This window comes from Magnolia sinica, chromosome 16 (genome assembly GCF_029962835.1).
Source record: "Magnolia sinica isolate HGM2019 chromosome 16, MsV1, whole genome shotgun sequence".
Taxonomy (NCBI): Eukaryota; Viridiplantae; Streptophyta; class Magnoliopsida; order Magnoliales; family Magnoliaceae; genus Magnolia; species Magnolia sinica.
Window position 1 is genome coordinate 17,644,737 of NC_080588.1, and position 135,993 is coordinate 17,780,729.

At 38.5% G+C, this 135,993-nt stretch overlaps 2 protein-coding genes across 2 annotated transcripts in view; one reads left to right on the forward strand and one right to left on the reverse strand.

Annotated features, from left to right (window-relative positions):
- LOC131228728 (DNAJ protein JJJ1 homolog) overlaps window positions 1-1,891 on the forward strand; it is a 10,456-nt gene extending 8,565 nt beyond the window's left edge. The window contains exons 2-3 of the mRNA XM_058224581.1: window positions 1,122-1,180; window positions 1,308-1,891. Coding sequence (XP_058080564.1) covers window positions 1,122-1,180; window positions 1,308-1,365 — 117 coding nt within the window. The 3' untranslated portion in view covers window positions 1,366-1,891. The remainder of the gene's footprint in view (window positions 1-1,121; window positions 1,181-1,307) is intronic.
- Window positions 1,892-12,123: 10,232 nt separating this feature from the next.
- Window positions 12,124-101,488, reverse strand: LOC131229126 (histone deacetylase 5-like). Its single transcript, XM_058224999.1, has 13 exons — window positions 101,232-101,488; window positions 77,793-77,997; window positions 68,373-68,519; window positions 68,150-68,262; window positions 41,885-42,096; window positions 26,629-26,693; window positions 26,327-26,497; window positions 26,130-26,222; window positions 17,399-17,773; window positions 15,454-15,647; window positions 15,149-15,278; window positions 13,457-13,521; window positions 12,124-12,495 (listed from the first exon to the last, which is right to left on the reverse strand). Exons 1-13 carry the CDS (start codon window positions 101,465-101,467, stop codon window positions 12,330-12,332), a joined length of 2,172 nt encoding a protein of 723 aa, XP_058080982.1. The 5' UTR covers window positions 101,468-101,488; the 3' UTR covers window positions 12,124-12,329.
- Between the last annotated feature and the right edge of the window lie 34,505 nt (window positions 101,489-135,993).

A 135,993-nucleotide genomic window follows, 5' to 3' on the forward strand; every position in this document is an offset into this window, starting at 1 on the left:
TGTGAAAGTTCCAACACTGTTCAGAAGGTCCAGTATATTTTCTGTTGTTAGTGGAATCTTTTGGTCTTGGTTTATAGGGTTGGTTTTCTCTGGCCCCCATTTCATGCAAGTGGGATCCATCGGTTGGTCGTCCTGACTGTTGGTTTGATCAGCCCCACCATGGACAGTTCATTTTACAAAATACTGATTGGGCAATTCTAACCCTTAGATCAGGAATTGCAAATGTACAGCTAAGAAAATAATACAATAATGGTCCATGTTCAATGATTAAATAGTTGGCCTGAGCTGTAGCTGTCTTTCTTTTCTGCTTGTATTATTTAGGCTTGGGCCTAAAAATGAATAAAATTGTCATCGTTCAAAAAAAAAAAAAAGAAAGAAAGAAAATGTGTTCTTCTAGTCTGGGATATCTTTTGGGGCATCTGTCTTAGGCGAGGCACATCATATCAACAGTCTGGAACCCCTTATGATGCACTTGTACAGAATTGGTGCAGGAGGACATTATACATGCCTATCAGCAGACTCACATAATCTACGTTTTCTGTCTAATGAAATGGATAGAAACTTATTGTCACCTAGAGAATGTGCCCGGGGCTCTCTATGAATGTCTTCCAGTGAAGGATTGCATAATCTCAGACATCCGTCTATCAAGGTGGGAACAAACCCATCCTCAGGATAGAAACTGCACACATGACCTGTCGGCATGAATGCATACATCAACCTGGAATTCAATCCTGTTGTCTGTCATTTGGCCCAAAAAATGCACTGACCTGAAGTCCTAAATCCTAAATCCTAATTGTCTGGTCATAAATGCGAGCTGTTGCTCATTTATTTTTAACCTTGGTTTGTCGGAACGGTTAAAAATCCAAGCTTTGCAGTCTTTGGTCTGGCCCATTTTTGGATTCCACAGGACGGACTGTTAGGGTCATTTTGTACACATGGCCTGGTGTACGGCAGAGATTCCTTGGGTGTCTTCCTATCCACGTCATAGCAGGGATGAAGATGGCCACTATCATTATTATTACCACTTTTTTATTACTCTGGTGACATTATTTTGCTCATCCTTATAATTTTATTGGCCTATCTGCCTCTCACCTATCTGAAATGCATCCTCTTTGATGCAGGCAACATCAAAGACATCTAGCCATTCATGTGAGATGTGTGGGGAGGACTTTGAATCAAGGTACTTCACTAAATATTCCTCCCATCGGTGATTGTATCAACTGACATGCAATTTCTGTTATCATTCTGTAGCGGTTGTTTTCTATCCTCAAAAGAGCTGACTCTTCATTACATTTTGTCATGGGCAGGAATAAATTGCACATCCATTTGGGGGCCACGGGCCATGCTGTGTTGAAATCACGATGAAGATTAAAGAATCATCAGTTGAAATTTATAGAGGTCGAAAAAAAAATCATCAGGGCAGAGGTTGGTAATTACACTTACACATATTGCTATTGGATGGTTGTTATGAGGCAAACATGTCATTTTGGAATTTCAGATCTGGCATTTCAGAGAACACAAGAACCAGATACTGCATACATGGTTTCAACTTTGTTGAGGTTCTTGCATCAGTGCCATTCATGTTACAATGAGGTTGGTCGGCTGTTTTTTTTTCCCCCTGATATTTTAAATCTACAAATGAGGGAGGTCAGTGTACTATTTTTTGAGAAGAGGAAAAGGAAAGGAAGAATTCATGGGTATTGAATTTGCAATGCGAGGTGGATGTCTTGAATCATGACATTTCCTGGTGGACCATTTTTTTGTCTCTTTCCAGTTGATTGCTTTGAACCACACTGGCTGGAAAACCCACAAATTTTTATGGTGGGATATGTATTCTGAATATTAAAGCTTTCCTGCTCCCATTCTGCAATAATATTTATTGTTTTTTTTCTTTTTCTTTTCTTTCTTTCCTTTTTTTGGGGGGGGTTGACTGTTTGGAAGTAAGTTTTTTACTTGGGAATGATTTCGATGATACTGCGGTTGAAAACTGAAACAGAGTACATGTCTATTTTTGGTCTTCTTTCACCTGGGGTGCCTGCTGCCACTGAAAGCTGAAATTCTCAAGGGCATGTTTGGTTGCTGCCTTAGAATCATTTTTCAACGACTCTCTCCGAACAGGGTGTTGACACCGTAATAATGGAGTTGGAGCCTGCCAGGTAGCACTCCGCTGTCTGAGTTGATCCCTATGGCCCACCTGAAGACCATACAGATAGGTTTTAAGGAGTATGTATTGCATCACCCTGGGATAGTGATGCAATATTGGGTGGCTCCCAACTCATTTTTCAGGATGTGTTCTATATTGGCCTCATTGAGAGTCTGAAAGGGCGGGAGATATAATAAATGAACTTGTCATGGCAACCAAATGGACCCTGAAGATGTGTTGAAAAGTGGAACAGATGCATTGATCTAAAAATAAGGCTTACACAATCAGGTTGGCAACCCCACAAGGAACGGTAGAAATTTTTACCTAAAATGTTTTAAATTTACTGGAAAGGTAATTTTTTACACTCTGATGAGGCACATCAGATGCATGGATAACATAGCATCTAGATGCCAAGCTGTGGGCCCTACACAAAACTAATGGTGGGCGTGGCACCCTACAGTGCAGCCTACTTGACTTTTGGCAATCATGATTTTTGGGTTCATGGTGAATTTGAAGTTCCACGTCTTAGAGAATTGTTTTCCGTATGGAAAACCAGGGCATCAGGATTTTTGGGCGTCATGTAGTAGAATGTAAGCTTAAGAAGAAGAATGCCAAGGCCCATATTAATCTTTTTTAAACTAAAATTGAATCAGATATCATAATTATTGTTGCCTTAGAGGTCAATCTAATCAACATGGAATGGGTTTTAGACACCAAGGCCATATGACATGTCTGTAAGGATCAAAATATATTTTCCTATTATCAATCAGTAGGAGATAAAAGAATTAGTGTTACCAGTTGTTAGATAAAGGAAAGTGCTTCTAAAGCTTACATACGAAAAGATTCTTGCCTTAAATAATGCTCTGTGGCCGGTACTAGGAGGAACTTAGTCTTTGGTTCTCTCCTCAACAAATATAGGATTAAATTGTGCTTGGTTCAAACAAAAATTAAACTTTTATAAGAAAGGATTACTATTGTGACAGATTATTTAATCTGAATCTATCTTACGATGAAGTTAATAATTAAAAAATGTCAATTCCATTTATATGGCTGAGTCTTTTAATCTATGGCATGATAGTTCAAAACATGTAAATGCGGCTCATTAAAAAGAATGAAGAGATTAGGTGTGAATGCAACTTTACTAAAAAGAATGAAGAGATTAGATATTTTATTAAAATTCTCAAATAAATTTTTTTAATGTGAAGCAAGTGTTGAGTATAAATTTATTTAAAATCCTTTAAACTAGTAAGTAGAAAAATTGAAAATTTAAATTTAATTCACAGTAACTTAAGTGATTTTAAAATTCTCATATCCATGAGTGGTAAAAGATATTATGTCATACTTATAGATAGTTATTTAAGATACACCAAAATATATTTATTGAGAAACAAAGATGAAGTTTTGTAATCATTTATTAAATATAGAATTAAAGTTAAAAAAAAATTAAATAAAAAAATAAAAAGACTTAAAATAGATAAAAGGGGGAAATATGAATCTTTACAATTTACAGAATATTGTGGGAAAAAAAATGAGATCATTTATGACAGCACTATATCTTATGTACCTTGAAAAAATGGAATAGAAAAACAAAAGAATAAAACTTCAAAAGAGATAATTTATATTTATGTTAAGTAGTTTAAGATTACTCTTTAATATATGGTAATAAGCAATTTTCTTTACTCATATCAAAACAAGACACATCATAAGACAACTGAGAAAACATCATACAAACTTTAAAAAGACCACATACTAAATTATAAATATTTTAAAGTGTGGGGTGTTTTGCTAAGTTAGGGTTGTCAAATACTAACGAAAAAAATTAGGCCCTTAAATATCTATTTATATATTTATACAATGTGTAGAACATAGTGTGATATATATATATATATATATATATATATATATATAGAGAGAGAGAGAGAGAGAGAGAGAGAGAGAGAGAGAGAGACAGAGAGAGAGAGAGAGAGTTTCGAAATAAAAAATTAATGTTCTAAACCACAATATTATAATTGAAGTAAGAAATACAAAAAAAAAAAAAAAAAAGTGAAAATATATTTCTTTTGGAATTTATGTTCAAAGAAAAATGTAATTCAGAAATTGTTTGTACTAAGAAAATGCAGAAGAATCAAAATTAAGAAGAAATAAAAGAACAAAGAAAAGAACTAACTTTAAAATTAATTAATATACATTTATAACTAAAGTCAAACCACTAATGTACTTGAGAGTAATCAACTCATTAGATGCAACTTTTTATAAAGAAGTTATTAATGATTAATTAAAGTTTATAATATCTAATAAAACTACAAAACTTGTAAACCTCCCACATGAAAATAAACTAATAGATTTTAAATAAGTATTTAAGAAAAAATTAAAATTAGATAAAATTATTGACAAATTTAAAGCTACACTAGTAACTAAACGCTTTAAACAAAAGGAATAATTAATTGCTTTGACACTTATTCTCCTGTAACTAGAATTACTATCAGTAGACTCCTTATAGCAATAACTGTTATATTTAAATTTGGTGCACCAGATGGACATTAAAACGGCATTTCTAATGGAGACTTAGAATATGAAATATATATGGAACAAACTATTTAAATAATGGCATAAGAACTTGATAATCTTATGAAATCAAATAAATATTAATTAAATGATATAAATAAATTACGCGGCCCAATATGGATGGGAGATTGCTTGGAACTGATTGAATGATCTGACGATTCAAGTGGATTCTATTAAATGCATGTTTAAAATAAGGTGGTCAGCGGTCCAAATTCAACACGCAAAATGGGATGGTTAAGATGGTCCGATCAAGGGATGTGGGGCTATGCCAATTTTACATTATTTGATTAATTTATGGTAAAATCGTAATGATAACAATTTTATATTATTTGATTTATTCAAGATTCGGAAGAAGGGATGGTCAAATGAAGTTTATATATATATATATATATATATATATATATATATATATATATATATATATATATATATATATATATATATATAAAGTACAATGATTGCAAATTACTTGTCATCTGAATGTATTTGTATTTGACTGATCATTTATATGTTTGGTTCGACAATAGTAAAATTATAGCGATGACACAATTACTTAATTATCATGAAAATTGATTAAAAAAAATGTCCTAAGAAATCATTAACATTAAAATTTGATATAAATTTTTTAAGGGAAAGCAAATATAATTTTAGGTATTAAGGTGACTAGGAGGGATGATTGTCTTATCATGTCACAATCTTATTATATTAAACATACATTAAAAATATTTTATCATGTTAAGTGTATGTCTATTAGCAATCTTTATAATTATACATTGTAATGAATAGATGATTAGTTATTCTGTCGAGTGTTCATATGTGGAATATTATAGAGTAATTATTGGACATTTGAACCGTTTGGGTCCACCTTTGATGTGCATGTAGGATTAAACCTTGTATAAGCCACAAGGTGAAATGGGTAAATAATCATAAACTATTAAAAATACAATTATATATGCAAATTATTGTATCATTATAATGATTTTCTTACTGTGTTGGAAGGTTACAATAATATTAACCGGATCACTGATTTAAGTGAAATTAAATTTATCAGTAGATATGTTTTCCCTTAAAGTAAATGATGTGTTTCTTAAAAAAAAAATTAAGTAGATTTGTATTACTGTCTACTATGGAGTTCGAGTCTATTACCTTAAAAAATGTGAAAAAAAAAACTGAATAACTTATAAACCTTTAAATTAATTTACTTCTATAACTAAAACTTGTTTAAGTTATACTTTTACATTATAATTGTCAAGTAATTATGACAAAAGTTAAAAGTAATACCCGTAATAATAAAAGTAAATATATTATACTCTGTTATAATATAGTGAAACATTTCTTATATAATAGAATAATAGCTCTTGATTTTATAAAGTCAGAAAAGAGTCAAGCAGTCCTCTAACCAAAGGACTTAAAAAAATAATTAAAAAAAATAGTCCTTAATACATTAAATGGAATGAGAATGAGCTTAAAAGTATGAGCTACCAGCTATGACAACCCAACTTATATGAGTGAAAATCCCATGACATGAGTTTTCAATTGATAAATAACAAGTTACTTGGGAGTTATTTAAGTACTTTCACTTTTTATACCCTTTTTACAGTGTAAGCAATGCTAATGGTAACAAGTAAGGGTGGGTCTTAAAACTTTTAATAAATTTATATGCCATATATTGATGGTGTATCTAGTTGTTGTATACCTAATGGTTTTCATTTATGTAAATGTAGAGGTAGAATCTCTTCTTATGAGAATAAAGGTTAATTTTTTATAGCACTTATGAAATTCAAGTAATGGTGTAGTGTTGAAAAGTATCAACTCGCAGAACCATATGTAATAAAAAAGTTATATAACTGACGTATATACCCAATTTATACTAAATGAGTTTTATTAAAGACTAATTATCAATCGACTCTTATTAAACATATCTTGCATACACCAAGTGTCGATTAAAGTCCAATAAACATTAATACTAATGCAAAACTATTCCACCTTAACCTAAAATTCTTAAAATTTGAAAAGTATGAGAAATTATTATGTTTTAAGTGTTTCTAAAATGTGTGTTTCAAAAATTTTCTTTACACATTTCCTTTCAAAACTTTGACAAGTTCCTTTTGATCTAAAATAACATTCTTTTAAATCTACGTTAGAAATCTACAAGACTTCTAAGTAATTTATAAGCAATGATTGTGGTAAAAGGCTAGGTCTTTCAGGGATCATTGTAGCTTGTAGTATGCACACTTCTTTACAACGTTCATGTGCACTGCACCAGGTTGTAGCACGTGTTGTGGGTGTGTGTAGTATGGATTATATCCCTCCATTTAAATCTCGTCTCCTCATTTGGGCCCACCAATTGTGTTGGGCTTCAAGCCCAATGGTTGTATCTTCTCTAAAAAAGTATAATTATACGTTTTGGGATATTTATTTGAAGTTTATTTAAAGACTTCTTTTTCTCCGAGTTTAACATATCTTTTATTTTTTATCATCTTCTGCATCTTTTTTTTTTTCTATAGCTTTCTTCTTTATTTTGAGTTAGGCTGCAAGGTGGTGTAAGACACACGTAGTAATTAAGACATTATGATTGGGCAACGGTTATTATATTCTAGAAGTTGATTGCTCAAGATTTGTGTTGCACTTAAAAACATCGTTAATGAGAACAGATTTAACTTCAAGCCGAGTGATTTCAAATCACACATCATCTTTGTTAAAAATTTTAAAAATAAATAAATTCATTTCTAACCTTTTCTTTATCAATCGTAGTTAGAGTTGGGCATGTCTAATCCGATCCGGTGGATCCAACCCGATCCGAACCGAACCGACGACTTAGATCGATGCGGATCGAGTTGGGCCATTCAGATCCGAATGTTTTTCGGATCGAATTCGGATCTTGGTCAATTCGGACTGATCCGATCCGAAACTCGATCCAAATGGATCCAATCCGACCCAATCCGATCCGATCCGAAGTGGATAAACCACATGCATTCACGGTGGGCCCCAACAGAGTTTACTTAATAAGTCCGTGAGATTCTTCTATAGTAATCGTATACAGTAGGAGTTTCTAGATTAACGATGTGGATCATCACATGGTTTTGCTGACTGGGCCAGCAGAGACTGAGCGAGCCTTGCTAGAAAACCTCTTCTATTGGGAAGCACATTGGTTGGTGTATTTATTATACCTACAAACCAACTATATAGCTGTTGTAGGTACGTGTCGTGCGAAGGCGTTACTGACGCTTCTCGAGCTCCGACTTGTACGAACGGTTCAAAGGAGATCAAAGTTATATGCGCCCAATAGTGATGTATTTATTATATCTACACCGTTCATATATTTTTAGAGATTATTATAGAGCATTATTCAAAAAATGAATAATTTCCAAAGATCATATGGACCACACCACAAACAGCAGCAAAGATAATGATTTTCACCGTTAAATAATTCGTGTGGTCCATTTGATAGTTAGATCTGTCTTATTTTTCGTCTAAAGCCTTAAGACGAGCTCGCCAATTGGATGGACAGATTGTATATAACACATACCCCATGATTAGACTCACAAAACTTGCTAATGTCAATACAACAATGCACTCATGTCACTGCACTTTCGTGCACAGCATGCAACACTACCAGCTGTGTAGACACATGTCGTGCAAAGGCGAGCAGAGATGCGACTCGAACTCCGAGTTGTACGAACGACTCAAATGAGATCAAAATTACATGAGCCCCACAATGATGTATTTGTTATATCCATACCGTTTATCCATTTTTCGTGATCATTTTAAAGCATTTGAAAAAAAAATAAAATTGAATCATATCTAAAGCTCAAATGGACCACATCGAAAATAGCAGCGAGGATAATGATTCTTACCGTTAAAAAATTCGATCCAAATCATACTCAACCCAATCCGACTCGGTTTTCCTGATCGAGTCGGACTTGGTTCGGGTCAGGCCAACCGTGCATCGGATTGGTTCGAGTAAGATGTCCCGGACTCAGTCCAAGATTGGATCGAGTTCGGGTTAACCTATATAAATTTCGGACCGAATCGAGTTGGACCCAATCCGATGCCCAGCGCTAATCGTAGTCAAGTTAGTGCTCCAAAATCCAAATCGGACACACTTCACCTCTATTATTTCTTAGGCTCTTAAATTTATACCAAGTTTTGTATGTCATTTCTCCACTAAACCAAAATTTTCCTTGGAGCTTTGCCAAGTGCACACGTGTATGCAATAAAGCTCATGTACAGACCACCCATTGTGCAAGCATCACACCATGGTCCAAGATCTATACATTAAAAAAAGGCATCACTATATTCATGCCCAAGCCCAAGAACGAAGTTGATCCGCTGGTTGGGACCACAGTTTGCAAAACACTGTACGGCCATGTAAAACTTGACTGAAGTTTTCTAGCTCATTCACCTGTTTCCAATACTGGGGCCCACGTGCTGAGGTGACCATATTTAATTTTGGGAAAACATGTTGAAGGTCTGACCAACCTAATGGATGCATTCCATCTTGCACCTATGAGGCATGTTGGCACATGTGTGGCATGTACATGATGCTTATTGCACGTGTGTACGCTTGCAAATTGCATATTCCTTGTTCTAGGTCATAATTTTCAACTTTAACAGCTTGGTTTTGACACCTCTCTTCCACCATACGTGGACCGGCACTCCACGTATGACAATAAGATCATTGAAACAATATTTTATCCCTCTCAAGTAATTAATAGAACTATTTTTCATTGAAAATAAAAATAAAATTTGAAAAGAAAAAAAAAAAGGAAAATAAAACCATGTCCAAAAATCCCATTTAGCAATTCTTACAAATAAATAGACCATTTCAAAAAATTAATCCATTCACAATTTCTGTCACCTCATCTGATAACCACATCTTCCATGCCTGCAATTTGGTTTCTTAAAGGATCATAAATTCAATATACTGTCCTTGAGATCTTTCACAAAGGCTCTGTTGGGTTGCTACTCAAAAAATGAGTTCATCTCATTTTAGCTAACGATGATTAGGTTTTAGAGATTTTGATAAGGATAAAAAATAATATCAATAGTACATAATTTATATAGACTATGATCTTGAATATGTAATTACTGTTAATTAAAATCAGATGAAATCATTTCTATCTAAGAAACAACCAGGACCTAAGACTCATCTACCTTTTATTCCTCACCCCTGAATGCAAGGCTGGCAAAGGGTTGGTTTTGGGCAGAGCAGGGCAGCCTGGGTCTGTCCTCATCCTTAAGAGCCAAGGCCAAATCCCAGCCCAACCTGACCTGGCTGGAAAATTAGTTTATCCTATGGCCGACGTTCGATCGGCTGATGATACTAGAGTCCATGTACCATACAACTGGTTGTGCAGGGTGAAGAGGCACTTTTTAATTGGATCCATGGAGTACGGCAAAGGGTACCAACGGTGGGAACTGGAACAGATTTCTGCTCGACTTTTTAAGAAATCGAGTGGGTCGGTCCTAGTCAACTTTCTAATTTTGACAGGTCCAGGCCCAGCCCATTGCTAGCTCTACTGCAGGAGTGCCAGTCTTTTTCCATCCTTACAATTAGAGGTGTACACGAACCGAGCTAGCTCGGTTAGCTCCCTCGACTCGACTCGAAAAAGCTCAATTCGACTCGGTTCAAAGCTGAGTTCAAGCCAAGTCAAGCCAATTTTTTGAGCTTGAAAATGAGTTCAAGCTGGCCCCAGCCCGACTCGAATTGGATCAAACCCGGCTCGAATCGAACTAGTTCGGTGACTCGGTTACTTTGATATTGATGTTGCTTACCAAGTGTTTGATAAAATGACTCAAAGAAGTGTAGCTGGTGGCAAGGAAGGTATGTATATGAAACCAACACCCTTTTTTTTTTCTTGATTTTTATGTTGCTTAGGTGTTTAATAAAATACTAGTAAAACCATTGCTGCTGTCTCAAATACAGTGAGATTTTGAAGGTGCAGTCCAGGTGTCTGTGAAAATGCTGCAATAGTGAACTCAGCTTGAACCGGCCCAAGCTGCTGACCGAACTAAGCCGAGCTGGCCAGTCAGGCTTGAGGATCGAACCAAGCCGAGTTCAAGCTGAGGTCAGTTAGTGGCCAAGCTGAGTCGAGCTGAGGCCAGCTCGACTCGGTTCTACTCGATGTACACCGCTACTTACAATGAAGTATAAAGTTCATATTAATCATGGATCAAAAACCTGAAAACTCGACTCAACTCAAATGTCCATTCAGGTCAGGTAGACGACCCTACTTTATTCGAGTAAAATAGATGCTTGATACATTATTAGTATGAAATTGATACGTAACTACAAAAAGAAGCAATTGGTGTGTTGGTAAACACAATAGGCTTTGCCCCTTAATTTTTATGTTAAAAAGTAATCACCCACCCAGTGAGTTGCACAACTCATGCAGAGTTGTTGCGTTGAGCTGACCATGCTGGCAAAGCCAACTTGAAGAGTGTGTTTGAATTCTAACCGAGTCAAGCTCACCAGCAAGTTTCTCAGTGACTCTGCTCAAAATCTTGCCGAGCAGAGCAGGGCGGCATTTGAACGAGTCACCGTGTTTTAGCATTATGGCATTAATAAAATTATAGGGGGTGTGCTCTCACCTTTCCCTTAAATTTAAAAAATAAAAACAGCAATGGGGTATAAAGTTATGGTGTCAGGCTTTCCTTCAGCACAAAGCTCATTTCCAAAATGAAACTAGTCGCAAGGTAATCGTATATAACAGCTAATTGCACAAGTGCACCAACTTGTATATTTTGGACCGTCCAGATTAATCAATTGGAGTATCTAATGGTCCTAATGCAACTTATAGTGCTCTGAGAGCACTGAAGCATGTCTCTTGTAAGTAATGATACCTACTTGGCATGCTAAGAATATATAAATTGACATAAATAATTAGTATGAAGTGCATGGTTTGTGGGAAAAGTAGCTCGACTCTCTAGAAAAGTTCAGGTTCAAATCATACGCATATTCAATTTTTGTATTTTATAATGAAAAACAATCACCCAGTGAATGAGTCAGTCGGAGTTGCATCGAATTAACTGAGTCAGCAAGCCAACTCGACAAGTCTGGCCGAGTCCCGACCACATCCAGTTCGCCAGGAGACTGCTCGAAATCTGGCTGAGTTGATTCACTCAAGTTTCGAGTTGAGTCACTGTTTTAGAGCTGAAAAGAATCAATGAGCCTCTTTACTGAGAGAGTCCGCTCAGGCATTGGCAACCTGCCTACCTGAAGGTAAAATTGATTGAGGCCAATGGTAAAATTCCCAATGATTGATGTTTCTAACCATTCATATTCCTTTCTGAACAATTACATTGCTTTCCTCATCACCCAAAAATTGGTGATGGATCAGATATGAACTAACAAGCGGTGATTTTTTTTTAATTGTTACAATCATAGCTCATCTAAGAGGTGGTCCGCTAAATGGAGAATCATGGACATACTTCCACTATGGCTGGCTTTTCTCAATCAAGTTATATACTTGTTTTTGTTTTTCAAGCACATTTGTTGTATGCTCGTGGTGGTGTATGACTGATCAGAATATACAGTTCATAGTTTACCTGAATCTGTTTTCACTGAATATACAAAATAGAGCTTCCAAGGGTTTGAAAATATGGGCATTAGATGTAGTCATATCTGTCTAACAGCAGAACCATGGATATAATTAACTGCTTCCTCTTCGGAGAGCTGCTTCCCTTCTACCAATCCTTTCACCAATGTTTTGGCATAGTCCTCAGACGGAGGTTGCATTGGAAGTTTACCAGATTTAAAATTATCAATATATGATAGGGGACACCTGCGAATGGATGAACGGATCAGATAAATACTGGAAAATAACTATTGGATGAAATCAATAAAAAGGAATACATATATGCATCCTGCACGAAAACATGTATTAGGAAAAATGAAAAATATTACGAGTTTACAGGATCATATTGTTAAGAAGGATGCTTGAATTTGAATGGTAAATAAATGGGTGCCAAAATATTATGTTGCTAATTTGAAAAAAGAAAAAAGAAATCAGTTTCTTTCAAAGGGAGGGAAGGAGGGAGGGAGATTTAGTTGTAAATCCAACTAGTTCGTGTGTGGGGCCTACCATGCTATTTGTATGACAACTCACCCATCCATCAAGGTTGATAGTTGTATATCCAACTAGTTCATGTGTGGAGCCCACTATGGTGTTTGTATGACATCTCGCCCATTCAACAAGGTTGTCTCGCCATGAACATGGGATGGCCGAAAAGTCAGGTGGATCCAACTAGTTCACGTGTGGAGACAATTAGTTGTATATCCAACAAGTTCACATGTGGGGCCCACCATGGTGTTTGTATGACATCTTACCCACCCAACAAGGTTGTCGCACCATGAAAATGGGACAGCCCAAAAGTCCGGTGGATCCAACCATCAGGTGGCGCACACCATCGAAAACAATGAACAACCACCCAAAAGATCCACATTCATGTAGGGCGCATCTAATGGTTGGATCGACCTGATTTTTGGGGCATCACATTTTCATGGTGGGACAACCTTGCTGGATGGGCGAGATGTCATAAAAACACCATTGTGGACCCCACACACCAAATCAAATCAAACAAAACAATACCGCATAAAAGGAGAAGCTCCTAAATTTTGCACTACCATATCAATTAAGTTTTGAAGTGAGCATACATGGAAGCATTCTCAACAGAATGCAACAGATGAATCAAATCAAACACAACAACACCGCATAAAATATAGAACTTCTGTGAGGAGCATACGTCATAGTCAGTATGGGAAGGCCATGCTCCATCCCCAAATAAATAACATTAGAATACCATCCACCCTGCAGCAAAATTATGTAACATTAGCGAATTACAAGAATCAGTCCACAAGAGTCATGCTGTGTGCGTTCATAGCTGTATAACTTCAAGATGAAGGTCAGTCAATGTCAGACAGTGCCTTTGGACAGGTAACAGGAGATGCTGACGATATCGAAAGAATATTAATATATAAGATCATCTAAATATAAAATACACAATTATTCAGACAAATTGAAGTAAAATAGCCAACATGATTAACATAAAGAAAATAAATAAATAAATAAATAAGGAAAAAGAAAACAGGCAATAGATTGTTTGGGCTGGAACTGTGCCCAAGAAGTGCATCTGATACTGCACCTTTTAAACAAATGGAATGTCCTTGTGACAAAATTTTACAGCACAAAGGATAGCATGAATGAAAGAAAACCCAAAAATTATCAATGATGCTGTGCTGCAGATTTAAGTACAGGAAATACATAAGAACTCTGATATACTCAGATATTGCATGAATAGGAAGTGGATGCAACATCTGCATGGTTTACCCATAAAATTGAGTATTGGACATGATATGATACAGATACTTTACCTCTTTTTTAAGTATCTGGGTATCAAAGGCAACCCAGGTGCATCCTAGGCATTTTAGACCTGGTTTGCCTCTCCTGGACGAGGCAAGGCGCTTACCTCAGGCATATGCTTGGTGCCAAGTTGTGCATAGGCACGCCTGCAGCACTGTTACCATTTAACGTGAGATACCCCTATGGGTACCTGCATTTTGTGGTTTTTTGGGTATCTTACCACCAACATATAAGGGTTTAAATAATAGATAAGGGGGGTCTTTTAAACTCCATTTCAACTCTCTTCGTTTCTTTAAGATTTTCTTTCCCCAAATTTCAACGTCTTCTCTCATTTCTTTTCCTGATGTCTTCTTCTAGTAGTGAGTTAAGATCATCACCATGGACATCTTCTCTCATTTCTTTTGAGCAACTTTAACTTTTGATTAATGGTTATTACTTATTAGTTTAGTAGTTGACTAGCTTCATGGATGGTTTAATGATTATTGATTAGTTGGTTACTAATACTAGCTTAATAAATAGATGGTTTAATGTGTAAGTTTATTTTGTTTAATTGTCTTAGGTCCATATTACTTTTCATTTTCCTTTGAAATTTGAATAGTGTTGACTTTGATTGACTAAAAAATCAATATATATCTATAAAAATGTAAATATTAATAATTAATGTCAATATTAATATTTATCATATATCTAAAAAATTGTGCCTGAAAACTACAGGCATGCACCTAGGTGTTTCTAGGTGTTTTGGGGGCAAGGACAAGTGTGCCTGCTAATAGTCTCCAATGAAGAGAAAAAAGAAAAAAGGAAAAAGAACAAAAAAGTGTTAAAAACCCTTGTCCAACTTTTAGGAGGTTCTAGAAAAAATAAACTGCTGGGTTGCCAGGTCTAGGCACCCAAAGGAGCCAACCACTTAGACTCTAGGCAGGTCCAGTCTTACTGTTAAGTCTGACAAACAATAGTTGCCTCGTAAGTTCTGGGAGATCTAGTTATGTTATCTTCAGACAAATATATGAGCAAACACTGTGTGCAGTCAGCAGCAGCATCACACACGGAAAGTGCGTAAAGACAATTGCCATACCTTAAGAGCCTCCAGATGTGTGGATTTGTTTCTTGTAACAAAATCCAATGCAGATGAATCAAATAAAGGAGATGCTACGTCACTGGTTAGAGAATTCTCCTGAAGTAGCACATCATTGAACTGCTCAAGCCTGTGAAATAAATAAGGTAAGTACAAACTAGAGTGGCGGAATATTGCAGTTTGTATGGATGAAGTATAAAATTTCAATTGTAAAAGGTTGAGATTTTATCATGCGTTTTCTAGAAAAAGACAACAGTTTTTGTCTCGGAAAAGAAAATTAGGAGCAGATTACATGGATTACATACGTTATTTTATACATGCGAATGTAAGCTTTTTCATCACTGCTACTTTCTGGATGAAGAAAAGCAACTCCTCCGGCGCCCCATGTATGGGTATGGGATTGCGCAAAGAATAAACGATAAGACACCATCTTCCACATAATCTCCTTTGGCAAGCTTTTATCCTTTGATCCGGAATATGGCTTTTTCATACCTTCCACCTAGATGAGAAAATACTTCTCACAAGGTTATTCAACAATTTGGTCTTACAAACCATGCAAGGTATAACCAAAAAGAGATGACGAAAAACAGCCTCCCATGATGCACAACCTTTCAAGTTCCACAGCAGCATAATTCTAAAAATACTCAAAAGTTACTCCTACTTTCCAGCTGAGGTCAGCAAGGAGGAGTTCCTTCACTAAGATCTCATGTGAAAGTAAAAAGCTGCTGATCAATGAAATCCAAGTAAATTTTTTTATCGGTAGAAAAAATACTTGATTAAAAAGAGAATGGTGTGAGGCCATTAAAATGCAAGTGCATTACAAAGAAAAACCAACCAGCAGGGGGCACATTCCTGCAACTAATATGGAAAGAGGAATCTGCAATCATGGTCCAAGAGAAAATAAGATTGTTTAACTTGGTTGGGCACAGCAGAAATTGGATCGGTTCTATTGCTAAACATCCGGCTTATCAATGACATGCAAGTAATTGATTTTTACAAATAAAAAAATATAATAATAATGAGAAAGCCTTAGCTGACGGTAGTTAATCATTGAGAAACATCAATAACTAGTGTCCAAGAGATAATTGTTTTATAAATGAAACACAAAAAAGACACATTTTGTATTAGTAAGAAAAGAATGTTCAATCACTATTTTACACAAATTCACACTATAAAATAGACTGTACAAATACCGAGTCATAAATGATTCATGGAACAGTTGCTGACTATGATACAGGACAGGGTGAGCATCCAATGGGAGACCACCAAGTGGTTGCATTGCTGGTTGACCAACAATCAAGCCATACAATTGCATATCATGCCTGGATCAGGCCTAGCATCATGATTAAACATCTAACTGTCCATATTGATGATCTGAACTCTCAACATGGTCAATATGGATGGTCAGACAGTCCAACACATACATTCGGACAGGTGAATTTATCAGTTCTTTGACCTTCACCCTTGGAAGGGCCTGATCTGGGTCTGAATATAATCTAATTGCCAGATATTCAAGCCAACAGCTTCTGGGACCCATCTAGGACCCATCTAGCTAACAGATAGTGTGACTTGAATGCACCAGAATATTCAACCATTTGCCACCTGCTGACAAGCCCATAATGTTAGTATAGAATTCTAGAACATGTTACAATAATGGCTGCTAGAAATAAACAAATGTAGAACATTTATGAGGATGTAGGAACATTTGTTAATTCTTAAATATGTTAAAGATATATCGTTAACAAAAACTATCAAATTCCTTCTTCGTTGAAAACAGAGATTCCTGTTCACGAAATAATCAGTAGGATAGATCAGGGTTTTTTGAAAAGTTGAGGGTAATGGAGATTAGGGCTGCAACTTCAGTTCCGAACCCGAGTGACCCAACCTGATTTTGGGCTGGGTTGTCAGGATCCACAGGTTGGTTTGGAAAACTCCAACCTTATTTGAAATTGGATTGGGTTCGGATTGAGTAAATTTGGGTCGGGTTAGGAATAATCACATGTATTTGGATCGGGTTGGGTCAGGTTGGGTTGAGTATGGAAGAATTGGCAACCTTGGGTTGGAATTCGTGTCCAATTGGGTTGTGGATTGGATCCTCTGAAGGTCAGGTTGTGCTCGGGTTGACCCTCATCCCAGCCCAACCTGCCACAGTTGCACCCCTAATGGACGTTATCCAATGAACTCAGTACCACAACTGCAACCCCCAATCACCATTCCTTTCTCAAGATTACTCTATGAAAATTATCTTACCCGTCCACCTTCAATGTAGCAGAGAAACCTCGGTTTCCACATATTTGAACCATAGCTGCCGTACCAAATGCTGATCTTGGAATAGACTGATCTCCAGAGAATAGGACCATCTACACTTTGAACTGGGGACAAGACCGGTTCATTGTCACATTCTTCAGATGAGACCAAGGAAGTTCCTTCATCAGGTGTGAAATGATTTGAATCAATCTCTTTCTCATGGCTATCTTCATCAACTTTCAGCTTCGAAAGGGGCAGGATAACATCCTCAACAGCCTCAGCAGGGCTTGTTCCACATAAACCTCCAGGAGATTCTGATAAAGCATTGCTCAGTCTGTCATTCTCGGCATCAGAGTCAGAAGCCGAGCTCAGATTAGGCTGCATTTTCAACAGCAATAAATCAGAAAGCAATTTGAGAGGTAGGCTGTGTAGCATGATCTTTATTTGTAGGGTGGATAAATAATGCATAGCTCTGAAACTTTACTGCAATCCAAGTCCAACACCACCTTCATACAGACTGATGGCCTGCATCTGATTTCCTATTCTGATCGAGTTTGTTGATGTTTTCATTTTAGAGTGCAAGTCTTGGCTTTAAGAGTGTGGTTGCTTAGAAGCCCTGTGAGCACATTTTCCAGAAATACATGGCATCTGAAACAAGTATGCTGTTGGAGAGTTTGTATCAAATTCCCTCCTGCATAGAGCTGATAGCATCCTACTGTGACTGGCTGGATGTATCAGCAATTTGGTTTTTCTCAGGTTCTTATAGGTTCCTTCCATAATAAAGAAAGTCAAGGTAATTGACCTAAAATCTTAGGCAGGCATTGTCCTGACAAAAAGCTAATATTCAAGGTCAACTAGGTTTTTCCTTTCAGGAGACCCCAGCCTACCAAAAAAAAAAAAAAAACTGGGGAAAAGGGCATTTTGGCAAAAGAATTACATTGTAGGCCCCAGAAAAAGGCAAGAACTTCTTGACTTTTAAGTTCATTTAAAACGAACGTTCTCCACAAGAATGTTGAGGATGATGCTCTAGACTATTTGTGGGCTATTGGGTCGAGCAATGACTTGGATAGGCCTACATATGATACTTGTGGACTAACAAACAGGAAATTGTAGGGTCCTTTCCGTTAGAAAATGTGTAGTTTGATACATGCTGGTTCGGTGACCCAAACAGTTAACCTAATGGCCCCCATAGAGAATAAGGGATGGCACTGCATCTAGGCCTCCGGTTACAACAATTTGCTACCTACAATCAGATTGGTTGCCCCAAAGGCAATCAAATCTATTCAGCTGGTCCAAACGGATTATGGACCCATATGCGTGTATCAATCAGAAGTTTGTACCACATGTCCACTGTTTACACGTGTGCACTGTTCATCCACAGAAATGCATGGATTAAGAATAATGTTCTATTTTCTTTGTAGTGGTTAGTGTAACTTTTTTAGGATAAAACTTGCTTAGCAAGCAAAGAGTTGGAGTTTAAATCAATTAAGTGGTGTGTGCAAAGGCCTATACATACACCACCATATCTGTGTGGCTTGAGACATGATTTTTTGAATGGGGACAAATTAAAGTTTCTTTTTGATTTCCTTTATTGAGAAGACTGATTCTTCTCCTACTGCATTTTTCTACTAGAAGGCCATTGGAGGATTCTTCCACAATCTCTATTCTTCTTATTTGGAAGGTTTCTTCCCGTTCTCTAGCTGACTAAAACACAAGGCTACTGGAAAACAACTCCAGTTTCACTATTTTGGTTTATTTATCTATCTTGTCACCTGCAAGGTGAATATTGACGTGAAATTTGGTACATACATCTATTCCCATACTAGAATTCAACTTTCATCAATTTGAGACATCAATTTATGTATCAGAGCAACTTCCCTCTTGGGAATTCTGTTTTCTTTTTTCTCTTTCTTTTAGCTTTCCTCCCAAAATCCACCCCAACCCCTAAAAACCATAAATCCAAACCCTAATCCTGATTCCTATTCTAAACCTTAACCCTAAGTCCTTAACCTTCTTTTCCCACATAAAGAACCACTTCTAGAACCAACCTGCCCTTTGTTCCTTTTCCCAATTTCTAACAGCAGCCCTTTACTTCACAATTTCCCACCCATGGCCAAAACAGCCCAAAATTAAAAACCCTAGCCAATACAAAGCCCCTAAACTTAACTGTAGGCCTATCCCAACCCACCACTTAATAACAGTTCCCATCTCAACCTCTATTCTATAAGCCACATACCAAAACCCCAACCAAAATTAGATCCCAACCGATTCTTTTAACGATAGCCTAACCATCACCCAAAGTCTCAACTTCAGTCGTCATCCCTTCACCCAATCTCATATCAGCTCAATTTTTTCTTGGAAATTAGTTCACTAACAAACCCCTAATGTTCCCACAAGCAGTCCTTAGAAAACTTAGTTGAAGTCTTGGCCTAAAACAATTCCCTAAAAGCCTTGCAAACAACCTTAAATTGTCTCAAGCCTTGCTGAAGAGCTTGGGATGAGGCTTAGATGGTGATGATGATGATGATCCCTTGATCTGCTGCAATGCATGCAGTGAACTCAAAATTACAGGTTACGGAACCAAGAAAACCCCTAACAAACTCAAAATCGCTCATGGTAAACGCCTCAACTGATGATTCACTATGTATTGTTGATATGCTGCAAAGAATGCAACAGAATCAAAATCATGTCTCAGACCATAAAGTACTTGTAGTAAAAGTCTTGAGTGAGAAAAAGGTCACCAACTATTGCTGACCACTGCAACCAATTTAGTGGATGAGAAATCATATGCAATAGGTTATAATCTACTTGAAATGAATGACCTATGTCACAAAATTAACCATCCTTTCACTACAACATCCAACACACTAAAACCACTTGCGTTAAACTTAAACCTTTTGCACTGGATCCAAAACACCATCAGAAGTGGATGCAAAGTGTCTTCAAAGTTCAAACAATATGCAAAGTGTCTTCAAAGTTCAAACAAGATTTTGCTCAAAATTGAAATCTTTGAATTGAGAAGACCCTTTTCAGGAACATTTCTTTTCTCTCAAAGAAAATGAAACAAATGGTCAAGCATATGATGATGGTCTTCTGTGGTGATCTTTTCACCACAAGAAAATAATGATGCTGAAGACCTTCCATTTGATAAATTCTCTGTTAACAAGAAATCATTCATGTGATGGGATCTCTCTTAAGATTCATGGTCACGATACAAAAGTTCCTAGGGAAAGAACAACTTTGAATTGCATAAAATCAGAGTTACTTGATGTAGAATCAAAGGTACTTTCTTGTTTTTCCTTGAAGAAATGTAATTAACAGCTCTACATTGGAAGTAGCATAATGTCTCCATGAAATAACTATCATCCCTAGCTCTAGGTCGTAATTAGCATCATAAAGGCTCTCCAACTAGACCTTCGACATGGGCCCTTCCAGCTGATGGCAACTATTACTACGTCGGCATGTGCCACATCATGCGCAATGATAACGCATACCCAATATGTTGCATGAGTGATGCAGGACAACTAACCACTTGCTCTAAAACCTCGAACTAATAGAGCATGACGAATTAATCCCTTTATATCATAGCCTAGGCCCCACATCCCATGGGTTAGGACCTCGGCTGAACCCCCCTCATGGGATCTCTCTTAAGATGCATGGTCATGATACAAAAGTTCCTAGGGAAAGAACAACTTTGAATTGCATAAAATCAGAGTTACTTGATGTAGAATCAAAGGTATTTTCTTGTATTTCCTTGAAGAAATGTAATTAACAACTCTAAATTGGAAGTAGCATAATGTCTCCATAAAATAACTATCATGGTGGGCATAACGGTCCCCACCATTAGCGATACGGATACACCCCGTATTGGCCAATACGGGGTGTGTAACGTTTGATTTTTTTATTTTTTTTGGTCAGAAAAATCTGGAAAAATATTCATCAAATCCGGAATATTTTAAATATTCCAAATATGCATTCATTTATAATTTTCAACATGTTTATGGTGGTGTAACGGTCCAATCTTTGGTGAGAATGCTATATCGGGCTGTCTGATGGATTTATGAACCTGAGAACCTGGAATTAACTGCAAACCTTTTATATTTAGTTTTCTAACTAGATAATATCTATATAAATTTACTATAATGAATGTTATACCAAAGCATCTTATATTTTCAAGTTTTCCTTTTATTTATAGTGCTAGTGCATTGCATACTTCATGACTCACATACATTTCATTTCAATATATAAAGTTTAGGGACTTTTGTATCCTATTATGTAATTCATATACCCAACAATTTGATATCATTTTCCCCCATAGATCTTTAAAAAATTAAAATTAAATTGAGGTAAATAGTGTTGTCGATTCGGGGCTGATTTGAGGACCATTTGATGCCCCAAACTAGCATCAAATTAATGCAATCTATCGACACTTATCCCACTGATGGATTGGTGGACATTTATTGGACTGAAAAATGAAAAATATCAAATGGTCCTATTTCAAAAAACAAGTGTATGCAAACTAATGGTGAAAATTGTAGGAGTTATTTAATTTTGGTATTGTGACTTAGCAACAATGGTCCCAAAATTTAATTGGTTAATTTTGAGTTGATATATACCTCATGTATAAATTTTTAGGGCCATGTACTGGGGTCCACTCGATTATGTATTATATATCCATGTCAACCATCCATTTTAGCAACCCATTTAAAGGCATTGGCAAAAAAAAAAAGGTGAATCCAGATCTCAGGTGGACCATTAGTGGGCCAGGCGGGCCACCTCGATGTATTTGTATATCCATGCCATCAGTCTATTTTGCCAACTTATTTTAAGGCATGGTCCAAAAATTCTGGTAGATCTAAATCTTCGGTAGACCACTAGTGAGTATCCCTTTAAAAGTGGGGCCCATCTTAATGCATTTGTTGTATATCCATGTGCTCCATCCTTTTTGCCAACTTATTTTAGGGCATGGTCCAAAAAATGAGGTTGATCCAAATCATAGGTGGACCACAAAATAAGGATTTAATTCCCACCATTAAAATTTTCTTAAGACATTTTTGTTTTTTTTTTCTTTCGGGGGTGGGGGGGCGGAGTAGGCTATTATTTGTGTTCTCTCTTCATCAAGGTTAAGGTCTATGTGACCTCATCAACAGCTTCGATGGAAAATAAACATTATAGTGGGCCCTATGAAGATTTTAACAGTGGGCATTCAATCCCAACTATGTGGTCCAATTGAGATATCAAGGTGGGCCCCACATAACAAAACTGTGCTGCGAGCACCGTGCTACGTGCACCGTAGAGCATTAAAAAATTGAAGTGCGTGGCTAGAGTCCATTCATTTTTCCAAGACCGAAAATGAAAAGAAGAGAGTGGGAAACCAAAAGGAAAAGAGAGAGAGGAACGGGAAGAAAGAAAAAGAAGAAGGGCAGCAACAACTGTTGCCGCCACAGCCGCAACAGTGTTGCAACCGTAGCAGCCCAAGAAGAAAAAGAAAAGAAAGAAAAAAAGGTATGTTTTTTTTTCTTAAGGGTTATGGCCCGTAACAGTTGTTACAGTACCGTAGCGGCCGTTACAAACCCAAAAAATGGAGATGCCCCATTTTAGGGCCGTATTCGTGTAACGATATCAACCGTTACAGTTATGGCCGATATGTAACCAATTTTGAATACCCTGTCCCTAGCTCTAGGTCGTAATTAGCATCATCAAGGCTCTCCAAATAGAAATTGAACATGAGCCATTCTAGTTGATTGCAACTAGTACTACATCCACATGTGCCACATCATGCACAATGATAACGCATACCCAATCATGTTGCATGAGTGATGTAGAACTATTTGCTCTAAAAGCTTGAACTGATAGAGCATGGCGAATTAATCCCTTTATCTCATAGCCCAAGCCCCACATCCCATGTGTTAGGACATCAGCCGAACCCCCCCTTGTGGGCCCTACTTCACATAGGTTTTGCTTCACACAAGCCACCCACCTTACACGGGCCACCCACCCCGAGTGTGTGCCTACATCCCACAGGCCACCCCACTTGAGCCCGGTGTGAAAATGCCCTTGCATTAACCACCCCCGGTGAGGAGTCTTGAACACGAAACATCTTGCTTTGATACCACTTTGATGTAGGACAACTAACCATGTACTTTAAAAGCTTGAACTGATAGAACATGGCGAATTAATCCCTTTATCTCATAGCCTACGCCTCACATCACATGGGTTAGAACCTCGGCCAAACCCACCTCGTGGGCTCCGCTTCACACAAGCCAACTACCTCACACGGGCCGCCCACCCCGACTGTGCCCCTGCATCCCACAGGCCACCCCACTTGAGCCCAGTGTGAAAATGCCCCTGCATTAATGAGACAGCCCAATCTCATTCATGCCTTACTGTTAAGGCCTCAAAAAGGGCAAAGGAGCGGGTGCCATGCTGGGCAATGTGCAGAAGATCTGGGCGCTGCGCCACACAGGCAAATCAAGTTGTAGCAATCCTGATAGACGACATGCCTACCCACTCATAGGCCAAGTCGGCGATGCACCAAACGGGCGAAAGACTCCCACAGTGCGCCGCCATAGCGCCGCACCAATCAACATGCAAAAGCGTGGCTAGTGCTTAGATCAAAGGGCATCACACTACACAACACGCCATGTGGCAGATCATCATTCACCTCGTCCACCACCCCATCACCTACAAATAGCCCAAGCAGTTCTACAGGAGTTTGCAATTTTTTGACAAGAGGGAGAGAACTAGAGGATATCATTTGAATCCCAAATCCTATCACCAGCAAGGAACCCCATGCGTCAAACCTACTCCCTGCCGGATAGGATCCCCTGCAATGGGACTTAAGACAAGAAAAGGAAAGGGTCTATGTAGGACGTGTTGCAGCCAGTGGGATCTTGGGGTGGCCATTGTAACCCTGCGATGGTTGTAGCCCATGGCGCAGCGGCCATGGCTTCCTTGCGTCAACAGGTTCCCCGACCATGTCAGCCTGCCTATTCCTGCGGCCTAGGTGCGTGCGCAAAGGCCTTGCCCCTTCCGCGGTGACTCGCCCTTCACCTTTGGCAGCCATGACTCCCTTGCAGCAGCGTACCACACTTGTGCTTGTCGTGATGGCCACAGCGGCCGAGTTGTGTGACACAGTGGCCATGGCTACACCACAGAGTTTTTTGGGGCTCCAGTCTGGTTCTATCAACCTTTGCAATGGATTGCACCGATACAAAATATCAACAATAATTCAAGGATTATGATGATATGAGTATCCTAGTGTTTGCAAAATAACTATCTAATAAACTGCCTTGTCGCCAGGATGATGTCCATGCTAAAGCTTTCCACCATCCAAAGTTGGTCAGTGGTCTGCCTATTAAGAAATCAATCTCCATGTACTGAGTTCTTTGAGTTCAAAGTCATAGCTAGTCTTCTAGAGGTCTCCGTCCCAGAGGCAGAGCCCAAAGCTGCACCGCTTGATCAGAAATCAATTGTCATCTAGCCTAGAACTTAATAAAATAAGAATAAGTCAATATGACCCGATCAACCAGGGATGGTGCAGTCTGGGCGGTCAGCTTGACGATTATGGACCGTTAGCTTGATGGTCTAGACGGTGAGCTTGACTGCCTGTAAAGTGAGCCTGGAGGTCTGTACGGTGAGCTCGGCGTGATTCCAACAACATTCTTTAGAAATTCACTCATAAACTATTCGCCTTTTAATCAAGGGTGTTCTATATGATGTAATTAACAGTTTGTGCCAGACCACAGCTTGGAATGTAAAGAATTCAGAATCTCTGAAATAAAATGTCCTCTTTTGTTTCGTTTTCTTGTGCACTTGTTTATGTCTATCCATGAATGCCTATGAATTCCCCCGATCAATAAAACACACGCAAATATTGCGCTAACACTTACAAACAAGATAGTGAAATAAATGTTGTCTTGTTCCAAGTTGCACATACCTTTGAAAGATTAATCTCATCATGTTATTGATTTTGCTTCCCCATAAGCATGCCGTGAAGTTCATCATTAACACAAGTGACCACCGATTTATTGTGTATCACCTTCCCACTAAATGTGGGGACCCTCGGCATCCAAAAGAAAAAGAAAGATTTTTCAGCCTTTTATTGACATTTGGACGATCAAAACCTTTTTAAGTTTTCACTACATATTTGGACCTTTGAACTTATGTCCTTCAATTGACCCCTTCGACCTTTAGAACCGTCTTCATGAGGAGAAGAGAGGACAACGTATCCCTAATGTATCAGAGTCGTCCACATACAATGATTGCCTTGCAACATTGGCCAACTCATCCATTACTGAGTTAGCTTTTGTAGGAACCAAATTAAACAAAAGAGTACACGATGACAGCATCACCCTTATCTCATTCACCCTGAAAGAGTGCTTTCAAGGGCACGGCCTAGATCCCAAGACCCAAGGAAGTGCACTTTTTTGCCCATTCCATAATACCTTGTCAAGGAACTGAGAGGGGCAAGAGATGACTGCATCCCGCCTTGTACCGGTTAGAGTTTGGTTCCATTGGAATCACTGACTACAGAAAGGCCTGTGGAAAAAAGCTTATTTCGAAGGGGTCCAGTTTTGCACCCTATAGAACCATTTATATATAAAATGAGAATACAAATAACCACGTCATTTTCCATTTTGCTATAACTTTTCTCCCATTCATAGTAAGACATTTGGTCAAAGACAAGGACAAATGACTCAAAAAACAAAAAGGAAAGAAGGAAAAACAGCACCTCGAGTGGACGTGTTTTGATACAGTTGGTTAATATCTTTTCCGGTAATTCTTCATTCAAAGCAGGCCAAAAGGAACTTAGTTCCTGACGAACCTGAAAAGCAAGATGTCTCATTTAAAAAAAAAAACAAATAATGGATACGGTGGCAGATATAATGAACTGAACTTAACTGGTGGAAAGTAAAAGGACCACATTACCGCTTGTATTACACGCCATGTGGACTCAAATGGATAGGCCTCTGAAGATCCAACAATAGGTTTTCCATCTAGTAAAACTTCTACGCATGCAAGAACTGAATTTGCTAATGACATGAGGTTGTACCCTCCTTCCAAGGCCATCACAATCCTTCCCCTGGCAAACTCCATTAGCTGAAAATATAAAAGAACAAGTTCAATGTAAACAATTCCATAATCTCTCATGCAGTAACAAAAAGAAAAAGAAAAGTTTTTTTTTTTTTCTTTGGGGGGGGTGGGGTTGAGATGTTCAGCAGAATGCTGACCTTTTTCATCATAACTGAATATCCATATGGGCTAACACGACAACCCCCGAGTGGATCACCAATGGCTGTTTAATCAAGTGCATAAGCAGAGTTAAAAGCACTAAAATAGAATCATTACAAGACTTAAAATGTTCATCAAAATCCAACAGCTCAGCAAATAACAAAGGGACAATAATTGTTGCCATTCAGAAGGATGTTCTAGCACTTCAATAATCAGTAATTAAAAGTATTTGTTAAGGATGACAAGATCAAAAGTTACAAGGCAACAATTAAGCTAAATTTCTAATGATGTTAGTTTAACAAGAACTATTACAGCAATCATGAAGGTATCCAACTATAATGCATCTAAACAGTATTGCATTCCATATGCAAAGTGTAGGACCCTAGTCATTAGATTCATTACCCAAGGACCAGTACACTAATACAACCTTCCCCAAGGTATCAATGCATCAAAACTGAAATAATTCCATGAAGCCAATTGTAGCCTGTAGGCACTAGTCATAGCCATAATGCATAATCTCACCCTTACATAGTGATTAATGCAGGGGCATTTTCACATTGGGCTCGAGTAGGGTCGTCTGTTGGATGCAGGGGCACACTCGAGGTGGGTGACCCATGCGATTTGGAGCCCACAGGGGAGGTCTCGTATTTGAGACTCCTTACCAGGGGTGATTAATGCCCATTTCACACCGGGCTCGAGTGGGGTAGCCCGTGAGATGCGGGGACACACTCGGGGTGGGCGGCTCATGTGATTTGGGGCCCACGAAGGGGGTTCGGCTGAGGTCAGGACCCATGAGATGTGGGGCCTGGGCTATGAGATAAAGGGATTAATTTGCCATACTCTAACAATTTGAGCTTTTAGAGCAAGTGGTTAATTGTCCTGCATCAAATTGATATCAGAGCGGGAGGTCTCATGTTCGAGACTCCTCATCGGGGGTGATTAATGCAGGGGCATTTTCACACTGGGCTCAAGTGGGGTCGCCTGTTGGATGCAGGGGCACACTCGGGGTGGGTGACCCATGCGATTTGGGGCCAACGAGGGAGGTCTCGTGTTCGAGACTCCTTACCAGGGGTGATTAATGCGCATTTCACACCGGGCTCAAGTGGGGTAGCCCATGGGATGCGGGGACACACTCGGGGTGGGCGGCCCATGTGATTTGGAGCCCACGAAGGGGGTTCGGCCGAGGTCCTAACCCAAGAGATGTGGGGCCTAGGCTATGAGATAAAGGGATTAATTCGCCAAACTCTAACAGTTTGAGCTTTTAGAGCAATTGGTTAATTGTCCTGCATCAAATTGGTATCAGAGCGGGAGGTCTCATGTTCGAGACTCCTCACCGGGGGTGATTAATGCAGGGGCATTTTCACACTGGGCTCAAGTGGGGTCACCTGTTGGATGCAGGGGCACACTCAGGGTGGGTGACGCATGCGATTTGGGGCCCACGAGGGAGATCTCGTGTTCGAGACTCCTTACCAGGGGTGATTAATGCGCATTTCGCACTGGACTCAAGTGAGGTAGCCTGTGGGATGCGGGGACACTCGGGGTGGGCGGCCCATGTGATTTGAGGCCCACAAAGGGGGTTCGACCGAGGTCCTAACCCATGAGATGTGGGGCCTGGGCTATGAGATAAAAGGATTAATTCGCCATACTCTAACAGTTCGAGCTTTTAGAGCAAGTGGTTAATTGTCCTGCATCAGTGATTCCATGTTCCAAGTCATTATGATTGGAATCTATTGATTAGAGTTAGACCTGGATGTGGTTCCAACTCTGAGACAAAAGGTCTTGAATGATCGGATTTAATGTGTGCATTCTATTCCTGCTTGATTCCCAAATTACCAGCAATATAGTCAATCATAGTTAAAATATTTTATGAGGTGATCTCAAATCCCAGTTCAAAGAAGGTTTGTTGATGGACCATGATGGAGGTGATGATCATGTGTGGCCCACCTTGTTGGTGGACGATGATGAGATGGTTATGAGTGGTCCACAAGTCTCCTTATGTTCCACATAGATTGTAGTTAGCATAATGGCTATATTCATTAGTTTATGGGACGAAATTGTAGGGGTATAATTGTAGTTTTTCACTCTTTTTTTTTTAACCATTTGCTTCCAAACTCTCACTCAATCATTCTACTAATATTTTCGACCAATCTTGGCTTGGTTTTTGAAATAAAAACACATTTTATTACGGATTTTCTTGAATCGAAGCTCGGTAGGTCATTTTTCAGAAATTCGTCAAAAAAGGTATTTATACTTTTTTTAATATGTTTTGCTATTTTAATCATGTCATGTGATGTGTTAATCATAGTAGAACATGTTAATGTGCATTTTACAGATTTGGGGTGCCATTTTATATTTTTTTTTATACTTTTTTCTATTTACACATTAATTATGGCCCTTTTTTTAAAAATTCGAAAAATATTTTTTTAATGATTGTTTTGTTGTTTTAATCATGTCATGTGATGTGTTAATCATAGTAGAACATGTTAATGTGCATTTTACAGATTTGGGGTGCCATTTTATATTTTTTTAATATTTTTTCTATTTACGCATTAATTATGGCCCTTTTTTATAAAATTCAAAAAATCATTTTTTAATGATTGTTTTGTTGTTTTAATCATGCCATGTGATGTGTTAATCATAGTAGAACATGTTAATGTGCATTTTACAGATTTGGGGTGCTATTTTATATTTTTTTTCTATTTACGCATTAATTATGGCCCTTTTTTTAAAAAATTTGAAAAATCATTTTTTAATGATTGTTTTGCTGTTTTAATCATGTTATGTGATGTGTTAATCATAGTAGAACATGTTAATGTCCATTTCACAGATTTGGGGTGCCATTTTATAATTTTTTTATATTTTTTCTATTTACGCATTAATTATGGCCCTTTTTTTTTTTAATTCGAAAAATCATTTTTTAATGATTGTTTTGTTGTTTTAATCATGCCATGTAATGTGTTAATCATATTAGAACATGTTAATGTGCATTTTACAGATTTGGGGTGCCATTTTATAATTTTTTTATATTTTTTTCTATTTACTCATTAATTATGACCCTTTTTTTAAAATTCGAAAAATAATTTTTTAATGATTGTTTTGCTGTTTTAATCATGCCATGTGATGTGTTAATCAAAGTAGAACATGTTAATGTGCATTTTACAGATTTGGGGTGCCATTTTATAATTTTTTTTCTTTTTTTTTCTATTTACGCGTTAATTATGGCCCTTTTTTTTTAATTCGAAAAATAATTTTTAATGATTATTTTGCTGTTTTAATCATGCCATGTGATGTGTTAATCATAGTAGAACATGTTAATGTGCATTTTACAGATTTGGGGTGCCATTTTATATTTTTTTAATATTTTTTTCTATTTACGCATTGATTTTGGCCTTTTTTTTTTTAATTCGAAAAATCATTTTTTAATGAATAGTTTGCTGATTTAATCATAGAATTTGATGTGTTAATTATAGTAGAACATGTTAATGTGCATTTTACAGATTTGTGGTGTCATTTTATAATTTTTTTCTATTTTCGAATTAGTGACTTTATGTTTTTATTTGCTTATATTGGACAGGTTTTGCCTTGGAGCTTCTTAGGGTTTAATTAGAACATGAAATCATCTTTTTTAACATAGGTCATACACTCATACTCATATCTAATTATCTAGAATCTACCTAAACTTAAAGAAATGTCTGGGTCTGGCCAACAACAAGTGAGGATATTGGATGACAACATTGTGAGAGGGTTGGTGGTACTAGGCACCAAATGAAGTGCAAGTATTGTGATAGACTAGTGATTGGTGGAATTACCGAAAGAGATAATGCTTTTAATGCAAGCTAGTCTGGATGAGTCGAAGGGTAAACGTGCTGCTATACAAAAGAAGAAAGATGATATTTTGGATGCAGCTTGACAGGAGGTGTTTGGTCCTTAAATATATGGGCGTTCGTAATGAAGATATTATTGATTCTAACGAAGATTCAGATTGAGAACTAACTATAGCTAGGAGAGAGAGCTTGCATCTAACTCGTGAAGAGGAAGAATGTCACCGCATGTTTGGCACGCATGGATCAGTGCGTGATACAGGGGGGGGTAGGGTTGGTGGGTTACGACGTGTGTTTGGGAGCCGACGACAGACATCTTCACGTGATGCCCCTATACGTTTGGATGAAGAAGTAAATGAGCCTAGGAGACCCTCTATTGATCCAATCCTGTTTAGGAAAGAATCAACTAAACAAAAAAAGATAAAACAAATGTGGAGTAGAACTCCGTTGAGAAATTAGGTAGAGCAGCAGCAAAGTTATGTATACATGCCAACATACCTCCTAACGCAGCCAATTCTCCATATTGGCAGGTGGTAATTGATGCAGCAGCAGAAGCAGGTGAAGGAATAAAAGCTCCCACGGCTAAGGAGATTAGGGGGAAATGAACAGATGCAGAACATGCGAATGTGAAAGCATACGTAGATACCTTTAAACCTGTATGGCAAGCCTGAGGATGCACGATCATGTGTGATGGTTGGACTGGCCTAACCAGAAGCAGCATGATCAACTTCATAGTATACTGCTACTTAGGAACTATATACCATAAGTCAATTGATGCCTCAAAGGCAACAAAAAATTCTACTTATATTAATGGACTAATGGATAAAGTTGTGGATGAGATTGGAGAGGAGAATATAGTGCAGATTGTGACAGATAATGAAGCAACATATAAGCTTGCAGGACATATGTTGATGGATAAGAGAAAACATCTTTTTTGGTCACCATGTGCTGCTCATTGTATTGATCTTATATTGAAAGATATTGGGAAGAAGAAGAATGTTAAGAAAATAGTCGAAAGGGCAAGAGAAGTGACGACGTTTATTTACAACCATAATCAAGTAGTCGCAATAATGAAAAAGTTCATGAAAGAGCGAGAGTTGTTGAGGCCTACGGCGACGAGATTCGCAACAAACTTTATAGCATTAGAGAGTTTATTCTAGCATAGGGGAGAGTTGAGTGAGATGTTCGCTTCCCGAGAATGACTCAACACAAAACATGGGAAGAAGACATCAGGGACACCAGTTGAAGTTGCGAACACCATACGAGACAACAAATATTGGAAGAAGGTCAAGTCGATCCTAAAGGTGATGGAGCCACTAATGAGGGTACTCCGTCTTGTTGAAACCGACGAAGCACCTACCATGGGCTTCCTATACGATGCCATGGATAAGGCAAAGTTGGCAATTCAACGTGATTGTAGAAGCTGGGAGTCTTATTGGAGGATGATCGACAGGAGATGGACAAGACAACTCCATCATGATCTTCATGCAACAGGTTACTATCTAAATCCTAGGTATGGATATGCCCAATCATTTGTTGAGGATGATGAAGTTCGTGTCGAGCTAAAAAATGTGATAAAGAGATTAGAGCCTGACTTAGATATGCAAATAAAGGTATTGAGATACATTTGAAAATCGCCTTGGTAGCTTTGGAGATGCTCTTGCATAGCATGCAGTATCTAAGTTGCAACCGGCCGAATGGTGAATTAATTTCCGAGAGAGTACGAAGGCTCTCCAAAAAATTGCAGTAAAAGTTTTAAGCCAGACAACATCTTCATCTACTTGCGAAAGGAATTGGAGTTGTTTTGCGCTTATTCATTCAAAGAATAGGAATAGATTGCAGACTAAAACATTAGATAGACTTGTCTTCATGCACAACAATATAAAACTAAGAATGCAACGACATCATAGGAGCATTACAGCTGTCGATGACGGAGACTACTGTCCAATAAACTTGGACAATATTTATTATGAGGATGGCCCGCTTCTACCTTGGTTGGAAACAAGGGAAAAGCAAATTGAAGAGGATAGTGAAGAATTGGAAATTGATGACCTAGAAATACGTAGGCGCAACAAGAGAGTCGTGCAGATGTGTTGGACCCGGTAAGAGGGGCAGTGTTTATGCCAAGTACGGGTACAGCTCAAGATCAACAGAAGAGTACGAGCAGTTGTAGCGTGACCGTGTTGGATGATGGTGACGATAACCCCCCTGCCCGTGGTGCTGGAACTTCTGGTGTTGCTCAGCACCCTATACAGCCGTCTAGAGATAGGATGCCGATGAACATCGACAAGGTGGTACACGAGGTCGGACTTATGAGTGTACCGAGTCATGATACATCCAGCAGGAGAAGGGTACATCTAGTGGTGCACTGGGTTCGGGAGGTCCGGAACATTAGCAGGCTCATGGTCTTAGTTATTATGATGGATATTCTTATGGTCAATTGGATTATGATTATGATGGTTATACTGAGCCTGTTCCATCACATTCATGTTGGAGTAGCCCTCCTGATCAATATCCATATGATTATAGATATCCAGATCCAAATCCAAGTTACTCATCACAGCAGACACACTCTCAATCTCAAGATTCTCAACAGCTTGAGTATGGGCACCAGTATGGCTATTCGACGGACACTGGTGGATATCCTTACTCGGGGTCAGAGTCGTTACCTAGTCAGGATCAGTCATCCTCTGGTTTCGTTGATCTAGTATTTCCTTCTGGCACTAGATATTATGCATATGCAGCACCTACACCTATTGGACAGCCTCAGCCTGATGGTGACGATGATGATGATGTGGAGGTCGAGCAACCACAAAAAAGCAGATTTTCATTTTGGTGGTGACTTGTGATTATGAGTATATATTTGTATCAAGGTAAGTATTTGTAGTAGACAGCTCACAGCAGTATTATTGCAAGAAGCCATGCAGTCATGCACACACTTGACACTGCCGAACTTGTATTTAAAATAGCTCCCCTGACAACCAATCAAGTAGTCCCTACTAATTATTATTTTTTAATATTCTTGACTTGAGGATGTTAGGTCATAGAAAGGAATCACACTATCACAGTCACGTGCACCACACTGCACAGGACCACAGGTATGTTCGAGAAATTCCTCAAAAATAATTGCAAACACCTAATGTAAGATATTTTCATATTACATTCATTATAATATATCTATCATTGATAGTAGATAGTTAGAAAATTAAATATATAAATTTTGTAGTCAAATTCAGGTTATCTGGTTCATAAATTCATCAGACAGTCCGATGCAACTTCTCACCAAAGCGTGGACTGTTACACCACCATAAACATGTTCCAATTTATAAATGAATGCATATTTGGAATGCTTAGAATATTCCGAATTCAATCCATATTTTTTGGCAAAAAAATTTTTTGCGCCATTACGGGCCGTTACGCCCCCATATCGCTGTTACGCCCCCGTATCCGTATCGGTTTTGGAGGTCACCATTACGCTAACCGATACCGATACGGGACACCTTGATCAGTAGTAGTTTTTCTTACAAGAAGACGAAACTTGAAGTACTTGAAATCACCTAAACCTGATGAATAAGCTGTTGTTTATGAAGATTGGGTGGCAAAGGATGCCTAAATACGATCTTTGTTATGAAATCATATGAGACCGCCTATTAATGCCAATGTCATGTTCTTTAAACTGGAAAAGGAGTATCAAAAAGTTCTAAGGAGATGTACTTAGGTAAGAAAACTTGACCCATACATATGAGTTATATCTAAAGATCTATGCCCTTTAATAAGGTGATGAGATTGTAGGAGAATGTTATTCTGCCATGTGGGGAGTGTAGGAAGAATTGAATATAAATCGGCCTTTGTCGGATGATTTTGAGGTTATGAGATGGTGGCAAGAGGAATTTCGTGTTGCTAAATTTATCTCTGGCCTATGTCAAGAGTTCAAGCTTAGATTCTTGGAGGTAGTAAGATCACATATGTTACTGAGGCATTTTCACGCATCCAACGTGCAATCTAGTTTTGGGGCCATGAGTTCAACAATCTCCAATAAATCTACACTCATTTCTTCCTCTAATAGAGGGGATGGAGATCATGGTAGATGCAATCACATAGGTCGATTGGTGCGAAAGATTTTTGGGGAGGTAGTGGTTGAGCTCTAGTGGAGGTCATGGTAGAGGCTGTGGATAGAGGTGTACACTGGTCAAGTCGAGCCGAGCTTTGCCCAGCTCGTGCTCGGCTCAGCTCAGCCTTCGAGCTCAGAACAGTAGCAAGTGCTCAACTCGTCCGAGTTCGAGCCGAGTTCGAGTAGATTTTAAGCCGAGTTCAAGCAGGATCTTGTGGATGGGGAGATTTGTGGGGGTTGTGGTGGGTGGAGAAGAGGAGGGTTTTTCTGATACTGAGGCGGAGATGATCGGACGGTGGTGGATTGAGATCGGAGCATGGGATTTCTTCCTTCTGTTAGACGTTGATGGGAGGGAGAGCGGAAGGTGGACGAGGGAGAAGGAAGACATTTTAGATAAAGGATAGGGGTATTTTGGGAAAAGTGGAATGGTGTGTGATACTGCTGGTTTGAGAACTGAGAGAGAGAGAGAGAGAGAGAGAGAGAGATGGATATATAATACCCTATACACGAGTCGAGTCCAAGTATAATTCGAGTCGAGTCGAGTCAAGCTGGGTCAAGCTTGAACTCGGCTCGAACCCATTTCGAGCTCCAAAAATCAGCTCGAACTCGACTCGAGTCGAGCGAGTTCTGAGTCGAGTCGAGCTTTTTCGAGCTGAGCCGAGTCGAGCGAGTTACCGAGCTTTTATTGCTCGTGTACAGCTCTAGTTGTGGAAATCAACATTGTGCTCATTGTGGGCAGGCACCTTGGTTACACGGTTGATATACGTTATGATGTTATAAGCAAATCAGCTTGGACTAATCAAGCCCGCATCTCTCAAGACAATTCTGAGAGTCATGCAATAGTAGCTAGACCCATCTCTTCTCATTCCGAATCAAATACAATTGGTGATACAATTACTTTGTCTAGGGAGAAGTATGTCAAGTTCTTAAGGATCGTTCGGCACTAGTATCCTCTCCTACTGCCACTCTTTCTTAGGTATGGCATGTCTTGCTTCCTCCAAACTTATTCCGTGGGTTATTGATTCAGGAGCATCAGACCATATTGCTAGTGAGTTAGTATACTTATCTCAATTAGATAAATATGTCTCTATGCCGGTTACTACTCATCCTACTTCCATCTCATTGTCGTCTATTTTGAACATTCCTGAATTCCCTTTGAGTCTAATATTTGTTAGTAAACTAACTCGATCCTCGAATTGTTCCGTCATATTTACCCTTCCCTTTGTAAATTTTAGGATCTAAAGATGGGAGGATGCTAAGTGGAAGACATGAAGTTGCTGGTCTCTACTATAGTGACAATGGTGTAGCTAGAGCTATGTTGCATACAAACATTTTCCCTCATCAATGGCATTAGAGGCTCAGTCACCCACCAGTGAGTAGTGCAAAGAGTCTTCTTAGTTCTTTCTCCATCACTGTCTTCAGTGTCCAAGTTAGACTATGAAGCTTGTGACTTGGGCAAACATCATAGAGTCACATTTATGCTTAGATAAACCTAACGTTAATTCATTTTCTTTAGTTCATTCAGATGTGTGATTTCTGTACAAGTTCCCAGATTACCTAACTTTTAGTATTTATCATATTTGTTGATGACTAGTCGCATATGACATGGCTATATCTGATGAAAGATCATTCTAAAGTTTTTCCTTGATTTAGTGTTTCATATGGAAATAAAACATCAATTTCATATTAAGGTTTGTGTCTTATGCTCGGACAATTGCTAGGGAACTTATGTCACAAAAACTTGACTCTTATCTTTCTGCTAACAACATTATTCATCAAACTTTTGCACATACATACAACAAAATGGTGTAGCTGATCATAAAAATCAACATTTCATTGGAGTTGCTCGTGTTTTGTTATTCAATGTTAATAGGCCCTCTTCTATTTTAGATGGTGAATCACCATTTTCTGTCTTGTCTTGGTATTCCTCTGTTTACTATTCCTCCTAGAGTGTTTGGTTGCATATATTTTGCTTATTCAGTTGATAAGTTTGAACCAAAAGCTATTAAGTGTGTCTTTCTTGGGTACTATCATACCCAACAAGGATACAATCGTTGTAACCCTTCCTCACATAAATGCAGTTCTCCATTGTTATCACATTTTTATGGTGCTCATTTCTTTTCTGATGTGTTAAGTCTTTACAGTTTGGCAAGATACCCAATACCTTCTAGCAGCGCCAAAAACCAAAACCGAATCGAGAGACATGGCTATACAAAAACCATCTCCATTAAAAGTTTATTCCAGAGATCCAAGTAAGATGCTGGAGCTCCTCCAACTGTGGCATCCAATAATCCTCCTCTTCTATCTGAAGATCAAAGTTCGATCAAGTCTCTTCCTTCAACTCCAATACTTAATCTCCTATTTTTCATTGTCTTTCTTATTAGGTTATCTCCTTCCTTCCATACATTTTTATCCATGTCTTCCATAATCCATTCCTTGTAATTTCTAGTAGGCCTACGTCATGATGGACAGAAATGGACCATGGACAAAGAAATGGCTGCCATTCACCAAAATTAAACTTGAACTTTTAACTGAGTTACCTGTTAGGAAACGTGTGATTGAGAGTAGATGGGTGTGCTCTCGAGTACAATCCTGAAGGCTCAATGGAATGTCTTAAAGCTTGGTTGTCCACTCAAACCCTTGGAGTTGACCATTATGAGACTTTTTTTCTCCTTTGACGAAGGTTCGTTTTAGGCAGGTTATAGTCCTTTGTTGCCACAAATATGAATTAGCCCTTATATCAGTTGGATGTGAAGAATGCGTTCCTTCACGGGGATCTCATTGAAGAAATATGAAGTAACCTCCAGTTTTTGTTGCTCATGGGAAACCAGACAAGTATGCCACCTTTAGAACTCAATATATGGCCTAAAACAGTCTCCAAGAGCATGGTTTGACAAATTTGACAATGGTGTGTGCATATGGGATGAAAGAAAGTGAGATTGACCGCTCTATTTTTATGAGGCAGGACGCACGATTATGCTAATTGTGTATGTCGACGATAATGTTGTTAGTTGTCAGTTGTCACAGGCAATGACAATGTCACCATTGAAAATTTGAAGGCCTTCTTATAGCAGCACTTCTGTAGAAAAGACTTGGGTTACCTTCAATACCTCTTGGGTATAAAAATAGCTGGATCCAAAGTGGGAATTAAATTGTCAAAAATGGACAAGCGATGGATTTACAGGCTGAGTCAATAAGACTGGTTTTATGGGTGCCAAAACAATTGACACTCCTATGGATCCAAATCAAAAGTTGGAGAGGTGGAGAGAGAGAGGGGGGGGGGGTGGTGGGGGGGGGGTGTGAGAGAGAGAGAGAGAGAGAGAGAGAGTCATAAGATACAACAGACAGTCATAAGATGACCTGAGCAAGGAGCATGCATAACCTGACCAACAATACTATCTGAATAAGCAATATCAAGTATAGTAATGATCCAATAGATAAGTTTTCCCACTAGACGCTGATACATTCCCAAATCAGGTAACAAATATCCACTATAATGCTGAAGACGATGATTCCGTTTGATCGGAGTATCACTCGACCGAGCTCCCAACTGACCAACATCACGTAAAAGATCAAGGACATGCTCTCACTGAGAGATGACAATACCCATATCTGGATCGAGTCATTATATCCCCAAGAAGTATAAACAGAAAAGCTACAAGTGTGATCATCAACGTACAAAATGGCAATGGAGGTGCCTAAATCTTGACGCTTAAAAACCATAATATGATCAACAAAGCTTTAAGTGTAGTGAAACTTCCGCATAACACAACTGAAGCGTTTAGACCATGCATGGGGAGAATGCCTTAGACCCTATAAAGCCTTTTTTAGTCTACACCAAGGTATTCAATAACAATAACAGTGGCCATAATGGCCACTGCCATTACCATTACGATATAGGCCATAACGGCCATTACGGCCCCATTTTTTTCTTTTGATCATCATCATCATCTAAGCCATTACCTTGACTAACTGGGGTCAGCTACAAGAATCTTGTTCTGCCATTCCACTCTATCACGGGCTACACGGAAACCTATTATGTATAGTTCTTTGTTTGTAATTTTTTTAGTCCCAAGTGTAATATTGTGGCTTCTAACATCTCCTTAAGTTTCACTAAAAAATTCCACCATTTTCCTAATATTTCCCTTAAAAGGCAATACATTTCCCAGTATCTGCGATGTTATCAACAATATCGATTTCCATATCCCAAGGTTGTGATAAAAACAACATTGACAATAAATAAAACACTGCTTGCACCTTCATTATGAATTTGCAACTTACGCTATATTACTGAAAAGCAATGTGTATTTGCCACTTATTGTCTTCTCCTTTATATTCATTTATTTCCACTCTCCGATACGTTCCCTAATTGTCTTTTCCTGTTTACTTATCTATGAGGCATTATGCAATGTTCAACCAAGAATATCTACTCTAGTTGTCAATCTGTACAAGTGGGACGCATGATTCAGTGGTCCCTAACTGTTGAGGATGGGCCCCAACACAGAAGTCCCATGCACCAAAAGTCTCCCAGATTGTTAAGTTCTAACTGTTGAATCAACTGTGATCCATGTTGTACTTTCTTCATAGCAATATATTTGGTGACAAGAATTTGAAGGGTCATATCGAGGGTGATGCAACCCCGAAGGGATGGAAGGGATCAAGAACAAGAAACAACGATTGTGGGAAGAGCCCACAACCCTCAGGTCAAGGTTAGAGATCAAACGTCCCCCTCCTCTTCTTCCAAGCAAACTCAAAAATAAAATAGTATAAACAATTTTATTCTCCAAAGCAGATTCATGCTTCACACATCCAAGCATTGTTTTCATAGGCTTAAGACAAAGGAAACCCTAATCTTAGATCAACTAGCTTGTGTGTCCTAGATGGATCATTTGATCAATCATGCATGGCCTTTGGACGCATCAAGGGGACTACCATATCAATGGTTTGAATTGCCAAACCATGGCCCTGCTTGTACAAACTGACTGAAACCCTGAATCAACTATAGATATGATGGTTTCTAGACAGTCTATGATGCCTCCTTTTATATATTCCCTAGTTTTGCTAAACTTCAATTTTAACTATATATATATATATATATATATATATATATATAGAGAGAGAGAGAGAGAGAGAGAGAGAGAGAGAGAGAGAGAGAGAGAGACACTCACCCCTCTCTAAGCCTAAACTTGGGACCAGTTCTCACACTTCCAGATTTCGTTCTTATCAACCTGAGGCCAATAACTTCCTCACAGCTGCTGAAATTGCATTGAACTCTTTGCCTCAGTCACATTTCAAGTGCCCAAGTATAATGGTTAATGCCTCATTTCCATTAGCAGTTCGTCAACAACTTCACATGATAGGTTTCCTTCAATCATGTGTAAAAGGGACTACGAACTTGTACATCAATATCAACAACCAATAGCCACTTGTTAAAATTAATCATGCCAGCTATTTCAAAAGAATACTAGCACCACACAGGCCAACCTACTGAAAGTCCTCTCTTGACCTTTAATCTTATTATGGAAATTGAGAGTGGGGACAGTTCGTTCTCTACAACTATATGCTCTTAATCAACTTCATTGCATGTAATCTCGTTCCTTTGGCATGCTACCACATAGAAAGACACTGATTGCATTGACCACTTAAATCCGAAGAACCAATGCAACTTGAAGTAGTAGTTTCAGGTGTTCCCATTTGTGGACACATAATAAGGGAAATCATCAACCAAAATCCACAACACACCACTTGTTGATTAGATATTGTCCTCATTCTGCATGTCCATAGCCTTTTTGCAACTGATCCTCAACAATCCCAGCTTACTCAAGTATATCAAACTATGCATTACCTTCTGGAAAGAAAGTAAAAAGTGCATTTTGTTGATCTGGGTACATCTTCATCGCCAGACACGAACTATGCCAAATCTCTTGACGATGAGCTCTTTTTACAGGATTACAGCATCAACATGGGTTCATAGGCCAATCACTTGGAATAAGCGCAACTGATTGTATCCCGCCACATCCCTCATAATAGAATCCATTATGCCAGTTCAGTTGGTGTCAGGCTTTCCTCTAATGGCATCAACCTGGGTTCCTGTCTTCTATCCTGGAAACAAAATGCTAATTAGATTAACCATGCATAGTGCTGAATGGACAAACAATACTTTATGCATGCAGTGGGAAATTTTCACCATCGGTTTAAACTGATTTCATTTTATTTGGAAGAAGCTCACTACACTAACCATTCAAAATCTTGCACTTGTAAGGGTTTTCAGATTGCTAATAAGGTCCCAGCTGCATGACAGAGGACTTCTTTTTCACTTCTTAACCAATAGAGACAGTCTGAGTAGGTGGTACTTATATTAACTGCGTATGGGCCAAGTGCCAACTAGGTAGTCATTATTTTGCTCATGTGATTCTTTTGTTTCTCAAAGGATACTCCAGCCGTTTTCATTTCTACATTGGTTGAGCAAGAAAATTAATCTGATTAATCGAGGGCTGATGCATAAATTCCAAAATCAAGACAACTTTAGAAGAGAGTAGAAGAGACTCTACCTTGAACCCTACACTTAATAAATAAAGATAATAAATCTATAGGCTAAAAGGATTTTGGAAGACTAAAATTCATTAAAGTGAAGCCATGACAGCAAATAACTGCAAGTCAAAACTAACACATTAAAGAACTAGTACTCAGCAGATCCGATCTAAAATAACAGGATAGTAGCTCGCGGCATATGTTCCCTTCAATTTACAAGACTTTCAGATCCATTTATAGACTTCAAAGAAAAAAAAACTACAGTTATATATTATCCAGTACCATTCTGCAGATAGCCTAGCCAGTGAAAGAAAGCTATCGTCCATTTTCAGTACCAGTATGCATCATCATCATAGCCTTATCTCAGCTATTTGGAGTCAGCATTGAATCCTGTTTCAGTCATATTACGCATATTTCAAATAATGTCTACTCTTCCTTGTCCAACTCTTGAGAAGAATGTGAAACATAACAATTCGACAGTGAACAGGATCAAATATAAATTTTCCAGTATTTTGTCAACCCTTTCAACTAATACTATTAAATATATAGAAATAAAATCTTGGGGCAAGTTTAGGAAGAATTTGCAGAATGAACAAATGTCCATATAGCGTTTTGCAGGGCACAACCCCACAAAATGACAAGCAGCAGCCAATCTGGTGGTGCATTGGTGTTTTGGGCCCTGTAAAACATTGAAATTTTTGCACTCCCCAATTCCATCCAAAGTGACACCCTTACAGAATGAAAATATTTCACAAGTATAATTAGTCACTCACATTCCAATGAAAAACAAACCTGCATCAAATCCGCCAGAAATTAGAATCATGTCTGGATTGTAAGCCTTGGCTACAGGGATCAGTACGTGGTCCCAGACTGCAAGGTAGTCTGCATCACCACATTGTCCATGCTCCCAAGGAACATTTATATTATAACCTGCACCTAATCCTTCTCCAACCATAGTATGAGAGCCATCATCCCCAGATGGATAGAAACTTCCGAAGTCAAACCTGTATACACAGGAACAGGCCCATGACAATCAAAGATGCTATCAGTTTATTTGACCTGACAACCACAGATGAGTATCAAGTAAAAATAAATTTGCAGAAAACATGTGTAGACACCCCACTCAACAAGTGTTTTGACTAATAGAGGATTTTGCATTGCCTTAAAATGAAGAATCTGCAGAATTTCCTTGAGTATTCACCTCTAAGCTGAAGCCCAAGCCGCATTACCTAAGCCCTGATTCAACCCAAAACCTCATCGAAACCTTCTCAAACCTAAGCAAAAGGACCCAGAAGGATTCAAGAGGTGTGAGACCCAGCTTAGCCTGGGTTTGGGGCCCACACCCTTTTTTGACTGATTTCCTTGGTCGCAGAAAAACTTTATGCTTTTCAGGTTTATCCGCATTTGAGCTACTATCCACTTTCAGGCCCCAATTTCTTGGTTTTCCATTGTCCAATTTCCATCTTGTAGCCCATCAAATTACTTTTCCAATGAACCTAGTTTTAGCTCAATCAAATATGGGGGCGTGAAATTATGATCGAAATCCCAAAGAGTGCGTGAGACCGTTTAACAGTTTCAGAACCAGAATTTGACCTAACTTTTGGACTCCACTTTCCCTTAACTTCTACAAAATTTTCCCCCAAACCAGAACCATTAGTTAGCCCATCAAGTTCTCTTTCCAACAAGCTATAGATCACCCAAATGTGACACTCGAGCACCATGTTGCGATAAAAAAAAAACTTGAGGTAAGCATGCTGACTGCGTGCAAGAAACAATTCCAAAAATGACATCCATGTCCTTGCCTGTCCTTGCACAGAAATCCAAACCCAATATCCAAACTCCTTTGATCCTTTAACCCAATTTTTACCAAAATATCCCTAGAAACCTTAGTTCGATGCTAAGCTACCATATTTTTACAAAACTACTCCTTAACTTAGTGAATTCCCAAAACTCCCCCTCCCCTCTTCAAGCCATGAGATACTTGAGTTCCAAGCATTTCAATTCTAGCCACTCAATACCAAAGCCTCTAGACACCTTCCTAGAATCTTCCCTAAACCCAATTACCCCTCAATTCTCTACAGATTACCCTCCAACCACCCAATCAATAACCCAAAATGTGTCACTTATCATTCATCCTATAATTCACCACCCTTTTGAACACCCTCAATGTCCCCTCAAATTACAACTCCACCACCCATCTCCTCTATAAATAAAGGCCTCTTGCAAAAAGATAGAGGTCTTGCCTCTCAAAAAATTCTAAGTCCTATAACTCCCTCTAAGATCCAAATTCCAGACTCACAAGAATTATGCATCCTAATGGAGAAGGAGAGTGAGAGGACTAATAGCTTGGGAAGCTTTTCTCTTCCAAGGCCAAAAGTACAGCTCTACTCCTTGGAGTGGTGAGCCAAAGCTACAGAAACCTTTGGGTTGGAGAACAGTTCTCTCATTCTTCTCCCTTCATTATCTCTCCTAGAAGAAGCAAGCAAGGGCAGACACTCCCCATTGCAAGATCTTGAAGAACCTTCAAGGAGCTTTAATCCACGAAGCCTAACTAGAAGCGACAACCAATCCATCAAATTCACAAGGAGAAGAAAACCACAACATGGATCCTTCACCATATTCCTCCCATTCTCTTCCTCAATTTTTTATTCTAGCCCTCCATCTTTCTTCTTTTATTTTCTCTCTTTGTATTTTTTTTTTTTTTTTGGGTCACTTTTGGGGAACCAATCAAGCCATTTGTGAAAATTCTAATTTGTTGATGGACCATGATGGAAGTTGATGATCTCATGTGTACCCACTTCCTATGGAGATAATGGATTATATTGTTTCATATTTTATTTTCCTTTTTAGTCCTTACATGTGATGTTTCAAAATTCCCATTCATCAATACATGTAACGATACCGATACTCTGAATTGCTCACATCGCATCATACCACCACAACTTACAATAGTGACACACTATTGCGGTGCTCACTTTGTGTGATGTAAGATGATGGAAACTATCCTAGAATGCAAGATGAGAGATCAATTACACATTAATTTCAGCAATCAACATGTAAAATCAAGCATATCCACATAATAGATTCGAAAATTCAGATTTATAACATGAAGATCTTAAGTTATTACATACGCGGAGCACGAAAATATAAATAATTCAAGGGTGGCCCACTTGGAAGTAGGGACTTCCAATCTAGCATGAATAGTGCAACAACCACATGGATAGACAAAGATGCAAGCAAAATTCTGGTATAGGGAAAGTTTCACAAAAAATTCAAATTTTCTTTAGGGTTTTATATTCATGGATGGAGATTTAGGAATGGCGTTTTTAGGGATTCAAAGGATCTAGGGATTAGAGAGTTTTGGAAGAAAATCAAAGAGGGAAAACCCCAAACGGGAGCCCAAACATGGCTGCCCGTATGGACACACATGCGTGCATGTGCACGTGCGAGTCCACAAGTGTGTAGGTAAAGGAGAAGAAAGATATGGAGGATTGAGTAAGGTTTTGATGGGTTTAAAAGGTTGTAATGGAAGGGGGAAAAGGAAGACAAGAGAAGAAGGAGAATACCTTTTGAATAAGAGAAAGGGGAATGATGTACCTTGGGGAATCCACCACCAACAAGCTTCTACCCTTCCACAATTCAGTTGGAAGGGAGGATTTCTCACAAACTCTAAAATACAAAGAGGAAAATTTCTTCACACAAGAGAACTTCTCTATTTTTATTTTTATTTTTCTCAATAACACCACTGGGGTTGGAAGTTCATCCTCCTTTGCTTTTCTAATTAAAAATTCGGAATAATTACAACTATGCCACTCACTTAAGTAAAACGGCCCATCATCCAAAATGATAAAACTAAAACACTTATTATCAATCTCAACAATCAAATAAATCCTAAAAATAACAAAAAACATAAAGGAAGCAAGATCAAATTCCAAGGGGCCCAAGTCTAGAAGATCTGGCAGCACGATGGCCTGATTGACAAGATCCAATGGTTGGATCGACACAAAATAAAAATTATATGACTAAAATGGTCTCTTAAGAAGCTCGCATGGATCATCCCAAAGTGGAGTCTTCCTGATGCATGTCCGATACATGTGGGGTCTTCAAAATGGCCCGGCGAGCCCCATCTAGAACTCGTCTCCTATCCACAAATAAAGTTACGCTGATGTTGGTGGTTGCCTCCGTCTTTAGTACACTTGAGCAGGTCCTCTAATGTCCCCATCATTGTGTGTACATCTAACCTACTTTGTCCATCGTGTTAAGCCTATCATGTTCACTATAGAGCCCCAAAAATTAAGCTGATCACTCAAGAGTGCCACACCCTAAGAAACAATGTCAAATCATGCCTAAACCTTGAAATTCACATGGTGTAGCGCACCTAAGTTTTGGAATGGATAGATATTTGGTGTCCATCCTAGTGCGGCATCTAATGAATGGCTTGGATGATATATATACACAACACGTTGGGCCCCACAAACCTCTTAGGAGGTTTTATTGTTGAGGTGTTCCCTCCTCACTATCCCCTAAAGTGTGGCCCACTAAAGTTTCCTTTCGGTCTGATTTTTATCCCATGGATAAAATCAAAGGGCAAATCCAAAGAATGGGGATTGGGTGGATCTGAAACACCCATGAACTTGGCCATACAATAGAATCGTAACACCAATATTAGTGGTGGTACGACACACCTAGTTGCATTGAGATACTTCATCAGTCCAATTCATTGATCCAGACCGTTCATTATGTCCAACACACATTTCATGCACTACCACAGATGTGTCACACCAACCCAACAAATATTAACCATTGATCAATGGCTTTTAATATGGGATCAGCTCGAGTTCTCATCCTTGTGTACTGGCGAGGCAGAATTTTTGGAAGAGGTAATTTCAGATGAGTAGATTAAATCTACTATTAAAGGTTTGGGTAGGGACAAGGCCCTGGGACCGGATGGTTTCCCACTGGCATTCTTCCAATTTTTTTGGGAAACTGTAATGTTAGATTTGGTGGCATTTTGTTGCGAGTTCAGCATGAATGGAAAGCTTGCCTTGGAGATGGGTGCGACATTTATAGCACTTTTCCTAAGGAGGGGGCAGAATGCATACAGACTTTCAGCCGATAAGTCTTATTTCTTGTCCTTACAAGATACTAGCAAAGATTTTGGCAACTAGATTCAGGTCCGTGTTGGGTCGCCTACTATCTAAAGAGCAGGGGGTCTTTGTTGAAGGTAGGCAGATTTTGGAAAGCTCCCTCATCGCAAATGAAGTTATCAATTCGCAGCACAAGGTAGTAGGGGAGTTGTATGCAAGCTAGATCTGGAGAAAGCTTATGATCATGCGGAAAGGATATCCACTCTCTCCCTTCCTTTTCATTGTTGTGGCTGAAGCACTTGCCAGGATGTTATCTAAGGGGGTTCAAGAAAGTTTATTTCGCAACTTCAAGGTGGAGGGAGGGGTCTTTCGGGTATCACATCTTCAGTTTGTGGATGATACTATACAATTTTGTGAAGTAGAGGTTATCCAAGTTAATAATCTTAGAAAGGCAATATTCTGCTTTGAAACAATTTCAGGTCTCTCGGCAAATCTCCATAAATCCAAGCTGCTAGGAATAGATCTATCTCGTGAGGAAGTGGATTCTTATGCTCGCTTGTTTGGGTGTAAGGCAGGATTCTTCCCATCATCTTATTTAGGCCTCCCGTTATGCATTGGAAGACTTAACAAATCACAGTGGCATCCAATTATTGAAATATTTGAAAGAAGATTATCTGTATGGAAGAGTAGATATTTATCCTTGGGTGGAAGAATTCTTCTCATTAAAACAGTGCTAACTAACCTTCTGCTCTATTTTATGTCCTTATTCAAGTGTCCAAAAAGAGTGCTCTCTATCTTGGAGAAATTCCGTAGAACCTTTTTATGGCAAGGTGGTGAGTCTTAAGCAAAAATATCATCTCATGAAGTGGGTTGATGTGTGTCAATCAAAGGAGGAAGGGGGAGTGGGTATTCAAGATATTGAATTAATGACCCAAGCTCTTTTGGGTAAGTGGATTTGGAGGTTCAGGGCAGAGAATGGGCATTTATGAAAGGAAATCTTGGTACGAAAGTATGGGGTTGAGGGATTGGGGTGGTGGCCTAAGCGCATTCCGCTATATAAAGGGTCGTTTGTGTGGAGATCTATCCCTCAAGGGGTTGGTTATTAGGGGGCGGGTTTTCGAGTGGGAAATGGGTCCATGGTTAGCACAGGTAGCCTCAGATCTAGATGCTTTGGTAGCATCATGCTTTGATTATCCTATTGGTGTTTAGGTGCCTCATTGCATAAGAGATCTTCGGGAGGAGCAAGTAGGTGAATTAGTGGAGTTGCTTCATCTCCCGGGGGGAAGAGGAATTTGGAAAGTTTATAGTCATGTCACTTTATTGTCACTCATCAAGTAATGTCCAATTTGATGCATTCCCCATTTAATCCTATGGTGTCCCTTTAAAGGTGTCGGCATATGCTTGGCTGGCAGGGTGGAACAAAATTCTAGCCATCGATAATTTGCGAAGAAGGGGCCTTACCATTGTGAATGCATGTTATCTATGTTGCAGAGAGGAAGAAACAGTGAATCATTTATTTATACCTTGCCCTTTCTCAAGGGAGTTTGGTACAGTGTGTTGGGGCATTTCAGAGTCTATTGGGTGCTCTCGAAGTCGATAATTGATTTGTTTGTCCAATGGCATGAGGGAGGCTTAGTGGCAACTTCAAAGAAGAGATGGAGAATGTTTCTCTTGGTTGGTCTGTGGGCCATTTGGGCTGAAAGGAACAATAGATGTTTCCGAGATAAATGTGGTTCTTCATGTCGTGCTTTCTTGAGTGCCCTTGCAAATGTAGAAGACTGCTTTGGGTTGTAGCCTTTGTTATCTTTACTATTTTTTCTTTGTTTGTTTTTCTCTGCTGTTTCTCGTTCATTTTTTCGGCTTCGACTATTTTCTAATAAAGTTGTCATCCTTCAAAAAAAGAAGAAGAAGAAGAAGAAGAATATTGTTTAAACAAATATGTCAATCAACAATTATATCCATCCATTTGTTAGGGCCCATCCTAGCGCATCCATAGCTTGGCAAAAGAATGGCCAAATAAAATAAGGCCAAAACAGGGATGGATTAGATCATCTAATCAGTATGATTTTTGCAGAACCTCCCTCCCCCTGTCGAACGGATGATCCCAACCGTATGAAAAAGGCCAATTTGTTACAATTGTCTGTCTTTTATAAAACATAGATCACATGGTCAAAATCATTAAAGGCGTTACTTTGGAATCAAAAGCAACATACATTGGGGTGTATGAAATAGATGGTTCAAGATGATGATTGGACCTATTATGTTTCTGCGCTTAATCTTGATTTTCCATTTTCCATGCTATTGATTTGACACATAGGATCATTGGATTGATGTGATTCTCATACCATGGCTTGCTCCAATGGTACTATTGAATGAACCGTCCCCATGGATAATTGGACATCCCACGTGTTAGTCAAAAGTTTTGGGGGCGTTAGCAAAACCCATGTCACACACACAGACAAATACCTATATCAATAGGGAAATGCGTCCCCACCTTAATGGGAATCTTAGCAATGTCTCCAAATCTTTTGAGCATCACTAGAATGCCCGATCATTATCAAGACCAAGCTGTGGTGCAAGAATCATGCTAATCGGATGATCCTAACCCCGTAAATGAGGCCAATTTGTTGCAACCATTTGTCTTTTAAAAGTAATAGATTGCTTGGTCAGAATCATCAAATCAAAGTGCTACTTTCAAATCATAAGCAATACAAAGCAAGATCTATCAAATAAATGTTTTGATGGGGACATCACGCGCACACGTCCACGCACGCCGTCCCCTACGCACGTACGCCAGAAGGAGGGCCCCAACATCGATCTAGATCGATGACGACGTCCAGGGAGGGCATCCTAGTTAGAAGACGAAGTTTGGTTCAAAAGAGTGGGCCTGATAGTTAAGAAAAGTCCATCATGGGATCTCATGATCGTGACCCACTAGTCGGATTGATTTCATATTTTAAATTTTGCTTATTGTTATTATTTAGAACATCATGAACGCTATAGATTTCTTTGTTTGGTTTTTATTTTAGTTTACTTCATCGCCAAGTAATAGGTTGCGCACATGGCGCGAGTTTTGGGGTATAGGGTTTTCCTATAATAGGCACCCCTTGTAACTCTTTTGATTCATTGAAGATTAATAAAAATTCTACGTTTTCCTACTCTCTGAATTGTGAAGCCCTCCCTTCTTCGAAGGGCTAACTACCATGGTGCGAAGCCACAACTATCCCGATTCGCCCCCACCTTCTTTCATCCATATTTTTCTTCTCCTACAAGCATTCCATCTGCAAATCCATCAATAGTTGCAGCTGCTTTTCTCCCTACAGCAAATTTCCAGAATCTAGCCCTGCAGGAGGGCTGAAACTTCGGCGGAGCACCACACACAAACCGTGCATCGGATCGAGCTGAGATTTGGGGGTTTTGGAGTCCATCCCTGGCCGACCAGGGCCAAGGTGGCCTTTTTCTGAATAGTGGGCCCCACACACGTGCGGCCGTGATCACACGCACATGCGTCTAGGTCATTGTTGCTGTCCGCACGCAGGAACTGTCTTCCGGTTCAGCTTTTCTTCTTATTTTACCCTCTCATACCAGTTTTTCATAAACCCCAACCCTAAATTGCATTATCCTTAATTTATTTGCCTCTTTTCTCACCCTAGGGTTCCTTGAATTGAAATTGGTGAATCCTTTGGATTAGGGACTAATTGTTGTGCAAGTGTGGATGATTACTGCTTATCTTTGAGCATCGTTTGGTTTATAATTTTAATAGATCCAGCCCTAACATGTGTATGCCTGGACACGCATAGATTCCCCTTAATTGAATGGTTTGGACTTTCATGTGGGATATGGAATGTGTAATTGTTTCTGAACTAACATGATCTTAAGCCTAAAATCTCGCACATCATATTTAAATTTCATGTCCTGCATCATGTTTCGAGATGATGATTGGACCTATTTTGTTTCTCTGCTTAATCTCGATTGTCCATTTTCCATGCCATTGATCAAACGTTTAGGATCATTCGGTTGAGGGAAAGTGTAGAGATATAATTTTGTGTAGAGAAATATAATTTTGCATATGCACATGCATCTTTTCTTGTATTCATGAGCAATGTTTGCAATATCAGTATCGATGCATGCATCACACCCTTGGGATACAAAAACAGATCAGTTTTCGCATGGGAAAATTGCCTCTATCAAGGAATGCATCATTGTTTCAAGGAAAATTGGGGAAACATTGGGAAACTGATGGAATTTTTCTATGAACTTCAAGGGATGTTGAAAGGGACAAGACTACATGCTTAAAACCTAGAGTATTACCAAAAAAACTCGGATGCATAAGTTCCCTTTGTATAGGGTCTTAAACTATGTGTTGTCTAACAGAAGTGATGCAGTTATATCCAAAATGAGTTCATATCATTCAAATATCTTACAACTAATTCAGATTAAACCATCTACACTATGCGTCCCAATTTAGATGCCTGAATGAACCAAAAATTGTGCTTATTTATTTATTTGACTATCAGATTGGTGGGTCAATGATTTGGACAATCTAGATTGCCATATGACTATTGCATGCATACAGCCAAAGAGTCACCAGTATTTTTTATATGGCACTAAACTAACATGGAAGTTTAGCTTCTAAATGAGAAAAACTTCGATAACTTTCAAATTAAACTGTCCAGATTACATTTCATAGTTTAGATGCACCAAAATCCAAAATTTACCCTCATTTCATCATCTGTCAATCAGATTCACGGACATTTATTGAATGGTTAAGAAAGAAAAATATCCAATGGTCTCATTTCAACAAACAAGTGTCCCTGAATAAGAGGTTATGATCATCCGGACATTCTGATTCTAGGACTATGACACAGTGACAGTAGATTCCGCAATTTAATCAGTTTAATCTAAGTTAATAAATGCCACATGTACAAGTTCTAAGTGCATATGTATCATATGTCATACACTACTTGAATATCATACAACCAACTACCCTTTCAAAAGTGATAAGTTAGTTGCGTATGACACCTGATATGCAGGCACTCAGTTGAGTATGAAATATCGTATATTTCCTCTTTATTATGCATTGATTTTATAAGCATAAATGTGTTTAATTGATCTATTTATGTATGTTTTGCTATGCGAGATGATTTGGAGAGATAAGATGAAAAGAACGTTTAAAAGAAGATTTAATACTCAAAGAATGACCAAGTAAAGATTTGGAAATTTGGAAGTGATTAATGAAGATTTGAAGTGCCAAAGATCCAAGAAAACCAAGCGCAAAAGAGAGAAAAGGCTGGCAGAATCACAAAGTACATTAACAGAAATAACAAATTGTTTAGTCCCACCTGAGGTTGGTTTAGTCCGACCAAATGTGCACAGAATTGTCCAGCAAGAACCAGTGATTTTCGGAACAAATTCGACTCGACACTTAAGTGCGACCAAAGCCATGTTCAGTGCCACTAAAGGGAGTTCAATGCAACCTGAGGGAGATAGAGACTTCAGATCTATTTTGGAGAAATTCGGCTACAACTGAGAGAATTCAGTGCGATCGAAGGTATGTTTGGCTGTAACCGAAGGTGACAGTCAATGTGACCAAAGCGTAAAAAAAGTGCATGAAATTGAAGTCAGTTTCAAGTCGACGCGATTTTTTCCTATTTAAATGGGTGAATCTAGCCTTCCTAAACACAAATTAGTGTAGAAGAGAGAGCAAGAAGTTGTGGACCTTCTATAGAGTTCTCCTTCTTCAATCCTTTGGTGGTTCTTCACTTTTCATGCTTTTCTTTTAAGTTTTAGTTCAATCATTTATATGGTTGGCTAAATCTCTTAGCTAGATCTAAGAGGTGAAGCTTGTAGTTATTTTTAATGTCTTAGTTTACTTTGATTCAAGTATTTAGTTTGATTGTCGAACAATTCATTGATACTTGGTTTGAATGAAGATATATTTTTAGTTTACTTTGATCCATTGTCGACTCCGGGCACATTGGATGCTTAGGAAAGTTAGGAGTAATTGTTTATCTATTTTGCAAGAGATTGATCTGTAAAATCCATTGATTTATCGTTGACTAAGGGCACAATAGATGCTTAGAATTTCCTACGATCAATACTTTCATGCTTAACATGGGAACCAATTCAATTGAAGTTCAAATCTATGTCAGTATATGAATGATGGTTTAACCGCTCTATTATCCGGTTGGATAGGATAGGACTTTGATTCCAATTGAGTTATATGATTAAATCAAGTGAATTAAACATTAAAAATAGCTATAAGTGGATCCTTACTGCTCTAATGCTTTATCCCTATTGATTTCCTTCTCAACTACATCATTACTTCTTTAATCAAATTTTATAAGTTAGTTTTAGTTCCAATTCTAGTTCTAAAGTGTTCTAGAAATCGCACAATTATAAGTCCCTGTGGGTTGAACCTCGATCTCACCAAGTTATTACTACATCGCAACCATGCACCTGGGGTTTGTCTCGATCAAGTTTTTTGGCGCCGTTGCTGAGGAACTTCTTCTATGTCTTTCTGAAATACCTTAGTATTAGAATTAGTGTAGGATTAGGATTAGGATTAGTTTTCATTGTGTTTCTAGAATAGTTTTTTTCTGAGATTTTTACATACTAACATTGTTTCTTCTGTTTTGTAGAATCTAACCTAGAATCACCAATCGGGTACTATCCTTCCAACCCTCTTGCTTTTAGCTATTTCAAATTTCTTATTTTTCTCTGGTTTTTATTTCAATAATAGTAGGTAGGTTTAGAATTAGGGTTGAGAGTGGTTCATGCCGAAGTGGGTTCGTGATAACACTCTCTGTCTCTTAAGTGAAGGAGGATTAGCTGAAGGTTTGCCTATCCATCACCGGATTAGACAACCCCTAAGATCTTCTGACTTGGCCAAGAATCAACCTCAACATCGTGCCTCTGAGCAACAAGATGAAAACTCAGTGTAAAACGTCCCACCGACTATAACACTACGTGATTATTTACAACCAGCTAGGAAGAGCACACCTTCCTACATGATCTTTCCACATAATATAAGAAACGTGGATTTGAAGCCAGGAGTGATCCAACTACTTTAGAAATTCCATGGACTAAATTCTGAAAGTCCATACCTACATATCAACCTCAAGGAATTTAATGAGATTGTAGTGACCTTACACTTCAACAATTTGTCGGATGACACCCTCAGTTTAAAATTGTTCCCTTTCTCATTGAAGGAGAAGGCTAAGTCTTGGCTTCACTCCTTGAGACCAAGATCAATCGAGACATGGGCAGAGATGACCGAAGAGTTCCTTAAAAAGTTCTTCCCGATTCATAAGACCAGTGTTCGCAATATCAATACTATCGGCCGATATTATCGGTATCGCGGTCCAGCGACACGAAACCTTCGAAAGATACCAATTTAAAAAATAAAAATTAAAAAAAAAAAAAAAAAAACAAAGAGACCAAATATCGTTCGGGACAACGTCATTATCTTTTAAAAAATCGAAAAAATTAAAAAAATATATAGAGAAACTTTCAACAGGTGGATTTCGATACCTGTACAAGAGATCGCCATGATCGGAAGCTTCCCTTCGGTGGGCCATTTGAATCAAAGCGTCATTCGTAGGTTAGTACAAACAAAATCTCTGATGTGGGAGAGAAATCCATCGAAATTTGGAGAAATCTGAGTATTTGGGTGAAATCCAGAGAAATCCTTGCTGAAATTCGGAGAAATCTTCGCCGAAATCCGAAGATATTTGAGATTTGGGAGAAATTTTAGGGTTTCGGAAGGCTGGAACCCTCTATGCTTTAAAAAAAAAGGGCGTTCGAGCCCTTTTTATGGAAATCCAGTTGGCTGGTGTACCGCACACCACCACGAGGTGACTGGTGTGTTGACGTCGCCAAGTTCCATCAGTCCCATCATGAGGTATGTGTTATATCCAAACCGTTCAACCATTTGGCAAGCTCGTCAAAAGGCTTGAACCGAAAAATAAGACAAATCCAAAGATCAAGTGGACCACACTACAAACAGCGGTGGGAGATTGAACGTTTACCATTGAAACCCTTTCGATGTCATAGGAGTTTTGGATCAATATGATATTTGTTTTTCCTCTTCATCCAAGTCTGTGTGACCTAATGAACAGATTGGATGGAAAATAAACATTATGATGGGCCCTACGAACGTTTTAACAGTGAGAATCAGCCCCACTGCTATTTGCGGTGTGGTCCACTTGAGCTTTGAATATGACTCATTTTCGGGCTCATGATCTAAAATGATCTCTCCAAATGCATGAACGGTGTAGATATAATAAATACATTATTGTGGGGCCATGTAGCTTTGAACTGTTCGTACGACTCAAGTTGCAGGAGCGTCACTACCCATCTTCGCAGTGTGTGGGAAGCGATAACGTAGTGAGTACTGTAATACATAAACTCTGTGGGCCCACTATAATTCATGTATTTTATCCACTATGTCCATCTATTTTACCATATAATTTTATGGTTTTAGCCCAAAAAATGAAGCATATCCAAAGCTCAAGTGGACCACACCACAGAAAATAGTGTGAATTGAACATCTACCGTTAAAAAATCCTTGGGGGCCAAAGAAGTTTTAGATCAAGCTGATATTTGTTCTTTTCCTTCATCCATATCTTTGTGATCTTATGAACAGGTTGGATGAAAAATAAACATCACTGTAGGCCCTAGGGAGGTTTCAACAATGGAAATCATTATTCCTACTGTTTCCTGCGGTATGGTCCACTTGAGCTTTGGATATGTTTCAAATTTGTGCTCAACCCCTAAAATGAGCCGAAAAAATGGATGGACAGCATGTATAAACCATGTACATTCATGGTGGGCCCAATAGAGTTTACTCGGTACTATAAGAGGTGCAAGGAGCGGATTAGGTGAGACCCGCCTCACCCAAGACCATATAGTCGTACCATGGGGCCCAACTTGACGTGTGTATTGTGTCCACTCTGTCCGTCCGTTTTTTTCAAATCATTTTACGACATGATCCCAATAATTAAGAAGATCCAATTATCAGGTGGACCATACTCAAGGAAACAGTGTTAGTTGAACACGGTACCATTAAAAACTTCTTAGGGTGCACCTTAATTTTTTCATATATTTTATTGGGCATCCCATCTCCTAATAACTTCACATAAGTTTGAATGAAGAGAAAAACCAATTATCAGCTTGATCCAAAACTTTTGTGGCCCACTAATGGTCAATCACCATTGTTACATTTGGTATGGTCTACCTAATTATTGGATTTGCTTCAATATTTGGATAATGTCCTAAAATGATATGGAAAAACAAATGGACGGGGTGGATACTGAATATAGTTGTCTTAGTTCAATAGGGCAGCGCATCGCTTAGACCCTAGACAAAGGAAACCTATTATGTGCACTTCTTTTTTGAGATTTTATGATTTAAAAGTGTGTATTAAGATCTTTTTTAATAATCCCTGAAGTTTCATTGAAAAATTCAACCATTTTCCCAATGTTTCCCAAAAAGCGCGATAAAGTATGCGATACAAACGATATATCCCATGTGATAACCGATACGTATCTATATCCCAAGGGTACGATGCATTGCGCGATACCGATATTTCGAACATTGCATAAGACCAATAATACCCTTAGAATGGGCCATTATAAACTTTTCATTGAAAGAGGAAAAAACCTTATTCCAATGCTAGGAGAGGTTTAAGGATCTTCTAAGTGCCTGCCACATCATGGCTACAAAGTTTGGCGAGTCATAAGTTTCTTAATGATAGACCGACTTCGCCCATGTGCCAATTCGTAGAGATGGTGATACAGGACAATTAACCACTTACTCTAAAAGCTCGAACTGTTAGAGTATGGTGAATTAATCCCTTTTGTCTCATAGCCCAAGCCCCACATCTCATGGGTTAGGACCTCGGCCAAACCCCCCTCGTGGGCCCCAAATCACATGGGTACCGCCTCACACGGGCCGCCCACCCCGAGTGTGTCCCCGCATCCCACAGGCTACCTCACTCGAGCCCGGTGTGAAATGCGCATTAATCACCCCCGGTGAGGAGTCTCAAACACGAGACCTCCCCCGTGGGCCCCGCCCACACCGAGTGTGCCCCTGCATCCCACAGGCGACCCCAGTCGAGCCCGGTGTGAAAATGCCCCGGCATTAGATTATGTGCAATGGGGAATTCATGAACAAAGATTCCGATGATGCATGAGACTATTTTAATATGCTATCTTAAAACGCAAAGAGAAGGGAGGAATATAAGTCTTAAGGGAAGAAGACGACGTCAACGCTAGGGTGACTAACCTTACGAGAAAGGTCGAGGCCAGGAGACCATTGAAACTGTTTGCGGTATTCACGCAAGTAATATAAACTTGACGCAGGAGTGTCCTACAATGCATTCCAAGAGTTGTTGCATGAGCAATCCAATGTCGTAAACAATTATCAAAGGGCGTTCAGTGCTCCCATCTCGAACACGTACAATTCTAGTTGGTGGTAGTGTTCAGGAAATCCACACCCAAGTCTCTCCACATCATCATAGCTAAAGAGTTTAAAAGAGAGACTGAGGAGGATTCGACGGTATATGCCTTAGTGGCTAGAGATGCTACACCAGAAGTACAAGTAGAGTTACCCCACGAGGTAGCCCCGGTCTTAGAGGAGTACAGAGATGTATTCCTTGAGGATTTGTCGGATAAGTTGCCACCCATGAGGGACATCCAGCATGCCACTGATCTTGTCCCTAGGTCGACTCTACCAAACCTTCCTGACTATAGGATGAACCCTATAGAGCATGCAGAGTTGAAGAAGCAAGTAGATGAGCTCCTGTGAAAGGATTTCATCCAGGAGAGCATGAGCTCGTGTGTCGTACCCGTTTTACTGACACCTAAGAAAGACGGCACTTGGGGCATGTGTATAGAGTGGATAGTAGAGTCATCAACAAAATCACGGTCAAGTATAGGTTTCTCATACCTAGGCTTGATGACATGTTAGACATGATGGCTAAGTCCACCATTTTCTCCAAAATAGATCTCAAGAGTGGATATCACCAAATTCGTATACGCCTCGGTGATGAATGGAAGACCGCCTTCAAAACGAAGGATGGGCTATACGAGTGGTTAGTCATACCTTTTGCCTAGACTAACGCACCCAGCACTTTCATGCGGGTAATGACCCAGGTCTTGAGACCATTCATGGGGAAATTCTTAGTGGTGTATTTCAACGATATCCTAATCTATAGCACCACTAGAGAATCACATCTTGAACATTTGAAGTTGGTCTGTAGCGTCCTTAAGGCAGAAAAATTATATGCTAACCTTAAGAAGTATTCGTTCATGTCCAGGCAAGTTGTGTTCTTAGGGTTTATAGTGTCAACAGAAGGGATGTGTGCAGACCTAGAGAAAGTCAAGGCCATAGTTAATTGGCCTGAACCGAGGAATATCCATGAAGTGTGAAGCTTCCATGGCTTAGCCACATTCTATCGTCGGTTCGTTAGGAGTTTTAGCACAATTATGGATCCCATTACAGAGTGTATAAAGAAGGGAGAATTCGTGGTCGAAAGCCGCAGCTACGACTTTCAAAGAAATTAAGGGCAAGATGGTCGAAGCTCCTGTCATACGCCTTCCCGACTTTTCTAAAGTCTTTGAAGTTGCATGTGATGTGTCTGGTGTCGGTATAGGTGGAGTCTTGACTCAAGAGGGTCATCCAGTTGCCTATTTCAAGGAGAAACTTAATGAGAGAAAACAAAAAATACTCTACCTATGATAAGGAATTCTATGCAGTAGTGCAGTCTTTGAGACATTGTCGCCAATACCTCCTACCGTAGGAATTTGTCTTATTTTCTGATCATGAGGCCTTACGTTATCTTCACTCCCAGAAGAAACTTTACCCAATGCATGCTAAGTGGGTTGCGTTCCTTCAAGAGTATTCGTTTGTCTTGAAACACAAGGCCGAAGTAGAGAATAAACCAGCCGATGCACTTAGCCGTAAAGTGGAGTTGCTCAATTCTTTGAGTTTAGGAGTTGTCGGCTTTGAGCAACTGAGAGACGAGTACCCCACACGTCCAGATTTTGGGGGTACCTATACGTCACTCTCCAGTGATCAGCAAAGTGTGAGGGATTTCGTGTTGAGAGATGGATTCCTTTTTAAAGGAAATCGTTTTTGTATTCCCCGTACGTCCCTCCGTGAATTCCTCGTATGGGAGCTTCATTTGGGAGGGATAGCTGGCCACTTTGGCCACGATAAGACTACTACCCTCATAGAGGATCATTTCTATTAGCCAAGTCCCAATCAAGATGTTGCCAAAATTTTAGGGCAGTGTAGAATGTGTTAGATGGCGAAGCAGCAAAAGAAAAATTCTTGATTATATACGCCATTACCTGGGCCACATGCTCCGTGGCAAAACATTAGCATGGATTTCGTGCTTGGGCTTCCTAAGATGATTAAAAAGCACGATTCCATTTTTGTTGTTGTGGACCGCTTCTCTAAGATGGCACATTTCATCCCCTGTTCTAAAACTTCGAATGTGTCTAATATTGCTAAGGTCTTTTTCGATGGTGTGGTCCGTTTCCATGGTTTACGTAAGACCAAAGTGTCTGACCGTGATGGCAGATTTACCAGCTATTTTTGGAAGACACTATGGCACATGATGGGAACATGTTTGCAGTTTTCTACTGCATACCACCACCAAACTGATGGCCAAACTGAGGTGCTTAATCGCAGCGTTGGAAACCTCTTACGATGCTTAGTGGGTGAATGTGTGAAAACTTGGGATTTGATTCTACCTATAGCCAAGTTCGCCTACAACAGTTCAGTCAATAGATCTACAGGGTTGAGTCCATTTGAAATTGTTAGTGGGTACAAACCTCAGATGCCCATAGACTTGTTACCCATGTTAGTTACCCAATGATCTTCTGAGTCAACCGATGCATTTGCACGACACATTCATGATTTGCATGCACTTGTTAGACAGTGAATAAATGCGAGTAATGATAATTATACATGTTCAGCTGACCAACATTGTAGGCGGACAGAATTTAATGAAGGGGGTTATGTAATGGTTAAGATTAGACTAGAGCAGTTTCTTCCGGGTTGAGCTAATAAATTACAAGCTCGCAATACTGGACCATTCAAAGTATTGCGTAAAATTGGGTCTAATGCGTACAAGGTAGACTTTCCACCTGAAATAAGAATAAATCCGACAATCAATGTGGAAGATCTAGTCTTCTATTCCAACCCTTCCATTGTTTCTTTTTCCCACCCTTGGCCACTTTTCGACACTTCTCAACCCGCTCCATCCCTTCCACCATCAATTGACTGTAAGGAAGAGATTGAAAGGATAGTGGATGAGAAAATTGTTTCCACGCAAGATGGGGACTTCCAAAGGTACCTTGTCAAATGGAAGAACAAACCACAATCCAATTTCATGTGGCATACAGAAGCGGAACTGCAACGGATTGATCCAGACCTTCTCCTAGTTCTTCATGGATGACTTCTCTAGACCGATTCCATGTGGCTAGAGATGCATGTTGAGTATTTTTTCTAACTGGTGGGGCAATTTTTAGAGGTCTTTATGGATGACTTCTCTGTCTTCAACTCATCCTTCAGCGAGTGCCTTGAGCACTTGAAATTGGTGTTGAAAAGATGTGAATAAAAGAATCTTGTGCTGAATTGGGAGAAATGTCATTTCATGATTCAGAAGGGGATAGTCCTTGGACACATTATATCGTCCAATTGAATTGAGGTGGATAAAGCTAAAATCAAATTAATCTCTAACCTACTACCACCCAAGAGCATATGCGACGTGCGATCCTTCTTAGGACATGTCGGGTTCTACTGAAGGTTCATAAAGGACTTTAGTCTCATCTCTCGTCCTTTATGCAACCTTCTTCAAAAGGAAACTCCTTACGAGGGGAGCGAAGAATGCCAAGAAGCTTTCTCCAAGCTTAAAGGCATGTTGACCAGCGCTCCCATCATGCAAGCACCCGATTGGAGTATAGCTTTTGAAATCATGTGCGATGTAAGCGACTATGTAAATGGGTTGATGCTAGGTCAAAGAAAAGAGAAGAAACCCTATGTTATATACTATGCGAGTAGAACTCTAGACTCTATCAAATTGAACTACTCCACTACAGAAAAGGAACTCTTAGTTGTAGTGTTCGCTTTGGACGAGTTTAGGTCCTACTTGATAGGATCCAAGATCATCATATTTACCAACCATGTGGCGCTAAAATACCTTCTTTCTACAAAAAATGTTAAGCCTCATTTTCCAAGATGAATCCTTCTACTCTAAGAGTCCGACCTTCAAATTCGAGATAAGGAGTAGAAAACGTAGTAGTTGACCATATTTCTCGACTTGTCCTATCTGATTCCATGAAGACGACGCCTATCAATGACATGTTCCCTGATGAACAACTTTTCAAAGTCTCCCAATTACCTTGGTACGCTAACATTGCCAATTATCTTGCCACGAGTACAACTCCTACTCATTGGACTGCACAAGATAGGAAGAAATTCTTTGCCGAGGTACGCAAGTTCTTCTGAGATGATCTTTATCTTTTCAAATTGCCCAGATCAAATCATTAAGAGATGTGTGCCTAATCATGAACAAAATAGTGTCATCTCCTTTTGCCATTCATACGTGTGTGTTGGCCACTTTTTGGCTAAGAAGACCACAGCAAAATTTTTGCAGTGCAGCTTTAATTGGTCCAATATGTTTAAACATATAAATGAACTTTGCAAAGCGTGCGACCAATGTCAGAAATTGGGAGGATTATCCCATCAAAATATGATGTCGTTGAGCCCCATTCTAATCATTGAAGCATTCAATTGCTAGGGCATTGATTTCATGGGATCATTCCCTCCATTTTTTGGAAATCTCAATATTCTTCTCGCCGTAGACTATGTTTCCAAATGGGTTGAGGCAATTCCATGCCGGAACAATGACCATCGCACGGTTATTAGGTTTTTGAAAGAAAATATTTTATCTAGATTTGGAACATCTCGAGCCATCATAAGTGATGGAGGATCTCACTTTTACAATAGACCATTCGAATCATCGATGAAGAAATACAATATTTCGCACAAAGTGAGCACTTTCTATCATCCTCAGACAAGTAGCCAAGCAAAAATATCAAATAGGGAGATTAAACAGATTCTTGAGAAAACGATTAACCCAGATCGCAAGGATTGGTTACTTCGACTAACTGATGCGTTGTGGGCTTACTGTATAGCATACAAGACCCCTATTGGTATGTCGCCCTATAGACTTGTCTTTGAGAAGGCTTGCCACTTGCCTATAGAGTTGGAACATAAGGCGTATTGGACTATAAAGAATTTCAACTTCAATCTCGACAAAGTCGGCTCGCTGCGCAAGTTACAACTTAATGAACTTGAAGAAATCCGAAGCAAGGCTTACGAGAACTCTCAAACATACAAGGACAAGATGAAGGTGTTCCATGACAAGAGCATTCTTCGGAGTGCTTTTGAACCAATTCTGAAAGTCCTATTTATCTCGAGAATTCATCTTTTTCCCTGTAAACTGAGATCTCGTTGGACTGGCCCCTTTAGAGTTAAAACGGTTTATCCTCACGGGGTTGTTGAGATATCCTAAGAATGGTAACATTTTCAAAGTGAATGGTCATCGCCTTAAGCCATTTGCTGAGAAATTTGATTAAGATGATATGTCCATCCCTCTAAATGATCTCGTCTATCAGGACTTACCTTCTAGTCCGATGGAGGTCCTATCCATTTACTGCTTTCTTAGGATAACATTAAAATAGTTTAGGTTTTGTTTAGTTTGTTTTGTTTAGTGGAAACCCCTATACATGATGGAGACTTCATGTCATCCTAATGATCTTCTTCAGGCACTCTCTCTTACTCATTCCTCTTTTATTTTCGTTGTCACATGTTATGATGCACTCCATATCTTTTTACATTGAGGATAATGTAGATTTTAGGTTGGGGTGAGATTAGATGAAACTAATTAGCATTTTCTTAGTTTTTGAGCAAAAAATTTCAAAATTTTTCAAATGTCATATTTCAATACTCTCTTTGAAGATTAATGTTTTGTGTATATTTGAGTGTAAGATGATAACATATAATGTAATTTTTGAATGTCTAGAATCTAGTTGAATAGTAGATTTTTGAATAAAATTATTTTTAATGAAATAATTAATAGAAGATTTAAACATCGATTGAGCCCAATTCACATCTGACTCATATTCTTTAAAAATAAACTTGAACTCCTAGTGTTTAGCTTGATGATTACCTAAGAGTGTTAAGAACCAAGTCTGGAGATCCTTCTCTACCATGGTACAAAAATAAGAAAAATGACCAGCTAAAAAACAGTTGGAAGCAAAAATGGCTACCTATTACATGCACCTAAATGAGAAAAAAATAAAGAAATAATGAAAGGAAAAGAGAGAGAGAGAGAGAGAGAGAGAGAGAGAGACGATAGTGTGAAAGTCGTCGATGAAAAACAAAATTAATGCTGAAAAAATAAGTGAAGAAAGGAAATGGGTTCGGAATCAGTAACTTGTGTTGATTTGTTCACTTTGAGGTAATTATCATAAGTTAACATTATAAGAGAAGGCTAACTCTTATGGATTATAAGTTCGAATTCATTGAGTACACTAGGAACTTGATGTTTGAATGTATTCTATTGATTGATTGATGAAAGAGAATTTAGTTTAATAGTTTACTAGCGATATTAGGTTGTAGACAGATGATATTTCATCCTTTTATTTTTGAATTTTACTCACATATGTATAGGATTGCACAGAATGTCGTTTTTTTGAGAGAGGTTTGAAATTTGAGTTTTAAAGATTAGTTTTTCACATATTTTGCTCAGGACTAGCAAAATGCTGGTTGGGGGGTGTGTTAAGTGTGAAATATTGGATATTTTCTCCTTGTTATGCATTGGTTTTATAATCATGTGTTTAATTGATCTATTTACGTATGTTTTGTTATGCGAGGTGATTTGGAGAGATAAGATGAAAAGAACGATTAAAAGAATATTTAATGATTAAAAAATGACCAAGATTTGGAGATTTGGAGGTGTTTAATGAAGATTTGAAGTGACAAAAATCTAAGAAAACCAAGTGCAAAAGAGAGAAATGGTTAGCAGAATAACAAAGTACATTAACTAAAATAACAAACTGTTCGGTCCCACCTGATGTTGGTTCAGTCCGACTGAATGTGTATATAACAGTCCAGCAAGAAATTGTGATTTTCGGAAGAAATTCAGCTCGAAACTTAGGTGTGACCGAAGCCATGTTCAATGTCACCAAAGGGAGTACGGCACAACCTGAGGGAGACAGACTTCAGATTCATTTTGGAGAAATTCGGTGCGATCGAAGGTATGTTCGGCTGCAATCGAAGGTGACAGTCGATGCGACCAAAGCGTAACAAAAGTGCATAAAAATGAAGTCGGTTTCAAGTCGCTACGATTTTTTCCTATTTAAATGGGTAAACCTAGCCTTTCTAAACCCGAATTAGTGTAGAAGAGATAGAGCAAGAAGTTATGGAGCTTCTATAGAGTTCTCCTTCTTCTTCAATCCTTCGGTTCTTCTTCACTTTTCATGTTTTTCTTGAGTTTTAGTTCAATCATGTATATGGTTGGTTGCATCTCTTCACTGGGGCCAAGAGGTGAAGCTTATAATTGTTTTTAATGTCTTAGTTTACTTTAATTCAAGTATTTGGTTTGATTGTTGAATAATTCATTAATACTTAGTTTGAATGAAGATATATTTTTAGTTTACTTTGACCCATTGTCGACTCCAGGCACATTGGATGCTTAGGAAAGTTAGGAGTAACTGCTTATCTATTTTGCAAGAGATTGATCTGTAAAATCTATTGATCTATCGTTGACTAAGGGCACAATAAATGCTTTGATTCCCTTGTGATCAATACTTTGATGCTTAAAGTGGGAACCAATTTAATTGAAGTTCAAATCTATGTCGGTATATAAATGATGGTTTAACCGCACTATTATCCGGCTAAATAAGATAGGACTTCGATTCCAGTTAAGTTATATGATTAAATTAAGTGAATTAAACATTAAAAATAGCTATAAGTGGATCCTTACCGCTCTAGAGCTTTATCCCTATTGATTTCCTTCTCAATTACATCATTACATCTTAATCAAATTCCATAAGTTAGTTTTAGTTCTTAAGTGTTCCAAAAATAGCATAATTATAAGTCCCTGTGGGCAATGTTCGAAATATCGATATCATGTTACGTATCACATCCTTGGGATATAGATACGTATCAGTTATCACACAGGATATATCGTTTGCATCGGGTAATTTATCAAACTTTTTGGGAAACATGGGGTAAAGGTTGAATTTTTCAATGAAACTTGAGGGATTGTTAAAACAAAAACTTAATACACACTTTTAAATCATAACATCTTGAAAAAGAAGTGCACATAGCAGATTTCCTTTGTATAGGGTCCTAAGCTACATGCTATTTGACTAAACTAATGCAACTATATTCAAATTGAATGCATAACATTTAGAGTGTATGTGATGATCATTTCATCAAACACTCCTAAATACTTTAAAATTAGTCTCAATTAAAAGTTAGTGAATGGAAATTTTGAAAAAACAATAATATTTTAATAATATTTTATTAATTTTTAATTAAAAAATTATTTTTATTTTTCAAAAATTGACAGGGACTTAACAAATCAGTAGATCAACCTCATACATGCTTGATTTCATGTTTGGAGTGCAACATTGCAAGCGATTCGGGAGAAATTGGAAATTTTTCAAAATTTTCCCAAATCGGACCACCTACACTCAAATTTCGAAATTAGAGTGTATGTGATGATCATTTCATCAAATACTACTATATACTTCGAAATTAGTCTCAATCAATAGCTGGTTGAAGGAAATTTTCGAAAAAAATATGGAGAACATGAAGAAACAATGGATATTGAAATCAGAGCTCCAACTCCATGATTTTTCATGCAAAAAGTGAAGAACAAATGGATTTAACCATTTGACATTGATTTAACATAATTTCAACAAAAAATGGATCGGAAATTGAAAGTGCTCACCTGATCGAACATGTGAGATATATCGGCACTACCTATGCGTTTCGTATCACAAAGGTGGGATAGAAGACATATCGTGGGATATATCGGCCAATATCGTCGATATTTAAAACATGGCTTGTGGGTACGACCTCGGTTTCACCAAGTTATTACTACATCCCAACCCTGCACTTGGGGTTTGTCTCGATCACACTCAGAAATTGTACACGTGGCATATTTAACTCATATACACTGTCTAGATTGTGTATCCCACCACAATCCCAAGAACAGATTGGTTGAACAATCCTAACCTCTGATTCATTGCTTGTTTGTGGAAATACAAATGATGAGATTGGTTTAAGATCCTAACCTCTGATTCTTGGACACTTGTTTGCGGAAATAGGTAGATAATCGGAAGAGGATGAGAAGAACGTTGATCCAGTAGGCAAATAATCAAAGAAGAACAAGAAGGGATTACACAGGTATGTCGTTGTTTCCCTGTTCTCTTTTTTATCTTTTTCATTTTTTCGAAGGGGAGCCTCGTTGCCTTCGTAAAGTTGATACGTATCACACATATTGATGATACAAGGGAGCTTTGTGGAGCTTTGATGATATTTTGCAATATATTGATGATATCACAATATATAACGCGAATCATCAATATATGGTGGGATACATGGGGATATAGTAATTACCCTAGTGTTTTCTATCAGACCCATGAAAGACCAATATTATCGATATTACAAACACTCACGAGTACCGTACTCCGTACCTTATTTTATTTATATAGTGTGTCATAGCCTCTTTAGCTAACACACAAAACTTAAGTTGCCCTAAGATCCCTCCCTCCTTTCCCCTTCTTTCTTCTCCCTTTCCTCATTCCTTTCTTCCTTCTCTCTCTTCCTTCTCCTCTCTCTCTCTCTACTTTCTTCTCTATATTCTTCGCATAGCCTTCCGACTCCAAGTTCAATTCTATATGCATTGAAACCATGACATAAGGAATATTGATTCTTCAATCCCACTTGTCCTGCATCACTTGTGTCTTTGATCCTTGTCTTAGATTTGCATCCTTGTGGTTTAATGCAGTAGAATTTCACACGGGTAGGAAGAACAGGTAATTCTTGTCATGTGCAAGCTTCTATTTTTGTTTGTTTTTTAATTTTTTAATTTTATTTTTTGGTGCAGCTTTGCTCAACTCTTAGGTGTAGCTTCGATATGCAACATTATTTCAAAGACGGAGCCTATGATCACCAAGGATTAACTAAATGGAAATGCAACATTTTTTCAAAGACAACCTATGATTACCAGGGATTAACTAAATGGCAATGCAACGTTATTTCAAAGATAGCCTATGATCTCCCAAGATTAGCCTATGATCACCAGGGATTAACTAAATGGAAACGGCATCATCAGAACTTTTGTTAACTAATTCTATCACCCAAATCAAAATGCATTTGATGCAACTAGTGTTACTAGAGCAGCCATATAATCAATGTTCTTAGTATTGGTATCGCTACAAGTTTCGCTGGTCAAGGATACAGAAACAATATCGATATCGTCGATAATATCCCTGATAACCAGAAATGTGAGAAAACAGTAGAATTTCAATGAAACTTTAGGAGATGCAAAAATATACATATTTGCATATTTAGAAATATAAAATTTGCAAAATGAATGTATACACAATAAGTTTCCATTTAATGAGAGCTTAAAGGCACGTGTCATTGTAAGAAACAATCTAACCATCCCATTTAACCATCCGATCATCCATCCAACCTTCCATCCAAACATCCATCGATATTGCAGAATATCGACCACTCTTGATATTTTACAAAGAAATCATCAACAACAGGAGAGGAAACAAAAGATTGTGATCTTGATATCGTGCATGTTGCGATAATGATAGTATTGAGATATTATCAATATTAGCAATGACAAATTGAAAACTGCTACAACAATGCGCTCATTAAAAAAAAAAAAAAAAAAATTTAAAAGAGATTTTTTAAATAAACAAACTTTTTATGATATCTCTACGTTGGTGATATTACTGAAATATCACTGATGCACTTGTGGCACAAGCATCACCTAGAATTTACATAGTCGAAAATATTGGCAAAATACATTGGCATTATCGATACATTAGAAATACAAGCGACGCCTAGAATTTACACAATTGAAAATATTGGCGATATTGATTCGTTAGCGGTACTTAGCAATACACTGTTGATGCTTGGAATTTCTAATACTGTCAGTGTTATCGATATTGCCAAGTTGGAGATAACAATAATATCGGAGATATTTCGATAATATCGGAGATAATTCAAACAATGCATATAATTCATTAGTCATTTCCATAGGTCACAAGTCTCCATTTAATAGAATGTTCATTGTTTTTCACTTCGTTCTATAGTTGCACGAAGCTGAAGCAAAGCAGTAAGAGATTCATCTGCAGGACAAAGGAAGTACGTGTTTCAAAATGTTATCAAGTATAACAAGCCAGGAAGCGAGAGTAGAAGAACAAGTCCAAAGTGTGATTAGAAGCAAAAGCAGCACCTAGTTAAAGATCATGCAACTAAGTTCTGTTCATAGTAGCCTACCAAGGATTAACTATAGTTAACAATAGATAATGCAGCTAAAAGACATCTGTCCTAACTAATATTACCAAAAGCCACGAAAACGTAATCATCATCATCAACATCTAAGCCTTATCCCAATTAATTAGGGTTGGCTGCATGAATCATATTCCTCCATTCCACTCACACACACACACACACACACACACACACACACACACACACACACACACACACACACACACACTTTAAGGATTAAGTGCTCAAAACTAGTTAACTATGTAATCAAAACATTATTAAGAAATTGTCAAAGACTGAATATTCCTGCAGATGTGAAGAATTACAGGGCTTTAACAAGAAAACACATCAAATTTTTATGTACCTATGAACAGAGAAGAACAACACCCGCGGGTCCTTCCAAAACATCTTCTGAGTACCATTTCCATGATGGACATCCCAATCAACAATCAAGATTTTTCTTATGCCCAATTCAGGCTATAACCAAAAAAAAAAAAAAAAGAAAAGATTAATGGAAAGGAAGCAAGTTTCATATATAAGAGAGAACACAAACATTTTCAAAGACTTCAACTGGATGAACTCCATACTCTCTCATTCACAAGAAGATTAGCTGCAACTGCGACATTGTTGAAAAGACAAAACCCCATTGCTTCATCTGGTTCTGCGTGATGACCAGGAGGCCTAACAATGGCAACAGCAGATCTAAATTCTCCTTTGGCAACCCTCTCAGAGACCTACTTGAGAGAAATCCTTATATTAGGCAATAGAAAGTATACTAGAACCACCTCAAAATAAATACAACAATAATAAATGTATCTTGATAACCTCTGCAGCATTACAGTAGCCAACTCCTGCCCACAGACTTGGTTTGATGAAGACTCTAGTAAATTTTGTAACTTAACTTTCTTAGAAACTACAAAAATAGTAATACTAATAATAACAATAATAATAATAATAATAATAGTAAATAACAACGATAACAACAACAACAACAATAAAGGAACATTTAGAATGCATGAACAGAATTTTCTATCATTTGGTCAAGTACTCGACTGAGTCACAGGTTGACTAGGATCTAGCCCTTCAGTTCAACATCTTAAACATTTATCCTCAAGGTAAAGATATAAAACAGTGAACAAAAGATGGATTCCAAATACATGACCTGCAAATTTTATAAATGTTCTTCCCAGTAGGAAAAGGATCAGGATCACCTTGCATATGGTTCTCAAAAAGCAGGTACAAACAGCAAAAGGATGTGTGTGTTTTATTCATGTTTTGATCCTGTGTTTGTGAAACATTTTATCACTATAGATGTCACCTTTTTGAGTGTACCATTTCTATGCCTGCATATCAAGCGTCATATGCAGCCAGATTGTTATATAACTCCTATTTTATCTCTCAAAAATCTATGCCCAACCCTCTCTCCACTCGATTTTGCTCCTTCATCCTCTCTCCACATGCGTTACACTTGCCACACCCCCTAGTCCACTTGAAGAACTCCATTTGATCCATACATACTAGAAATTGAAAACAAACGTATTCAATTTTTTTCTATCAGAAAGTAAAAGTTTTTTTCTTTTTTCTTTTGTGTGTGTGTTCCTTAAGGGGATCCCTTGCTTTATGATGTTGACCCCATCATATGGCCTGATAATGTAGATAATGTAACAAAAGTCCCACCAAATGTACCTTCAATTAGTGATGCATGTGCTTCTATGTCAAGTTGAAATGTAGGGATGTAAAGGATTTGGAATTTGAGATAAGGACGAGAAAAGAGGATGAAAAGAGAAGATAGTAGGGTATAATCTTGTGTTAGTCTATGAGAATACCAATGTCTCGTATGGTACTCCACATGAGTCATGACTATGTAACATATACACGGTGAAAAAAGAAACCATAATACAATAAATGGTACTTCACATGACTACTTTGCATGATTGCATGACAAGATGTCCCCATATGTTTGCTCTATGAGCTTGACCACAAAGACTTGGAGCGAGCTATCCCAATGGGATGCGAGATTCGAGAGGCTCATGTTGGCATAGTCAGGGACCATACAAGAGAGAAAGCCTTCTTGAAGCTGATATATCATTGCTGGGGAGCACCGGGTATGGCTACATACTCCATGATGAGGGTCGTTGGAGCCACACTCACATGCTCCACGCTAATGAGGATCTTTGCAACCAAGCTCATGTGCTTCATGCTAATGAATATGTAGATTCCAACTATTTGCCCAAGTATTGGCAATGAGACTATCGCCTGTATTCGAGTGTGTAGAGCCATGTTGGAATGATAAAGTTGTGACACACAGTAGGACTAGAATGGTAGCGTCCTGCACTTAGGCTTTTCGGAAGTGATAATCTTGAGACAAACATGACCATAAGAGATTGTTAGAATGGTGGATGCAATTTCTTAAAGCAGTCAGGGTGTTCAGTGATGCTCACATACTTTAAAGGGTCTTTGGGCCTATAGGATAGCAGCTTATATCTTAGCTTGCTTGAAAGCACATGGCAATGAGGGTGCTTTGCAGAATATTTAGAGTGTTAGTGGACCAAGGGGGTAGTCACCTCATTTATTGAAAGAGCCCTAGCTCTTGGAGAAGGTAGTAATGCTTCAATGGTACCACATCGGAGCTAATGGCTAGGAAGTTAGTGCTGCAACCAACGAGGGTCCCTGAGCTTGAGGTAACAACTGTCACATTGGGAGATGGATGACCTTGGAATCAGGTATTTTAGGAACCTGACACAGTTACAATTGGCAATTCTAGAATGTTAGTGGACCAAGAGGGTAGTCACCTCATTTATTGAAAGAGCTCTAGCTCTTGGAGAAGGTAGTAATGCTTCAATGGTACCACACCGGAGCTAATGGCTAGGAGGTTAGTGCTGCAACCAACGAGGGTCCCTGAGCTTGAGGTAACAACTGTCACATTGGGAAATGGATGACCTCGGAATCAGGTATTTTAGGAACCTGACACAGTTACAATTGGCAATTCTAGAGCCGGGCACCTTGGATACTTTTAGAGCAAAAGAAATATAAGGAAGAGAACTAGCAAGAGATGAAAGAGAAGGAGAGAAGAAAAGAGAAAGAAAAGAAGTTTTAGAGGACTTAACCCTAGGTATGTTAGCCCCCTTATTATTTATAAAAACAACTATGAAAAAATTACAAATAATACCTTACTAGTACTCTATCACAAACAAGATCTTATTAGTACTAGTATTACAAGAAGCCCTTCTAACGAATCTAACCTCATTTCTCAACACTCCCCCTTTGGTTGTGCATGGATATCTATCATGTTGAGCTTGTTAAGAACATATTCTAGTTTTGTCTTAATAACTCCCTTAGCGAGATGTCATCCAGCTGATTCTCAGTTGTTACAAATGGTAAGTAGAGATCTTGAGGGAGAACTTGCTCATGAATGAAGTGCCTGTTAACTTCAACATGCTTGGTACAATCATGTTGAACAGAGTTTTCTACTATACTAATGACTGCTTCGTTATCACAAAACAACTTCATAGGATCATCCACCTTGATTCCCAAGTCACGCAACAGAATTTTCAGCCATAAATTTTGTTTTTTTTTCTTCTTTTTTTTCTTTTTTTTTTTTGAAGACCGAAATTTTATTAAGCAACAAAAGGCAAAGAAAAGAGCAAAATATATACAGGAGTGAAAATAAAGAGGAGCTCAAAAGCAGAAAAACATATACAAAACAGAAAAGGAATTAAAAATTAAAAAAAAAAAAGAAAAAAAAAGACACGGAACAAGAGTCGAGCACTATGCGAGCTAGACAACCTAAACTTGAAGATAGAAGAAAAAACATGGTCATTCGAGATCGAGAGACTAAGAGACCACTACGAGACGTCCCTAGAAATCAAGGCCACCACCCTAGGACATAAAGAAGAGGGAATTCTGGAAGTAGCAGCCATTCCTCTCTCCAGATGGCCCAGAGAACTGCCAAGATAGAGAAACACTAGATCACTTTGAGATCCCTTCCAATGCCTCTACCATGCTAAGCAAAGAACAAATCCACCACGCTATGAGGCATCACCTAAGGAGTGCTGAAGTAGTCCAGAATGGTGGACCAAACTCCTTGCACAAAAGGGCAATGAAGGAAAAGATAGTTGATCAATTCCTTGTTCTTCTTGCACAGCAGATAGATGTTCAGAGAACATTTCCATGCTTATGAAGATTGTTGGTGGTGAGGGTCATCCCCCTGGCTAGGAGTCAAATGAACGCGGCTTCTTTTGGGGGAGCCCCGGAAGACTAGATGAAGGGAAGGAATTTCTGACTGCTGAGGGAGGGGGACTAAGTAGGCTGAATAATGAGCGAACCAAGAATCTTTCAGAGCTGTTGAGAGACCAAGATAGTGAGTCAGCAACTCCTGTGGACAGCCAGATACTTTGCAAAAGGTGAAGAAGGCTTACAAACCTCAGACATAATAACTCTGATACACCATGTGCCATAGTCTTGTACTATGCTTCAGCACTAGATTTAGTCACCACATATTGTGTCTTCTTCAATTGACCAAATTTCCTCCCTCAAAAGTAGAATATCATGCAATCTACTTTCTGTCATCTACACCGCTAGACCAATCTAGGTTTGTGTAGGCCTTTATTCATAGATGGCCACGATCTGCAAACAAAAGACTATTCTCAGGAGATGTCTTCAAATATCTTAAGATTATGTCAACTGCCTCCAAATGAGGAACGAGTATAGCCTACATAAACTGCCTCACCACGTTTATTGCATATGCTATATTAGGTTGAGTGAAAGAAAGATAAGAGTAGTCAGCCAACCACCACGGATGCATCTCTTTATTCGGTAACAATTAACAACTCCTCACTTCGGCTTAGCTTATGATTATGATCAATAGGAGTGCCTGTTGGTCAGGAGCCTAGCTTATCAGCCGCCTTTAGTAATTCTAAGGAATTCTTTTTCTGAGATATAAAGATACCTTTGACCAAGCAACCTCTATATAAAATATATATTTCAGATGTCTTATATCCTTAATCTCAAAAAAAATAATAATAATAATAAAATAAAATAAAAAATCCTTTAATTTTTATCTCTTGGGCGGTGTTGTCAAAATCCTACGATTTATGATTTACGATTTACTATTTGAGACGAATCTTAAGTAAAACGATTTGAATCCCACCTTTGAATCCCTTCTCATATGAATCCCATGATTTTATGATTTGAATACTACGATCTACGATTCAAATTATACTTGTTCTCTTCTATTTTAATCTTCACTTGGCTTTCATTTTATGTTTTTAAATTGGTGTGGGCTTTAAGAATCATTTAAAATAAAATAAATTCCAAAAAGAAAAAGAATGGTCTAGAAAAGGTAAATTATTTTATTTTGTTCTTTATAAGAGATTAAATTATATATTCTCTTCAACATCAAATCATAGAGCTTTTTTAATGATTTCTTACTTCTTAACTAGTCGAAACACCAAATTGATGTATGACTTATCTGGAATGTTTTTGTGGATGGTTACAATCATGTTGACTTGTATGTATTGTGGAATGATGGTTAGAAATCAAAATATCTTTTTTCGTCAATCTACAAAATCAAATGCCGCTTTTCCAACATGGTTCTACATTCAAGAACATAAGTTACTAAAGGATCCTTGAATCTTTTCTAAGGAAAATTTCATGAAAGAAAAAAAAAAAAAAAAAAGAAAAAAAAAAAAAAGGAAAGATAACAATCCTTTAACAATATCATGACATGGTATTACTTGGTGCATATTGATGGCAAAAGGATGATTGCTGAGTTTTTTTTTCTGATTTATTTATATTTTTTAAGAAAATCATAAAAAAATCTTAAGATTTACGATACAATTTGTAATTCGATACGATTCAACCCCCATTACGATTTGAGATAACGATAACGATTTTGACAACATTGGTGATGATAAAGACACTTTCGATGAACGAGGCATACAAGAGAGATATGTCGGAACTTGATCATTCCCCAAAAAATGACCTACTCTGCCTTTGTTGAAGCTGAAGCCCTACCCACACTAAACATTATGATGTTTCTACTTCAACTGTTACTAACAAATCACCCTTGGCTGAAATTTCTAAGCTTCATCATCATCTGGCCATTCTGGAAGGTACTTTTTTATCACTCCAAACAATTTTTTATCAATCATTCAAGTACATCAGCTTCTGCTCATTTAGTGTCCACATCTTCTGGTCATCCATCATGGATCAATAATTAGGGAGCTTCTGACCACATGATTGGTATAAGTCTTCTTCCTATTCCCTGTCCTCATTCCAATAATGTTAAGACTATTGATGGGTCCTACACTTATGTCGAGGGTACAATGACCATCATTCTCTCCCTCTTATGGCCATATTCACTTTTTGTTAAACCAAAGGTGTCCGTATGAAAATCCAACAGCAAGATTAGTGGGTCACATTTGATTAAGGTTCAAGCAATGTTGTCAAAACGCATAAGCAGTTTTGTGGGATTGCATATGCCTGTGCACATATGTGATCGCACAATCGCATATGCAGTCACATATTTTTAAATTTTTAAATTAAATTTTAAAAAAATAATAAGGGGAAATTTTGAAAAAGAAAATGTAGAAAAATATAAGAACTTAGGGGAAACTTCCCCAAGTTAATAGATAACTAATATAGTAATTTTACATATATAAAATTAGTTTGTGAATTGTAAGAAAAATTAATGAAGTACATCAAATTCAACATTCAACAATATAGTTAAGTAACAAAATAAAATTAGTTTGTCACTTGTGAGAAAAATTAATGAAGAACATCAAATTCAACATTCAACAATATAGTTAAGTAACAAAACAATCAATAAGCTATTTATTGTACAAGTACAATTTTGAAGTTACATCTTAATGTTTATCATTTATACACTATAACACTAATACTACTTACAAGTTACAAGTTACAACTTAGTTATACTAATACTAAGTTACATTACAATAAGTTACAACTTAGTTACACTAACAGTAGTTACATTCAACAATATAGTTACACAACTTAAAATTACAAGTTACACTACTCGCCAAAGTTTGATTTTTTGCCAAGAATAAAATTTAATATATATACATATATATAATGTGCCAACGCTTGGCAGATATGTGATCGAATACACTGTATGCAATCGCATATCTTCGCACATTTAGCACATGCAATCGCATATGCCATGATGGTATATACGATATGTGTATGGGAATTCGCATATGCGAATATGCGGTCGCATTTAACAACACTGGGTTCAAGCAAACCTTCTCTTCAAACAAGTTGTATCAAGGGGATTTTTTTCAATGTTGAATTATTGACAAAGAAAAATAAAGAAAAGACATTATTCTTTTTATTGAGAATAGAGAGACATGACATTTTTTTCTCCCCTTACTCTTTTCCTCATATGAAAATCATAGATCTACCTAGGACACAAGAGTGGGAGCAACACCTCAAGTTGAAAGAATGGTAGGTCCAAGTAGTCTACCCAACTTAGATGGCCCCAACTAACCTTTTTTTCTTTTTTTTTTCAGACTTCAGGTGCATTAATTTGGTCCATAGATTAGTGATGAGGACATCACTTCACATACACATTTGTGTACGTATCAGAGAAGGGGGGCCGCATCGATTTCCCTGTGGTTAGGCAAGTACCCGTGATCGTGTTGAAGACCCCATGTGCATGTGCGGGCATCTAGAAGACCCCACACTGGGAAGATGCACATGTACTACTTTATAGAGTGATCTAGACCGTTGGATTGGAGGGCTGATCACATGATTGGGCCATTGATTGTGGATCATCCGCATTAGTTTTTATACTTTATCATCTTTTAGGATTTATTTTTTTTATTTTTTTTATGTTTTAGACACATTATGAGTGTTTTTAGTTGATTTTATTTAGACTGGCTATTTTCATTAAAATTCACAAGACGATGATTATTGTAATTATTGAAACTTCTTTGAGCTATAAAAAGAGGGGGGGCGTGTGACTCTCTCTCCCATTGGATTTGTGAAAAAAAAAAAACAAAGAAGCTTTTCCTCTTTTTCTTCTTCTACTTCCATTTTCATGAGATTTGAAAATACTTCCATGTGATTTGGAAGGGAGATTGCTATGAGGCTAATCTTCATCAACGGAGGTGCGAGGTCTCCATCTATCCCCACATCATCATCCATTTATTCTCCATCAAGGTATTTTCTTCAAAGTTCTTCGATTCTCTCATCCTAGATCTTCATCTTCTCATAAACCTAACTTTCCCATACCCATCAACAATCCAAACCCTAAGAGACTTAAACCCATCCAACCTAGCCACACGTGTGAACCACGCGGGTTGGCCAAATGACCACACTTTGTTCCTTTTAGGTTTCCCATTGCCCTAGAATCAAAACCCTCTTCTCTATTGTCCTAAACCCTAACCCTAAACCTAGAAATCTCTAACTTTCCTACTTTTCCAAATTACCAAACCCTAACTTTTCCCATTCTTCAATTCACCCAAAATCCTTACACCCCTTCTACCCAAAACCCTAATTCCCACATCCTAACCTATAAACCCTTTAATCCATTCACCCAATTTGATCCCATAAACCCTAATTCCTAGAGTTCCCCAATTCCCCTAACCCTAATTTTACCCTAGGTTGTATTAGGTCTTTTACTTTGAAATAGGCTTTACTCTATGCTAATTGGATGTCCTTACATCCATTAGATCCTAGTTTCCTTTATTTAATGATCTTGCGTGACGATGTTGGTAACCTAGGCTAGGATTATGCATGATATTATTTTGGTTTTCATGGTATTTATGATGATAATGGCAAGGTTTGTGCTTCTTTTCTTTCTTTTTTTTGTTAATTACCTTAATTTCGCTACTTGATCTCACATGATCTTTGGTTCATGCATCGGTCCTTCATCAATTAGAGTTTGGCCTAGCTCCTTAATAGGGCCATGATTGGGCTTGAGCTAAGCTTCTTAGGCCCAAAATATAGTTGGGCCGAACTTCAGCCCGAACACCAAGCCCATTGGGTCCTCATTCATACAGCATTATGCACATAGAAGAAAGAAGTACTACCATCCTCCCAGGCCTGAACCATTTCCAGTTGCCACAAGAGGCTCCTGCAATTAACATCAATATCCACAATATCTAAGGTCTAACTTGTAAGTTGTGACCATTGTTTGAAAACTCGACAAGTCAACCAAGGGCTCGCCCAAGTTTACTCAGATCAGCCAGAAGACTGGCTGATCCATGGTGGATCATTTCTATACAAAACTCAGCCAAGATCTAGATTCACGACCAATCCACTAAATCATGGAAACTCGGACCAAGTTGATCCATTGTGAAAAAAAGAAGAAGAAGAAGAGGAGAAGAGATAAAATCAAGCAATCAATTGTAATCTTGACTGATTTATTTGATTTTGTTAGTAATATTTCTAAAGTTTACTTTTTAGTAGTATTTCCACATCAAATAAATATGCTTGATTATTTCCAAATTAATCTTTTACTCCTTCCGAAATCAATTCACCTTCCTTATAAGCGCACAACAGACTTGTTTTATTCACAATATTCAAAGCTACATGTTACTATAACTCTAAGCTACACGATACTACAACTATCGTAAGATACGTATGCAAAATCTTCCCATTTTTTTCCTTTTATTTTGATTTTGTTGCAAATGTTCATATAAACGGTCATCCATCTTTCTTTTTTCCTAAGTAGACCTGGTCAAAATTTACGAGACTCAGCCAAGTCACCGGGTCGACTCGTCCAATTCTTGACTCATTGATCGACCAAGCTGAGTCCAAGTTCCTAGTTTTCAAACAATGCTTGATATTCATTCGAAAAAACAAAAAAACAAAACAAAACAAAAAACAAAAAGGAACTGGACTAGCTTGACATTACAAGACATTCAAACCAACCTAAAATGATTGTGACCTAATGAGCAAATCCCAAGATGAAGTTCCATAAGCTTCGATGTAAACAAATTATTTTACAACAAATCAAACAATCCTTATAGACAGTTAGTTACCTCTATAACTGAGCCAGCAGCAAGATAAGCAGCTTCAGACGAGCCTTCATTAAAATATATTGAATTGAACTTCGATGCAATCCTATTCCTCCTCCATGAATCAAAATCTTTAGAGCTGATATTCCTTATCAAATTGATATGCTTCTGGGTATGAACCAATGCTATGTACCTATCTTCTGCTTCTTTAGCACCCAAGATCACACATCTGAAGAATGAAAATAATTATCCTTTTGTAAGTACTGCCATAATTGGACCAGAGAAACTTCTTACATAAATTTCAAAAAGCCAATTCAAATTGCAGAAAATTGTATAAAAAATTAGCAGAAATACAAGAAATCAGCAACAGAATTTCCTAGAAGATTGTGATCATGAGAAGATTAATTCAATCAAATAAATATGAACAACTAAAAATAACCATAATTATTGATCAATGCAACCGAACAGATCAAAATACAAAAGATATTTTACTACAGGTGTTTGATTGCACCAAATTTCATGAAATATCAAGATATTTTCCACCAAATTAGACTGATTAGTCATGAAATTTCATGACATTGGTGCAACCAAACACAGCCTAATAGCGAGGAATATCAGCTCTAAAAATTTTGATTCACAGAGGAATAGGATTGCATCAAAGTTCATTTCGATATATTTTAATGAAGGCTCATCTGAACTGCTTATCTTGCTGTTAGCTCAGTTATAGAGGTAACTATTTATAGGGATTGTTTGATTTGTCGTAAACTATTTGGTTTACATGGAAGCTTATAGAACTTCATCTAGGGATTTACACTTCAGTCACAATCATTTTAGGCTGGTTTGGATGTCTTGTAATAGCAACCTAGGCTAGTTCCTTTATTTTCTTTTTTCATTTTTCTTTTTTTTTTCATTTTTTTTTTTTTTTTGAATCAATACCCTTCATTTTCATTTTGCCTCATATGAATAATGAATTTGAGGGGGTTGCATGAGGTGTGTCTAATGGCAAGGATGATAGGAGGCTATGGAAGTGACTAGTAAGAGGTATTTTTTGTTATAAAATCTATTCCATGTTGGTATGACAGGTAAGGAAGAAAGTTCCTTGTGCATGTATTTGGGAGAATTCAATTCCTAGGGGTTGAGGCATTTCTATTGGATGGCTAAACCAACAAATTACTCACCCTAGATAATCTACGACATTGAAACCATTTACTCGATATCAATCTAAGATGAAGAATCGGTCATGAGACCCCAAAATCTGCCCCACAAAAGAGGAAACAGTCCCAAAATTCCAACAGCAATCCAAGAATGTGAAAAGGGGGTCCAATGAGAAGTGAGCCCATAGTAGGCTCCACAAGTCGTTGCGGAGGGTTTTTCTTTCTTTGGGTCAAGGGTGAGGGGATGTATAGTTGGCATTTTGTGGTTGCAAAGGCTTAAGTAGGGTTTTGGGAGTTGGATTTCAGGGGTTACAAATGGCCCTATTGGAGTTTAGGATGTAGAAAGAGAGATGGAGAGAGAGTAAAGAAAAAGAGGAAGAAGAGAGAAGGAAAAAAAGAGAACTTTTTAGGGAAATATTCCTCTTGACCGATGTTTTAAATATCAATGATATCAACCGATATATCCCAGGATATATCTTGTATCCCACCTGTGCGATACAAAACGCACAGGTAGTGCCGATATATCCCACCTATTTGATCCAATGAGCATTTTCGATTTTCGATCCATGTTTTTTGTTGTAAATCACGTTAAACCAGTGTCAAATGCTTACAAATCTATGATTCTTCATGTTTTCCATGAAAAATCATGGATTTGGAACTTCGATTTTGAGATTTGGGGGAAATGGGTCAAGTTGCGGAAAATTGAGAAAAATCAAAATTTCTCAATTTCTCACAAATCAGTTGCAATCTTTGTATCCAAACACAAAATTAAACATGTATGTAACCTAATCTAGTGATTCTTCTTTTGCTTTTGAATGTATTACTTTTGTTTCCATACATGTCTTCTTACGTTTATAAATTATATGAATAGACTTTGAATATACTTACATCAGTTCAATTGAAAAGCACATATATTAGGACCCCATACAAAGAAAACCCCTATTATGAGCACTTTTTTGTAATGTTTTGATTTTTATGTGTATTGATGTCTTTTTCAACAATCCCTAATGTTTCATTGAAAAAATCGACCAATTTCCCAATGTTCCCATGTTTCCCAACAACAGTGATACATTAAGCAATACAACCGATATATCCCATGCGATAATCGATATGTTTCCGTATCCCAAGGGTGCGATACATTATGTGATAACGATATTTAAAACATTGCTCTTGACACACACACGAGTGGGAGTGAAGAAAAGGAGGAGAAAAGAGAAGACTTTTTAGAGAAATGACGCACGCACACACAAAGTGCACAGTGCTGAGCAAAAAGACAATAATAAAACACACATTCACATTCCCTACACTCCCCCTCCAGTTGGAGCATGGATATCAATCATGCCCAGCTTGGAACACAAGCGAAGAAGATTGTGACAACCAAATACCCTTTATTAGAAAATCGGCAAGTTAATCATCCAACTTTTGATATGACATGCAAACATCCTTAGAAGCTCCTCTTCCGAATAAAATGACAATCAACCTCGATATGTTGGTACTCTCATTATAAATTAGGTTAGAGAATATGTGAATAGCGACAGGATTATCATCATGTAGCATCATGGGACAAGAAACTGGGAGACCTAATTCAGTCAAAAGGTCTTCAGCCAAAGTAGTTCACATACACTATGAGCCATCACCCGATACTCAGCTTCAACACTGGAGTGGGCCACAACAAGCTGCTTTCTGCTATCCCTTGTCAATGATCTTGTTCCATAAATGTCTGCGAGCTTAAGACCCAAGAAGACCACAATGGCGAAGAAGATCAATTTTATTTTTTTTCTAGAAATAACAATAGTTAGTCAAGATCTTGCAACTTCAATCCAAAAAAAAAAAAAACATCGGAGGAATACCTTTAACGACTTGATAACTCCATGGTCATCACTAATGACAATGATGCCATCCATGTATACAATAACAGTAGAGAGACCAATGGGCCAAAGGCCAGTTTGAAGAATAGAGTATGGTCGGCACAATTCTACAATTATCGAAACTTCCACTAGTTCATGTCACATGTGTTCGAAGCAGGCACATAGGGATTGCTTGAAACCATAAATGGTTTTCTAGAGCTTACAAACATAATCACTTCCTGCAACTAGTATGGAAGCCAGAGATGTCATATACACTTCTTCATGCAGGTCACCATAGAGAAATGTATTATTGACATCAAGTTGATGGAGAGGCCATGAAAAATTCACAACCAGATAGAGTAACACACATACATAATTAAGTTTTGCAACAGGAGCAAACATCTCATGGAAGTCTACCACCTATGTTTGAGTAAATTTTGTTGCCACAAGACGAGCTTTGTAGTGCTCAACCTCTAGTTTGCTTTATGTTTGATAGTGAAGACACATTTACATCCAATTGTATTTATTCCATGAGGCAACTTAACAATATCCCAGAGTTGATTTTTTTTTCCAAGGCATGCATCTCCTCTAATACATAGCCTATTTCCACTAAGGAAGCTAAAAAGCTTGAACAACACTTAAAGGAACTATATGGAAAGGATATTAGAAAGAAATACACAATATGATAGTGAAAGAGAACTATATGAAATGAAGTAGGCAAAGTGATGAGCAGTACATGAACGCTTTTATTTGCACAAAGCAATGGCAAGATCAAAAGGATTAGATAAAAAAGTCATAGCTAAGTCTAGATCAGTTGAGTGGAGAGGACCTGTGGTGGGAAAGCGATTACCCTATTACCTCCTTCGAACAAATGTTTTAAGGCCACTTGTTTATTGAGTAAGAAGATACTGACAAGATGGAGAGATGGTCGAGGACTCAATACTAGATGGTGGAGAAGAATAATCAAATATAGGAAGAGGCAATTAACGAGACATTGAAGACTCCTGATAAGGGGAATTGAGAGACTTCCCTGTAGAGGAGTAATATGAAATATCTTTAAAGAAGGTCATATCCATCAAGACAAATCGTTTTCCAAGGATGTCAAGGGCACAACATTTGTATCTTTTTTTTTTACAAGAATAACCTAAAAAAGATACATTTGATAACCTTGGCATCTAATTTGTCTCAATGGATGCTAGGAACACGAACAAAACACACACAGGCAAACACTTTAGTGGGAATAGGAAACAGTGGTTGCTTTGGTTGCAAAACTTAAATGGGAGCATTTTTTTTTTACCCAAAATTCTAGTGGGCATTCTATTAACTAGGTACATGGTGCTTAACATGGAATTGACCCACAAATTTTTTGGAACATTCATTTCAAGGAGAAAGGCACTAGCTACTAAAGAAGATGCCCATTCTTTCTCTCAATCACTCCATTTTCTTCGAAAGTATAAGGGCACGTGGTCTAAGATTCTATATCATTTTCAAGAGAGTAGTTTTGAAAGGCCTTTGAAATATATTTCTAAATTAGGACATGTGAAACTAGCAAATGATAATCTTAAGTCCTATTGGAGGTAAGGGTATTGTCTCTGTTTCCCCATCTTTTTCCCTATCATTTGTCTTGTTGGTGCCTAACATTGCATCTAATCTATTATAAGTTAGTCAAATAACCAAGGACTTGAATTATAGTGTAACCCTTTTATCCTTACCATTGTGTTTTCTATGATCTGAAGACGATAAAGCTGCTTGGAGGTGGACTTGAGAATGATGATTTATACCTTTTTGGTTTGAATGCTTCGAGTGAATGTCTTAGTGTCCAGAAGAAAGACATTCATCTCTATCATTGTAGATTTGATCATCCTTTGAGTCTAGTATTGCAACCTCTATTACCAACCTTAGTCGAGTCTAGTGATGTTAAAAATTTAAAGTGTGAGGCTTGTGTTTTAGTCAAACAACATAAGTTTGTCTATCCAACTATGAAGAAACATTCTAGTAGGAAAAAAAAAAAAAAAAACTTTGCTTCATTCGAATGTTTGGGGTCCAGTTACTATTGTTTAGATTTAAATACTTTGTTTCACTTATTGATAATGCATCTCATATAACAATGATTTATTTGATGAAATCTAGAGATGAGATTAGCTCCATTTTCAACTTGTTTCATAGTTGGTTAAAAATTAATTTTATGTGAGCATCGGTACTCTTCATACAGATAATGCAATAGAATATCTTTCGCATGCTATTATATCATATCTTCAGGAGCATGGTATTAACTCTCATATCACATGTGTATATACCCCACAACAAAATGGTGCGGCTGAAAGGAAGAATAAACATCTTTTAACAGTCGCTCAAACTCTTTTTGTTGAAATGTTTGTTTCTAAATCTTTCCTGTCAAATGTTATTTTTACACCTTTCTATCTGATCAATCGTCTTCCCACTAACATTCTTGTTGGAAAGTCTCCCATTTGGTATTTTTTAGACTTTTGTCCAATCTTTGATATCCATGTAATGTTTATAACACCAATGTTCTTAGAAACAAATTGTTGAATAGAGCTGTCCAATGCATTATCTTGGAATATTCATCTTTACAAAAGGGGTATAAATGTCTTGATCCTCTTACTAAAAAGCATTATGGATGTCAAGTTTGTGGAAGATGCTCCCTACTTTTCTAATAAAAAGGGTGAAATACATTCTATGGCTATTCCCAATCCTATTCTTGAGTTTAATCAGATAATGTCTATGTCTTCTGCACCTAACAATGCTAGAATAAGGTTGGTATTAATTCCACTAAGTCAAACTTAAAAGTATATGAAGGAAAGAATGTTCATAAACACATTATTTCTCAGGATACCACGAAGCATGCTCCTTCAGCTATAGGTATTGATAGTGTTCCTACTCAACTGCCTATTTATGATGATCCTTATTTAGAACTTGCCATAGATTTACTTCTTGCTTTCAGCAAAGCGAAAAGACAGTGTACCTCTCATATTATTTAGGGGTTTGTTTCCTATTATTCTGTCCCCTTAGCATTAATCCTTTATTTCAATTGTTGTGTTCTTCCTCCACCATTCCTAAAAATCTTAAGGAGATTCTTATTTCTCCTCTGTAGGGCCGAGCTATAAAGGAAGAAATAGTAGCTCTTGAAAAGAATCATACACGAGAGATGATTGCGTTAAGAGTTGGGAAGAATCATATGAATTGTGTTAAATGCATGTTCTTAAGTACAATCATGATGGAAGTATAGCTCGCCACAAAGCCCGCCTTGTAGCTACAGGTTTTACAAAAACCTTTGATGAAGATTATTCTGAGAACTTTTCTCTTGTTACTAAGATGAACTCTGTACAGGTACTTATTTCTGTTACTAATAATTTGAATTGGCCCTTACATCAGTTGGATGTTAAGAATGCTTTTTTGAATGGTGACTTGACCAAGGATATCTATCTTCTTCCTCTTGGATTTGTTTAAAAGGAAGGGGGGGGGGGGGGGGGGGGTGGTTTTTTATAGATAAGGCAATAAGCAAGCTCCTCGAGCCTGGTTTGAAAAGTTTAGTCGGGCCTTGATTCATATTGGTTTCACTCGTATCCATTCTAAGCATTGTGTTTGTCAAGCAACGTGCGAAGGAGACTATTATTATGAGCATGTATGTAGATGACATTCTTGTTATAGGTGATGAAGTCAATGGCATATCAAAGCTAAAATAATATCTAAGCAAGGGATTTGATATCAAAGATTTGGGACCATTAAAATACTTTCTTGGAATTAAAGCCCTCAGTCCAAGAAGGGCATAATTCTGTCTCAACGGAAAAATGCTCGCTTTGTCGACTTCAACTAGGACTTGGTGTCAAACCTATTGATTCTCTATTGGAAGTTAATAAGAAGCTCAGGGCAGATAATGAGAAACTTCTTGATGATCCTCATATGTATCAGCACTTGGTTGGAAAATTGATATATTTGACGATTACTCGAGTAGATTTGTCTCATGCAGTGAGTTTAGCTAGTCAATTCATGCGTACTCCCCATCCTAGTCATCTTAAAGTCATTCGTCGCAGCTTTGCTACATTAGATCATCCCCGAGGCATGGTATCCTCTTTGGTTGTCATCATAATCTTGATATTGAAGGGTATTTTGATGCCGATTAAGTAGATTCCCCGGATGAGCATCACTTTACGTCAAGTTATTGTACTTTTTTCGACGGCAATTTAGTCACCTAGAAAACTAAGAAGCAAACAATTGTTGCACAGTCCAGTATTGAGGCAAAGTATCGTGATATGGCGAATACGATATGTGAACTTATGTGGTTAAAAAGCTTTTTTTTAGTTGGGATTCCTATGAAGACTCCTATGCCAATGTATTGTGACAATCAAGCTGCTATTCAAATTACCTTGAATCCTATTTTTCATGTGTACAAAACATTAAAGTGGGTTGTCACTTTATTGGTGAGAAGGTTGCTATAGGTGTTGTTTTCACTCCATTTGATCAATCTTCCGAGCAATTGGCAAATATTTTAGAAAGAGTCTTATGGTGGGGAAGCTAAACGATGTATTCTTGGCAAGTTGTGCATGATTCATATTTATGCCTCAGCTTAAGGGAGAGTGTAGGTGCATGTGGGCATGGGCCTATGACTAAGCCCATAGGTACATACACCTAGGCCTTGTGTGTGATAGGCCTCAGTCTTAACCTTTTTCTTTTTTATCTTTATTTTTATGCTTTCCTTATTTGTCCAATCTTTCTTTAGTTTTTGTTTCCTCCTAAGAAGGGCACATACGTAATTGTACCTTTCTCCTATTATTATGAATTAGGTATGGCTGGACATCTCAATCCTATGAGTTTCTTTTCTCTCAAACTCTCTCCTCCACTAACAAGTCCTAAGTAAGCAAGTCCACGTCAGCTTTCCCATGCATAGGAGCACTGAACAGTTGTATACACATCTACCATACAGTTGATGTGTGGAGACGAAACCTCACAAGCAAGGGGGTATTTTGGTCATGTACTAGAAACCACGTGAACTTTTGGGACCCACAGGCCATCTAGTTGACATCCAAAATCCAAACAATACATGTAAGCATTTCCACAATGTCCACGGTGGGTGAAGGGTTTGGATGCATCACACCTGTAAGTCATTGATCCAACAGTTAAATTGCCCAATCAACAATTCTCTACCATAAAAGATTCACACCGGGACCCACGTAATGAACAGTCAAGACTATGGACAGTTCTACAACGGCCAATGGGAAACCGTAGCCATTCACCTAATTCCATGAAAGTTGACAACACAACACATGTGCGCATCAGATGGGGGCCCACAATAAAATAAAATTAAATAAAGGTAAAGTTATCATTTCATGCAAGGAAATCACCAAAGTGACTGCAAGCCCCCATCTGATGCACCCACATGACATGTTTTTATTGGGCCTCATCAAGGATTATAAGAATCATTGTAAACACCAGTTATAGGCAATACATGCCCTTTCATGCTACTGATAACAACACATCATTCTGTCATATCACCCAAAGTAGAAAGAAAATAATGCACCCATCAAAAAAGGGCAGTGATGGGGACATCATGCGCACGCTCACGCCCCCCACCATGGTATGCCAAATCGGTTACGTATCGGCCGTATCGGCCGATACGTAACGGTAACGGTACGAACCGTTACCCGTTTCGGGGCCGAAACGGCCGATTCGATTTTTTGTACCCGTATCGGCCGATACGGGCGTAACGGGCCGTTACGGGGCGTAACGGGCCGTTACGGGGCGTAACGGGCCCGAAACGGTAACTTTTTTTTTTTTTTTTAAAGCTCTGTTTTTGCTGTTTTTTTGAAACCTCTTGCTTCCAAACTGTTTCTAACTCCTTCTACTACTAATTTCGACTAACCTTAGCTAGGTATTTGATAGAAAAACACATTATATTATAGATTTTTTTGAATCAAAGCTCGGTGGGCCATTTTTCAGAAATTCATCAAAAATAGGTATTTATACTTTTTTTAATATATTTTGCTGTTTTAATGATGTCATATGATGTGTTAATCATAGTAGAACATGTTAATGTGCATTTTACAGATTTGGGGTGCCATTTAATAATTTTTTAATATTTTTTTCTATTTACGCATGAATTTTGGCCCCTTTTTTTAAAATTCGAAAAATCAGTTTTTAATGGTTGTTTTGCTGTTTTAATCATGCCATTTGATGTATTAATCATAGTAGAACATGTTAATGTGCATTTTACAGATTTGGGGTGCCATTTTATATTTTTTTAATATTTTTTTCTATTTACGCATTTATTTTAGCCCTTTTTTTGAAAATTCGAAAAACCATTTTTAAATGATTCTTTTGCTGTTTTAATGATGTCATATGATGTGTTAATCATAGTAGAACATGTTAATGTGCATTTTACAGTTTTTGGGTTCCATTTTATATATTTTTTATATTTTTTTCTATTTACGCATTTATTTTGGCCCTTTTTTTGAAAATTCGAAAAATCATTTTTAAATGATTCTTTTGCTTTTTTAATGATGCCATATGATGTGTTAATCATAGTAGAACATGTTAAGATGCATTTTACAGATTTGGGGTGCCATTTTATCTTTTTTTAATATTTTTTTCTATTTACGCATTTATTTCGGCCCTTTGTATGAAAAGACGAAAAATCATTTTATAATGATTCTTTTGTTGTTGTAATGATGCCATATGATGTGTTAATCATAGTAGAACATGTTAATGTGCATTTTACATATTTGGGGTGCCATTTTATATATTTTTTTATTTTTTTCTATTTACGCATTTATTTCGGCCCTTTTTTTGAAAATTCGAAAAATCATTTTTAATGATTCTTTTGCTGTTTTAATGATGCCATATGATGTGTTAATCATAGTAGAACATGTTAGTGTGCATTTTACATATTTGGGGTGCTATTTTATATTTTTTTTCTATTTACGCATGAATTTTGGCCCTCAAAAATAATTGCAAACACCTAAATGTAAGATATTTTCATATTACATTCATTCTAATATATCTATCATTGATAGTAGATAGTTAGAAAATTAAATATATGAAATTTGTAGTCAAATTCAGGTTATCTGGTTCATAAATTCATCAGACAGTCCGATACAACTTCTCACTAAAGAGTGGACCGTTACACCACCATAAACATGTTCCAATTTATAAATGAATGCATATTTGGAATGCTTAGAATATTCCGGATTTAATCCATATTTTTTCATATTTTTTTGGCAAAAAAAAATTTTGCGCCGTTACGGGCCGTTACGCCCCCGTATCACCGTTACGCCCCTGTATCCGTATCGGTTTTGGAGGTCACCGTTACGCCAACCGATACCGATACGGGACACCTTGCCCCCCACCCTACGCACGTACTCAAGGAGGAGAAAGGCCCTACTATTGATCTAGATCGACGACGACATCTATGGAGGACCTCTTAGTTAGGGGGCCATGCTATGGAGCATTGAAGTGGACCCGATCATCATAGGGATTCCACCACTGGATCTCATGATCGTGGCCCACTACCCTAGATGATCTAGGATTTTGAGTTTTGGTTATTATCGTTATTAGAAACATCATGAACAGTTTTGATTGCGTTAATTAGTTATTATTTTTGTTACTTCGTCTTTAAGTAATAGTGTGCGCACATGACGCGGCTTTTGAGGTTTAGGGTTTTCTTATAAATAGGCAACCCCATGTAGGTTTTCTTTTATTGAAGTTTATGAATAATTTTTTGTGTTTTTTTTATTCTCTATTCCTCGGAGTTGAAAAAGCTAATTGGGTGCGAAACCCTCCCTTCCCCCGAAGGGCTAACTACCGTGGTGCGAAGCCACAACCATCCTAAATCGTCCCCACATCCATAATCTCTTACAGCCTTCTTATCTTTAGATTTATCTTTTCTTTGCACCCAAATTCTCCTCTACAGCAAATTTTCAGATTTTGGCCACCAGAGGGCCAAAACTTCGGCGGAGCACCACGCACACACCGGACCGCGGATCGACGTGAAACTTGGCATGAGGGTGGACCTCCCCTGGCCGACCAACCTCTAGTTGGCCGTTTCCAATTTCGTGAGCCCCACACACGTACGGATAGGTACCCACGCACACGCGTCTGGGCCGGGCTGTTGTCCACACGTGTGGACTATCTCAGGTTATTCTCTCTCCCCTATTTCACTCCTTTCGCCTTAAATCTCTAACCCTAACCCTATATAATCCCAAATTCCAAGTTTTTCCAACTTTTGCAAATCCTAGACTTTCCCCGAATTGAAACATGGTGAATCTCTTGAATTGGAGAACAATCCTTTGCAAGAGTGGATGAATCTTACACTCCTTTGGGCATTGTTTGGTTTACAATTTTATTTGATCCAGCCCTAAACGTGTGTAGGCTTGGACCCTCGTAAATTCCCCTTGTTGAATGTTTGATCGTACCTGAGACGTGGAATTTTGTGATTGTTTAAAATTGGTATGATCTAAAGCTTGAAATCTTGCATGTCATATTTAATTTCATGTCCTGCATCAAATTTAGTATCAGAGCTTAGGGTTTTCATAGGGGAATGCATTGCATGTTTAGGGATTAGTATATTCACATCTATTTTGCATTAAGTCTCATCATATAGGGCTGTTTAAGACCCATCATTCACAACATGGACTGCTGAATTTTCTGTTGTCAGAAAATCCCCAATTTTCATGACTGAATTTTCTGTTAACGAATTATTTGGGCAATTATGTTGCTGGAATTTTAGTAGCGTTGTGTAGTTTCCCTCATATAGAGTCCTATAGGATCATTTAGTCTCATTTAGACGCATATAGTTGTATTAAGAGGTCTTTGAGTTGAGTGAGCAGTTGTATGCCCACATGTACTGGTCGTGGTTTTAGCTTGCACCCTACACTAAACATAGAGCAATTGCAAGAGTCAATGAACAATATAACACGGCAGTTTGAGTCTTTGGGTAGGTGCTTGGAACAACGTATTGGCCAAAGCTTTGAACAACTTAATGTGCGCGTTACCCAACTAGAGACCTCCGCCCCGGGCAAACCCCACCATTGGGGAAGATGCCCAATCTCAGGCAGGTGGTCGAGAGGATAGACAAATGAATGGAGGTGGTCAAAGAATTGATCATGGGTGCGCACCCGTACACCCACCCCGCGACGGGCATCATGATCACTATAACCCAGACGCGCGATTCCTCCAGGTAGTTGGAGTATAGGCCCCTACGTGTGATGGCCACTTGGACCCTAAAGCTTTTCTAGATTAGTTGGCGGATATGGACCACTATTTTGAGTGGTACGACATGTCGGATGCTCGTCGAGTCTAATTTGCTAAGATGAAGCTTGTGGGCCAAGCAAAGAGGTTTTGGGCTACTGTGGAGTGAAAGAAAAAAAGGTCGAGGGAGCCCCCAATAGTCCATTGGGAAGAAATGAAAGAAACTCTTAAGGAAAAGTACCTCCCTTTCTCTTATCAATTGAGGTTAGTTGAAGAATGGCAGTCTCTTCGACAAGGTTCCATGAGTGTGGCTGAATACATTGAGAAGTTCGAAGAGTACATGACCCGGTGTGAAGTTGATGAGGATCCCATACTCACTCTTGCTTGATTTAAGACGGGCCTCCGTTCTGACACTAGGAGAGAGTTGCTCGCCAAGGACTTAGACACTCTTAAACAGATGTATCAAGTAGTGTTGGAGGTCGAGCAATAGCTTAAAACAACTGTAGAAAGGCGATTTAAGCCTCGAGATTGTGGCGCTAAGGCCAACCCTTCTGGGGCTAAGCCCAGCACTGGATATCAATACAAGCATTCCAATAGTGTTCAGTCTGGGCCCAAGGATGATAAGGGTAAAGGAGTTGTTGGGTCTAGTTCATGCCAAAGTGAAACGACTAGGTGTTTTAGATATCAGGGGTTTGATCACTTTGCCCACCAGTGTAGCACGAGAGAGGGCACCAAGGTGTTCCTTATTGATGGGCAAGTAGAAGTAGTGCACCCAGAAAGTGACGGTGAGGAGAAAGAATATGAGCCAGCAGAAACCCCTAGTGATGAGGAAGAGAGAGCGCAAGAGTCTGCGACCCCTGCAGTTGTGCGTTGTGCCTTTGCACAAGCAAATAATACTGACGATTGGCGCCGCAACACAACCTTGTATACTTACGCAAAATGTGGTGATAAAAGGTACAAGATGATCGTGGATAGTGGTAGTTGTACCAACATAGCATCAACTGGCACTATCAGCCGTTTAGGCTTGAAGCTTGAAGCTCATCCTCAACCTTATAGAGTGTCTTGGGTTGATGAAACTTCTAGTCCAGTCTCGCACAATTGTCTTGTTCCTATTCAGTTTTGATTAGGGGTGGGCATCGAGCCAAGTCGAGTCGAGGTGGGCCAAGCTCGGCTCGGCTTGTCCATGCTGTACTCGAGTTCGAGCTCGAGCTCAACATTGAAGCTTGGCTTGTTTGCCAAAGTTGTCAAGTCGAGTTCGAATTGAGCTAGTGGTTCGAGTCGAGTCGAGTTTACCTCGAGCTTATTGGGTGAGAGAGTAATGGATTATGTTCTTGATCCTCCTCCATTGATTCAGAAGAGAAGCTAAATAAAAAAAATTTTAAAAAATGCATTTTACATGACGCTCCAGGTGAAATTCATTTTTAGTTTGGCCCGGCAATCGAAATAAGGTATAATCCATCTTTCAACAGTCCAGAAAATCCATCTGTGTGGGTCCTATAATAGAAGAACCATAGGCCAAAAGCATAAACAATTGTATGTTCTGAATGACCTATCATCAAGGCCATACTTTCCAATGGATAGGATTTTGAACAGATCTGGGACCACAAAAAAGTGGGACCCACCTGTATTGTTGCTGCTCAGACAAAAGCGCAGTTTCTGTTACCTTGCAGATGATTTAAGGACATGTAGCTCACAACATATTCAGGAAGGATATGTCTATTCATGTGAGTGCTCCATACAATATACCATTTTGGATTCAAGAGATCGTCAACACCAACATCAAACTCTTCGCTGTTGGGGTGAAAGCAAAGAGATCCCACTTCAACTTTCTCCGCATTCCCCACAACTTTAATATATTTATTAATCGAGCCGAGTCGAGCTCAAGTTCGAGCTTCAAGTCGAGTCGAGTTGAAATGCCCCCTGGTCGAACTCGGCTCGAACTCAACTCGAGCTTCAAATAATTAGCTTGACTCGGCCCGAATCAGCCATTCAAGCCGAGTCAATCCGAGCTGACTCGAGCCGAGTCGAGCGAGTTTTTCGAGCTAGCTTGACTTGTGAACAGCCCTAGTTTGGATCATATAAAGTCACACTTTGGTGTGATGTTGTTCCTAGGAATCCTATTGATCTTGTCCCTATGTCCTTGTCCCATAGGTCATCAGATTCTGCAGAGTCCTTTGCACATCACATTCATTCATTGCATTAAGAAATCAGGCGAAGGATCAATGATAGAGGATATTTTGGAGCATCAGACAGTATCGACGTCGGACGGCGGATTTCAAAAGTTCCTGATCAAGTGGAAGTCACGCCCAACTTCAGACAGTGCATGGCTCACTGAGCAGGAGCTTCAGAGACTTGACCATGACATCTTGGAACGGTTCAGGAGTTTTGTTTCACCAGTGGCGAAATCTTCGCAGCTGGGAAGAGTTGATGAGGACATCATGCGCACGCGGACGCTCCCCACCCTACGCACGTACTCAAGGAGGTGGAAAGCCCCACTATCGATCTGGATCGACGACGACATCTATCGAGGACCTCTTAGTTAGGGGGCCATGTTATGGAGCATTGGAGTGGACCCGATCATCATAGAGATTCCACCATTGGATCTCATGATCGTGGCCCACTACCCTAGATGATATAGGATTTTGAGTTTTGGTTATTATCGTTATTAGAAACATCATGAACGAATCTGATTGCATTGATTAGCTGTTATTTTTGTTACTTCATCTCTAAGTAATAGTGTGCGCACACGACGCGACTTTTGGGGTTTAAGGTAATCAGGCAATCCCATGTAGGTTTTTTTTCATTGAAGTTTATGAATAAAATTCTGCATTTTTTTGTCTTCTCTATTCCTCGAAGTTGAAGAAGCTAATTGGGTGTGAAACCCTCCCTTCCTCAAAGGGCTAACTACGTGGTGCAAAGCCACAACCATCCTAAATCGTCCCCATCTCCTACACCCCACATCTATCATCTCCCACAGCCTTCCTATCTTCAAACTTATCTTTTCTTTGCACCCAAATTCTCCTCTACAGCAGATTTTTAGATTCTGACCCACCAGGGGGCCGAAACTTCAACAGAGCACCACGCACACACTAGATCGCTGGTCGACTTAAAACTTGGCATGAGGGTGTACTTCCCCTAGCCAACCAACCCTTAGCTGGCCGTTTCCAGTTTCGTGGGCCCCACACACGTGCGGATAGGAACCCACGCATGTGCGTCTTGGCTGGGCAATTGTCCACATGTGTGGACTGTCGTAATTCTCTCTCCCATATTTCGATCCTTTCTCGCCTTAAATCCCTAACCCTAACCCTAGATAATCCCAAATTCCAAGTTTTTCTAACTTTTGCAAACCCTAGACTTTCCCCGAATTGAAACATGGTGAATCTCTTGAATTGGGGAACAATCCTTTACAAGAGAGGATGAATCTTACACTCCTTTAGGCATTGTTTGGTTTATAATTTTATTTGATCCAGCCCTAAACGTGTGTAGGCTTGGACCCCCGTAGATTCCCCTTATTGAATGTTTCATCGCATGTAGGACGTGGAATGTTGTGATTGTTTAAAATTGGTATGATTTAAAGCTTGAAATCTTGCATGTCATATTTAATTTCATGTCCTACATCAGGCAAGCATAAATATCAACTCCCTACTTGGTAAGACATTGACAACTTCAGTCTAGAGAATTGGAACAACATGCATCCAAATCCCATCACCAACAAAACAATGGTTGAACAACCCAGAAGGTCCATCTGATGCACCCAACGGCAGATTGGCCAGAATAAAACCTAGGTGTTCCTAACTAGTTGATTATCTGCTTACAAACGGATGGTTAAAAACTGAAATACTTTGTCGTCCACAATTAATATAGCAAGAGTCCACCAATCAAATAATTAGTGGCATCTAACCAATGGGACTCAGATTCCATAGCGACATCTCTAGTACCTACGTCTGTATTAGTCGATGCTAGAAAAGCTCTGTGGGCCCAACCATGATGTATGTATTGTATCCACGCCATCCGTCCATTTTTCCAACTCATTTTAGAGTATGAGCCCAACAATGAGGCCGATCCAAATCTCAGGTGGACTACACCATAGGAATCAGTGATGATTGAACACACACCATTAAAAACTTCCTAGGGCCCATTGTAATGCTTATTTGCCATCCAACCTATTGATTAGATCACGCGGACCTGGATGAAAGGAAAACACAAGTATCAGTTTAATCCAAAACTTTTGTGGTCGATGTTCAATCACCACTCTTTCCATTGGTGCGGTCCACTTGAGATTTGAATCTACCTCATTTTTGGGCTCGTCCCCTGAAATGAGCCGAAAAAAATGGATGGATGGCATGGATAAAACACATACATCATGGTGGAGCCCACAGAGCACTGACCAGTACCAAGGTCGATGCTGGAGGGATCACTACCGAAGCCAGCTCCCTAATCAGTGTACCATCCATGCCCAGACCTACCATACGGACAGCTCGAATCCCATATTGCAATGCATCCGTATGGCAATGACGTCCTCTGGATCCATTATTGGACATGGGCCTTTGGGGCCCACTTGTGGGAAACCACCAGTGGGTGGTTCCCACATATCTTTCCCGGTACTTCTCTTTTTTGAGACTTTGTTTCGTATTTTTAAATTCAAAATGAAATTGAAATTCGATTTTGGATGAGGGAGAGATACGAAAGAGGTTAGATCAGAAAGGGTAATCCTCATACTATCCAAACTCATCCCCCATCTCCCGATCCCTCGTTCTATAAATTAGAGGGAAGTATCCCTCGATGGTATCAAGTAGTTCCAAATCTTAGAGAGGAGGAATAGTGAGTTTGTGTCCATCTGGTCCGCCCTTATACGATCCAAGCCATTGATCGTAATTTGAGGCCGTAATAACCGTAAAATCAGAGAGGTGATCAAACTTCTCTGCTCCCGTGGTGGTTAGGCGGACCACTGGACGTGCATCGTAGATCTTCGTCTTTTGCGAAAGTCTCGTATCATGTAGATCATCGGATCCTGTGGGCCCACTTTTTCAAGCTAAATTTCAGTGGTATCGGAGCTTGTTGTCTATGGATTTCATTAAGTGGAGCTTACGTATTTTGGCTACAAATAGGGTTGTACATCGAGTCGAGGTGGACCAAGCTTGGCTTTGCTTGACTTGTCCGTGCTCTCCGCGAGCTCGAGCTCTCCCTTGAGCTTACCATTGGAGCTTGCCTTGTTTATCAAACCTTTCGATGCGAGCTTAAGGTGAGCTAATGGATCAAGTCAAGGCAAGCCTGCTCTCACATCAATTTATTATCTTTTTTGCTACAAAATACAAATTAAAAGTCAACAACATTAAGTCCAAAAGGTCCCACATGCCAGAACATCAAGTCCAAAAAAAAAGTCTCACATATACTATCTACATGCCACAATATCAAGTCTAAAAGGTGAAGATATATTACAAAATACAAAAGCTTAAACAAAACTTTAAAAGTATACATTCCTTCATGCAGTTTTAGATGCATTCTCGTCTTGACTTCCATTATCGTCCTCATCCTCCTCAACATCGAAACTGCTACCACCCCAAACTAGATGCAACCAATCTTGTATACATTTTAGTGCTTCAATTGTTTTCAAGGCGAGTGAGCTTCGATACTTGCTAGAATCCTACTCCCCGTGCTAAAAGCATATTCTGATGCCATGGTTGAAATTTGAATTGACAATATATCTCGTGCCATCACTGAAAGTCCAAAGTATTCACGAGCTCTCGACTTCCGCCACTAAGAAACATCAAAATCCTCTTCTTGTAACCTTATGGTTGGCTCCTTTAGATACTTCTCCACTTCTGATTCACTTTTTTGCATCTTTGTTTCTTCTTCGTACAAAAAAGACATAAAATCACGAAGTCACTTTCCTCCAGTAGAAGTACTAGGCCTAAATTGAGGAGTTGCCGTACTAGATATTACGTAAAAGTACCAACATATGAAGTGAACAACTCTTCAACTACAACATGAATAATGGCGGTTTCAGTTGAAACTCTTTCAAAATTGGAATAAAGAGACCTAAAAACGAACCTAACCATTACCATCTTGTATTGTGGATCCATAACAACTGCAATAGCCATTAACAAATGACAGTCAGCCTAATACTTATTGAATTTCATTTGCATTTCTAGAGCCATCACTTGTAAAAAAATCTAGACCCTCATCAGGACACTTTTTTAGATCATTCATAATGAGAAAAAAAATTTTGGAAGAAACTGATTTGTCGTAGGATACTTGTTCCAAGAAAAAATATTCGTGCAGTCGTAAAAAACTTTGAGAAATTGATGAACCTGCTCGGCTTTCATCCAATCTTCATCACTAGGTACGTATGTGTACATTTTATCACGCGCCGCAAGTTCAAGAAATGCAACTTAAAATTCTAAAACAGTATCTAACATTTCATAAGTTGAATTCCAGTGTGTGCAAACATCTAACTTCAACTATTTTTTAGATTTCAAATCTAAACGTTGAATTATATCATTCTACGTACTGAGTCTTGAAGGTGACCCCCTTATATATTTGACGTTATCTCATACATTGGCAATCGTGGGGTCAATTGCTTTCACCCCTTCTTGTACAATCAAGTTTAGTATGTGGGCACAACATCTGACTTCGAATATTTTACCCTCAAATAATAAATTTTTGGCTACCTTGAATTGACTAAGTAAGAAAGAAATCAAAGTGTCATTGGAAGATGCATTATCTAAAGTTATTGAGGAGATTTTCTTTTCGATGCCTCACTCAACAAGACAATTGTAAATGCAACTACACCAAGAAGAACGAAGCGAAAGTTTATAATCTTCTTTTGGAGTTTCCAATATGCATCCATGAAGTGTACAATTAATGACATGTATCCCATTCTTTAATTCGATGTTATCCTAAGTCAAACTTATTCTTGATACGGATACTAAAAGAGCTTTCAAGTTTTCTTTCTCAATTGCATTCATCTTCATGCAATTTCTTTTCATAGTAAGACGAGAGGTCTTCTCACATTTAGAATTAAGGAATTTGCAAGATCCGATAAATACTTTGATTTCTACCATGTTAAACAGCTTCTCATCAACTATCACCAATCTTGCATAGCACTCTTTTAGCTTTCCCTGATCATACTTATAGGTGGAGAGTGTAGCTTAAGAGTCGTCCTTTTCAGAAGCGATAAATGAAAGCAGCTACTAGACTCCACTAGTCGATGTTCTTGGTCTCTTCGCACATTTATCAAGATGTTTCTGATAATTAGTAGCAGAAGAATCAAAATGCTTGCCGTAAAGAGTTTTACAATACTTGCATCTAATCTTAACCGAATCATCTGGTAGCATGATCTCATTGAAAAATTCTCATACCATTGATCTTTTTTTTCCTTTCATTGAACCTAAAATCGTTTCAACTTTGTTTTCCACCACATCTCCCTTCACAACAAGAAGAGATGTGACACGCACCGGCACCGAGGATACTTGGGTTTTCCTCACTAGTCATCTATAAATCAAAAGATAGCAAGGATAAGGTAAGATCAGGGCTTCTACAGGTTAAAGTAATTAGTCAATCACATTTATATGTGTATATAACTATATAGTACAAATAATATCGAGGCGCCTCCATAAATTGCAAGACCAAAGTGTCTTAAATAGTCCCTTAATCAATAAATCCATCATAGTACATACATATACATAACTATAGATTGTCCCTAATTGTTTCAAATTTTGTTTACTAATTGTCTATAAATGTCTCACCTATAATTACTTGTCTTTATTTAGAGGTACTAAATGTTTTTATCTCATTCGATAACATACCATGTACTGTCTCCTTATACAATTTACATGTGAACTGAAATTTCGACAACATCTCCCCATATTCTCTAAATATATATACAACTCAATAATGATTAGTTGTCACATGTAATCCATTACACATGGATAGAGGCAATCAATCAATAAAGAACCACATATCTGAAGAAAATATAAGGAGATGCTACCGAAATTCGAACTACATATAAACTGAAAACAAGGACAATCTAAACATTGTATGGTACCGAACTGTCCAAAATGGGACAATTTAGGATTCCATAAAAACAAAAATTTCCAATCGAAAACTGTACTTGTTCAATATGAATTCCTAAACGGGAGGGATACATTGCTAAACCACTAGGTGGCATAAATACTAATTAACAACATCAATTAACAAAGAATCATAAACATAAACATTTAAAAAACAAATATCGAAATATATAAATAAATAAATAAAAAAGAATGAGATAATAATTTAAATGTAAGTTAAGTTTGTGTATTTATAGTAGGCAAGTTAAGTTAGTGTATTTAATCCCTACAAGTAAAAAAAACTTAATACATCTTTCATAATTTTCATGTTTTCCTTAATATTCATCTCCTCCATCTGAACCGGGATCGGATCCATCATTTTCGTCAGCCATGCCCAAGCTAGTGGTATCTTCTCCAAGATGCTCGTTAACCTCCCTTGAATCAGAAGGTGGGTATATTTTTCCATCATATTCTTAAATAGATTCAGCTAGCTTTTTCAAACTTTTTTGGTGAGATGATCTATACGAAGTACCCAGGATCTGGTAGAATGAGGCGAGTCTGGAGATAAACTTCGATGGCATCTTGCTAGTTGAGCTCAGCCCTGCTTCGGCATCATGTCATCGAGAAGGACATCGTTGATATTTAAATGCCTCTGCCTTTGCCTCTTCCTTTCTTAACTTGAAGGCAATTTTTAATTGCCTTTCTTCCAAAGCTCTCAATCTAGCTTCCTTCTCCTCTTCCTCTTTCTTACTAATTCTCTTCACTCTCTCTATTATGGATTCCTGTTATGGTATATCTTGTGACTAGTTGTGATGGTATGGGGGAGAGGGTTAAAGGCTTCTTATTGGAGTCTATGAGAGCCTGGTATAAAACTTGTACCTCCCGTGATCTGTGGGACACGGCTTTGTGTCTCTCCTCGACCTGAGAAGTGTAATCTAAGCCAATTTGTTTTGTTTACAAATCTTGCCCCACACAAGTTGCATTGAATCTTCATTCTTCCAAAGTTTGAAGAGTAGAATTGGGAACCGAAATGTCAAATGTTGGTGGATGGATCATCTGTAGACATTGTTGCACACCCTTTTCTTGTAAGAAAAGTATTTTTATAAGGAAAAAAAATCATGCAAATCTAATCCATAAGTGTAATCCATAATATTCATTCATAGATTCACAATTAGAATTCAACTCTACAAATTCAAATATAATATAATTACACAAATGTAATTATTAAAAAATAAAATCATGCAAATCTAATATAAAATGTAAATCTAATTCAAAATTCAACTCGACCCAACCCAGCCCCACCTGACCCAACCCAGCCCCGCCTGACCCAACTGACCCACACCCGACCCAACCCAGCCCCAACTCGACCCAACACGACCCAAATGACCCAACCCGAACCACACTCGACCCAACCCAGCCCTAACCCGACCCAACTGACCCAACCCAACCCTAACTTAAACCACACCCAACCCAAACTAGCCTTAACTCGAACCACACCCGACCCAAACTAGCCCCAACTCGAACCACACCCGACCCGACCCAGCTCTAACTCAAACCACACCTGGCCCAACCTAGCCCCACCTGACCCCCAAATCAAAGATTCAAAACCCTAAATCTCAATTTTTGGATTTGGGATTTCCCTATTTTCAAACAATTACATAAAAAAAAAATTCAAAGATTAGAGGTACCTTGCTGTTGAGAGAGAGAGTGTGTGTGTGAGTCTGGTGGGTGGGTGTGAGCCGTGCAGCAAAAACACTGAGCTGGGCAGACGCTGAGTCGAGCTCGGGCGAGTGGCCAAGTGGGGAGAAGGGGAGAGATAGAGAGAGAGAGAGACAGAGACAGAGAGACAGAGAGAGAGAGAGAGAGAGAGAGAGAGAGAGAGAGAGAGATTGGTAGAGTGGACTATGGAGCTCGTGAGAGTGAGAGAGAGGAGCTCGGGCGGGCACGACAGGTTAGGTTAAGGAAAGGAAAATGTAAGAAAGGGACAGGTAGGGTAGGGTTTTTTTGTTTTTAAATATACATTAATATAATATAATATATTATAATATAGTATATTATATTATATTCAAACCTAGCCAAGTTCAAGTCGAGCTGAGTCAAGCTCCACTCTGCTCGAACTCAGCTCGTTTTCAAAATGAGCTGGGTCATATGAAGCTTGGCTCACCTCGAGTCGTCGTTCAAGCCAAGTCAAACCGAGTTACATCAGACCAAGCCGACCGAGCTTTTGAGCTAGATCGGCTCATGTACAGCCCTAGCTACAAATGGGCCATAATACACACTAATTTAGGTCTAATTGAAAGATAGGCCCATTACCATGCCAAAAAGAATCTATCATTCTCTTTTCTTCTTTTTCTCAACCTCCTCTCTCACTTGAATAAATTTGTTTGGATTTTACAATGGGCTTCAACCTAAAAGAAGTCAGGCCCTTCTAGATAGGCCCAACAACCAAGTTAGACCCGGAAACTAAAGCCCATGACCCTCTTTCTTCTTTTTCTCTCTCTCACTTAGGTTTTGAACTTAGGGTTTTAAGAAAACCATCTCCCAAAATCTCATCGCCCATGGCTGCCATTGATCTTGAATCACAAGCCAAAAAGGAAAACCTAAGTTTCCCTTCCAATCGTGACTTCCCATTCTCCTTTGTTTTATTTTTTTGTTGAAAGGGTGCCGCTACTACGGCTGCTCCAGGCGGTGATGGCCATGGCTGCCATTGCCGAGGCTACCAGCCAAAGATCTATGATGCACATCCAGTAGTCCGCCTAACCACTACGAGAGCAGAGAAGTCTGATCACCCCTCTGATTTTACAGTTAAAATGGCCCCGGATTACTATCAATGGCTTGGATCGTATAAGGGTGGGCCAGATGGACACAAACTGACTATTATTCTGATCCAACCTCTTCTATCTCTCTATCATCCAAATCGAATTTCAAATTCATTTCGAATTTGAAAATACGAAACGAAAAAAGAGAAGTAGCGGGAAAGTTATGTAGGACCCACCCATTAGTGGTTGGGCCCCACGGGCCATGTCCATCCATGCCGATAAAACTCACCAGACCATAAATGAGATCATAATACAACAAAATTCACAACCAATTGTAATAAAAAATTCCAAGAAATTCGACAGCAGAACCGCTAGGGAACATCTAAGAGGACGAATCGCCAAAAACGGAAATTCTAAAAAGAATCCAAGATTTCTACAGAGATGGGTAAACCTTTGAGGGATTCCTCGGGATTCGAGCTTCTTCCAGATGGCTCTGATCCGCTCTGGAGTCTCCGGGTGGTCCTCATCGTTAGGGTTGGCATGGCTGCACATCCTCTCGTCGTATAGGAGTGCGACATGTGGACGACGAAGATTCTTCTCCTGGTGATCCATTTCCACTGCGAGAAGAAGAAGAGGAACAGGAGAAGAAATGACAGTGGAGGAACTATCCCTTTGGAGGGAAGTCATTCGAGATGGAATGATCTTAAACGTGTATCAAGTCTGGACAGTGGATAAGGTGTTTCCCTGACAGTGGGGCCATCTTGATTTACTTACTGTATATCCGCGCCGTGAATCAGTCTTTACATATAATTTTAAGGCATGGTTCTAACAATAAAGCAGATCCAAAGTATCAAGTGTACCACACCACGTGAAACAGTATTCTATAACCATTAAAACTTTTTCTGGCCACTAAAGTTTTGGATCAAGTAGATATTTATGTTTCCCTATGTACAAGCCGTACTAACCTTATCAATGGGTTATATGGGAAATACACATTATATTGACCCCTGAAAAGTTTTCAATAGTGAGCATTCAATGGCCACTGTTTCTGTGTTGTGGATCACTTGAGACGATTTTATTTTTTTTATATTTTTTTGTAAAATACTATAAAATGAGATTAAAAAAATTTATAAATGGCATGGATATACAATAAATACATCAAAATAACCCCATAGTTAGGGAACCACCCACTGGGCCAGTTTAGGACATTGCATTAGAGTGGCTTATGTGAGATGAAATTAGATTTTAGGTAATAAGAGGACTGTCAATGATTGATGATCCGGGTTGTTTTCTGTTTGGATGGGTAATGGAAATCAGTCATCCTTTGACTGTAAACTTGTGGGAGTGTTCAAAATTGCAAAGTATATTGTAATACATCATGCATTTTTCAACCGTGGGCGTCCTTAAAATCGTTACTGCCTATAGTGTAGTCCACTGCAGCCTTGGATTGATATTTGTTTTGGTCCAATTCTATATATTGAATGGACCTTATTATGGATAGAAGTTATACATCACGGTGGGCCGCTTGTGGTCTCTTCCGGTATCCCAAGTTGTATCAAGGGACGGGCGAAATTGAAGGAGGGATTTCAAGAATCCCTATGCAGTGTGTGCAGTTTACAAGGTATACCGCGTTGGAGTAACATCCAACCATCCAAACAGATGATTAGATGTCAGGATCATATCCCATTAATACCATCCAGTTCCGTCCCCAATGTACCACACACAAGCTATATAGCTGGTGTATTGACGTTGGCAAGTTATGTGGGTCCCATCATGAGGTATGTGTTATATCCAAACCGTCCATTCATTTGGTGAGGTTGCTGTAAGGCTGGAGACTAAAAATAAGACAAATCTAAGGATAAAGTAGACCACACTGTAAAAAGCAGTTGGGGATTGAACGTTTACCATGGGAAGGGACTACCACTTAAACCCTTCCATGGTCACAGAAGTTTCGGATCAATTTTCCTCTACATCCAGGTATTTGTGACCTTACGAACAGATTGGATGGAAAATAAACATTACAGTGGGCCCTCTAAATATTTTAACCGTGAAAATCATTATCCTTCTGCTATTTTTGGGATGGTATATTTGAGTTTTGGATATCATTCACCTTTTTTGGCTAATACTATAAAATGATATCAGAAATTTTGATAAACGGTGTGGATATAATAAATACATCATTGTGGGCTCACGTAACTTTCGTATCATTTGAACCGTTCGTACAACTCGGAGCTCGCGGACCGTAGGTGCTCGTCTTTCAAACGTCAATCCGCTTCCGGTGTTATCTGGGCTGCTCTGCTTCCAACGTGAGTCTGTGTGGGGAGAAATTCCTGCAGTACAAACCGGGGCCCACCATGATGTGTTTTTAAAATCCACTCCGTCCACTAGCTCATTTCACGGCGATAGCTCAAAAATTAAGTTAGACACAAGACCCAAGTTTGCTACAATACAGTAAACAATAGGCATGGAAACGCCCACCATTGATTTCTTCCTGAGGTTCACCGTGATGTTTATACGCCATCCAACCCGTTAATAAGATGATTGCCACCATAATAAAGTGACAACACAAATATCAGCCTTCTCTAAAACTTATGTGGGCCAGCATCAATATGGCGGTGCTGTTCTAACGGATGGATGAGATCTTAGACATATCATATCATACTGGCACATGTGGCGTGTGTGAGCTGTATCGCACGCGTGTCTGGGCTTACCAAAGCTCCTTGGGAATACGAATGGTCGGTCAGAACTCCAACATACGGTCCACATAGAAAGGGTGGCCAGGGAGGTATTGATACTGATAAGTGTTGTAGGCCCACCATGATGTATGTGTTTCATCCATACCATTCATCAACTTTTCCATCTAACTTTAGGGCATGACACCAAAACTGAGACGGATCTAATTCTGAAGTGAACCACATCATAGGAAACGGTAGTGATTGAACGCCTACCATTAAAAAATCCTACGGCCTACTGTAATGTTTATTTGTCATCCAACTTGTTGATCAGGATTCAGGTCACACAAACTGCATGAAGGGAAAGCACAACTATCAAATTGATACAAAACTTTGCTGCCCTATGAAGTTTTTAATGATGGGCGTTGAAGCACAAATGTATCACGAGGGTGTCCTCCACTTGAGATTTCAATTTACCTCATCTTTTACCAATGGTCTTAAAATAAGCTGAAAAAATGGATGAACGGCGTAGATAAAACACATGTATCATTGTGGGGTTGTTTACACAATTCAATCAAACAAACAGGTGGCCACAATTGTGAGTGAAGGCCTGTATATTTAGACTGTGTGCAATTATGATGTGTGGTATTGCTGCCAAACTGAGCCACTTGTGCGATTGAGGGTGTATGTTCAGTTTTTGTGTGTGGGTTATACCGTAAGAGCATGCCAAAGTCTACTCAACCCGGAGTTTAACTGAACAGCTGGTGTTCCTGCATTAAGTTGAGCAAATTAAATACGAAGATCCAAGGTCTTGTCAATCACCAATGCTTATGCTTCCGTTGAGGTAATTTATAAAAGGCTAAGAGTTAGCCATTTTAAATGAGTTCTTTTCGTCACGTGATAATATACTTAACTCTATGACTTAATGACTCGTTCTTTCACCATCATTCTCAATTCAATACTTTTCAAAGAAACAAGTATGCACAAGCTAATTAAATAAGGTAAAATGTTGTCGATTTCATTAATATGTAGAAATGATGCTTGTTACAATTGACAACTTGTGAGACAACCAAGTAATAATAAACAAGAAAATTGATATAAAAAAAAAAATTGATAATTTCCTAATGCATCTATCAGAACAGACAATCAAAGCCGGTGTGATCAGCTAAATCGAAACTTAGGTGATCACGGTTTTAAATTTGAAAGCTGTAGAAATTACTTCTACTCCTAAGGTACTATAACGAGAGCCGTTGGCAGTGGCTATGTAAAAACTTGGCTAGGTTAGGCTATTCAAAGAAAAGAGAAATTGAAAGGTAACAATAAATCTAAAAAAATAAATTATTGTGTTTGGCATAGGGCCTCGAGCTCTTCTTCGATTGCTCCTTTAATAGCTTATCGAGGTGATGAAATCCTTGCTATGGTTTCCATGTCAGTCCTAGATCCTTCGCTCTCACATCGCAGAATTTTTGTTTAAGAAAGTCTCCTTGGCAGATCTAGAATCTCCTAACTAGGAAGATCTCTGAAACGTCTAGAACCATTGGATTCCAGATTTCCACTCCTATATGTGTATGCTCCCTTATAGGATTCTTCAGACTTGATCAAGGGAGCATCCCTCACTGATCACAACCATTCATCTGAGTGCCCATGATATAGATCACTTGAATCTTGACCATAGGAGTGGGATTTGACACCAGACATCAATCTTTTTATCTGAGATGGGCCGGATTCATCACATTGAGATCTCTCATTCTTTTGATCCCAATGGAACCACGACCACCGGATTGGATCATCAAGTAGGGCATCTAAGTAATCTCTCTATCTCTTCTTATCTCCTTAATGAGTGGTATGGATCTATCCGACGTTGATTTGTCATTAGGTAGATCATAGCCTTCCTCAGGCCCTCTTCGAATTCTCCTTACTTCAAGCGAGGCATGGTTTCGGACCTACCCAAGCCAATGTGTTTGTTTTTCCTGATTTGGGTCTGAATCATGGCTAGATTCACTTGGACATCGGTCTGATCTTAAAACCTTCGGAATCTTCTCAAACGCTACAGCCTCTCCGAACATCTCTAGGAAGATCTCTCATTTTGGAATGACTGTGAGAGACGGTCTCACCGAGAATATCATGACCAGATTCATGATTAGATCTATTATAAACATGGCCATGTGGCGTGTTCTGATTCATTTTCCTAATGACAGCTTAAGAGTTCGTCCCTTCGTATTTATAACTGAACATGTATCGTTGAAGATAATAATCAAGCTCTGTTATTTTGAGGAGTGCAGATATATCTATCCTATGATGTTGATAGCCCATCCTTAGAACGGTCATGGCTTTATAATCGGATGTAGCTCTGATGTTGGGCATGCTGGAAAGGGCCATGCCTCTGACATGCTTAACATCCTTTCGCATAGTTCATGCAGTCTTTATGGATCGTTAGTTAATAGTAACCACACATTTGGATTATCCATCGCATTTCTAGCCTACTTGGTAGGCTCTGCAAATGCCTTCGTGCACCTCGCTCATGGCCATCATGGCCTCATCTCGCTCTAGACACTTCAAGAGGAGGCCATCGGTTCCTTTTGGCACAAATTGTTGTCTAGGATTAGATAATGCAGGGAGATCCGTCGCACTGACCTCTCGTTTCTCGTACTTTGCCTCATTAAATATCGTATAATTGGGAACCACCAGTCGTTAACTTTGAGATCCAACGATGCTACCTTTATAATGAAAGCCCTTTGTTGTGTGCCAGTAATGAACGTTTTTGTACTATGAGAAACCTCTCGGATATTCCTTCTACGAGCTTCAACCATGTCACAATCTACACCATCTCATTAGCATCTTTGTTGTTTTCTTGAGGGACATACCTCAGGGTGACCTCATCGAAATCGTCTAGTAGCTACACAACGGTCCCATAATGTGGTAGTGTGCCGAGCTTTTGCATTTATATTATCCTATTAGTTGATTCAGGACTAGTAACGAGTCACCAATGACTTAGACGGTTCTAGCCCCTAATTCCACCAAGATATCTAAACCGATAATAAGTGCTTCATACTCGACCCTATTGTTGGTGTAGTCGAATTTAAGCTAGAATGCATACTCCTCCCTTCTTATAGTAGGAGAGATTATGATTATCCATGCTCTAGAAGAATGCTTTGTATGTGACCCATTAAATGTGGGTCGTCATGGAACTATGTGGATAGTATGAATCTCTAGTTCCTCTGTTGTGATCTAATCATCGACACACATGGGATGATCGGTTAAGAAAGCTACTAATGCCTGGCATTTAACTTCTTTCTATAGAACATATCGGAATGAAAACTCTGATGGGGCCAAGATCCATTTTTTTATCCTACCTCTCAAGATTGGTCAGGTAAGCATGTATTTGATTAGATCTATTGATGAGATGACATGGACCATGCCAGTCATCAGATAATGATAGAGCTCAATAGCTGAGAAGTATAATACTAGTAAAGCTTTTCGATGGCCAAATATCTCCTTTCGGCATCATGCGGTGTCCTAAACAAGCAATGAATGGCCTGCTCCTTCCTATCGTCGTTCTCTTGTGCAAGCAACGCTCTAACTGATTCTTCGGTGGCCGAGATGTATAATCAAAATGACCCATCCTTTCTTTGGGAAATTAAAACAAGAGGCTTCATGAGATACTCCTTTAACTGGTCGAAAACGGCCCGATGCTCCGATTGCCAAACAAATTCGTGATTAACATTTCGTTTAATGAGTTGTGAAAAGGGGTTGATCTTCCTTGTTGAATTTGAAATAAATCGGCATAGAAAATTTACATGCCTGATGAACCTTTACAACTCCTTGTTTTTAGGGCACGCTGCTTGTATGATGGCTTAACCCTTATTCTGGTTGACCTCTATGCCCCATTGATGAACGAGAAACACTACAAAGTTTCCAGTAGAGACTCCAAATGTGCATTTCAAAGGGTTCATCTTCAGACTGTGTTTCCTCATACACTCGAAGGATCTACTTAGATCAGCAAAGTAGTCCCTCAGATCAATTAATTTTACCACAATGTCATTGATGTATACTTCCATAAACTTGCTGATCATGTCATGAAAAGATAACATTCATGGCCCTCTAGTAGTGGAGCCTGCATTCTTGAGTCTAAAAGGCATCACAAACCATTCGTAGGTCTCGATCGCTTCGAGGCATCGGAATGTCGTCTTCGAGATGTCTTCCTCAACAATGAAGATCTAGTTGTACCTCGAATGGTTGTCCATGAAGGACATGATTTTATGTCCGCAGCCCTATCGATTAGTTGGTCTGCCATTAGCATAAGGTATTCATCTTTAGGAGTTGCAAGATTTGGGTTCTTGAAATCAATGCAGACCCTTAACTTCTCATTCTTCTTGATTAACAAGTTGATATTTGAAATCCAATCTACATATCTGATTTGTTTGATGAACCTTGCCTTCAGCAGCCTCTCGATTTCTTTCTTCATTTTAAGGGTGACTTTGGGAGTCATCATTCTTATTGGCAATCCATAAGTCTTGGAGGAGTTGGATATGAAATTGTGGTTTTACCACTACAAGCGAAGCTTAAAGATATGTCTAATGTCCTAGAGGGGGGTCAATATGACTTTTCAAAATTTATTTAAACTATTAACATGTACTTACTTCTAGATACACAAGTAAAGAATTTTAAGTGAGAAGAAGTGCATAAACATAGTCTATTTAGTGAACCACATCATTCATGCATTTTGTCAAACATGTTTGCTATAGAAAATAAACAAAGTATATTGTTAAACCAAACATAAAAAATAAAGATTTAAATCATTTACCACAATGCACACGATGTATAGTGGTTTAGCTACGTGCCTACTTTACTCTTGACTGACCCACTCTCTCCTAGAGTGTGCCAAATTTTACTATTCAGATGGTTTTAAATTAGGTTCACCATAAACCTTTACAACCTACACAAGGTACACATTTTCTATCCGTCGATGGCCTACACAAGGCCTTATCAAGTCTAGCATAAGAACTTAAGAAGTCCTACACAAGGACAATAAAAACGCACTCTCTCGTCGGAGGCTTACACAAGGACTTGTTGAGTTTGGAAGCTCAAACTTTGAAACCCAAACCTACACAAGGAATGGTTTCCAGAAACAATGGACTCTTGATACTTACCTAAAAGTGAGTGAGCCTCATTAAGCAATTGATGAAGGTCTTCTTGAATAATGGAAAGATATTTAGCTCCCTTATACTGCAACTGTATGATAATGCTTCGTTGAAGATGTTGAAGTTTTTGGGTCAAGCGTATGGTGATTTCTAACTAGTTATTGATGGGCCTTTAAAAGCTTGTTAAGGATCCCTCATGGTTAAGAATTCAATGCTTGATGGCATACAAATTTGCTAATGAATGTAGTTGTTAGAGCATCAATGAATGTTGGAGTTCATTGTTCAATCTAAGCTTTGAATGTTTCAATGATAGCCTTTAAGACAATGATTGAATGATGAACTCAACAAGGGAAGAGAGCTTGAGAAGATGGGAATTAACTCTCACAAAGCTCTCTCAATAACTCACAAAATTGTCAAGAAACACCTCAAATGAATATATAGAAAAGATTTGCAATGGTAAAAAAATGGACAGAAAACTGTCGGGTTTGATGTCATTAAAGGGTCTTCGATGTCATTGGAGTGTCTCTTCAATGTCATTGAACGACCTTCGATGACATCGATAAAATCATTTTAAAATTCACAATGTTACTGGACAATTTCTGAACTTCTAACGATGCCATTGAGTGGCTTTCGATTTCATCGAAGAGGTCCTTCGATGCCATAGAAGGATGGCTCGATGCCATCGCAAAAATCTAGATTTTGACTTTAAGGTTATTAGACAAATTAGGGTCTAATTTCGATGCCATCGAGCTGACCTTCGTTGCCATCGCAAAAATCTAAAATTTTGATGATTTCTTGTTGGACTGTTTGAGCATTTCTTTTGAGCATTTCTTTGATGTCATCGAAGTTACGTTTGAAGCCATCGAAAGATCTTCGATTCCATCATAAAAAATCCATATATAACTTGATTTATTTCTGGACAAATGGTGCTCTAAGTTCGATCTCATCGAGCTGCCTTCGATACCATCGAAGGCAGTTCAATGGCACTTCAATACCATCAAAGATGTCTGTTTTTGGAGTTTGTTCATTTATTCAGACATCAACCCACTTAGCTTTTTAGCACATTTAAAAATAGGTTTTCCTAGATGGTATTAGCTAGGTATAGGGTTATATTTAGTGGGTTTTGATATAGGGTTTGACGAGGTCTTGTGACTTTCTTACCTTGTCTTGAATCAGATGACTTCGAACCTTTGAGTCTTCAATCTTGGTTCTTCTTTGGGGCTCACTTGACTCTAAGACTCTTAATTCACTCTAATTGACAAATTAGGATACTTTCAATCTTCCTTTTTATCAATTACGTGACAAAACCTAACAAACACCTATATAACTCAATCAATATTTCAGATTACATGTTTTGAACTAAAATTTACATGATTTACAGACAACACAAGACATGAATTCTTCGATGCTCCCCCTAACTTCTTGCGACACCATTGTTTCCAAAAAGATAACCGAAACAGATGGTGGGAGTATGTTTCTCCCCCTTTTTGTCAGTGATTGGCAAATGATGTTAGATAATACATAAGTGATCACTGATAGTTAAAAATATGAGCATGACATAGCATTCAGAGGAAAGAAACAATAATCATAGAACCATATATGGGGAAAGCATAAATACGCATGACAATATCATTCATAAAAGATATTCAAAGACGGCCAATACATAACATCCAAAAAGTGTAGCAACATCCTAAATCGTTTGATGTGTTGATCCACACTTTTTCCTGATATATCTTTAAATAATTTTAGTGTGGTGCTCATGGGTGTGTGATGTGTTCGACAAGACTCAAGACCAAATTGTTTTACTAATTCCTTCACATACTTGGCCTGGCTAATAAAAATACCGTTTTTGAGCTATTTAACTTACAATCCCAGAAAATAATTTAGTTCTCCCACCATGCTCATTTCAAATTCCGATTGAATCAAGTGAGCGAACTTATAAGCCATATCCTCACATGTGGAACCAAATGCTATATCGTCCACATAAATCTGGGCTATGAGCAAGGCATTCCCGGTCTTTTGAACAAAAATGGTTTTGTCAACACTCCCCCTAGTAAATTTGTGGTCAATCAAAAAATACGTTTATCGGTCATACCATGCATGGGGAGCTTGTTTGAGACCGTAGAGTGCTTACACTTAGTGAGGATGTTTGGGATCAATAAAATTCTTAGGTTGTTCTACATACACTTCTTCTTCAAATATATCATTCAGAAAAGCACTCTTTAAGTCCATTTGAAATAGTTTAAATTTCAAAGCAAAAGCAATAGACATAAGGATTCTAATAGACTCTAGTCGCGCTATCGGGGCAAATGTTTCATCAAAGTCAATGCCTTCAATATGTGAGTATCCTTGTACAACTAGTCTGCAACATTTCTAGATTAATCGGATTTGTTTTTATATATCCATTTGTTTCCAATGATATTGATATTTTGTGGTCATGGGACAAGCTTCCACACCTCATTTCTTTCAAATTGTTACGGTTCTTCTTACATAGCAGCTATCCAATACTCATCTTGTAGAACTTCTGCAACATTCTTTGGTTCTATCTTGGAATTGAACCAAAGATGACTATTTATGGTCTTAAGTTGTTGTCGAGTTTTCACACCAATAACCGAATATCTAGTTATCCGATTGAGAGGATGATTCTTGATAATCGAAAGGTTACCCAAAGGTTGAGACACACGTGGAGAAGTAGGCCTAAAATAAACACAGTACCTAATAAAATTAATAAAGATAGAAAACTTAGACAACAAATTTTGATAGCATAATTTGCTGAAGTATTAATAGTAATAGTCACCATATCAACCTCACCATCCATGTCAATGGTAGGCAACACTTGTCATGGACCTTGCTCTTCCATAGAAATTCTATCTTAACTATGACATAAGGTAAAAAAAAAAAAAATGTATTTTTCATGTTCCAATCTCATTATGGCCCAAATATATCGTATATTAGTATTTAATATTTTATAGTAAAAATTATTATTAGTGAAGTAAATGATAAAAATACTCTAGGATAATTAAGTAAGCAAATATGAATATAATTATTATTTAACTAAAATTGATATTAAAGAGTAGGTCGGGCAAGAAGGAGAGAGAGTAACCATATCCATATTTAACTAAGAGCATACCAGGTATGGATAATCTCATTTACTTGATTTTTACTCATTGTATTTGTATCTGATTTTATCAGGTTGAAAATATCGGATAATCAAGTAAATGGATATCCATTGCCAACCTATTGAATATTGTGTAAGATGCATTGCATTATGTTAATTTGTTGTGCAGATATGTCCTGTCTCTGTTCAACCAAGGTCATTTTTGAATCCATCGAAAATTGGGTGGATTCTCAGTTTGCACGCTATGAAGATTTGCGCATTTTCGGTTCAATTGAAAAGCGTATTTGGGTTGGTTTGGTTTGACCAAAGGTTACACCCAATCCGACCGAACATGTTACGCAAATTAGTGGTAATTAGGGTATTTAAGTCAAATCATGATTAAGGCTTATTAATATGAGTGTTTTATCTAAGGGCAAGGGTTTTGTGAAGTGAAATGGTTTTACATGGTTGTAAGGGCTTGGGAAGGGATTTTCTCAATGGGCTAGGGTTTTCCTAGGTGCGCCTCACAAGGAGAGATCAAGATTTCATATGTAATCAAAGAATGTAGCAGTGTAATCTCTAAGGCTTTGATTATAGTGGATTTCTGTTGCTTTATGTCATGTTTTTTTTTTTTTCCCGTAAAATATATTGTATTATATGGCTGCTTGTTTTATTGTTTAGTTATTCTGCTTTATTCAATTGTTCAATCTTCAATGAACATGCTTCCACAAAGCACACAGATTAATGGTAGTATTATATCTGAATTTATAATACCTAAGTTTGATTTGGGTCTTTTGAGGCCTTAAAATTTCACCAAACCCTATAAGAGAGAGCAAGAGAGAGTGAAAAAAAAAAGAAGAGAAAATACATGAGAAATTATGACGAATGTACATGATAAATGCAAAGAGAGAAGGGACTCGTGGTTTTAATGTTGAGTGACACATCTCCATATTTTATGTGTTGTGCCCAACTAGAGGTTTTTAGATCTATCTTGTTTTTGGGCTAGTGTTCTAACATGAGTTAACATAACAGATGTACGTCATAAATTTCACACAGTTTTCATAGTGGGCTCTGCGGAGCCTTTGTTACACTGTCACCCTACTAATATACTCAAGTAGCCTTATGGGTAAAGAGGAGATGAGAAGTTTAAAAAGGTAAAAAGATGTAGACAAAATCTAAGTCATAACAGGCTTTTTGAGATAAAATTTGAACAAAATGTTAGACAAAATTTACATTTTCCACTTTTCAAAATACCCTTGAAGTTATTTAAAATGTCTTCCTATATCCATTGAATATTTTCCATTTTTCGTCCTATAAAATTAATTGCAAGGGAAAAAATATCCAAAAGTTGCTTGTCTTATATATAGTAGAGATTTTAATTAATTAAAAAGTAACACTTGACTATATTTTAATTGTATTAGGTATGAGCCTATAGCTTAAATGACTTAACGACTTTGGCCCGACTCATTTAACCTTCAATTGAGTCATAACTCGCCCAAGTCAATGTTCGAATTGGCTAACTCACCTTCATGATGACTCATGGCATGAAACTGAACCAAGCTAGATTAAGTCGAATAAAGTCCGAGTTGACTTGAACTATTGCTTTTCACTCATCTTAGTCTTAAAACCATGTTTTAGCCTCTAGTTAAGTAATAGACATACTTTGTTTCAATATTGAGGCATCATGTTCAAGTAAATACTGCCTAAAAAATGTAATTATTCATTATATTCAAAATTCGTAAAATTTAATTAGATTTATAATGTAAAGTTTTTAAGTACTTATTTTCAAAACTCTAAATTAAAAGGGCTTATTTGGATCATTGGTCAATCTTGGAGTGCCCAAAACATTCATTTGCTCCCAATCCCTTGTTTTAAGCCTTCCTGCATTGATTAATCACGTTATCGTTCAATATACCTTACAATATTCAATCCCCCACAGTATCAATTATAGTTTAAAAACCTAGAAAAAAAGAAAAAAAAACTCAATTTAACTCAATTGCTAGCTGGGTTGGGTAAAGAATTTTTACTTTACTCCTCTCTATATTTAATATAAAAATTTATAGATATTGAATGTTATGCTCCAAACTCGAGAACTGAACTCACAAAATTTTCGATCGCCGAATCCGGTGCCGACAGCCTCCATAGTACCCCATTCTCGGCTTCCAGCTCCATGCGTCATGTTCCGATCATAGGATCCTATAAGGAGGATTTTCAGGACGATTTTTTTTTTTAAAAAGGAACATAACCACAAGTATACCCAAGTCACAAAACATCATCACCACATATCTACTAATATAATCTTTGAGTACAGTGCTAAAAGGAAAATACATGATATAACAAAAATCCAAAAGATCGGGCACATGCTCCTACCTTAATGCTGCTACGGTTTAGAATAACCTACACGTAACAAACATGCATAAGTTTACTATGAAGCTTAGAGAGTGCATGTGTGTGTGCGCAATGCATGTGCCAAGCATACAAATGTTAGAGTAAGCGGAATAATGGAGGCCAAAGTTGCAAGTCCATAAATATTATCAGCCCTATCCAGGTTATGCCATGCAAAGACATACTGGGCCAAAAGTTATATGTTGAGGATGCAATGCAATATATAAATCCTAGCAATTCCATAAATACCATCAGCCCTATCCAGGCTATGCGATGCAAAGACATACTAGGCCAAATGTCATATGTCGAGGATGCATTGCAATATGCAAATCCTAGCAAGTCTATAAATACCATCAGCCTTATTCAGGCTATGAGATGCAAAGACATACTGGGCCAAATGTCATATGTTGAGGATGCAATGCAATATGCAAATCCTGATGTCTAATCCACATCTTAGTATGGTTCTCATCTGGAATCATTAGGGCTAGTACACTCTGACATTGGCCTACTGCCCCATCGCGCACATGACACAGCGAGTGGAAGAGACCTCACTATCTGCGTCATCAGTGGTATGTCAATCCTCACTCGGCTCGCCAATAGTGACCCATTTCATAAGCTAGTTAGACTTAACCTAGTATATAACACCCTTTACCCGGGCAAGTAAGGTCACACCCCCTTCCAATCAACTACGACACAGTGAGAGACGCGGCCTACTGGTATTTGGCACTCGGGCACTCATATTATCCATTTGGTCTTAACATTAGAGCATTCTGTTAGCCCATAGGGTTTAAGGACTTTCACCTAAGGACATCCTACATGCCCTGTAAACGTAGCCAAATTGTTGTCTATACTCAAGCTGTTAACCACGGTAATCTTATGGTGGCCACAACCCTGATGTCACTAGGATGTGAATGCAAATGCATCATGCAATGCGTGAATGCATGAAAGCATCATTCGAGTCATGCAACCATGTCATGCAAATCGTGCATACATGCAAGGCAACCCCATCTCTTATGGGTCCCATGAAAATGCCCAAAGTTGTAAAGTCATCAACATGACCTTGCCACACATAGGCAAGCAAAAAATCATGAATTAGTCATCATACAAGTCGTGCACACATGATGCAAATGAGATATGATAACATACGATCATAACCCTATACATGAGGTGTGTAATACCATATCAAGCATAAAGCAAGGCTAAATCAATATATAGCAATATTAACTCGAATGTAAAAGCAATGCTACATCTAACATAAAATAGTGTCGCATCAATATAAAGAAAGCACTATATCAACATAATGGAAGTGTTATAGCAATCATAAGCGTAAACATTGCATAAATCACTAAGGTAATACTACATAAGGGCGTGTTTGGGCGGTGGGATTAGAAGGGATTAGGTGGGATGGGATTCAAAAAACATAATTATTACCCATAGCAGGGATTGTCCCCTGTTGCCATGGGATAAGATTAACGCCATGCTTTGTTGATAATATGGTGGTACATTGAAGGGATATACTCACCATCATTTGAAATTATTGAGAATAACATACATGTGTTATATCTAAACCGTTCATTTGTTTTGTAACCTCATTTTATGGCATGGGCCTAAAAATGAGGTAGATCCAAAACTTATGTGGCCCCAAAGAAGTTTTCAATGGTAAGTATTCAATCCCCATTGCTTTCTATGGTGGGGTCCACTTGAGCTTTAGATTTACCTGATTTTTTAGCCCATGCTCTAAAATAATCTCAAAATATGGGTGGACGGTGTGGATATAGCCCACACATCATGGTGGGACCTACACAACTTGCTAACATTGAGTGAAATTGGCACAGGACCCAATGCAATTCCATCTAATCTAATTCCAAGCTTTTTCATTCTTCCCAGACATGGATTGGAATTGGCACGGGACCAGATGAATCCCATCCCACCTAATCCCTTCTAATCCCACTGCCCAAACATGCCCTAAATTATCAAGGAAGTATTGTACGAATACACATGTAAAATATTGCACTACATGATAATGGAAATTCATCATTCATAACGAGTGGAACCTACTTGGAAACAAGGTTTATCGAGGCCCACAGGACTATACTTAAATGGTCTTTCAAGCTAATGGGCCCACTTAGCAAGCCCACACCTAAGCGGCCAAAACATACAACTATAGACATCTAAATGAGGTAACAAATTGTAAGATCCACAAACAATCATAGTGGGCCCGAAAAGGTAATCAAAGTGGGCCCTACAACTATCCCTAAGCAAGGCCTAAGAGGGCAGCTCGCAACCAACAAAACACAGGCCTACGATGGGCTCAATACATGCAATGTGTGGAACCGAAACGGTAGTTCAATGGTGAAAACACGACACAAACCACATGGTTGGCCCATGGTACAACCACTATATATAAATCCAGGAAGGCCTAATGGGCAGCCACAACACAAACAACAAGGCAACCCATGGTGTGAGTATCATTTATTTACTAAAGAGGACCCACGATTAAGTTGGATTGCAAATAAAATCATTATGGGTTCCACAAATCTAATATGGATATGACTAGGTAGGATCCACTCGAATCTACTCCTAATGGGTCCCCACATGCTCCTACATAGGTGAGACTATAGTCGAAAGGCCCACTCTTGGCGGGCCATGTGGGCACATAAAGAGTTTAATATGGATGTCAGTCATAGCCTCTAATTACAACCTAAGCATGCTCATAACAGCTTAGAAAGGCCCAACATGTGGGGTTCATCGACAATCGTAGTGGTTCCCTTAAATGACAATAAGGTGGAGAGTATAACGCCCTAAAGCTGGGCTCACAAGGCAGCCTATTAGGATATCAAACATGCCCTATAGATGGGCTAGCAATGAGAGGACGTGGTGGATGTAACATGCATATACCAAGGTGGGGGTTACCGTGGGCCACGCTTATCATGGGTTGTCATGTGGATGGATAGCCTGACTACGCAATACATGTACCGGGTCGGGGTCTATAGTGGGTCCCATTAAGGGTGTGGGTCGCAATTAAACTTTATAGTGGTTCATATGAAGGTTTCAATGGAGACATTGAATGGCCGTATTTTGGTGCGGCCCGCTTGAGGGTCTGATCGGTCTCATCTATGGGCTCATGACCTAAACTGATATGGAAAACATATGTATGGTATGAATAAAATAGATAAATCATGGTGGGTCGTGGATAAAATACAGACATCACGGTGGGTCCTGGGAAGGTCTCAACGGTGGACACCATTGTCCCTTTCTTCCTTGAGGTGTGACCCACCTGAGATATGGATTGGCCTCATTTTTGGGCCTCATCCTAAAATGAATTGGAGGAACAGATGGGTGGTATGGATCAAATAGATACGTCAGGGTGGCCCCACAAGGTGAGCCCTGCTGGACCGTATGTGCAGTGGGTCCCCTTGTGTGGCCCCCAAATGCTTTGAATCAAGTTAATAGTTATGACTTCCCTTCATCTTGGCCACACTTGGCTAGGGTACAGGTCATGTGTTGTCCGTGCCACGATTAAACGACATACAATCCACACGGTGGGCCATATAAAGGTTGCAACAGTGGATATCATTGTCCCCACTTTTTTCTAGTGGTGTGGCCCTATCTCATTTTTGGCTACCAAATGGGCAGTATGGATGAAACACATACAACATAAACGATCCAATGTGTGGGCCCCACTCCACACCCCAAGTGGGCGTCCGCCTGCCCAATACACTGACCATAAGGTTTTGGTATATATATGTTTGGTTTTGGTATTTTTGGCTACCCTACGCGATGTCTCAATTTCCTTTATTATATATATGTTTGGTTTTGGTCACACCATCAAAGTGCCCCCCACAAGGATGATATGCTTTGTTCATCGCATAGGCCAGCTCTAGCGGAGCCCAATGGGCCTGATTGGGACTGGTTTTGATAAACGGCGACCCTACACCAGGCCTTGTAAGGTTTCAACAATAGGATTTTATTTCCCCCTGTGCGGCCCACTAGAGACTCGAATCTGCCTCCTATTTCGTCCCATAGCCTAAAATGATACGAGGAAGTCGATGGATGGATCAGATTAAATATATACATCAAGATGTGTCCCACGTGTGAAATCCAAAATTTGCCAAGAATGGTTCCTACCCTCGTGCATAGCATTTTATTATATATATATATATATATATATAATCGGTCAAGCTCATGGGAACTTCCCATGAGGTCGAGTTGTGTGGGCCCCACCATGATTTATGTCGAGCATCTACCCCATTAGTCAGATGCATCATTCCATAGTGGGCCTAGGGCTTAAAAATCAAGTCAATACGTGGCTTGTGTGGACCACACCACATATAAAAGTCGAGAGGGGTTACCCTCCATTAAAACATTCATAATCATTTTTTGGGCCCATCGAGATGTAGTTCACAAATCCAGCCCATCCATTATGTGTGTACCACTTGGATGAAGGGTCAGAACAAGTTTCAGACGCATCAAAATTTCAGGTGGGCCCCACCAAGTGCTTTTACATGTTTTAGGCATGTCTTCACATGATTTTAGATGATATGGCCCACCTGAGCTCCGTATATGGTTGATTTTTGGGATATCTCATAATTTAAAGGGGACCCATCAAATGGACGGTGTTGATGTTCGACATACATCATGGTGGGGCCCACACAGCTTGACGTCACAGAGAGTTCCTATGAGCACGACCGTGGACCCTTTTCCCCTGTGTGTGTACACACACAGGCGATAACTAAACTCAGTCGGGCCCACCTTGAATGTATGTTGTCTATCTATGCTGTCCAGCTGAGCCCAAAATTAAAGCATAACCAAAGTTCAAGTGGATCATAGCACCGGAAACGGTGGGGATAATGATTTTCATGTTGAAATCTTTCTAGGCCCCACAATGATGTTTATTTGTCATCCAACATGTTCATGAGATCATATGAACATAGATGAAGGGAAAACACAAATATAAGCTTGATCCAAAACTTCCATGGCCCCTGAGAAGTTTTCAACAGTAGATGTTTAATTCAACTATTTCCTATTGTGTGGTCCATTTGCATATTTTATATGCTTAATTTTTGGGCCCAGGCCTTAAAATTATCTGGTAAAATGGATGGACGGAGTGGATCCAATACATAAATCATGGTGGACATCACAGAATTTACTGTGTACGCTAAGCGTAGTATTCTCGCTACGCAATCCGCTTCTCCGCAAGAGACCATTTGCGGGCGCGGATTGGCTACTGACAGGCTGAGAAGTGACGTCACCAAATTCTGTAACCTCACTATGATATATGTTTTGTATCCACGCCGTCCATTCATTTAGAGATCATTTTAGGGCAATATCAAGAAAATGAGTCGCATCCAAAGCTCCAGTGGACCCCACCACAGAAAACAGTGGGGAGAGTGACGCCACTGTTAAAAACTTCTAAAGGCTACAAAAGTTTTCGATTAAGCTTATATCTGTATTTTCCTTCTTTAATGTCTTTGTTAACTTTTGAACAGGTTGGATTTCCAAAAAACATCATGGCAAGCCTTGGAAAGGTTTCAACGGTGGGCATCAATCTTCCCACTGTTTTATGTGGTGGGGTCCACTAAAGCTTTGGATCTGCCTCATTCTCTGGATCATGGCTTAAAACAATATCTCCAAATGGATGGACATGGTGGATACAACACATACATCATACTAGGGTCCACAGAACTTAGTGGCATAACTTCAGTAGTAGCGAGTCTCACGACTCAACCTGTCAGTGTCTAATCCGCGTCCCCTCTGTGCACTCCACCTCATCTTGGGAACTTAGATAGGGTGGGCACTATAGTTATGCGTACGTGAAATCTACTCCGTACATTAGGTAACCGTTGAAAATTTAGCCGTAGGGCTAAGATAACAGGTAGATTTATGTTTAAGGTGAACCCCACTAAAGAAAACAATGAAAGAAGGGATGCATATCATTGCATGCAATCTGGTTTGTGACATGAAGGAGCTTTGCACGAGGAAATCAAGATGGAAAGATCTTGTATAAGCCTCATAGTGATGTGTATTTGAAATCCACTCCAATCACAAGGTGTGTGATGTGAATTTAGATACAAGGCACATTCATAATTCAAGTGGGCCACATAAGAAGAAATACGGCAAAGAATATCCTTCATTCAAATTTTTTCACCTGGTGTAGCCCACATAAATCACTTAGGGCCCGTTTGGACGAGGGCATTGAATGGTATTGGATTGTATCCGGGTGGATTGCACAGAAACCAACATCATTAATGCCAATTCAGTGGATTGTCTCCAATCCCACTGTTTTCCACAATCTAGCGTCTAATAGTGCTGTCCGTTTGGACGAGCAAGCGTATTCAGGGATACCATTGAGGTGTCCTGTTTGGCCGGGCATTGCAATCCCATGTATTCCAACGGCTATGGTGTTTGGGAAGCATGGGCGTTGGTGGAAATGGATTGGCCCCTCCCCTTGCCATGTCTTTGTATATAAAATGGTGGTCGGTGATTTGTGGGCCGCACAATGATGTATGTGTTTCATCCATTCCGTTCATTTTTATTTTTTTTATAGATCATTTTAGGACTTCATACCAAAAATACATATTGAAATTTGAATCTTAGGTGGACCACAACACGGGAGAACAATTGATATAGGATATCCACCATTAAAATCCTCCAAAGGCATTGTGTGTTGTTTATTTGACATCCAAGGAAGTGTTTAGGTCATACAGCCCAGATGAAGGAAAAAAACACATATCAGCTTCATCCTAAACCCGTAGGGCTAAGATAACAGGTAGATTTATGTCTAAGGTGAACCCCACTAAAGAAAACAATGGGAGAAGGGATGCATATCATTGCATGCAATCTAGTTTGTGACGTGAAGGAGCTTTGCACGAGCAAATCAAGATGGAAAGATCTTGTATAAGCCTCATAGTGATGTGTATTTGAAATCCACTCCAATCACAAAGTGTGTGACGTGAATTTAGATACAAGGCACATTCATAATTCAAGTGGGCCACATAAGAAAAAATACTGCAAAGAATATCCTTCATTCAAATTTTTTCACTTGGTGTAGCCCACATAAATCACTTAGGGCCCGTTTGGACGGGGGGATTGAATGGTATTGGATCGTATCCAGGTGGATTGCATAGAAACCAATGTCATTAATGCCAAGTCAGTGGATTGTTTCCAATCCCACTGTTTTCCACAATCCAGCATCCAATAGTGTCGTCCATTTGGACAGGCAGGCGTATCCAAGGATACCATTGAGGTGTCCTGTTTGGCCAGGCATGGGATTGCATGCAACCCCATGTATTCCAACGACTGTGGTGTTTGGGAAGCATGGGAGTTGGTGGAAACGGATTGGCCCCTCGCCCTGCCATGTCTTTACATATAAAAGGTGGTCGGTGATTTGTAGGCCGCACAATTATGTATGTGTTTCATCCATTCCATTCATTTTATTTTTTTTTACAGATGATTTTATGACTTCATACCAAAAATACATATTGAAATTTGAATCTTAGGTGGACCACACCACGGGAGAACAATAGATATAGGATATCCACCGTTAAACTCCTCCAAAGGCATTGTGTGTTGTTTATTTGTCATTCAAGGAAGTGTTTAGGTCATACAACCCAGATGAAGGAAAAAAACACATATCAGCTTCATCCTAAACCTTTTTATGGCCCCCAAAAACGTTCTAATAGTCGACGCTCATTCAACACCATTTCCTGTAATGTGGTCCACTTGAGATTTTTTCCTATCTCATTTTTTTTCTTCTGCCATAAAATGATCTGGAAAAATAGATGGACGGCATGGATGAAGCTAATGTATGTTATTGTATGCCCCACCTACGGTGGTAGGGTAAGCTCTGTGGGGCCCAATGTTATGTACTTGTCTCATCCACGCCGTTCATCGCGCTGATGGAATCCAAGTAAATATATATTCCATTCGATGAAGCACATCCATATACCCACTGGACCACACCAAAGTTCTGTGCGGTGCTAATCAAACTATCACTGATAACATGCCATATATGGTTTGCTATTATTTGGTTTGTTGCCATCCAAATATGCAGCGGGACACACCTTAAAATCTCGTTCCATCAATCAAAGTTGATCTCCTGTATGACATGTCCACGTATCTACTAGATAACAACATATGACGGTGGTGTGATAAAGGACTAGACGAGAGTAACCGAAGCAGATATAAATCCAAACGATTTACACGGCTCATATGGCCGATGTCATCCAACGTTATACACCACACCAACCCTAAAATTCAAAAGTAATATTCCCCAAGTTACAATACCAGTAATATCTACAATATAAAAATTACAATCAAGGCAAGAAAAATAACCAAGACAGCAACCATAATTGCCACGACTCTCTCGCTCTCCGATGGGGCAAGATCATTAGTCAACGTGGCCATAGTTACCATGTTTGTGCTTGCCTGGGTCGTCTGTCGGAAATACGAAGTCGAAGAGTGATGAATATCCACCTCATCAGATAAAGCGGCAACCTGAAGCTTTAGAGATTCAGTGAGAGGTTCGAACGGTGCACTGGCCTTACCGAAATAATTATCCCCACATGCAACGGCTTCCTTTCAATTCTTGAAGGCTCAGTGTCTCCCCCTGCTAAATCCCTCAACTTCGAATCGCGTATCGTCCCATGTCATATATATGCCTGGTCGATGTCCCACCAAGACAACATAGTACTTCTCCTTTCCCATCTGTAATGACATGGAAGGATTAGGGACGACATTTGGCCGATGGATTAGGATCGCGAAATAGATTGGCATGCATTATTCTACTACCGAACAGAAGAAATCCATTACAACCTTACTAATTATTTAATAATATAAAAGTTGTAAGTACGTACCTTTCCTCCAGTACATCAAGTGTGTGGTCCGTTCCGGCTTGATGTGCGTAATGCAAGCATGTGAGTACATATACCGAAGATGTTAAAAAATAGATATAGTCATCATCACATAAGTCATAATGGTATACAATACGCATATATACCAGCATATATCAATCCAAAAAAAAAAAACATCATGTCAAACAAAGTTATTACATGCCCGGATAAAAAATCAGAAAAATAGAACCAATGACCACACCCTGTAAGACAGATCCAACACCTCCATCACTGAAGTGATCACGGAGTGTGTTCTTTAACCGCTCCACTTGGCGCTCGGGTTGAAGACTGACAAAGAATGATGTCAGCTTCTCGTCCCTACTCAAGATCTGAACAATTTCGATAAATTCTGACTTGGTCAAGCCTTTTACCTCTTCCAGCACATCAAGTACTTTGCTAGTGCGATTGACCTCTTTGCCGAGGCCAAAATTGATCATAGCATTAGCAATGGTCTGAAGAGAGGTCCTGAGTACATCACAGGGAGGAGGAGGGCGCGATCGTTTCCTTGTTGTGGTCCCACCTCGGCTACCATTAGAATCAGGAGTGCGAGTAGGAGTGCTACGGGAGCCGCGATGTCCCATCGAAGGACTGTCCGACGAAAATGGAATGGTCCATGTAGAGTCTGTTATATGATTCTTTGACAGGTCAATCGTATCGTCCATATCATCATCAATCTCTCTCCATGCATCATTAAGATCTCGCTGAAGACGAGAAGATGCTGATGCGACCATACTCCTACTGCCTTGCACATAGCATCCCGTGGCCTCGTCGAATCCAATGATAACTGTAACGTCATCCATTCTATCGATGCGTTTTCCGCAGAGTCTTTCTGCACGCGGGTGAAACTGCCAGAGGAATAAGACAGTTGTAAGTCAGTAAGTATTAAATAGGGATGTAAGATAGAAATTTCACAATTAGTAAATCTTACCCTAAGATATTCCTCCCAAACTTCATCAGGAGCCGTGACCACCATCCTCTCATTGTCCTGAATGATAGAATTGATGAAACTCGCTCGCTCGCTCATCATCCCCATGACGCGCCAGTTGTTTGAACATGTATGCGCGACAGTATTCCCCAATAGCCTGTACACAAGCTGCCACCGCGCGAATAACAATTGCCCTCTCCATCTCTTCCTCATCTTCATCATCCATCACCAATTGATAACCTACACTCTTACATGCAAATTTGCAAATAAATATACATAACAAATAATAGTGTGTAAATATATATATTGGTATATACATTCAATCAATATATACACGAAACATTGGTGTTTAAGTGACTGATTTTATTTGTATTGAGTTCATAGTTGTGCCTATAGTTTATGGGAGTGGTAATATGCAATCAATATTTGTGCCCATTTGGACTTGCAACCTTAAAAGTTCCATCACCAATCTTGAGGGACTTGCAACTTTTTCTTAGACTATTGACATTATAGTTTAAAGATGATAAATGAATTCGGAAACCATCTCCTACAATCATAGAATTCTATAATTTCCATAGCAGAACCTGAGAAGTGGTTAATCAGAGGAATTAGTGACATACACCCACCAATTAAATAAATATTTTATGCAATAATGAAGCTTATAATTCTATATACATATTGAATCCACTGTTTGCAGGATAAAGAAAATGAATACTAAATCGATCCTATTTCTATATACATATAGAGGAGGCTTCAAATGCAACTAGTTGAATGGTAAGGTTACCATTCAATTAGGACATAATTGTCAACGTGTCATCTGTGTATGACATCTAACTTGTCCAAATGGCTGGTCACCGAGTAAATCACCTAGTGCAAAAATATGGCTGATCCACTCATCATGTGTGCCACATATACTTTGGATCAAGTCAACCTCTGTCGATTGTTGTACATACTTGACAAGTTGACATCAATGTACTGTACCGATTGGACTTAAGCTTATTGTCTAACTAGCTCTGTGTGCCTGTGTTATAGAAGAAATGATAACACAGAATGAGAAAAATAAATTTGAATTCTTGGTGTTAGAGATAAAGGTCACTTTCATTATATGTAATCAATAAACATATTGTAATATTACAACCGAGGAAACAGAAACTAAAACTATAATAACGTAAGCATCTTTCAAGATTTGGTGCTAACCTCTTGTTGTTGAATTTCAATTAACTCCAACTCCCACTCTAAGTTAGACTTTGTATGTACCTCCTCACTCACTTGTGCCTGCAAATGTAGAATAAAAAGACATAAGAAAACCGTACATATAAGAAAAAATAAAACCGCACTTGCAAATCAAGTATCACACCACACCTGCTTTACACAACTAAGTAAAACAACTACGTTCTAGAGCCCACCATACTGTACATGCAATTCCACTCATTTCACAGTTGGGAATCCTTGATTGAACCGTACATATAAGATATCAGCATAATACAAAACTAAAATGGACCACAACAAATGGAAAAAAATGTACTTTTTCCTCCTCAAAACTGCTAAGTTCAAACAGTGTGGGCCACCTGAGTTTTGGATCAGGCTAATTCTTCTATCCTAACTTCATCCTAGTGAGTTACACCTGATTAACATGTTTGTTGTGCTAGGCCCACACAAAAACCTTTGGTCAGCATCCTATCACCATTTGAGATGTATGGTACAAATTTCACAACAGGCATCCAAGCTGCACCAAGCTTGGTAAACAGATTGCAATTGCAACCCAAAGAGTTCATAATTGGCATCCAACGTTAAACCAAGACTAGTAAAGAAATTCAAACCCAACTAAGTCCTCAAAATTAACTGAATAATTCAAATATCCCCAAAATTACATTAACATAATTAGAGCTCTGATTTATTGTAACAGAATAATCCATTAAATCAGAGCATGAACAGAATAATCCATTAACATAATCAGTAAAGCCCCCAAAAGAAAAATCCATAAATAGAATCAGAGCTCAAACTTCCAAAATAATCCATTAACAGAATCAGAACTTTGATTTATAGTGATAGAACAACAAATTAGTTTTAATGTTTAATCCAATCTAGCAATACAAATTGGGGTGCAATTTCAAGATCAAAGCACGAACCAAAACCATGGCTGCATGCAAAACGCTGTTGATATTAAAAAAACATGCAGTCAGTTAAATGTTCTAGTTATATAGGTTAATCATATAACAACATCTGCTTGTAAAGAAAGCTAACCAAAAAAAGAGTTAAATGATCATGTAAGTAGAAATATATACATAAAAAAAAAAGAGTTAAAGGATCATGTAAGTAGAAATATATACATAATTTTCATGACTCCCCCCCCCCCCCAAAAAAAAAAAATTTGATGATTTTTCTCAAAATAAACAATAAATTGAGAGTGCTGAGAAGAATTGAACTCAAGAATTTTTAAACAGGCTCTATTGGTAATAAATGACCATTGCCAACATAAAAGCAAACACCAACTATTGCAAACAAAACCAGAAATCAATTAAAGAGAAAGCTCAGCAAAATACCTATTCAAATATCCATTATTAGAATCTGACATGAATAGAAAATCCATTGAATTAGACACGAATAACAATCTTAGAAAGTTCTGAGAAAATGCTAGGTAATATGACATTCCGAGAGCCAGTAAAGTAAGATAGATGATAGAGACCATACCAGAGATCTTTATCAAATCCAAGGTCGGAGATTAATGACCTTCAATTCAGTGAAATCATGCTGCGAGTAACCAACAGATTTCCACAAAAAACTTATAGCATCAGGTATAATAAGTCACTATAGTTGAAGTATTTTGAAGGAATCCAACTGCACATATGTAGTTGGAATCCAAAAGGTACTCCAAACCAACGAAAATAGATAAAAGTAACTATACCAGAGATCCATAGAGGTCAAAAGACCAACAATTTCTATAGTGTATCGTCTGATTCATTAGCAATTTAACAATGGGCCCTACTACAACCTAAGACGGTATAGGTTGAAGTCACATTGAACCTAGAAAGTATGGTGTTTGGCTTCAATCCAAGGAAATACATAGAATACCTATATATATCTCCAGAAAACTATTCAGCTTTTCCCAAACCTCCATTTTTATGGTACCACAACCCAAGACGATATAGGTTGAAGTCACATTGAACCCAAAACGTATGGGGTTAGGCTTTAATCCAAGGCAATACATAGAAAACTGAAATATATCTCCAGAATATTATTCAGATAACCCAAAACCCCTATTTTTATAGTACTTCATGGAGTGAGAAATCACTTAGTCCAAAACCGGAGTGAGAAATCACTTAGTCCAAAACCAACCCCCAAATAACCAAAACCCTTAACAACGAAATATCGATAAACCCAAACGAACCAGTGACCACAACAAGATTAAAGCAGATTTATAGTAAATATACATGTATTTAGAAGTGTGATACTAAAATCGAACATGCACACCTATTACACAATAACCAGAAGCCATGGCAGAAACCAGACAACACACATGCATCTCAGAGGGCCATGGCCCTATTATAACATGGGGTTTTGACAGTATGCAATCAAAACACCATTCGGGCCCTCAGATACCACCAAAACTACATGAAAAACCAACATGAGGGAGGAAGAAGACCTACCTTTGCCCTTAGCCCAACCTCAGATCGCGATGGCAACGGGGATGGATGAATATGACCATTGTGACCTTCCCGGGAGTTACTTATAAGCCTTTTTCGTGCGAAAACTCACCTTTGCCATGACTCCCGCCATGTCTCTCGCCCTCCAATCCCATCCCGCAGTCCGTACGATGGACTGTGGACAGGTCTGGGATGGGCTCGAGATGGAATCTAGCAAAGGAGAGGAGGATCTAAGTGGATTTGTGAATCCAACATTCAATTTGAACGAAAACCCTCTCATTCTTATCCAGTCGCTGCCCAAACGAGACATCATACGGAGGCTATGGGATTTGACGGACGAATCCCTCTTAATACGTCTGAGTCCCACTCAATCCCCCCGTCCAAACGGGCCCTTATGGGCCTAATTTTCATCCCCATGTATGAATTTTCATGAAAAAGATAATAGTTTGATTGGATTTCACATAAACATCACTGTGAGCCATGTAAAAATCCAACGGTAGGCATCCCCTCTTTGATTGTTTGTCTTGGTGTGGCCCACCTGAATCATTAATCCAGATAGTTTTTTAGCCATATGGATAAATTTCCATCAATAACATAATAGTTAGAGTGGATTTCACTAACTTATTATATTACATCCACCTTGTCTAAGTTCCCAATACCAATGGGAATTAGACCGCACCAAGGTATCCTGTGGGATGGTTCAGAGGAGACCGTTACTATATATGTGTGTGTGTGTGTGTGTGTGTGTGTGTGGAAAATGTTCTATGCGGTCGAGCTCATGGGAACTTCCCATGAGGTCGAGCTGTGTGGGCCCCACCGTGATGCATGTCGAACATCAACACTGTGCATTTGATGGGTCGCCCTTAAATCATGAGATATCCCAAAAATCAGCCGTATACGGAGCTCAGGTGGGCTATACCATCTAAAACCATGTGAAGACATGCCTAAAACTAATAAAAGTACTTGGTGGGGCTCACCTGAGTTTTGATACCACTGAAACTTGGTCTGATCCCTCATCCAAGTGGGACACACAATGAATGGTCTGGATTTATGCACCACATCTTTGCGGGCCTAACAAATGATTATGAATGTTTTAATGGAGGGTAACCCCTCTCAACTTTTGTATGTGGTGTGGCCCACACAAGTCACGGATTGACTTGATTTTTAAACCCTAGGCCCACCATGGAATGGTGCATCTGACTGATGGAATGACTTGCTTTTTAAGCCCTAGGCTCATGGGAACTTCCCATGAGGCCCACATAGCTCGACCTCATGGGAAGTTCCCATGAGCTCACGACATAGAACCTTCCCCCCAAGCCCCCCCCACACACACATATTTGATACACTATCAAAGTGGGCCCCAAATGGATGATGGCCAGCTCGAATGAGGTCTAATAGACTTCTGACTAGGACTAGTTTGGATGATCAGGGGCTCCATGGTAGGCCCCAAAAGGTTTCAATAGATGAACATTGTTTCCATTAGTACGGCCCACTCGAGTCTCAAATCTAACTCGTATTTTGGCCCATAACCTAAAATCATCCAAAGAATCTGGTGGACAGAATGGATTAAATGAATATATATCAGGGTGGTGGGTCCCACGATTGGGTCACCTGCTCACGCCAAGGTTGGGCTTCCGCGTAATGCCTAGCACGCAAACCCTTTCCTTTTTTATTTTCCTCCTTTTGTTTTTGTTTAATACTGGGTAGGGTCCACTAGTAGATGATCCACTCCATCCATATTGTCTGTCAACTCTCCTTAGACCAAATAAGTCCAAGATTGCGCATATTTCATCACACAAGCACACAACGGTGTGCTTTAGAAAGATTCAACAGTAAGAATTTGTTTCCCTCAGTGCGGTCTATTCGGGACTCAGATGTGTCTCATTTTTCGGCCTATAGCCTAAAATGATAGGGAGAAGTGGTGGACGGTATGGATTAAACATATACATCAAGTTGGGGTCCACGGCTGAGATGCCCCCACCCCACGTCTGCATGGCTGACGCGAGGGGTGCTTCCACCCCCACTGTGTGGTCCACCCGATGGTTGGATCGACATGATTCTTGGGCTACACAGCTAAAATGAGACAAGAGATGGATGGATGGGGTGGATCTAAGAAATACGTCAATCTAGGTCCCATGAGTGGAAACCCACTCCATAACCCATGCAATTAGCCTCAGTCGTGCGGTGCTCCCAACCCTTATGCTTGTGGTGTGATCCACTGGATGGTTGGATCAGCCTGTTACTTATGCTCAGTTGTCAAAATGACCTGGAAAGAACATATGAATGGCATGGATTTCACGAATACATCAAGGTGGATCTCATGAGTGGAACCCACTCTCGAGCTACCACTCCCCAGCTACCTATCCAAGTAGCGTCACTGACACTTCTGCTCACCAACACCTTGACCCTTAGATCATTATGGTGTGGCCCACTAGAGACTCAAATCGGCCTCAAATTTAGGCTCAACATCTAAAATAAGTTGGAAAAGTAGATGGACGGTATGGATTAAATATATATATTATGGTGGGACCCACGAGTGGAGGTCCCACTCTCCCTCCACTTTCGGTGCATTTGGACGCTGGATGTCTTTGAAGCTGAGAACGTCCAGCGTTTGGACAGTCCTCTCCCTCATTTATCTTTATTTTTATTTTTATAAATAGGGTCCATGTAGGAGATCTGAATCGTCTACCAGGTGGGCCCAAGGAGCTTTGAATCAACTTGATCTTAGGGGTTTTCCACCATCTAAATATGGGTAATCCAATAAATAGGTTACATGGAAAATAAACATCGCAGTGGGACACATAAAGTGGTCCACGCTGTGATAGCGTACGGGGCACACCCTCTAACAGTGTGGCTCACTTGTGGGCCCCACAATAAATCAAAGGAAAGAGAGGGAAGGAAAATGAAAAGAAAATGCAAAGGAAGGAGATCCGGCCATTGGTGTGGCCCCAGCCACTATGGGGTTCACCATACACATCATAATGATAAAAGTGGGTACCACCCTTGTTGGCCCACTAAAATAGGAAAATCACATAGAAAGGGAGGGTTTTGACAGCCCCCCCCTGCACTCACCTCGAAGGATGGACGGTTGGATCATCTCGGATCGACGATTGAATGACCCACCAAGCTCCTCTTCACCCCTAATCTTCTTTAATATCACTTTTCTCTTTCACTTTCTCTCTTGATCCCTCATGACCCTCTACCAATCTCTCTTTCTAATCTCTCCTAAACACTCTCTCTTTTCTCTTAATCTTTTATATATATATATATATATATATATATATATATATATATATCTCTCTCTCTCTCTACTCTTGCTAGAAAATGGTAGAAATGAGAGAGACTTAGGGAGTTTTTGTGGTAGAGATTTTAAGATAGGGAGGGAATAAGGGGAAGATGAAGGGATAAAATGGGGAGAAAAAGAAGAAAGGAATGATGGCTAGCATAGGTAGGGGTATGGGTTGTATAAGAAAGGCATGGGCTTGTTTGACTAATGGGAAGATAGTGACATGAGTGATAGACGGGTTGATTGACGGCTTGATTGATGGATGGATTGATGGATTGATTGATTTGATAACATGTGGATTTGTGCAAGTGGGGGCCCGTGTGCATTGCGCGGCCCACCTCGAATTGTGTCAAAATTTTAACTTCTAATCTAGGGTTCAAAATGGGGCGTGCCGCGCCTTGTTGGAATCATAACCCCTGCGCAGTCACTAGGGTACAAATCTCGAGGTATTGCGGTACAAAATAGGGTAATGATCAAAACTCATTGATCTGGTCCACCGGGAATATGCTGTTGTTTAAGTAGAAGCGTATAACATGTTTTATATTTAAATTGTTCATATAAAATAAATATGTTAAAATAAGTAAAAATATAAAACCAAGTGAGTGATATAGTGGTAGAGCTACATCCTTTAAATTAGTGTTTCATCATCACATTATCTAAGCCTTATTGCAACTAACTGAGTTAGCTACGGTGCACCCTATTTTTTATCATTCCTGAAAGAACCAATCGGAATGGGGCATGTGTTATTTTATAAAGATTATACAACATGCATGAGATTTGTTAGGATATGTGGAGCGTATTTTGCAGAAGTGACAATTGGAGTTGGGTAATACAAGTCATTTGCAGATGTAGCATGACTGAGAAGCTAGAAAGGAGAACATGGTTGAGAGAAAGATGGTGCTAGATCAGTTATTAGGACATGTGTCCAAGAAGAGTTTGGAAGGCCGGATTGTTGCCGAATTGATAGCCATAATCAATCGAACGTGGGGTATATTCATATGGTTATCTCTTAAAGAAGCCTATATATTTAGAAGGATTTTAATGAAGCAATGGGTTTCACACCAACCAAACCAATCAAACCAACTATCTTATCAATCAATTATCCTTTATGTTCCTTAGCATGATCACTAGCTTACTCTTACAATATGAGTAGTAGTAATCCAGTAGTTGTAATCTAAGTCTACACCCATATGTTGGACTTTTTATTTTAATACAAGCAGTTCTTCTTTTGGAAATGTGCTTTGTAGTTGCTCCCAGTGACCAACTGTAAGAATTTCTATTTGTTCTTCTTTTGTATTACAAAAGTTCTTTCGTACGAAAGGCAAGGTGTAACCCATTTTCAAAGGACGAACTCTACACTTAGATAATTGCTTGATTATCTTAAACAACATCTTGCGAGTGGCTGAATAGGCAACCATTCTTCTTAGATCCTGGTCATATGTGCTTAGTTCTAACGTATCTGTCTATCTTGACGCTTAGGGTCAAAGTTGTTCGGTTAAAATCGAACCACACAGTTGATTCTAGCATGCCCATAGATTTCACACATGACAGGAATTACAAACCGAGAGGCAACAAGCTATATGAATATTTTTCGCTATTCGACTTTATCAATGGCCATTACTTTAGTTAGACCATAGGTCATCAAGTTTTTTATTACTATCTTCACTAACTTTCTTTTTGGGAATTGCTCTTACCATTTTAGAGACTTTAATTTGCATCAACTCACTCCTGACTGACAAAGTTTTTGGTCTTAGGTGCATATAACTAAACTACATAAGTCTACTTTCCCTTATCTCATTTACCCATTGGTGTTACTTTTATATTCCCTCAAATGCAATTTGTTTATAATTCTATCATTCTTTGTCCTTGCACTCATCTATCTTAACATCCTCATTTCAGCTAATTTCAACCAATGAACATGTTATTCCTTGACTGCTTAACATTTGTCAACATAAAGCAAGATAGTCTATAAGTATTTTAATAAAATTTCCTCTTCTGTTTGATTGGTACACGATAATTGTGTAAAGTTCCAACAACACATCTCCATTTCTTCCACGCAACTTGAACTCTATGGGCACCATCCTTATCAACCTCTCGATCTCTAATGAATTATCAACCCAAGATATTGAAAGTGATCATTTTAAGAAAAAATTTAGCCAATAACTTTAATTAATTCCTCATTTCCACTCATATTGTTACTAAAATTGTAGTCATATACCCCATTCTAGTCCAATTAATTTTAAATCTTTTAGATTTTAAAGTACTCCTCTATACATCTAGCTTGTGTTTAAGCCCTCCCTTATCTCGTTAATCAAAACCATGTCATCTGCAAACAACCTACACCATGGGATTTCTTCCTACAAATGCCTTGCTATCTCGTTCATAACTAATATAAAAAGGTATAGACTTAATACCAAACCCTAATGCAAGCCTACAATAATTATGAACTAACTTATCTCTCCATTATTTGTCCCCGCATTTATTCTCTCATTCATACATATCTTCAATGACCTTAATATCATCTTGAAACTCATTTCCCAACACTTGTTAGATTAATTCTTTGAATCCCTATCATGTCTATTTTTTAAGTTAACAATGACTACATGGAGATCATTTCTCTATCTATGTTTCTTTATCAATTGTCTAAGTATAAAAATAGCTTCAATGGTAGACCTCCCTAACATGATATCAAATTGATTTTTTGATATATTTGCGTCATGCTTTAATCTTTTCTTAAAAGTTTAATCTCATAATAGTTAATGCAATTCTGTATATCTCATTTATTCTTATGAATAGGTATATTGGTAATTTTCCACCATTTGTCTAGCATTTTCTTCTGTATGATAATTTTGTTAAATAACTTTGTTAACCAAAATAAGCCAGTATCTCCTATACACTTTCAAACCTCTATTGGTATAATGTTTGGTATAAGGGTCTCTTTTGTTTTTATTTTTCTCACAGCTTCTTTTACTTTAAATATTTTAATCCTACGAAAGTATATATGGAATCTATTGTCATTTGAGTTTATGGTTCATTGTATCACTATACACTCCGAGTGATTGTCATTAAACACGTTATAAAATTAAATTCTCCACATTTCATTAATTTTATTATCTTTGACTAATACCCTCTAGTCATTACTCTTAATGAATTTAACATGAGCTAAGTCCTTACCTTTGTTTTCTCCAATTTTTGCAAGTTCGAAGATATCTTTATCACCTTTTCTTCTCTCCAATTTATTTCAAAGATCATCATTAGCCTTAAGTTTAAACACACTACTTCCCTCTAGCAATTTTTTTTGGCATTTTTATATTGTGTAAAATTTTCATAATTTATAATCCTTTATAAGGCTTAGAAACATGAACATTTCTCATTAATAACTTTTTATATTTACTTTTTCCATCACCAAGTTTTCTTATATAATCGACTTTTTCCTTAAATATTCCTAAAAAATCTTTGATACTTTTCTAATGCAGTTAGCCAATCTCATTCCAAATTGCATTAACTTCTTCCTCAACATTCAACTTCTTCCTTCAATTTATTATTGAATAACATTATTTCAATGTATTACTAAATTTTATATATATATATATATATATATATATATATATATATATATATATATATATATATATATATATATATATTATATCATTTTAAATTCTCCACCTTGTTTTTGGACACCTATTAATTTTTAATCCCTTTTTTCTCTTAATTTTTACATCAACATCCATTAACCTATGTTGGAAAACAATAAGAGTTAAACTAATGTTATGGTTTTGAAACACCATGAATTACTTTTTACCTTCATTAGAAAAATGTTCCGCCAACGGAGTAACTTAGGGACTCAAATGTGGGTGGACCATTTGCTTTACTAGCCATTGATTCAATGGACTGGATTATACCAATCAAAATGATTTTTGAATGACATGGTTAATCAAAGGTCGGCCCCACATCATGGACAATTAAGATCGTTAGCTGGACATTCTCTATTATAATCAACGTAGAACGTTCATTTCTTTGCCATTGATTGGATGCTCATGATCATCCAATCAAAGTGACTTGGAGGAGGAATAGGCGACAAAGATGGTCACTACATGATGGACAAACCCGACCAATGATACAATCTTTACTATAATTAATATGGACCATCCATTTTGCTAGCCATTGATAAAGTGATTTGGATCATTAAATCAAAGTGATCATTTAGGAGGAATAGACAGGCAAAAGTGGGCCACACATGATGGATGGTCCAAATCAATATTCAACTTCTCTATTTCAATCAAGATATAGCATTCCTTTTAGTGGTTGATCTGGTTTCTTTTCGGAGGGATAGGCACTGAAGGATCTAATTCATTGATGGTACCTTTCCTAGTAAAAGTGAGGAGTCTATTTCAGATCCATTGCTTGATGGCTAGGATAATTAAATAAGATTGATTCTAGGAGGGTTCAACAATTAAGGGTGGGCCCCACGTGATGGATGGCCCAGATCAATTATTAAACTTTTTTCTATTATAATCAATAGGATCGTCTACATCTCATGGTTAGGATCATAATACTAGAGTGATAATGGCTAATCAAAATAGGGCCCCACATGATAGACAGTGGAGATCACTTATTCGACCTTTTTTATCCACCTTTTTTAATGTAATAAATTTGGACCTTCTATTTATATATCCATTGATGGAATGGTTGCATCATCAATAAGAGTGATTTGGACCTCTCATCATGTTCGACCAACCTTTTTTTAATAACCTTATTCAAAAGTCATTTTGACATGATGGACCCAACCATTTGATAAATGGTTAGAAAAGATGGGCCTAATTATCACACAAAAAAAATGTCCAATAAATGATCTACATATTCCATCATGTTGAGCTCACATTTCATTGCCCATCCTTCCTAAAATGTCACTGTGATATGATGATCCTAACCAACCAATCACAACTATGAAAATGGATGACCAAATTGATTATACTAGAAAAGATGAAACCGTTGATATGAATCGTCCATGATCTGGGGCCCAGTTATTGCGTGTTCCTCTCAAAAGCCATTTTGATCAGGTGATCCTAAGTATCCTGCCATGGATTTAATGTGGGCATTCCATGTGGTACCGGAAAAGATCCAATCATCGATTTGAACTGTCCATAATGTGGAGCCCACCTTTGATCT

What these genes read in the sequence shown, in the direction of transcription:
- LOC131229126 (XM_058224999.1), bottom strand. Translation starts at nt 101,467, where the DNA reads ATGACTTCCCTCCAAAGGGATAGTTCCTCCACTGTCATTTCTTCTCCT. An exon ending in TTGTTCTTCTCTGTTCATAG is followed by an intron (nt 42,097 to 68,149) that starts GTACATAAAAAT and finishes CTGTGTATACAG; the next exon opens with GTTTGACTTCGGAAGTTTCT. An exon ending in CACATCTGGAGGCTCTTAAG is followed by an intron (nt 13,522 to 15,148) that starts GTATGGCAATTG and finishes ATTTTGCTGCAG; the next exon opens with GGTGGATGGTATTCTAATGT.